Source organism: Pavona decussata, unplaced genomic scaffold, assembly GCF_977016875.1.
Source record: "Pavona decussata unplaced genomic scaffold, jaPavDecu1.1 SCAFFOLD_31, whole genome shotgun sequence".
NCBI classification, from domain to species: Eukaryota; Metazoa; Cnidaria; class Anthozoa; order Scleractinia; family Agariciidae; genus Pavona; species Pavona decussata.
Window position 1 is genome coordinate 730275 of NW_028145454.1, and position 144179 is coordinate 874453.

Sequence of the window (144179 nt, forward strand, 5' to 3'; positions counted from 1 at the left end):
TGACAGTATGTAGTAATGACAGTTGTCTTTGTGACGTTCGAGACTATTCATCGATTACTTCAATAGAGGAGAATGGGACAGAGAAGCTGGAGTATGTAGATTTCACTAAATATCGGACGTTAATCAGTGTTCGTGGAGGTCTCGGGAAAAAGACGTCGCTAAAAATAATTTACGTATCCCAAAGGCTAGAGGGGTCGTTTTCCTCTCTGTCCAATTAACTGCTCTTGATTACTTCGATGCCCTGTAATCGACAGGAAAACAAATTCACATGTAGAATAAAAGCTTTCGGGATATTATCGGTACTAGATTTGCAAACAAAGGTGGAATAAACGATCACACTGCTAAAACAAACCAAACGTCTTAAAACTGCGTGAATTACATAAGGAATATGAATGATTAACTTGCATTTTTTTCTCATTAACTGAGATTTACCGACAACCGACAATGATCGAAAATTTTAACTGACAACCTACAAAGTAACGAAATTTTAACCGACAACCGACATATGTGTGGGCCCCCCCCCCCCCCCCTAATCCAGACCGTCATATAAGGATGATAAACCATGTCTTAAAGGGGAAATATCGCGAACTTTGATGCCATTTCAAAACCCAAAAATGTTTGTCTGACAACATAAACAAAAAATAATAATTGTCTAGTTTTGTTATAAATTATCACCCCACTGTAATAAAACTGTCGATTAGTGTCTCTGGCCGGTCGGAAAGGATTGAAACTTGGAAAATGTTTGGCTTATGTTTTTCAAGATTTTGTATTTTTGTTTCCAAAATGCGCTAGAGCAGAGTACGAGTTGTTCCTGTCAGGAATTAAGATAATTTCTCTCCTCTCGTTGTTGTAGAATTATTTTGTAGCTAAGTGAAGGTCTTATTTCATCATTTTTAACAAAAGAGGTCAAACCCCATGATACTTCCCCTTTAAGGGGAATTTTTCTCAGTGGGGGCCAGATCAAGAACAACCCTTATTTCTTGTGAAATCCACTATCAAATATATTTCTTTACATATTTTCTTGTTGACAACATATGCGTGAAAGTGCCAAGTTTTTCCATAAAAGACAACCCCATCTCTTAAAGACTTAAACCAAGAGCGCCACTTCGATATGTATTACCTCAGTCAAATGGATTACTCGATGTAAGATTTTGAGAACTTAACGAAAGCCGAGACGAGCAGAGATGCCTCAGAGGACTCAAACATCAAATTTAACAGCCAGTCGGTGGAAACCCTGAATGGTACTCTGCCGAATTATTTGCCCTTTTTAAGCTCATGATAGCTCATATTAAAATAATAAAGAGGTGGAAATGAAATTGATATCCTGCTAAACAAAACCCAAACATGAAATTAAGCTATATCATGCCTATCGGTCCGCACAATCCCTACGCTGAATAAGGGGAAATACCCCCTTCCGAGGGGAAAGTTGTGCCACAAATAACGTTGCCCCCGAGTCAGTCATTATACACACAAAAAAAGAATGAAAACTTCTCAAACTCATTAAAAATTCATCACGAGAAAACAAAGAAAATCACTACTGTGACCTTGGTTTGGATATGTGTTCCTAATTACCATAACATTTTGCCAACTTTAGCCTTGAATTTCTCCAAGAATTATTGATCTTTTGAGAAGTCATATCAAACACTCGAAAGTGTATTTCATCAGATATCCAAACACCTCGAAGTCGTTTAAAAACCTACTCAGTGTTTGGATATCTGATGAAACACACCTTCTCGTGTTTGATATATTACATCTAAAACTGAGAAAGACAATACACCGCCTTCCTTTCAGGCTAATTTAAAATTATTGTACTAGATAATCGTACAACAAACAGTTTGATTGCTTTGTAACGTTAACTTTTAAAGGGGCAGTGTCACCTTTTTTGTGTGTGCGTCATTTTAAATAGCCAAAAAGTTGAATTGGTGGAAACGCCAAAACAATGGTTCAGTTTTGTTAACAATAACCCTACTAGTGCACAGAAAGCAGTATTAATTATGTTTGGTTGTGGATGTCTAGGATGGAAATGGATTGCGAGTTGAAAAAATTGGCCGGTGTTTTCAAGTTCTTCCTGCGTATTGTAGAGAAGTCGGTAAAAACTGATTATAGTTTGGTCGTCCTCGGAGAAATCCCTTCATATTTTCTTCATTGTGTTCCAACAGCAATTTCATGCTACGGAAAGGGTTTTTTGTCAAATATTTGAGCAGTTTTGACTAAACTACAGCAAAATCACCGTCACAATGCCCCTTTAACCTTTCACCCAAGACATTACACTTTGGTGAGAATCCAAAAACGGATTTGTGATCTCAGATCATTCGGGTCATGGTGCATCAAAGGAACCGACGAATCCTTGGGGTATCTGTAAAACGCGGACCGGATGACTGCGGATGGCGGATGCGGATGGCGGATGGGAAAATACGGATGGAAAAATGCGGATGACAAAATAAAAATAAAAAAACAATTAAGAAAGGACTAACGTTACAATGTTATAAAACGTGTGCACATCATTTCCAAAAATTCTAGGGAAACTTGATGGTTTTCCGAAAAACCTCGAAAAGTCTAGGAGATAGCTAGGCGAAAACTTTCGAAATTTTTAGGGAACCTTCCATCCGAACAGATATTTTTCCTGAAATATTCCTTTGGGTGCCCCTGTACATTCTTTTCTAGTTTCCAATAAACGTTCTTTGCGCTTGTTTGTTTTTCCAACGGACCGAATTCCTGTAACGTTTGCCATCCGCCGAGGTGGCGTCTTAAATAATGATAAGGTCTATGTGATAAGTGACGGCCAAGTCGCCGTTGCGTGCGGGAGACTCGTGAGATTAATGCAAAGCTGTGGGCCATGATTAAAGCGTTTTCAATGTACCGTATGAATCTGTTTTGGCTTTTTTTCCCGAGAACGTTCAGCCATTTACAAAAATTGCAACTGATCAACCACATGATCATTTCGGCGGGAAAAATATCACAGTTGAGAAACCATAATGAAAATCGAGGTCCCGTTCCTACGAGAGCCACAGGTGATCCAAACATGGCTGCAAATATAGGGTTTGATAGAGGAGCGCTAGTGATAGATTCAATAACATAGTTATACCTGAACATTCTCAATGAAAAAGTCGCACTTTACGGCGTTTGAGTGTGTGTCTTTTTCTGAGTTAACGCCATTTAATCGATTTTTTTTTTATTCCCGGTTTAATAGAAGAAATACGAGTGAAAAACCGGGAAGCAAAGAAAGCGATTCAACGAACGGAACGCAAGGAGTATTGACACGTCTTATGAAGACTACCGACTAAAAGCAAATTGATGGTTGGTTTAGTGGTCTCTTTAAGTCCCAGCGCCGTTCTTTGTTTACTGGCGGTTTTTTTCGGGTAACGTTAGTCCTTTGTTAATTGTTATTTTCCATTCAATTTTTTTCTTCTTGTTAATCTGTCTATTTATATATTTATACTTTCTATTTTATTTCATTTTTTCATTTTTTTCATTTTTTTATTTTATTTTGTCATCCGCATTTTTCCATCCGCATTTTCCCATCCGCCATCCGCCATCCGCATCCGCCATCCGCAGCCATCCGGTCCGCGTTTTACAGATACCCGAATCCTTGGCCTGAGTGAATTCGTCGGTTCCTTTGATGCACCATGATCCGAATGATCTGAGAGCGCAAATCCGTTTTTGGATCCTCCCAAAAAATGCACTCGTTGTAATTAATCACACCGCGCGGCTGATTCACATTCTGCAGACACAGATATTACAAATTTTCCCCACTATTGTTCTCTCTTCCATGTCTTCGTAGTCTTCGCGGCCGGTGGTTTCTTAATTAAAAAATAATTAAATAACAGCTTGAGTGTAATGAGAAAATCTCTCTGCTTTGGCGTACATTCAATAGTGAGCCCATTATATTAAACAACTATTGCACAAATGTGCATCTCATATCCAACAGCCAAGAAATACTGCTACAACGGGCTGATAAATAGCTTCTATTTCTCGGTTATGGTAGATTTAACAATTATTCCATGAGCGCGCGTTGGCTATAATCATCTCTTATTAAAAACTGGATCATTGTATAATGCAATTCAAGGGATTTGATTCGCTGAGCGGCCATGGTATATGAGCAATTATACCATAGCCAAGAAATGGCGGTCATTAAATTGTCTGCTGGTTCTTCTCTCACAGCGAAATCAGTTAGATCTAGCAATATTTCTTGATTGTTTTTAATAAAACAATTATTCCTCTCGCGCTTGTTGGATATGAGATGATTATAGCCAACTCGGCGCTACGCGCCTCGTTGGCTATCTATCATCTCATATCCAACGCGCGCTCGTGGAATAATTGTTAAATAAACAATACGCGTGAGTGGAATAATTGTTTTATTAAAAACAATCAAGAAATATTGTTATATCGTGCTGATTTCGCTTTGCAATCGCTATTTCCCGGACATGGTATAATGGCTCATATGCCATGGCCTCTGAGCCAATCAATTCCCTGGAATTGCATTATACAATGGTCCAATTTTTAATATCGATATCCCATGACGGCTAATCCAATAAAAATTGCATTACCCACGTCCCGATCCATTTTAATCATAAATTATATCCGATACGGCACGATATTAGAATTTGGTTTTACGCAGAATAAACAATTTTGAAAACCTTTCTTGTCGTCCAACATATAACATGAAAATCGTGGCATACAATAGGGCCATTGTAAACGGAGTGAGTGTCATTCCCGCCTGATGCTTTATCCTTGAATATAACAATCGGACATTCATTCAACTCTCCCAAGTTGTTTAGTATTCCTTGTGCTATATTCTTTACTCTGCTTGTCTGAATTTCCCACACGCGTAGCTCAGCTGTTCGGTGTTCTTATACCAACTCATCTCGACAGAATTATAAAGCCTAAAAAAGATTTTCGAAATAGTCAGGTTTCAAGTCCAGTGGAAAACAAACCGATTTACAAGATCACTGGCTCCTTCAACTCCCAAAGAGAATCACCATTTCAGAGAAAAGAGATGTCGTTCAATTCCTCTCATTCACCAGGCATTTCATGTTTCTCAGTCTTACCAAATGTCAGTACAGAAGGCTCAGTACTTTATCAAGTAACTATTGCAACCTGCGTTGTCACACTACTTCTAGCACCGATGACAGCGGTGGGAAATGCGTTCATTTTGGCGGCAATTTGGAGAAATCCTGTTCTAAGGAAGCCATCATTCGTTCTTCTCGCTGGTTTGGCATTCACCGATTTTTGCACCGGCATTATAACCCAGCCCTTCTATGCTTCTCGTAGAATCAGCGACGAAATTGTAAATCGAAAGAAGAACTTTATCGCTGGTATCGTCTCAGATGGCTTTGCGTACTATTTTTCGTCGCTAACAGTTATCGTCATGACATTAATGGCTGTGGAAAGATGGCTTTATATGAGCCGAAGATCCCTTTTAACAATACGTCGAGTCAGCGTAATTTACATTGGGTTTTCATTGCTTGCTCTTCCCATAACCGCTGGGAGCATGTACACTCGGTTATATCGTAACCAGGTGTTCGGAGTTATTGCAGTCATTTTCTTTTTGCTTGGAGCATTCTGTGTTGCATTGACAGCTTTTGCTTATTTCAAAGTTTTCCAAATCATCCGACGGCATCAGAATCAGGTACACACAAACCAAACCGCCATTGACTTGGAAAAGTACAGAAGATCTTTTTTCACAATCCTGTACATTCTTGCTATTTTTGTGTTAAGCTACAGTCCTTTTCTGTGCATAATTGTAGTATTTCCCGCCATTAAAAACTGCGGATCGTCTTACTACGCGACGATGAATTTTTGCGTAGTTATAGTGTTCTCATCGTCGTTTTTGAATCCCTTGCTGTACTACTGGAGGATAAAGGAAATTAGAGATGGCGTAAAAAGCATCATGACAAAACTTCTTGTAAACTTACACCAATGAGTGGTCGTAGCGATGGTATGAATATGCGAGAGAAGTAGAGGACTGAGGATTGAAAACTCTCAGGGGCACCCAAGGGTTCATTTCGGTGGATATCTGTTTGGAGGGGGTGGGAGCTCCCCCTCCCCTCCCCAAATCATATGTACACCCGCTACGCAGGCTAGTTCAGATGGCCTTATTCGCCTCAGAAATTCGGATTTATATTTGTCTGGAAAATCAAAAGTTTCCTTTTCAAAAACCGATTAGTCCAAAAGCTCTTACACTGGATAAGTAATTCCCTTTATTTTAGGTTGGCAAATATCTCGTTTAAAATGCACACGAAGGACAGCTAAAACCGGGGATTAAGACTCCCCGTCTTAAAGCTTTCTTCAACATAAATTTTCAGCATCGAACATATCAAGCTGTATTAGTTTACACAAATATTCCTTTAAAAGGCCCAAGAATAGTCTGGAAACTCAGGAAACGGCATTTTAAGTATTTTGCTGAAATGTTTTCGTCCGGAAATTATGGGGGAAAATATGATATTCTATTATTTTCTACGATCTGCTTGTAACACAAGGTGGTCAACATCCAATACTCCTGAGTAAATAGGTAGAAAGAAAACGAAACTGTCTAGCTTTGAGATTTCAGAGAAGTGTTAATGACCGAGAACTGGAATTTATTGGTTGCATGATGTAGATCCAGGGCACGCATCGGTTCAGTTCGGTGGATTTCTGGTCCGAAGGTTTTAATCGCCCCCAAAATTCTGATTTAAATTAAATTAAAAATTATAATGTCAGTTCAGAACTTCGTGATTCCTTTGTTTTCGCAGGGTCAAATATGGCGATAAAAATGTTAAACAAGGTCTGCTAGCATTTTCGTCAAGCCAGCAACAGCTCGTAAATTCATGCAATTTCTCGAACTTTAATTTTCAGCCAACGCATCCGAACAAACTGTATTTAGCTTACACAAATATGTTTTAAGAGGCTGCAAAACGTTTTGGGAACACATGTACAGGAAACAACAATTCAATCTATTTATTAATTTAATTTTATTTTATTTTAATCAAATTACATTACATTGAGGTCAGTTTAAAACAGAATGCGAGATTCCTTGGAAAAAAAATAAAAGATTCCTTGGAACAAACCGCCTAATAAATTTTAAGTATTCTGCTTGAATATTCTCGTTGGGCGTGGGCGCTCCTAATAGATTTAAATCTGTTATAGCCAGTTTTAAGCAACAAAACTAGATAATTGAGCCTGTATATCTTCATTCTTTCAAGAGTCTGCACTTAATATCAATAAAACTTAGTGAAACGCCTGGAATTTTGCGGATAAATTAAAACAGAGCGTACAGACTGAAACTTCATAGTGTTATTCACAAAAACATTTTTTGACATACAGTAAAGGCTCTTTCTGCAATAAGCTTAGCTTTATTGCAATTTAAGATAAAGCAAAGATCTTGGTAACTTCTCTTCTCCTATAATTAACCGGGCCATCCCAGAAAAAAAAGACCATAAAAAAACTAACCTGCGCCGTGATCAGCTTAAATTTTAGCAGCATTCAGTATTTTGCTGCTCGCGCGCTCAAGTGTACCGGTATTTTTCGTTTCTAGTTTCCTACACGAACGGTTAAAAAGATCTACAGAAATATAAATAGAGCCTGATCGCAGTTATCGAATGTATATGTTATCGAATGAGAGATAGAAGCAACTAATTTTGCTTAATTTTTGGAAATTTTGTCCTTGCTATCAGTCTACAAAATATTCGAATTTTTTTCCACAGGATAGAAAACAAAAATAAGGCAGATAAACACTCAAACAACATTTACTTCTTAAAATCCTCGGACACCCATTCCCGTACTATCACCGATGGTTTTTAAAATTTGCTTTCCCGACAGAAAGATCAACTTTCAAAATACTGCGTGTTGTCCCGTGATGACAAATTTACGTTTTAGTTTAAGGAATTCTGGCGATTGTTAGCCAAATAAAAGAAGTGCAAAAATTTAAGTTTCTTTCAAAACTGGCTCAGTACATTGGGTACTCAGGTAAATTGCTGACAGGGATGTGCGAATGACATGAAAATGTTATACCCAAAAAAAGTCATAGTAGGCTAGACCCTGACCAAAAAAAGTCCAACGGCCTAGAACGTAACCTCAAAAAAGTTCCATTGTAAAAAATAATCCCAATACGATTGTTCGACCCCTCACTGTATTACTACCGCCCGTAAGCAAATTTTATCTTCTAAGAGGAATCAAATAAGATAAAGGACCTTTCGAATTCAATTCCCCTGTTCCCGCCTGTGGGCAAAGAAAAGCCACCTGAGGCCTTCATAATTGTTTTATTACCACCCGTTGGCAAAGGATACCCCTCATTGGCATTGGGATGTTCGCACAAACCTTTTGCTGACAAACAAAACGCCGTGTCACTCCTTCCTTTTTGAACAGATTGCCAGTTTATACAGGAGGCTATTAGATTGAAGTTCAGCTTTTCTCCATAGAATAAAGAATTAGGAGCCCTACCCTTTGTCGTGGCTGTCAGTGAGATTCTGGGTCTCCAACCCAGTCTACAACACATTGAGCTTGGTGAATTCCATCCGGGCAAGACAGAGCCAGAACAAAGCTCCTTCCAGAGAAATATAATTAACACTCCTGTGGCTTTGCTAAGCTCACCTTCCGCCATATCAGCAGACAGCTCTGAGCCCTTGTCAGGTGGACCTCTTCCCCTTTTCATTGCCTATCCACTTCCCCTGACATACGAGATTTTGTTTGCCTGAAATTACATAAACTCCATAACACTGCTCTAATGCGTCGGAATAAACAACAGAATCGAAGACATGGGCTCGTCAAAAATCCGGTTTCCTACCATTCAACTGATTCACATTATTGTGCCAGAAAAGCAGCTCTTCCTTAACCTTTGGGGAGCAAAAAATAATAGAATCCCAAGAAGCCCCGGTTTCTATGGCAATATTAGAAGGGAAAAGTCCTGGGAAAGAGGTTGCAGTGCATGTATCTGGTGTAGATATGAACAGCAAAAGCAAAGGCTTTCGTCATATGTATTATGGGACCAGTACCCTTCACTAGGCGTCTGGCTGTAATCGCGTTGGGACTCACCAAGATGTATGAAATGGAGTTTCGGTCACGTACAAGCAACTTTCAGACATATTAAAAACATGACCCAACCAAGTCTGAATAAAGGACGGTTCCCAAACTCATTTGTCTCAATATACCTAGAACAAAGCCTAACTTGGTGAGATCTCTTTTTCATTGCCATAGCATCTATAGAGGCAACACTGCTTGGAAGGATTCCCACCTAGACCGTCCGATCCAAAAACATCGGCAAATTCTCTTACACCGAACTCCTCCAATAACCAATCACAGGTTTCAACGTTGTTGTTAAAATGTATGGTGCGGTAAACAAGCCGAAAGGTAGCACATTAGAAACAAAATATGTGGGTTTACCCTGATACAGCCATTGAAATCCCATGCAGGTAGGTTCGATGGCTCTCAAAAATTTTAAGATAGTGATAAGCGCTCTTGATATCAAACTTATACAAGTAATAACCTTCCCCTAACAATTTATGGGCAGCGGTAACATCTTCACATTTAATTTCAACTTGAAAAGATCAGGATTTACTTGTTGTAAATCCAACACCAGACAACCGGGCCCAGAGACATCATTCTTAATTGCAGTTACATAATTACATACCTTTGACTATTAGTCTACTTATCATATACTAAAGTTAGTCTATTTCCCATTATTATTATTATTATTATTATTATTATTATTATTATTATTATTATTATTATTATTATTACTATTATTGTCTAAGATACACTAGTGTAATTGCGAGTGATTTTCCCTCTCAACATCCGAGTCCAACCCATGAACGTAGGGAGGCAAAGAGGGTTTCTACTTGAGGGAGAGGACCTGCCTTAGTAGGTGGGCTGTAGAAAGAAGAGATATTTTCTGGAGTTCATGGATATTGATGTTGCCAGGGATTTTGTTGGTGTAGTTTTCCATGTCCTTCTTGATGGTGCCAAGGGCTGCCATAACCACCGGGACGGTTGTTGTTTTGATCCCCACATTCGCTCAACCTCGATTTCCAAGTCTTTGTATTTGTTAAGCTTTTCTGTGGTTTTGACTGATGTGTTGGAGTCGAGGGGTATCGATATCCATAGTCATGTCAATGAGAAGAGAGGTTTTATCCTTCTTCTTCTTTAGCGCAATGTCCGCCCTATTAGCTGTGTGGATGGGTATATCCCACAGAATGGTGACGCTGTCCTTCTCGGTGACAGCTTTGTGTTGATGTTCATATTATCGTTCCTTCACCTCAATACCAAACTCTTTGCAGATCTTCCAGTGCGTGTGTGCAGCTGCCTTGTTGTGACGGAGGATGTATTCAGTTTTTAGCAAGTTCAGGGCAGCCAGAGACCAGATGGTCAATGGTCTCGTCGAACCAGCCGCAAAGTCTGCATTTTGGGTCCACGTCAGGCTTCTTCTTCTTCTTCTTCTTCTTCTTCTTCCTCTTCTTCTTCTTCTTCTTCTTCTTCTTCTTCGTCGTCGTCGTCGTCGTCGTCGTCGTCGTCGTCGTCGTCTTCTTCTTCTTCTTCTTCTTCTTCTTCTTCTTCTTCTTCTTCTTCTTCTTCTTCTTCTTCTTCTTCTTCTTCTTATTATTATAAGCTACTATTGTCATTTATCTACCTATAACGATTTTAAATATGCTTATTGTAATTAGTGTTATCACTTTAAATTGGAAATTGTTTTTCCTTTTTGTGATGCGCGTGTAAGCATCTTACTATGTAACACGCGTATACGCGTAATAGAAGTATATTATTGATTATTTGGTAGTCTTTCATGATCACATGCATGCCTTTCTGGTCGTAGTATCATGGCCAAAATTCAAACTTTTATTTATTTATTTTAATAAAAGAAAGGCAGCAACGTATAGACTACTAGCAGTCTCTCTTTTGCCCGTGAATCCGCGGGGAAGAAAGCAAGATATTCGTGGTGGCGAGTAGCGCGCGAGCGGTAAAGCCGCGAGTACCGTGGGCGCTGGAAGGCGAGCAAAAATTAAAGAGATTACGCGAGATTTTCAAAGATTTGCATTCAACCCGCAGATTATATGCGAGGGCGTGAAATAAAAACACAAATCACTGGAGTATCACATTTAAAAAATTGGCGGAGTTGTCATTGACACAAACTGTCAAAGAGCTTCACAATTGCTGTATGAAAGCAGAGCAGTCTCTTTCCTTTAGCTTCTTTTCGTTCGCCTTCCGGCGTCCACGCTACTCGCAGCTTTGCCGCTCGCGCGCGCGACTACACTTTCTACTCTCCCCCACCCCCCCCCCCCCCAATATCTTGCGCTCTTAGCTTCCCCGCGGATTCTCGAGCGAAAGAGAGACCGCTCTCAGCCCAGATTATAGGAAAGGAAATCACAGACTTTATTAGGAGGGAGCCAAAGGTCCAGACATCCTTAGCCTGCGAGCAAGCTCTCGCCCTACGGGAGAGGCTAAGACATCCTGGGCTGCAAGCTCTTTCCCGCTCGTATCCACGGACCACTCCTTCTCTCGCGTTCACCCAATGAAGCACCCAATGATCGGTTGTTCTGCCCTGCCATTCAAACTTAGAAACGAGGTTGGCGCGGATTTGGAATCACCACATCACAAAAAGAAGCCATCTTGGGATTTCCTTCGCGCTTTAGAATTCCGCGGAAATTATGCCCTTGCTCACTGGTAAGAAACGGTAAGAAACAAAAGGTAAGAATTTCCTCACTTGCTTTGCTTTTTTATCCAGTATTATAAACCATTCGTGATCTTCTGGAGACTCTGGAGAAATCGTTTTGTCCTTGATGCACTCAGTAAACATGTCGATCGAAATCGTTCATCGGAAACATAGTCGATAGTGCTAGCTATTTGTGGATAATTGTCAATCGGCAAGTTTAATTTGTTGATAAAAGTCGATAATCACAAGATTTCAAACTGACTTTCGATTGTTGTTGACAGAAATTGGCCAATTTTCAATCGGCTGCGAAATATTCGTAGAATAGGCTGTTTACCTTGAGAACTGGTTAACGTTATTTCGTTCAGCCATGCTAAACCTTCCGATCGCGCCCGATTTCGTTCCCTGTATCCCCTGTAATATAACCCGAACTGATGTTACCTGCAGAGCTGCGTTTTTCGAAAAACAATCGACGTTCAAGAGTTTTTTTTAGATTTGATGTGAGTAGAGTTATTTTGCTGCTCCTCCTTTAAGCTCATTTTTGTTTTAGCTTTTAATACAGTGTACTGAATCCGGGTTTAATTAATCAAGTCTTGCTATGGTTGATCGACTCTCCCTTCGTTAGTCCGCGTTCGACCGCAGTCTTATCTCCCGCCATACATCTTTTTCATATTCAGATACTTGTTAATTGAAATCGATCAAATCGAATTTTAACATTGAAAATCTAAATCGATAATCACTAGAAATCTTACGATCAATTTTTTCCGATATTTGTCGATTGATAAGTTTGACTGTTTCGAATTCGATCGAAAACAATCAATGTTCATCGACTTTTGAAATTATCAACATGTTACACCCTGATGCACTAAGCTAGATCTAGAGCAGCGTGTTGAAGTTCTACAGAATTACTATCCCTAGTAGGGGAGGCGAATGATAGATTTGAAACTTTTCGAGGCAGGGAGACTGACAGTTTTTGTGTCATCCCCGTGAAAACGAAATCGACTCCAACACAGTCTGGCGCAAAAAATCGACAATGCCAGACCCATGTCAATATTTTTTGTAAGAACATTTGCTATCTGTCCCAGTGACATGGTTACCATAGCTGCCAAGGAAAAGTTGCCCTGAACACAGAAAAGTTGTCCTTTTATACTTTGAAGCAAATTTGAAATTTCACAATATTATTAGGTTTATTATATGCGTGGTGCGATTTCTCACACATTGTCATGGCAGACAGCCATGATGTTTTTATGTTATGGAAAACTCTAAACTGATTATAAGGGTTTTTTCTTCTTTTGAGAAAGCAAGTGATATTTTCTTCTCAGCCCTACAAGAGCAATTCATGTCTGAGCAAACTATTTTAACACAGCAAAATACAGCAAAATTCCTGTAACAGTGCCAAGTAGGCTATTTGAAACCCTAGGGAGAAATTCAACACAGGTTAATTATTGTAGAACTATTTTAGCTACCATGATGAGCTTAACTTGACTCAGGAATTCGCGACAGGACCTCTCTTAATGTCACACAATGATTAAATTTGCGGTCTAGAAATCCATCAATGAAGGCGATAAGCTAACCAGGAAAGGTGTTTCGTGTTCAGAGAAGTGTTAATGTGTTTAGGATCGATCGGATTGTATTTGAAATTGACTTAACTAATAATAAGCAGAATAAAATAGTTAAGGTTTTTTATCGAATGACCATTTTAAGTGGCAAGATGAATTTTGCGGGAAAGACAAATCCATTTCACTTTGCGTGCGCCCCAACAATGGCGCATATTGCACTGCAGGGGCAGGGAACATTCCTGAGTTGAGCTAAGCTCATGTCTATGTACAATGTATGTGAAAAATGAAATTGTCTGAAACTACTGAAAGTGATCTAAAATTGCATTTACACTCTCAGGTTTCAGTGTGGACTTGGATTTAGACATGGAAGAACCTATGGAAGTAGATGAGAATTCCAATTTACCTCTGCAAGATGTTCTGCCTTTATATAATGAAGACAATTCAGAAATTTCTGTTGATGAAGATGTCAGTGAAACTGAATTCCACAGGTAATTGAAGTATATTTGCTGAAAAAAAAAATCAATATTTTTCTGCTGGCTTAATTTTCACATAGAAGAAACTTGGTACATTTGTATATGTAATCACTTGAGGCCGCGTAGAATTAAGGATTAATTTTCACGCCTAGTTTCAAAAATAAAATTGTCTGAAACTACTGAAAGTGATCTAAAATTGCATTAATACTCTCAGGTCAAAGTATTCATAAAAACACACGTTTGCAAAAACTTTGAAAATATGCGTGAAAATTAATCCTTAATTCTACAAGGACTCATAATTGGGATTACTTGTTTATAACATGGAGGGCATAATTTTGTTAAAACTATCGAGGCAGTTCAAAAAACAGTCAGCCCTGGCGTAGAGTAAAAACACTCACACATAAGCAAAACAAACAAACAATTCACCTGTTTCTTATAGTGCGCAAAACAGACAAAACGAGAAAAGTTGATAGTTGTATAGATGTGTAATTGAGAAGTTAAAAAGTTTAATTCATGAGCAAACTAACAACAAATAAACCACATGTTCGGCATCCATAACTTTCATTCACCTGCATTGTGAAGCTTTCTACTGCTTGAAAATCACACAAACGAGTATGATCAATAAAAAGATAAAACTCAGTGAAGCAGGCAATTCAAGTCACTCAAAATGGGGGAAATGCATCTCCGAGAGTCAGTAGAAATTAAAAACAGACCCTCCTAGAGGAGAAGGCCCCCTGGGCCTTTCAACATTTTTAATACCTACTACACTCAACCCAGCTCCTACTATACAAACTGTTGAAAACACTGCGCTGGTTATACATTCGTTGCGATGGAGTGATTTGATAATTAAATCACAGCTTCTGCTCTAAATTTTTTTCTGCTGTAAACTATAATCAACGTACCAATGATTATTAATAAATGATCTACCCGTTGAAGCTCTGTGTTCCACAGCAGCAGGCACGTTTGCAGAACTTTTTAAAACCTAACCCTCTCTTCTTCAATTATGATTGTTTTTAAGCCATTTGCCTTTCTGTAATCCAGTGTACAAGTAGATGTATTAGTAGTAGGAATCGGTTGAGATTTCACAATCGATTATCGGAAATAATCGGATTGCCCCACCCGATTGATCATCGATTATAATCGGAAAAATCTACTAATAAGCATTCCATGTATTTTTCACCTACATAGAGGTCAAAGTGATAGCTTAAAGTTTTTAAACTGTTTTTAATGTTATTACAACTTATTAGTAATCATTTTGATTTCAACTTTGACAAAAGCTACATCACTACTAAAAGTGTGTTACAGTGCTGTAACTGGATGAATAAACTCAATACAGTGTTCTTTAATTTACAAACTCAGCTGTGTCTCTGAGTAATGAAATTGTGCTCGTGATCCAAATGAAACTGCAGGTTGGTTGTATTTCCTACGATGAACAAATTTAAACTTGTATAAGAGTTAAGAAAAAATAGCATTTAAACATGTTGTAAGCTTAGTAAACTCAGACTGTGCATGTTATTAAGTTCAAGATTACATTGCAACAGTTCAAGTGAGACTGACACAAAATCAACAAAACACACGTGCCACAATCCTTTGTTGGCGTATTGCTTTCTGCAGAGCCTACAGATTACCTTCATCATAAATTATCTAAGTTCTCCTTTGTTTTGGGCCCTTCCTTCACTTGATAAAAACCAAAATTTTCCCACACTTTTGACCTGGCGTTTCCAGGATAACAACGATCTTGAGCTTGTAATTTATGTTTTGGTTCAGTTGTTTTCTACAGACCTTTTTGCGAGAATGTTTTTAGTCACCCTATAGAGATAACTTGTAGTAAAAAAGTTAAAGCATCCATGATTGAGTCTCTCCTGAAGCCAGTTTGTGCAGTCCTCAATTCTGGTGGTGGCCTTGTCCGTATGAAAATTACAGACTTTTCAACTGTTCCATTTCCATTGAAACGGTTGGACGAATTCTGGTCCGGATTGGAGGACAAATTGATAACAATGATTAGTCCATCGACGTATGGCGATGTCTTTGACCGTGTTGTAAAGGGTGATGAGGTGTTTCTTTTCATGAGGGCTCCAAATCATTGGTGTACAATAGATTATAATTTATTTGTACCTTTTGATGCAAAAACATTACCAGCTACATATGACAAAGTTCTCGATTTATTGTCCAAGAACACTTCTGGCAAGAAAATTAAGAACTCTAAGAATGTTGGCCCTCAAGTTCCTCTTGAAAAACTTCCTGTGGATTTGCTGCCTGAACAATTCCACAATGGAGACGTGCTCACATTTCATGAGACTAAACAGCTACAATTTAAACATTTTCCCTCACGCAATGGCATATTGCACAATAATAACAGCACACAACTTGAAAGTTTACAGAAATACATATCAGCGTTTGGAAATGGAAATGGAGGGATGATCCTGCTTGGGGTAACGGATGAAGGAAAGGTGGTTGGACAGAATATGGAGGAGGATAGCAAAGGTGAAACAGAAGAAAGAGTGGAATCCATTGTTAATGACATGAGCAGGAGCTGGATTTTCACTCCCAAACAAAAGATTCATTGGGATATCAAATTCTTTCCTGTTGTAGGCACGCACTCCAGTTTTGTCATTATCGTCTATATCGCAGGGATGCAGAACTTGGGAGGCATTTTTGTAAAATGTCCAACAAGTTTTGAGTTGTCGACATCACCTGAACATGGTGAGGAGGAAGTGATTCGTCACCTTGATATTCAGGACTGGAAAAAACGGATGCTGTGTGGGACTGGAAATAGAAGTAAAGGTTGGTTGTTAAATGAACATAAAATTTTATCTTTGTTTTATGTGTTTATTTATGGACTCATGCACATTGATGATTATTACGTTATGGCTGTGTTCGTGCAAACGTTCTTCTAGATCCTAAAGATTCAAAACCATACACCTAAAAGTCAATGACTGTGCTGTCTTTTGCCAAAGTATCAGAGGATTTGTGTCACTATCGGTGAGCTTTTTTTCTCGCTGAATTTGGATTATTTTGGACTTTAGCGTGATAGAGAAAAGTGTGTCTACTTCATCTGAGCTCAGTTCGCTCACAAACAAGCAGAGATAAAACTAATTACTATTTTTTGACTGAGGATTAATCAATGTATTAAATTATACTAAAGAAAGATTCACAGCTATGTTAATGTTTTTGCAGCGAGAAGCTGAAAAGTGTAAAATTTCAGGTTCTCGCGTGGTGAAATCCAGGCTTCGGGTATGGTGACTGTTTTTCATGGTTTTTTGCCGTTATATGGAATATATTAAAAAACTAACCTTATATCCTTCACTTACTTACCTAGGCCTTCAAACTGACAAAGTATGAGCGAAATCAATTTTTTTGTCCATGGCCACGATTTCTTTGATTTATACTGACATTTACTCTTAGCATTACAAAAATACAGATGTAAAACTGATGGACATATGCCTTATAGAGCCCTTCAGATAAATTGTCTATCTGGCCATGATTTGGAAAAGATTAAATTACTATTAATATTGACACCCCTGCCTGGGTGCTTGCTCGAAGATTTAAACATACCAGGGCTCAGTTGTTCAAAGCCTGATTATAAGAAGCTAATCAATGTAAAGTACTAATCAATAAAGATTCTCTCTCTCTTCAACTTTGACTAAGACTTTTCTTTACCTCTAGCTTGAAATTAGCTTTTAAAACATTTAAACAAATAAGATGAAAACCTTGGGTAACTTTTAATCGCCGAATAGTGTTAATCGGCTATCGAACAACGGGGCCCAGAACTCTAAAGAGCAAACTTCAGTTTCAAACTAATTTTCTCCAGAGTAAAATCAGTTTCAGCCTGTGAAACTTGGTTGACTGTGTTGGCTCTAATTTAAATTCCTGATTTTTGTTTTTAAAAGGAAAGAAGGAAGTGCAGGAAAAGTTCCAGATGTTGAAGATGTTAAAGGGGCCTCTGTTGACTTTGCGAGGTTCTGTTCAAGAAATCAGGAATGCTTTCTTTTCAGGTATTTGACCTTACTGTCAAAATCAGTGTCTTGCATTTGCCCCCCCCCCCCCCCCCCTCCCTTCACCACACACACTATGTGCCCACTGTTATCCATTATAAAACAGCATAGCTGACAATAAATGTATGAAGAAACTATGAAGTAATACGATGTGGCACACAAACTGTGACAATTTGTAGTTTGAAATAATTGTAAGGGAATGTATACTGAAACGTTCCATTAAAATGGTGTACACGTAATATTGCAAGGAATATTAGCATTTAACTTCAAAATCAATGTAAACTTTACCAACATTGTTGTGCTTGGTTGTCCTTGTGGCTCAAAACTATGTTGGCGTGAAAAGTGACTTCTCGTTATAGTTTGCTTTTTTTGACTTTTTTTTTTGTATGAAATAAGAGTAGCTCCTTGAATATTTCTCGCAGCAATGGTTGGTTTTGAATTAAAAGTCATTTGCTCCTCAAGATGTTTTTGAGGTTAGGCAATGCCGGGTGGTAAGTTGTGACAAAAGAAAGACTTTTGTTTTGCACTTTATTGTTTTGTTGTAAAGCCAGCGTTCGTTCTGTGGAAATCAGAGGTTATTTTTTCAATGAGATTAATGATTGTGGGGGTAGCCTTTAGCCCAAAAGAGCGTTTTGAAGTGGATGATGTTATAATAGAATGATTTTGCAGAGGAGTTGTTTCTAAGAAGTCTCAGGGCTTCATTTCTTATGAGTCCTTTTCTGACCCCGGTGGGTGGCAGGAAGAAAAATGTGTACTGGAAAGTCTCTGTAGGTTAAAAGTGCGAGCGATTGTCAAGGATTCCCGCTTGATTGTAGAATCCCTGAGACTTCTGAGAACCAACTACTCAGTGAAATCATTCTATTACAATATCACCAACTTCAAAATGCGCCTTCAGGCAAGAGGCTATCAACACAATCTCATTAAAAAAATAACCTCTGAGATTAAATTCACTGAACAGAAGTCAGCTTTACAACAAAACGAGAAAGTGTGAAATAAAATTCTTCCCTTCTTCACAACTTACCACTTGGTGTTGTCTAATCAACCTCAAAAACATCTTGAAACCAACCATTGGCTCGAGCAGGGAGGGCTGGCAGCTACCTTTGATCTTGCTGCTTTTGGGAAAGACATGATCGCCCCAGCAAAGAAATCTGTCAATCATTCAAAAACCGTAACGAGCATGCGCGAAATGCGAAAGGTTCATGCCATTTTGTCTGTGGCGACTCGACAGTGGAAAACGCGGTCGTATTCAGTTATTGTTTATTTACTGTTAGCATGTTTTTTTGCGGTAGTACGAAGTTTGAACACTACGATTAATCAAGACGGCTGGAATGAGGTGCCAGCTTTGTTTTAGGTTAGTAGAGCCGTCAGCATTGAAATTGCGAGCGACATGTTCTCAGCTGAGCTGAGATTTTATCAGGGAGTGTATGTGGTGAAGAATATGATTTGTAATGTGGCGAACGATTATGGTTTTCGTCGTCTCAGGAAGATATTGAACGTCAACAAAATAGTACATTTTAATTTCGATTCTTGTTCAGTTCTGAAGAAACTAGAAACCACACAGTGTTCCACGACCGTCATCGCGAAAGCCCAGAATGTAAGCTTATTTCTCAAGATCGGCTTGGAACTTTAGTGTAAGCTTATTAAAAGTATTTGTCCCACATTTTATGCGAATTAACTGTTGAAAGCGTAGTTACAAATGAAACAGCATGTTTATTTCATGGAATTCTCCTTCTGTTTAAATGCCGCGTGACAACAGTTATTCCTGTAAGGTTAATTTTAATGCGCAAATGGTTTAAATGCATACACAAGAAAAAAGGGTTGAGTATTTAAGAAATTTTTAGATATGAAAATGTTGCAACTGGAAAGGATAGCTTATAAAGATCTCAGAAGAAAATTGCTTAACATTATTGTGAATAGAGCTACCAGGTTTGTATGAGCGGTTGCCAGGGTGTTTGTCTCTTGTCTGTACGGGGAGATTAAGCGCCTGTTCACATGGAGGTGGGGGACCCCGGGAAGGTGAGGTACCCCGCCTTGTGGGGTTACCAATCTCTCCATACAATCTCTCTTTATTTCTTGATCGTGTTCACATGTGAAGTGGGGTACCTCACCGAGGCGGGTTGCCCGGTCAGCCAAGGCGGGTAACCCGCTTAGCTGGGGTGAGTTTTCTCCATGTGAGTGCTGGAGGTGGGGTGGGGTGATGTTCATCCGGGCAATTGTCTCTGAATTCAGTACAAGCGTGGCGAGCTTTTTCATAGATATCACCTTCAAAACATCGACAACAATGCCATTGAAGAAAGTTCTGAAGGAGTTGAAGGTGCATTTGTCGATTCTGATAACCAAGCTGATCTACCGGTCTTGGATGAAGGTGAAGTCGTGCCCGTAGAACAACGAAACGAAAAGTGTCTTCCATCCACCATCTTTGTTGATATATGTACTTAGCAACCACGCGATAGCTTTTTAAACCTCACCCCAGCGCCCTGGGGTTGCATGTGAAGGCCTGTTTTTTCTGACCCCGGGTAGATGGGGTACCTCACCTTCCCGGGGTCCCCCACCTCCATGTGAACAGGCCCTAACTTACGTTAAAAGACATTCAAGTCCTTATTCTCTTGTGCAAAAAATGGGAAAGTTGAGTTCAGTAGCACCGGGTGAACAATGTACTAATACACTGAGATCCTGCAGAAACCACATGCATGTGCAGAAACCTTGGAAGGTACATGTAAATATTATTGTCTCACCTGTCACCTTTTAATACAGATGTCCATGACCACCTGTATCGGTATGGTGGTTTTCCCCCATTGGTGGAATATGTCAAAATGGGGCTACTGGGAATACACGTTAAAACCCAACTGCAAGGGAGGTACAGTACCATATAGATCCTGGGATGGCAAATCAACCATGGTTTCTCTATGTATGCAACCGCCATTTCAAAGAAGACAATCTAAACTATCACCCCTTGATTACTGAAGTGTTTCTAAAAACTCGAGGATTATCCCAGCTGACCACATTACTCTGCAGTATAATTATGTCATCAGTACATGACAATATACATCAGAACTGTAACATATTGCAATATTGTTTAATAATTGGTACATATTGTGTAACATAGTCAAGTGTAATTAGCATATTGTAAATTATGCAATTACTGTACATTTTCACACACTAGCACAGTGTAATGACTGGCTGGAGTATTGCTGTTTAGCATCCTGCCTCTTTTATGTTTCAGTTCTCACCCCAGAGGTATGATAGACAAAATCTAAAATAATGAAAGGTTACTTCACCTCTTCCTTTAAATTAATGAGATTTATTACCAAGCATACAAACTGAATTCAAAAGTCAATATTAATTTTGTGGCTCACTTGGCAAATTTGAAGAGCAAAGTGCTGCTTACATCACCTAGCTCTCAACTTTTCACCGTTTTGCAAGAGATTGTCGAGGTATGATAGTAACATTTTAACTAATTAAAGCAAAACAAAAAATTAAATCACCAGAACCTCCACAGTTTGTTGACTCTCAGTGGGTAGTTGCTGTAAAGGGAGGAAATTCTACAGTGTACATAAATGAAAAAATAGGGAAGACAACGATAAAGTGGAATGGGAGAAGTCTTACTACCTCTCGCGAGAGTCAATTTCTACAGGAGCAGGTCTTAAGCCCTGTGAACTATGTGTCAGATCTAGATACAGCCAACTCTCTCCTAAGCGACAAACCCTTGGTGTACAACAAAGTGGTCGCTTACGGGAAAGATCAACAAAATAAGCCTAATGCTAGACTGATACAATGATTACCTAAAAATATTACCCTAGCAGCTAAAATTAGGCAGATAAAAACTAATTTATTTGATTTTTTCACATCTATTCATTCTTCTGACGAAATTTTGTGTAACATTTTGGAACAGATCACTGAAACAATTCCCATTTACCTACAGATTTAATTATTCTTGGTTTTCACATGACGTCATAAAAACTGAAATTCATAACTAAACACAATTTTGGGTTTTTATCTTCATCACATATAAGAAAATCTAAATTTCCATCGGCTTGCTTGTTTTCAGCAGGATAGCATTCTTTGTTTTGAAAATAGAGCAGTTTGAATTTTAGATTTTTGCGCAGTGCGTGACAGAAGGATTGCTGCTCTAAACATGTCACGTACATGAAAACATCGATTCGCCTCGTGTTTTTTTTTTAGGTCTGATCAGCTAACATGTAATAGAAGCGTTAATGTCAATGTGTGAAAGTTCAGCAGAGAGAAGAAAGGCTTTGAAATAGCCAAGGTAAACTCCAGATGTTTTTGCTGGTTTCCGGCCGCCATGTTGGTGCCCATCAGACGGGGCACCAACATGGCGTCCCATACTAAACTCTGTAATTTTCCGTGGTACATTTTCTCGAATAACTCGATTAGGAGATATCGCACAGCCCTGTGGCTTTCACACGTTGTTTATGTATCACTCTTCTACAACATATAAATTTCTTGACTTTATCTATTGAATGGTTGAGGATTTTATTTTTTCACTTGCGTGACGATGTGTGAGGTGAAAACCACCTATAGTAACCTTCTCTGTCTGTAAACTGTCAGTTGTCCGGGGTAGCATCATTAATAATTTAACTCTTGTTACTTCTGAGAAATTATTTACTCAGATCATACGCGAATAAAATTGCCCAATCTGTTGGGTGGTCGCTTACCAGAAACAGAAAACAAAAAGAGTATGTCAAATTTCTGGCATAAAAAGTGGTCGCAGTCCCTTAGAAATTTGAGTGGTGGTCGCTTACAAGAGAGCTCTTGAAACAGTATTTAACTGAGAAACAAAATGGTTGTTTACGAAGTGGTCACTTTGAGAGAGTAACTTGACTGTACTGATCCTCTCCGGGGTCAGCTAGTCGTTGGTTGCAGTATTTTCGTTTTTCGCTGCAGAATTTGCATCCGTGATCCCTCTTGATGACCAAACTTCAGGTAAAAAAGCGACCGAAACCTTCCAGTGGTGTTTGGACGTCAAATAGTTAAATTGTTTGCGAATCCGCACAGCCGCGCTTTCACATAAAATCGCCGCCATGTTTGTTTATCAAAAAATCAGTACTTAGTCTCGCTCTGCCAAATTTCTTAACTGGGGTGATCATGTAAACTCGGATCCAGGCCTCGCTGCTGGCCCCCCCTGGGCTTGAGAAATGTTGAAAGAGCCTCCCGCTTATCTCATACCAAAGAGGAAAATCTTAAGAGATATACTCGTGTTAGCAAAACTACGTTAAACGAGAAGTCACTTTTCACACCACAAACTTACGAGTTGTGTCTGGCCTGTCAACACTTTATTTTAATTTTTATTCGCCGCCGAAATGAAATAACTTTTCCGAGGCTGGACCAATAAGAAACGGTTATCTATTTCAATTAGGTAAGAACCAATCAAAAACTACCTACCATATTGCAAAAGTACTTGACGTCACCAGATGACAGCATAACGCTCGAAATTCAGACGTCTCTCTCTCCCGCGCCCCCTGTGGGTTAGGTGGAGGAGACGAGACGGCTGACATTTCAGACTGTAATTCCCTTCCAAGTCCGAATATGTGATTTCAATAAACCTCTCTTATTTTTTCCTTGGCCACCTACATGTACTGTAGGGGGAGACATGCAGGAGAAAAAATGGATTCCAATTGAAATTCCCATTGTCCAGCTTTCAAGCCTAGTCTTGGTGAGAGTGCTGCAGTGTGGCATCAGGGCAACCTGAGCCTTGGCTCAGGTTGCCAGCATTATGGATTAGGTCAACATGGGAATAATTTTAATTTAGAGCACTGGTGTTGGAGGTTTCCTCGCCTAGCATTCTATTGAAAATCCTGAAAATCCTTCAAAAAGTTGAGGCACACTCCACTAAATATATCAAGAAATCAAAGCTGTAACTGTAACCAATAAAAACTAATAGGCCTTTTTTCACTACTTACCACTAAGTTGTCAGCAAATGCAGTGCCACTGACACTTAAAGCTGCTTAGTGGACAGTAAGTTACAGGATAATCTTTATGATCATACAATATTGATCACACAATTCTCTTTTTAACCTCTTACCCTGTAGTATTCAAAACAGCGAGTCACTTCCTTCTTTCAAAGCTTCAATAAAATATTGGTACCTACAATTTTTTAAATTTTATAGACACTAGGTTCTTACAAATTATTGTGTGCTTGTTTATATTTTATACTTTTTAAATTATTGCTTGTATTTTTAAATTCTATTCTGTATTTTCAGGAGCTTATGACCCTGGTATTTTTAAATTATTACGATGTCTTGTATTTTTAATTATTATATTTTTAGTCCAGGGCCCCTCTGGATATCAGCCTCGTTGCTGAATGGGCCACCCTGGCAAAATAAAGTTTACCTTACCTATTATTACAGCTTGAAGCTAAATTGTTAGTATTATGTTCAATCATTCCTAGACTGTTAGCAGTCTCTTCTTGACAGTTAAGAGGGCAAGCTACATGTAACTAGGTGATTGAAAAGAGCAAAACAGCTCAAGCAAGTGAATCAAATGAGGGAAAACCTTCCTTGCCCACTTGACTGACTAGAAAGGGACTGCTAACAGCCCTATTAGAGTCTGGTCAGGCGGTTTTACATGGCACAAAAATGGATCCAAACAAAAGCACAAAGCAAAAACCATGTACCCAGAAGCTCCCATCTACCTAGAAAAAATTTTTCTCCAAGAAAATTAGTTGTCAGGTCAAACTCTCAAACTCAGCCATAGCAGTAGTCAAACATCAGTCACTTGGGCTATGGGAAAGCTTTTACAGTACCAGGTTATGTTGGGGGGGGGGGGGTGGGGGGACTTTAAACCGTCTGAATCACAGTTTACTAGCAACTGAACTTCACTTAAATACTGATAACATCTTCATTAATAAAACCTTGTAGGGCCTTGTTATGAACTCAAATTGACTTTCAATAGCCTTGACATTAATTGCATCATTATGGTGACACCCCAAAAATTTCAACTTATTTAATTTCTGGTGTATAGATTCAGATCAATTTCTCGTGACTTTGGGCACTACAATACATGTAGTGCTTGGAGTAAAATTAATAAAATTTGGCAAATGGATTCAAGTGAAGTACTTGTTTTAGACTGTACAACAATACACAGCTATCCTACTCAAGAAATATGCCTTAAGTTGTCATGGTAACGTGTACATAAAAAAATTCGAATTCTTTTTGTACATTGGTGGTTGAAGAATGCTGTTAAAATTATTTGGTTTAACTCTGACTTTTTTCACTTTCTTTTTGTCATTACTAACATTTGTAGTCAAGGCTGGATGTCCAGTGACCCCTGAAGGTTTTGAAACAAACCTCCCAGACAGAGCTAAAGAGGTTATAAAGCAGATCCAGCAGAGGTGCTCAAATGGTCGCAATCGTGCTCTTCTTGTGGCTTCTCGTTCATGGCGTTGTTGCCTAGGGCATGGTAGCAAGGACGATGGGGTCATATGTGACTTGCTTCTGTTCAGTCGAGAGATGAATGGACTTCACCTTTTCACACTCTCAGACAGTGAATCGGAAGAAACCTTCATGTATGCTCAAACAACAGCAAGAGCCTTAAAGACAGCTCTTGCAACTGATGGAGGCTGCCATGAAAAGTTCTACGTCACCCCCCATGTGGTGCCCTGCCGTGCAGTGACAGTGCAGGTTGAGGTGGAATTTTCTGCTGATTCGCGATACCCGGTGGAGTATCAGCTGGAATCTCCTAGAGAAAAACTAAATGAAATTCTTAAATCTTTGGTGATTGTCTTAGCACAGAAACCCTCTATGCTGTCCAACAAGCAGGGGATCAGTTTCTTTAACATGTTGACAAAGGAGCAATTTCAGTTGCTTTACCAAGAAATTGACAGGCATAGAGAGTTGTGGATAAACGGTGCAGCTGGGACAGGAAAGACCCTTGTGGCCGTGGAGTTTATCAGAGAGCTCCGTCGTCGTAACCCCAGTCTCACTGATGCAAACATACTGTATGTTTGTGAGAACCTTGGAATTCGACGGGAAATAAGGTAATTTCACGTTATAACAGTATCTCGTCTGTCCAGTCTTGCTAATTGCTATCAAAGTGGAAGCTTCCTCCTACGGAGGAACGTTATTTATTAGGTTCAGCGCGATACTCCTACTGGAGGATGTGTCAAATTTACACTAAAAATTGTAACGTAAGTGTTTTGGGGCGTATGATGACAATGAACCTTTACAATGTGCTAGCGGTGCGCTGAGTTGAAAAAGATACAACTTGGGCAGTGTCGGGCGAGTAAATGGCGCGGAAAAGCTTTGGAGAGCACTAACCTTACTGCGTGGTACTCGTTACACAATGCTAAAGGTATAAGATCGTCGTAACTCGTCCGTCTTTAAGTCTTAAAGGAAGGAAAAAGTGAAGCAAAAAGGAGACGTCAGCTCGTAGGCTAAATAGACGGTAGCAGGAAAGCTTTAGGACGGTGCCTACTTTTGTTACTGCGCATACGTTCTGCGCATCTCGAGATACTCGAGTTTCCCATGGTGCCAACTAATACAGGGATATTTTTCAATTCTCTCTTCATGTTTCTAGAAAACTCGCCATATGCGAGTGTTATTGCCGGAAAACGTTCATGAACCATCCATTTCCTGAAGTCAAGCATGTAATCCTGGATGAGGTCCAGAGTTTTAGGCAGGAAGACGGAGACTGGTTAGAGAAGGCAAGGAAGCTGGTTCGCCAACATTACAGTGATTCAGGAGAAGACTCCGGCCATTTCACCTTACCAGACGACTCCGATTCAGACTCCATCGCAAGCCTTGATTCTGATTCAAAGCCAGGCGCCACGTTTGGCGCTGATTCCGGCCAACACACCAGCGCTGATCCCAATTCTGATTCTAGTTCAGATTCTAACTCCGTTGATGATCTGGGCCCTGCTTCTCATTCCAGCAGATGCTATGAAAACGACCCAGGATTTCTGTGGCTTTTTATTGACAGTAATCAAGTAAATCATCGATTCAGAACGGGCATACCAGCGCCAATTGCCCAGAATCCATCACTTACTCTGACAAAAGTCATTAGAAATTCCAAAAATATTTGCAACTATGCCAAAACGTTCCTTAGAGAAGATGTTGCTGCTCAAATCGAAATGGGTCACGACTTTGAAGGAGAACAAAGGCATGTTAAGAGGTACCCAAGGGGTCAACAAATATCCGCTTTGAAGAAAGAACTCCAGATGCTTTTTGAAGAGGGATACAGCGAAGGAGACATAGCCATTTTATATGGAAAGGCAGACGTTATCCCAAAAATGTATCCAAGCCAGCTGGGTCTTAGTTCTTGGATGGATAAAGCAGAGGAAAACGATTCCAGACATGTCGTTTTAAGTACTTTCCGCATGTACAGCGGACTAGAGAGGCCAGTCGTTATCCTGATAGATATAATGGCATCATTGTCTGCTTCACCCTACAGCCTAAGGGAAGCATCATTATACTGTGCTGTTACTCGGGCAATGATCAAAGTTATTGTCCTAGAAGAGGAAAAAGAAGCAAAAAGGGGATTAAAGAGAAAACACTTGGATTAACTGTCGGATAGTTGACTCAAGTGTTTTCTCTCAAATCCTCTTTCTTTCTTTTTTTTTTAATCCAAGTCAATCGTTCTCATCAGTGCATGGCTATTGTGATTTACATAGCGTCCTCACGCATGTCTCTCTAAGGGCTGGTTCACACGAGCAACGCAAACGCAAAGCGTCAACACAAGAAATGGGTGTAGTACATTTTTGGCGTATATCATGAAATTCTGATCAGTCAAAGTGCTACTATGATCAAATTTTTACCTCTTGAATTTTAAGCTTTATCACATAGAATTCTAGGAAAGATTAAAAACGCTGTTTACCGTTTCTAAATATCTGCATTGGTTCCGGAGATACTCACGTTTGAAAAATGTGTAAAATATGTAAATGAGAGGACTGATGACGTCGTATTCTCAACTCAATATAACATCAAGTATATAAATAGAGCTATCTCAGTCAATTTACAGCAGAGACCATTGAAACCTGGCAGGCTAATAGTTCTAAAGGCAGTACACCTACGGCTATAAAAAATTCGGTTCCCATGGCAACTCACTCTTTTCCAGTCCCCTCCAACCTGATTTCAATATTTAGTGATTTTCAGGTTGAAAAACAGTTAACAAGGCCACGAACTCGACCTAACATATTTATACGCTTGCTGGATCATGCAGATGAGGCACCATTGGCAAATATCAAAACAGAATGCCAAAGGTGGCCAGCAAAGCCTTAAGTATCAGGGAGGACTGGAACCCAGTATGTTGCCATGGTAACAAAACTGATAAGCTAATATTATGGAGCGCACCTAGAACGATTAGTGAAGGGTTTGTTTCCAACAACGATTCCCGAGAATTTAAGACATCAAGAATTGAAACTGGGAATTAACACCGCGTTATGATTTGTAACGGAGAAAATTTTCTTTTAGGCCTGGGAAGGAGTCTTTGGCGAGGAGCTTAGTAACTGGCTCAAGCGACTACAATCACCGCCAAAAATCTTGGGAAGATTGCGAAGTCTATCCTGCCTTCACGTTTCTCCCCTCCCCTGTATCAATGTTGAGTTGCTACTGTAAATCCTTACGCATCATTGTTCGTGGGGAAGTCAACATTGAAGAGGGGGTGGGGAAAACGACAAACAATTGCGTAAACAAACGTAACTAATTTAAATTGCTATACCGGGTTTGTTTTTAACAGTCAATCCAGGTCACGCGTGAACAGTATTTCCAAGAATGAAATGAACATTCGAATTTCTCTTTGTAATGTCCGACGTGTGAATGGAATGTTGGACATTTCTCTGGAAATCGTTCCGAAAAAGACGCATTAACTGAAGAAACGATTTAAAATACTTGGAAGAGGAAACAATTGTTATTCTTGAAATATTCAATTTTGCAATGTAAAGAAAAATTCATAGCTTTATACCGTCAATAAGCTAGGGAAATTTATACGGGAACTCTGAAATCTCGTTGGCGATTTTCAAAACTGACATGTAAATTTCAAAACTCCGTTCAAATTTCAAAAATATTGTTCACGCGTGACCTGGGTTGACTGTAACCTTCCTAACAAAAACTGGCGATGATTGTAGGTTTTAAAAGGATAGGAAGTTTTAAGGACGAGAAAATGTAACTTAGTTGTTAAATGATTTACAGACTTGTGTGAAATTAACAATTATTCTACCATATCGAGTCGTACATAAGCTCATAGCCAATGAGGCGCGAAGCATAGTGTTGGGTATGAGGTGGTGTAGGACTCAGTTGAGTGTATTGATTTTTTCAACTGTATAAAGAACTCTCATGTATCATAAGAAAGGTAATAACCTAAAGAAAATTTCTTTGAAAAGAAGGGGTTTTGTGGCCTGGCCACGTAAACTTTCTCGAATTAGGGAGGCAGCGTGGCCGAGTGGACTTGAAATCCGGTGGTCCTGCGTTCATGTCCCACTCTGACTGCTTAGCTGGAGTTATTTCTCGGTAGCCCCAAGTTCAACTCCTCGGACACGCTTGTTAATAGCCAGCTGGTCTGCCTCCTGCTTCAATTTAAATTTTTTTTTTGTGAAGTTTATCGCTCGGCCTCACTGGCACTTGTGCTCTAAACACTGCCGAGGATAAATAAAAGGTTATCTATTTTTATTTAACCATTGGGCTGAGGACCATATTTTCTTCATTAGGCCGGAAGATTCCATTTAGTTTTTACTTAGAAAAATTTTATCAGATGACTTAAACAAGGTCGCTTCAGACCAATAAAGTATAGTATGGTGCGGTTAAATCTGAGTCCAACTGAGTTACCCCAAGGGTAAGACTCAGTCCTTTTAGTTTCCTTGTAGTTTAGTTTAAAGTACTTAAAGTGAGGATAAATGGCTTGTTAAAGTTTATAGAGTTGAATTACATCACGGCCCAAAGCAATGAAAATCCGGCTGCCGAATAAAAACGTAGGAATTATATTGTAAAATACCAGCACTTTTACTCGTATATTTTTCACAGTTTTAATGTATTTAGAAGAACCTATTTGCGTTCTTTTCACGAAGTAATAAATCTTATTAGATTTATACGCATTCAATGCAGCTGAATCCGTCGTTGCAGAGGACGGTAAAGAAATGTAGCAAAATGTAAAACGCATGTGCAGAGTGATTGTTTTGCTCATTTAACCAAAACGTTGGGTTCACGCTATGCACTTCAAATGCATTTTAGTCTTAAGTGTGAACCCACCTATTGTTTTGCGGCATTGTCGTTGCCGTCACCGTCGTCGTTGCTTAAGGTCCCTGTTGCCTTACGCAGTAGTAAAAAACTAGAATTATTATAGAACTGACGAAAACTGTTTTTAACCTGCCTAAAGGGATCTTTCCCGTTTACTTGTCAGTAGTCTTTTCTTCTTTCAAAATTCCTTTAAAGAACATCAAATAAATATTTCAGTGTTAGGCGAAACAATATGACTGCCTATTATTTATTATTAATTATTATTATTATTATTATTATTATTATTATTATTATTATTATTTTTTTTTTATTTATTTATTTTTTTTTTTTATTTATTTATTTATTTATTTTTTTGTCTACCACTCGCGGGTATATCGCCGGGAGTCCCCTCTTTGAATACCAGCTGGACCGATTTGTTTCATGGTAGCTCCCTGTTCCAATCCCCGGCCATGCTTTGTAAATAGCCAACCAGTGAAGGAGGATTTTTAAGGAGTTTCTGGTCCCTTTGTTCAAGATATTTGTTTGATGTACACGGCCCCCAAAAGCTTCTAGTTCTAACCGTGTAGAAATGAATTTGTTTAACTTTTTCTTTTACCTTTTTTACAACAGCAATAGGCTCTAAACAGGCAATCTTGGGAACAAAAGGGCTACTATCAGGCCAAATGAAACCGACATCTACACTGCATCTCAGAAAATGATGTGTTTGAAGTAGTAAGGAAACGAAGGTGAGTTATACGATTCGGAAGTCTTCGATTGGTAAGGACTGCTAAAAGAGAGTTACATTTCATGGTTTTTCATCATGATTACATTTCACTCCTTGGCTTTCTTTCATGTTCATTTTATTTTCATGAAACGTCGCCATGCACAGGAACACAATGTTGACTCACTTGCACCCCATGCTATTTTGAGTGATTTCAAACATAATTGGATTGTTGCCTGTCGAGGCGACGGATTAAGTAACCGCAAATACTTGCGCATATCTTAAGCATTAGTTGTCCGAGATTAAAATAGCATGAGAACGTGAGAATTTTGGAATCGCACTGAAGTATCAGAAGAATATTAAAGGGACATCTTTGCTTTCCTTTGCTCTCTTTATCACTTTTTTTTTCTGGTTTGTTTGTTCCGTCTTGATAGTTGTAGCTTTCACGTTCTCCTGACAACGAATGAGTTGTTTAGCCTCATGACGTTATGAGCACGTGCCAACCTCTTTCCCAAGTCTGCAAAACTGTGCTTGGGGACGAGGGCAGCACGTGCATGACGCGTGAAATCAAAGGCACACTGTTCCATGGATTTACTGGATTATTTTCTTAACCAAACAGAGCCAACATCTCTCTTTGTCTTAATTATAGCTTGCCTATGTTGAACTGTATCTAAGCTTATTTAGTTTATCCCAGCCTGGGGGTAAATAATCTTGGCAGACATCTCTGTTTTCTCTGTTCTTCTTCTTTTTTGGCTTAGGCATGCATCATTTTAAGGTGCTCTCTTTTCGATAGTTGAACTATTTGCCCTTTGCCGTAGTTTCCGCCCTGCAATCAGTATGTTGTTGTTTTAACTATTAAATTTCTGGATGAAAACCTGGCGTGTGACCTTTCGTACATTATTTGTTTTGTGGGTTTTATCTTGCTTCGCCTCGCCTTCAATGTGAAGTGTAATCTGCTCGCACGGTATCTCGAGAATTTGCTTGACTTTAATATTGTCTATTGTTGTTCTTTGTTTGATTGTTTGTTTGTTTGCCTGCTTTTTAGAGTTGTCAGGTATTCAGTGTTCAGGAAAAATCCGATGTTTTCATATTTGAAATTTTCACGCTATTTGCTATAAACTTGTTAACAAAAGACGGTTTTTATGATTACCCGTTAGGTGTTAAGTGCGAGTTCAAATAGAGTTCTAATCACCATAATACGCCTCTTTTATTTCGGAAATAACCAGCATTACTGTGGGTTACCGTTTATCAGATAACTGATCTCTTCAGGATAAAGCTACCGTGCAATGTAAAGTAACTTTGTTTTATCTGTACAGCGTTTTTTATTGTTGGTCAAGAAGCAATTCCATGGAAATGAAAGTTAACTACCACAAAGTAATAAATTGGGCAAACAAACTCTTCATAGACCATGGAAATGAAAGTTAACTACCACAAAGTAATACTGGAACCAAGTCGATCGCAAAAAAAAAAAACAGTAAGGTTATAGATAAAATATAGCTCGATGTGTTTAGCGTAATAAACGTTCAATTGACAGCCCGATTTATTGCTGATTATATGCAGTAGAGACAGATAGTACTAGATGACCCTTTAAAGGTGGCCATTGTCGGCATCAAAATCGCAATATTTAATCATATGGTTCCTTAAGTTCAATGTGCTATTCCGTGCGAGTCATATAGCACATGCACGGTCAAAGCGTCTGCGGTTTGCTTATAATCCTGTCCGTCTCTATGTCTTAAAATAACTGTTTTAGCGACGTTTTACTGACGGACATAGAAACCGGAAAAGAAAACAAATTTAAGAGGTCATTTGTCGCGTGTGTGTCATGCACCATTATTCCGGCCATCGATTAATAACCCTTGTTGTTAATCGCACGTTCTAAGGGACGTGTAAAAAAACAAAGGGTTTTTAGTTTTGTTTTCACTTACCTAGTTAGTTTTTAGTTGAAAGCAAATGTCGCTATTCAAAAAAGTTGTTTTATTTTCACTGATGGAAATGAATTCATTGTTCCTAATTGACTTTCTTTTTGTCTTCAAGGATAAAAATTTCGGCTGATTTTGCAACATCATCGAAATGCTGATTAGTCGAGATAATTAAGAAGGGTTGGATCATGGAACAGTCACTCGGAGAGATGAGAAAACTTCGCTTCGTTCCATTTTCACGTAGATTAGCGGATTCTTGACAAAATTCCAAACACACACAAAAATCTAGAGGATGTATAACATTGGTTAATCTGTCTAGTATCATCATTAATGGCGTGAACAACGATTCTTTGATGCAATGGAGACAGTTCGTGAAGTATCTTTTCTTGTCTGGTAAACAGTGTCTGCAAGCCAGCGCATGTGACGGGCAGCTCCTCGTGTAGGGGATTTTAAACTTGAAAATGAAGGATGACTTGGTAAGACAAATAACACTTTTTTAAACAAGCGTATTTCTCTCAAAGAGTTCTTTCAGTGTACTCTTCGACAGCGCCGACATTCCAGCGGGTTCCGCAGGTTCCGCGGTTCCGCGGTCTGCAGTTCCACAGATTAGTGCTACCCCAGCAACTATGCTCAAGCGGTCCTCTCGTCCGCAGTGTGGCTAGACGGTGTAGATTGTAATCACTTTTTACCTCATGTTTATCGGGGGATGATTAACTTAACACTTTGTTCTCTTTTGGAAGGAGTAAACTTTTCTGCCTTTGACTCTCATGATATAAACACGCAGCACCCTAGTTTACGACATACGGATTTTTTGTTGTTGTTGTTGTTGTTGTTTGTTTGTCTGTTTGTTTGTTTGTTTTGTTTTAGCTTGGGAAAGTTTCCTTTCTTAGCATCTCTTGCTTCTAACAGTTAAAAACATTCGAGTTCCTACTCGATAATTTAGTTTACTCGTCTCTGTTTGTTTATTTGTTGTTGTTTACTAGTTTCCTTCCCTTTACTTTTTTTGTTTTTGTTTTGCTCATTTGTTTGTATGTTTGTTTTGCTTTCTATCAATTGGAAATCTTATAAATTTTGTTCAACTGACGAAAGATAGCGTTCATAATTACCTTGCCTGGAGCTATTCAATATATTCAGCTGCAAGCTTATAAGCCTTTTAATCGCTGTAATAAGCCTCTTTTATGCCAAAAATAGCCCACATCACATGGCCCACAGTTTATCGGAAAAGATTTGTCGTTGTTAGCGACAAGTAACTGTACCTTACATGATCATCATGTTAATTTCACATCGATCATTTGTGTAAACGATTGATTTAAACGGAAAACGGGAACTTAATTGCGGTAAAACGTCCAGAAATTAAGAAATCGCTGAAATCTGCTTCAACAAACTGGAGACACCAGTTAGAGGATCTGTCATAAATCTTGCATTTTACATCGATGTCGACATTTACCATTAGACCCAATGATCTATTTAAACAGCCGGCTATTGATTGTCGGTAAAGTAACAACAGCGACAAATGGCACTGAGTATGATGTCCAAGGGCGAGTGGAATAATTGTTTTATTAACAACAATCAAGGAATATTACTAGATGTCGCTGATTTCGCTTTGCAAGGACAACCAGAAGATAATTTAATGGTCTCTATTTCTCGGGCATGTCGGTATAATGGCTCATATGCCATGGCCGCAAACCCAATCAAATCCCTGGAATTCCATTATTTTACGATCCAGTCTTTTAAAAAGTCTGTTTGGCTGTGTCGGAAAACGGGGGCCAAGCGCTTACAACGAGAGTCAACTCTCACGTTTCGCCCTCTTGTGATATTCCGTGCATCCGGGTCATATGCAGCGACGGTTTGCCTGTAATCCCGTCCGGTTTTCAATCAGCACGAAAAGATGACCTTTTTAAACTTAACTGATTACAGCGCTGGCACTACTGCAAAGGGCAAATTTATTTTGGGCCCAAATGAAATTGCCCTTGCCGTAGCCGCCCTACAATCAGTTTGGTTTATTTACACGAGCATCTCCACTACAAAAGTTCCGGAAACGAAAAGTATTCAAAATATGCAGTTTATTTGTGCATCGTGTGGCCAGCCTCTGCGTTTAAAAGTTTCAAGAAAGTTTTAGTTATGTTGTGTTCTGGTCTCTAAACTCGGGATGCAGTAAAATAAGGTAGTAAGTAAGTAAGTAATTTATTTAATGTCAAATACACAGGGGGTGGTCTCCAAGTCCCCCGAGCCACAGGCTCATGATAAAAGTGTTTGACAATATAAAAAAAAAAGATAATAACTACCAATTAAATTAAGAAAATAACATCTATCTATAAAGATAAATAGATAAAAATAAGTCAGGTCAAAGGCAATTGCTGCATTGACAGCCGTTAAAATTTAGCTTAGTTAAAAGTCACCGAAAGGATGATGCATTAGGTGCGTTGAAGAGGTGATTTGTCGCGTGTTTGTCATCATAAAAAGAGCACTGAGTGTCACTTATTTTTAGTGTCGCTTTGAATAGCGAAAAAAACTTATTTATATCGATAGAAACGTTAGAATAATGGTACAATTTTGTTAAAAGATAACCCTGGTAGTGTGCAAAAACTTCTATTAATCATATCTGTCTGCGGATGGTTAGAATGGAAATGGATGGCAACCAGTTTTTTCAAGTTTCTCATGTGTATTTTGATGAAATCGCTGAAAACAGATTTTAGTTTATTATCCCTCGGAGAAATCATTTCATATTTTCCTCCCACTGCTCTAAGAGTCATTATCAAATATTTGGGCAGTTTTGGCCGACACTACCCCAAAATCTCCGTCACAGTGCCCTCCCCCCCCCCCCCCCCGCCTAATAGCCCGTGTTCAGTTAATCCCGAGATTTGCACGCGTCTAAAACAACAAGGTTTTATTTTTATTATTGGAGTAATAAGTGGCCTAATGAGAAACAAAAACTGAGAGATCCCTATTTTAATTTCAGTGGAGACTGACTTTCATTGTCATTAGACAGTTCTAACACCGATACTCGGACAAACACGTCTTTTTACTGCCCATTTCTAAACACGGATCTGCCAAGTCACACACAGTGTGTGGTTTTAATCCAATGTTCAGTAATTTCTTTAAAGATTCCAAATTCACAGGTAAATAATTTCACGCGACGAAAATACCGCCGCGCTATTAATCTGTCTGTCCCTGTAGAAAGAACGAGCCTTTGAGAGATTCTTTCATAATTTAATAACGCTTGGAGCATTGAGGCATATTGTGAATTACACTCCTTGCCCCCGATGAATTGAATCACCCTTACGTGTTGGTGATTGCAAAAGTATCTATTTGGTACTAGCGGGAAATAAAAATCTTTAAATATAGTTCTCTAGTTTGTCTTTCGGCTGATTTTTTTTGTCTTCACACAGAGTCAACGGCGACGCAACCAACGCTACGGGCCATTAGACCGCGGCTTAAGACAATCAGTGGGCCTCCAAATCTGTTTATAAGTGGTTTACTTTAAGTAGATAAATAGTTTTCTAGTCTGGGACGACAGCCTTCTTATTACCGTCAGCAGCAGATCGACAATGTTTAGATAAGATTGTTAACAAAATTGAAAATAACTTAGAACGTGGTTTTGTTAAACACCGTCTAAACTGTCTTTTAATAACTGACCCTACAGATGGAACGAGCCTTTAATTTCCACCTAACCCGAAACAATGATTGTGAAATCGGCCATTTATAAACTGAGTATTGACGAAACGAAACACCGAAACTTCTTACCTAATACAATATTCCGGATTTAAAAACTTTGTAGAATCAAATATTCCCCAGTGGCCGTTTAAGAAAAAGAATGGAAAAACAAAACAGAAAAGCGTATTTCGCACGCATAACGTTGTTGATTTTTGGTAGTGTATAAATAAAAAACAGACATCTATTTATCGTGACAATATAGCGAGTTGAATTCCACTGATGTTGGTATATATCACGATAAAATTGAACATTAAAACGCATGAGTCACGCTAAATGTCTCTCCAGGTAATTTTGTGTTTCTAAATTTTTGCCTGCAATAATAGAATTTAAAAACGTGAAGGAAACATCCACGGCGAGCCGCGAAATCACGAAGATACGCTATTTTTTCTGAACACTGTAAAAGGACTACAAACTTTTATGTAAGCCGGATAAAGTAGCTGACGTTTACTTTCGTAACTGATCGACAGAAACACGATCAGTTCTTTTCGCAACTGTTTTATTTTGAAAAAGGGAAGCATTCCGAGTACGAATTCCTGACGTTCAACTACTATTTGAAGTCATTATTTAGTCGTTATATTTCTGGGACTTTTTTTTTAGACCAGTATAGTTCAGTTGCATTTTGACAGAAACATCAACAATAGTTATTGATATTGCAATTTGAATGAGCCTCATGGCATGGAGTGTAGTATTTTGCTGATGTTGTTTGATAATATAAGCCTAGATTGGTAAATCAGTGCGAGCTTCAGCGTCACCCAATGAGAAAATTTAAGCAAAACACTTTAAATGTGTTCCCAGATCGTTTTCTTCCCTTTTAAATACATATTATATTGTGTAAGCTAATATAGTATCATCTGCTCCGGTCTTTTAATTTACTAGTTTTTTTTTTTTGTTGTTGTTGTTTTTTTGCATTTTTAGCGACATCTCATTGTTAATCGCAATTTTTCACGACAGTTTCCAGTGTGTGGAACTTGAGCTAAATCTTACTAAACAAGATCACAACGAATTTTTGAGGCGATTAAGGCCGCCAGAATAGAGAGCCACCCGGAAATGAAGAAATGAGCCTTTGGGTGCCTCTGGAGTTTATTTAGCCGGGCGATCAAAATTTCTTTTCATAAGTTATTAGGCAATGGAAGTTTCTCTATCCGTGCTAGCTAATTCTGGCATCAGTAGCCTTTTGGAAAAGGTCAAGTAAACACTGCCCTACAGCTCCATGTCTCACTAATGTATTTTCCCATAAAACGCACTTTTTTGATACATATGGGGCTGTTTGGAATCCTTTGTGGTGCCGAGCAATCAAGCCTGCTTTTTTAGCCAGCATTCCGACGTAAGCATCGTCAATCTTGATCTTGGGTATAGTGTCAAAAATCTCCACAAACAAAATCAACACATCTCTAGATAAAACATACCCCGGACCGGCACAGAAGTTAGGATAGTGTGTCTCATTGTATTCCTCTTTAGTGAGCAGCCATTTGCCATTTCTTCGAACTATGGGGTTTTTGTATACAAACCCTAGGTAAAGCTTTTCTTTGGGTGTCATAGAATTGTTCAAAACTTCGAGAACAGCCGGAGTGTTTATAAACACATCATCATCGGCTTTGAGCAGAAATGAGAAACTGCAATATTTCGCCGCCCATTCAAATCCCATCTCTACTTTTAACGTTTGGTTCCAGTAGTCCTCATAATAGTCGGCGCGAATCAAATCGCCATACAATGCCTCCTCTAGCTGTAGCTGTGTCGAGTGGTTACTGTCTCGTGACTTGCCGAGAAGAAAGACTGTCTTCCAGCGAGGGTTTATGGAGCTATCAGAAGCCCACGTTTGACGGATTGTTCTCCGTCTGTCGAAATAGACCGGCGCCGAAGCTACTAGAATAAGAAGAAAATAGCGCTGCTTACATGGTGTTTGAGTTGTCAAAGTAGTCTTGTGCTTTAAAGGAATGTCTTGCTTTGCTGTAGGTGTTATACCAGAATTGCTTGCAGATTGAAAAGTCTGCTCAGTTCCTCTCGACGTGAGATTTATTCCTTCAACTGGCTCGTTTAGCTGACTTTCTGTTGTTCCTGGTGTCAACTCTATTTCTGTGTAAACTTCCACCGATCTAAGCTGTCTCGATCGCGCAGAACTGGAAAAATAAACTTGCCATGACTGCGTCCAGTCTCGAACCAAAACGGTGATCATTGCGACGGTCAATCCTGCGTATAGGAAGCTAACAACTTTCTTGACCCAGCGCCTCTGCGTACGATTGATATACAGCCTTTTCATTGGCATTGCTCGTTTCTACAGCTCCCCTTGTGATTCTGTCCTAGTTGCTTTGATGTGTTTATATATTGCGTGAAACACGAAGAATGTTGACCCAGACGACTGAACCGACTGGATTGGACTGTTTTATCTCAGGTTTTATAGATGATTAGCGTGTTTTGGGGTGTCTGTCCCGACAGAATTAACATATTTCAGTTCAAGTGCGTCCTAAGCAAGGATCAGCTAATATTCCGCGTTTGAGCATTATTTCAAGCGTGCGGCACGCAAATGCGAAAGTGCCCGTCCCGTGGCTAAAACCTTATTGCGTATTTCCGTCTTGTTACAATGTCTCCTGACAAAGCGAGATCTTGAAACTTGAATAAGGTCACAATTTAGTCAAAACCCCAGAAAACTTGCAGCAGCATCAATCAATGTCACCTTCTTGATATCAATTATGTTTATGTACTGTACTGCTTCGGCTAAGTGTGCCTCGAAATGTTTGCCAAAACTATCAGGTAAGTTGCTTGGCAACCGGCAGCCGCACGTGCGCTCTGGATGCATTTTTCCCGACGTGGAAGCCACGTGGAGTAGCATTCTAAATCCAAAGTACGTTTTCCTGAAAGGATAAAACCAAAGCTATTTATTCCCTGGGAGGGCAATTTCACGGGTCGGTAGAGAACACCAAGGACCTCGGGGGGAGCATGTGTTTGCAACGACAAATAAGGCAAATATGATATTGGGTATCATATAAAGCGGTCCACCGGAACAAATAACCAGGATGTGTTTTCGCAGCTCCACAAGTCACTGGTCAGGCCTATACTTGGGTGTGCGGCTCCTGTTTGGAGCCGGTACTTGATTAAGGATGTTGAAAAGGTTCAAAAAAGAACTTCGCGACTTGCTTTAAGGCAGAAACGTGGCGAAATGAGTTATGAACGTCGTTGTAGCTTACTGAAATGGCAAACACTAGAGAAGCGAAAAAAATTTTTCTCTCTGGTTCAATGTTATAAGATAGTTTTTGATATTGGTCACCTCTCTTTCCCAGATTTCTTTGATTTTGCCAAAAGTACTCGTACAAGAGTTAACCACGACTATAAACTTTACTTGGGAAGAGCGGTTTGTAATTGCTACAAATATTCTTTCTTTATTCGCATTGTAAGGAAATGGAATGACTTGTTAGGATATATATATTGTACATGCCGAATCATTAATTATCAGTTTTTAAGAGTAAGAGTTAATTATCTGTTTTTAAGGGTTTTTTATCAGTCAGCCATCAAATTTTATCTAGTTCTAGAAATTTTAAAATATTTTTGTAAGTTTTAAGTTAGAGAAATTGTTTTTATACAGGGTTAACCTCACGATTTCCCTATTCAGGATGTTTTTGTATTTGTGAATAAAATGTTATGTATATGTTTCAAGGGCCGGCAAATTACGCAAAGAAATAATGACACAGACCGGGAATTTTTAAAAGAACTTTATGCTGATCAGCTAGTTATTTGTTTTTTCCTCTTTTAACTGATAAGTACCAAGATCACAAAGCTTCCAAAAAGGTTATTCCCTAAACTTATCATTGATAGAGTACTTTGTTAAAAAAGGCATGCAGTGAATAATTAAGTGATGATATAACCACTTAATTTAGATATGACTAATACGGTTACAAACACTTGACCGTGTTTATGATAGTAACTGAACAACGTATAATCGACCTCGTGTCACGCGGACCTTCCCGTATCCTGCTAAAGATTTTTTTATTTCGTGAGGCTGTGACAAGCATGAAACGGAACGAACCAGTTATAAGAGTATTTGTGATTCGTTTAGTTTTAATTTTTCGCCGATATTTTCTTTCGGACGGACCTCTTAACACAACACATCGTGTACTTTGCTTACGACTAATATTTGGCAATATCACTCAGTAAAATTCCCTTATTTGGAATTCACCTCTGGCCTTCATCAGTAACTTTTTTATTCACACAAAAATATTTGGGCCCTGAGAACGCATAAGCAGCAAGTTAGCAAGGTTATAAATAAATTTGGAGGACTTTCGTGTGCCGTTGTACAATACTGACATACTTTTACGCTAGAGACCGCCGACAGGGCCTGCGCCATGCAAGTCGACTGTGAGCTTTTTCACGACAAAAGCGAATTGAAAAATTGTTTTATCACTTCGGCACTTCCAAGTTAATGGGAAAGTCTATGTAACAACAAAAAGAAACATATTTTCCGTTACAGCCAAATATTTTTTCGCCTTTTAGTCAGGTGATGTTAATTCTGTACCTGTTGGATATAGCCTGCTAACAGGGGAACCAATCAGCGCTATAGGCTGTCTATACAAAATGCGATATCCATTAGTTTATGATTTCCTTTATTTTCATCACTTGTCTGCTATCATGATATTGTTTATTGTAAAAGAAATTGCACGTAGATCACCCGTGGGAACGAAAAAGGTTAGGATCCAGACTGCTTTCTAGTTAGGAGCTTTCCAAACTGTTTTGTTAACAATGCTTTTGTTGTTCTTTTTTTTTTTTGGTACTTACAGGCAACACACTTTACATAACACCATTTTCTAAATCACACTAATTACTCCAATTGCTATTTAATTAATTACTAATAACAACAATTTACTACTCACTGCTTTCATGAATATAACATAATAATGTAAACAAACCAGTTTTCCAGACTGTTAATCGTAAACCACATTCAACATTGAGAATCACTGTGCCTCTATCGACACCTAACGCGAATGATAGACGGTAAAAACATCTTTCAACTTTTGTTGATCAACAAATTTTGAGCATTGTTTTGACTTGTTGACTTAATGTGGCCGAACTTGTTGAACGGAATAAAACGAAGCTCTATTTTCTTTCACCAACGTTCAACAGCTTTCAAAATGTTGAACGGCATATTTCAACCTTCAACATCACATGATACACTGTTCGACATTTGTTGAACGGTAGCTGCAACATTTGTTGCTCAACAAATATCAGCCGTGTATCATTGGCTTAAGAAGAAAGACACCTGACCAATGCAAACATATCGCTGGCTCGTACTGAAACCTTAAGTTCTACCTAGACCCTAATGCCTCAGCCGAGTGCGTCAATTCTTGAATATAATATATCCTATACCAAAATATGTTGTCCTGTCATTAAGTATATGAAGATCGCCTCATGCGCATGGATCCGTTATTGCTCGAAAAGAAACATTTTTTATCCCGACGTTGGTTGGTAAAAAAAGAACCTACCCAGAAAGATAGCTAATGAGACACCTTTCTCCCTGTCATTTCCTGAACTGTTAAGGTCTTTACTCAGAAAGAAGCTGATCGCAGTTTACAGGGACAAGAAACATTTCGTCAGCTGATGTGAAATCATGATCTGTTCGAAAAGCCTCACCCGCCTCAGAAATGAAACTAGTTTTCTTCAGCGAAATGCCAACTTCAACGTTTGAAACAATAGAAGAGGACATTGGCTCATGAAGAGGAGTAGAAGAAAAGTATTGTAATTCCTTTTGTTTGCGGAGGGACATGGGTCGCTGAAGGCCAGCAAGCATTTTCAAAACAACCCAACAGCAGCACGGAAAGTCAGGAAATAAGATTCAGTTCCCTGTAACACTTTTGGGGTTTGACTGTTTCAGTTAATGATCTGAACAGATCTGACTGATCAGGACCCAGTTGTTCAAAGCACGATTAACATATTCCTGGGTAAACATGAACTTGGATTTGAGTTTAATTACAAATCAGTGGAGACTCTTCAGAAAAAAATTTTGTTCCTCAGTTTTGACTTCGACTTTTCTTTAGCGTTAGCTTAAAATTGGCTTTTAAAAGCGTTTTTAATAAGCGAGATGAATACCTAGGTTAAATTTTAATCGGCTTTCGAACTGAACAGGCCCAGCCTGTGTTAACTTACAAACAGTGTTTGCATGTGTTTAGAAATTAAGACGTACCATAAAACAGCCTGAGAACACAGAGAACATCATTTTTTTAATGTATTTTGCTTAATTGTTCTCGTTGGCTGCCACTGAGTTAAGTCCGGTCCGATAAAAGGGTCTTTATTGGGGTGTTGGATTAATTCTCAGCTTTCAGTTAAAATTTGAGCTATTTTTCAGCGATCAGCCGCTTTTCCTCCATTTCTCAGCTCTCAGTTAATTATGCCGGATCTTAGTTAAATTTTACTTTTAAGGTGTTTTTGTGGTTTTGTATCATATCAGCAATGTCTCTGCCACTATCATAACAGTGTCGAGCATCATCTGAAGATTTCCGAAGAACTTTCTACTGACTTTACGAACATTGCTTATCATCTCAGTAACGACCCATGCGACCTCTATAAACAACTTGTGAGGAGCTCCGAGCCAAGTTCGTTTGCAACTTGTTCCCCAGGCAGTAACTAAACCCGTTATTGGCAGGTTATTTGCAAGAGGACTAAAATTCACACTACATTTGGGCAAAGTTTGGAGATCTCAAGCTAACAATCTCAACGTTTCTCAGCTATAACCTTGCCAAGAGTCCTTTCTCTGGTAAGTGAGTGGTCCAATTTTTAGCCTTTCGCCTAAGGAGCTACTGTCGCCTGCCTTTCAGTGGTCAAGCTATTTTAGCCACTATTAGTAATAATCTGAAGAGTCAAAAGTTCAGACACTAATACGCATGGAAACTTAAAAACGATAGTCCCGTTTTGTTAAAAACCACACTATACCAGTACAATGAAATTTTATCGATGGTTTGCATGTGACGTCATAGCGGCCATGTTGGTGTACAGGAACAATATGATTTTTCCCTGTGGGACTTAACTTCCATTTTTATTCAAACTATATGAACAAATTTTCTTTTGTGTTGTGCACCAACATGGCGGCAATGCAAACCACCTATGAACGTAAGAGTAATAGCAAAGATACCCAGCGGAGTCGGCGGTATTGTCCGGGCGAATATAATCATATTATTATAGTTTTGGTGGCAGAGCCGCTATGAGCGGCCTTAGCCATTATCGTCTCCAAAGCCTCCTGTCCCTCTGAGCCGTTGGGGGCCTTTGCACGAGATCCTTGTGTGAAGGCTCCCACCGGCAAAGAGGGACAGGAGGATCTGGAGACGATAATGCGTAAGTCGCGAGAAAATATCAAATCGCCTTTTCCCCATTCCCCTCGCGGCTTCGTTGATCGCTCGTCCAACTTTCGCATTCGCCCAACATCCCGAAAGCTACGTAACCTATAGCAAAAATGAAAATGAATTGCAATTAGAAAAAAAATGTGCTTCCCTTCAGGTGTCTTGTTAAAAATCGATAAGAAATGATGAGTCAGCCCTATTACGGGAAATTACGTTCCATGAAGCAAGAGAGGATGAGTTACGTTCTTAACATGATTCCGGAAAATTCGCGCTATTTCTTTAAAAGTTATAACTTCCGTGACACTGATGGAAGGGAATGTTATTTTCTCGACTTTAGTTTCTATCTTTTTTCTCGAATTCTTGGCCAGGTGCAGTTCGAAACTTAAACCCTAGTTCTTTAATGTTCAGTCGGCGTATTTCAACCTTCCATTACATCGTTTAACAGTTTCAGGACCTTTCTCTAAACCACTTCAGACTTGAGTGCTGTACCTCTAGACTTTACTCAAACAAACAAAATCACATCTGTTGCCAGGTGTTTTAATGCAATTTGTAGCTGAAAAGAACGCAAAGCACGTGGTCTAAAACAGCGGAATATTTGTCCCGCTTGACCGGTAGAAATCCCGCTTTACAGTCGCAACCCGCACGTGTTGGCGGGAAGGTATCTCCAGCAGCGGACGATGACCATACAAAGATGAGCTGAGAACTGGCACGGCCTTTGTTTGTTCCTGTGTGAGAGATCAGAGCATTGCTTAGCTTGCATGAAAAGTAAGTGGTTTAATTTCACTGCACAAACAGCAGTCAAGACAGTTTGGTTTCTAAAGCTTGCCTTCTGTGGAAACAAGTGCAAATTCTGGTACTCAAGAAAAGTTCAATCCTTTTTTCCTGAAACTGTCTGCCGTATACACGAGTATGCTTTTTCCTTAAGCTTTTATCTTTCTATAAAACGCATTTAGCATGCCTAACACCATCATTATTCATCGTAAGCGTTTTCATCATTCTTTGTAATAGCAGTGGTATTTTCGTTTACACGAGGGCCGGGTCATGTACTGTACTTTCTGAGAAGTTCAGTTGGTCAGGTGTTACTCTGAAATTAGAAGGTAAATCAGGATAAACGTTTTCGTTTTTCTCACTTGTATGTGTAGATTCTGTCACGGAGTAGTTGATGAAGTAATGTGCAGCATTACAATAACTGTATGTAATGTTTAGTGAAAAAAATAACTGAAGTGTTGCAACAGAAAAGGTTGAAACTTAATTACGAAATATTAATTAATCTAACTGTCGCGGTGCAAATCCACAACGGTAACCGTTTTCACTATAAAGCTTCTACTCACAACTCAAAAAAGGCAATACAAATTAAATCGATAAAAAAAGCCGCATCATTTTCAAGAACAAATGTCTCCATCACTGTTCCTTTGTTTAGTTTATTGCGGGTTGAGTTCTCATTCAAGGCTAACTATCAAAGAGGCCATGAGTGCTTGATTCACAGTACAATAGACCCAAACACAGCTACTAACCTCAGCATTGACATTCAGCCCCCGGGTGTGTTCCCTGTCGTCCCGATGAAGTTTACTGCAGTAACCATTCTTGATATGGAATGTCCTGTCATAATTTGATACCTTATCGTGCTGCAAGGAAAGAGTCACCCAAAAATAAACGATCAGAAATACCTAACTGTTACTTTCGGGGGAGGGGGAAGGTAATGTGTTTTCCCCTGAGTAACCTATATAGGTATGTGCACCCTCAAGGGGCATACATATTTTGGTCTGAAATAGGGTCAAGGCCTTTGGACCACCAGGCGACACACCCCCACCACAAATTCCGGGGAGTACCCCTCGGGTTTTACTATGACCAAGCGACAAGGCGACTAGGCTTTTGCCCAGAAATGGAACGAATTTATTTAATTTGAGTGCCAAAGTGAGGACATAGATTACTTCACCAGCGCTCTACAAAGCAACTAGTACTGAGCTACGAGGTCAAAGATTTTTCTTTGACCTCAGCAAACCAAATTTCCTTCACAGGACTAGCAGTCCCTGGCAACTGAAGGACAGAAGTCCTCCTGTCTTGTTTGTTCTGAAGCTCCTCACTTTGGCACTCGAATCAAATAATTTCATTCCATTTCTATTTCATGGGTGCTACGCGGCGTTCACACTTTGCAGGCTTTTACCTGTTTGTTGGTGTTAAAATAGTTCTGGACGGCTGCTTCTGAGGAAAGATGCCTGGAGAAATTTGTTTTCCAGGCATTTGACAGCTTTTTGCTGTGGCTCGACGTAATGAGGTGAGTGTCTCTAAAGCGGTTTTCTCTCTGCAAAAAAAAAAAGAGATAACAGCGGCTTGTTTTTTACGTGTATCCAAATTTAGAGTGTCTATATATACTAATTAGTTAATTATTTGGTAACGTTGGCTTGCCAGTATAATATGTTGACAATGAATTCGAAGGGAGAATGAAAGTCTGGACAAAAGAGAAAACAATGGCCACTCATTTCCTGTTAACTTGAAGCGCCGGCGACATTAAATTTTGTTGCAGAAACAAAATGCGTCCGTGACGAGATTCAGTGAAGAGGGTTTTCCTTTTCGGAAACTGGTTTTGCGTGTTTTGCAAATGGATCATGACATTTTTGGGAAAGAATAAAATTGCCGTAATTATGCAAATGAACAAAATAAAACTCGGATAAAACGGTCTTGAAGTCGTTAGAATACAGCTAACATTACATACCCTCATGCTCTCTCTCCATTGTTCCTTAGTTTGTTCAGGTGTGTAGCTTTTAACTCCGTAGTTTGACATACGACGTGCCTTCACTTCTCGTCGTTCTCCTGCGGGTTCCGCCATCGCGTTGTGTTTATGAACCGTGGAAATGGAAGGGTATTTTGTTGTGTAAGTTTTAATCATTTGTGACGGCTATCAATGACGATCATATTCGTACGCGCGCGCTCAAACTTGATACGTACACACTTCAAGTTGCTGTCTCCTTCGCAAGCACGATTACAATAGACCATTTCCGAGGTTGCTTTGAACCTCATTATGAAAGCGAGGCTAAGTACAAAGTTTTTGTTATGAAAATTAGTTTTCATTCGTATACAAACAAAACTAATATTTTATATGAAAAGTTTTGCACTTAGCCTCGGGGCGGATTGATGGAAACTTGTGGTGACGACAGTTTCGTAACTCTACGCCTTCCGTACTCCACTAAAGAGCGATGACTCGGTAGGAGATAATTTTTGTTAAAAACCGGGCGTTTTCTGCATAATCAGGCCAAAGTAAGCCTCAACTATTACAACAACAACAACATCAACTTTATTTTTACAAACTGAGAAAAAAAAATAACTGACAACTAAAATAAAAAGTAAAGACTAAACTTTGTTAACTAATTGTTTAAATAAACTATAAAAATAACAATTTTAAAAAAGATGTTTCGTGTATAAGATTGACTTTTGTTATTAAATTAATCAGAAAAACTAACGGGGAGAGATTTCGACGTTTCGATGACATCCTGTCACGTATAACTATAGACTTAAAAATTCTTAGAAACCCCGCTCGGCTATTGCTGTAAGGAGGCCATGGTATCTCTAAAAAAGGGCCCAGTTGTTCAAAGCCCGATTAAGCTAATCCTGGATTAATGTGAACTTTGATTCGAGTTTAATTACAAATCGCTAAAGATTCTTCCAAAAGATTTTTGCCCCTCAGTTTTGGCTTAGACTTTTCTTTACCTTTAGCTTGAAATTAGCCTTTAAAACCAGTTTCAAAGAGCCGGAGATGAAAACTTCGGTTAACTTTTAATCGTAGATTAGCGTTAATCGGCTTTCGAACAACTCGGCCCAGCAGTTTATTGTTCAGTCAATTGTTGTTGGAATCATAAGATGGAAATAAAAGTATTTTGATTACTGGAGGTTCAAATGACCTAAAGACAAAGACAACTCGAGTGGAAAGCTTCTCCTCACTGCAGAAGTATGTTGGGTTGCCTGTGTAAGAGAAAGGACTAGTACTGATTGTAATCCAACATGGCGGCCGAAGTTGGCTCTCAGCCTTCGAAGAAAGCTTTGTCGAAAAATCTCATGGCTATGAAGGTAATTTATCAAAACGTGCCTCGTGGACCCTCGTGCAGTTTCTATTATTCAAATGTATGTTGTATATTGGCTATTTAGTTCATGAAGAGGAAAGCAGAAGCAGATTATCGTCGGCAGCTGGAAGAAGAGAGACAACGTGCGATCGAAGAATCTCACTGGGTATTGGAAGGAAAACAGGATGAAGACAGGTAAGGCATGAGAAGAGTTGCGAATTCAAAGATTTCGTTGAATACTCAAGTCTTAGTTAGTACAACTGGCGGTCCTTCAGTCCTTCAGACACGCAGTCGCAGGCTAATGGCTTAAAGAACGAGGTTTATACATGTGTAGCGTGCTTGTTCCTATTAAAATTTACAACTGGCGGTCCTGCAGTCACGCGGTCACGACTGGAGGACTGTAGGAGCAGTTTTTTAACTTAAATATCAAGTGGGCTGGGTATTCTGCAATGAGCCCTTTGCAGCTAACGGTCACATGGTACAAAATCCACCATGCTGGAGAACAAGCTATGCACTGGGACATCCAAAACAAAGAAAATTCACACAGTCAAACATTAATTTTCTTTGTTTTGGATGTCCCAGTGCGTAGCTTGCTCTCCAGCATGGCGGATATTGTATGATGTGACCATTAGCTGCAAAGGGCCCATCTAGCCACAATAATTTAATAATGCTTTTAACTACTTTCATGGTATTCGTCACACATGAACATTGATCATACATGAAATTAATGCACCAATAAAAATGTAACTTAACAATCCCTCTCCCCCCGCCCCCCCTTGCCTCCCAGGCATATGAACTTTTACAAATTGGTTTGTTCAAATCCCTGCCCCATGGGACCAAAATGCCATTCAAATACTCTACCCTAGTGCTGAATTTGATGGTCAAATAATCCCCCCCCCCCCCCACACAAAAAATGTTCCAGTGTTATTTGACCAGGTTGCATTTTATGAAGGGTTACACCGAAGCTCTTGGGTGCGGGTTTTCATACATTCATATAATTTCAGTTTTCAAGTTGTTCAACATCAGTGACACACAATCCTGGTGCCTGGCATAAAATTACCTCATATACAATGACGTGAAGAAAAATTACCTTTGCTTTGAAAACTGATACTGTTCAATTGAACTGTTGTTATCCACAAATATCCATGATTTCTTTCCGGTCTAGGATTTAGAGTCTACAGGCAGTGTTCTTACCAGGCCACAGCCTTACAGGATTCCCACAAAAAAATTGGGAAGTCTCAAAGGCCAAAACAATTAAAGAAAAGCATGAAGCTATACAATGTATTGGAATTTCCAGAGGAGTAGGGGGTATTGGATTGTTTTAGAATATGCATGCCCAGTCTTTCATCATTCTTTGCCACAATATCTGTCAAATGAAATGGAAAGGTTGCAAAAGCGTGCGTTGCAGATAATACAACCCGACCTATCCTATGCTGAGGCCCTAGTAGCTCTGGACATCACATCACTGTACGAGAGGAGGAAGGCCTTGAGCAATGCTCTATTTGACCAAATTGTAAGGGACCAAAGCCACGAGCTCCATGATCTGCTGCCGCCACGCAATGAGTCTACTTATTGCACCCGTAGCCAGAAATACTTTAAACTACCGATTTGTAAGACAAAAAAACACCTTTATTATGTATGGCGAACAGTTTTGATTATTAGTAGTAATCCTAATTATTAGTAGTTACGGTTTTTATAATATTTGTCATATATTTATAGATAATTTGTAGTTCCCTTGTAAAGTAAGTCGTATTTCAGCCGGCCCAGGGGCTGCAATGATTTTACTTCTTAATAAAGCTATCCCAGCTATCTGAATGAATTTTTGGGAACAGCAGAATTCAAAAATATATAATTATTGATATTTACATGTACATGAGTGTATGCTTTTTCTTAGAAGCCGCATTGAATTTGAACCCAGTTATGTGAAATGTGAGGATCTTTATCCAAGTGGAAGGATGTCATTCAAGAATTTTAACCCAACAGTTGAAGTAAGTATTCTAAGTTAAAAGAAGCCTTTAAGCATGGCTGTAGCCAATTCTTTTGTTTACAGAATCACCCCTTACCGTGCCTTTCAGTAGAACTTTTTGGGCTGTAAAAGTGTTTAAAACCAAAACAGATGACCTGGGTAAACCCTTGACTCAAACCAAATTCAGGTAAATGGTGGCAAGTGCAGTAAACCTTGTTTTGCTTCCAATTGTATCGGTTCAGAAAGTGGCACAATTAAAATAAATAAATAAATAAATAAATAATAACAATTATTATTATAGTAATACAACTTTACTTAAAAATTCAAAACTTATTTTACAAGCACTAAAATACAATCATTAATAACAACAATAATAATAATAATAATAATAATGATAATAATAATAATAGCTAGATGAAGCATGAACGATCGAAGAATTTTAAGATTTTTTTTTAATATTATTTTATTGATTTTCTTTGTTTATAACTTGATTTTATTGTAAATTTAAACGCAGGGCTAGTCACAGGTTCCTGCCTCCTTGTGTGATTTTTATTTTATATCTGGCATTCAGATGTTGACATACTGCCATATAATAATAATAATAATAATAATAATAATAGTAATCAAGTGAAAATTAAAGTTAATAGCCGACGTTTTGGCATCATCGTGACACCATTCTCAAGGCAAAGTGGACAAATTAATGCGAAGATTTGATTTGATTTCTATACTTTCTTTACTTTACATTGCCTTGGGAATGGTGTCACGATGACACCAAAACGGCGGCCATTAACTTTAATTTTTGCTTGCTTATGTTACAAGAAATCATTATTGATCAATAATAATAATAATAATAATGATAATAATAATCAAGCGAAAATTGAGTTAATAGCCAACGTTTCGGCGTCATCGTGACACCATTCTCAAGGCAAAGTGGACAAATTAATGCGAAGATTTGATTTGATTTCTATACTTTCTTTACTTTACATTACCTTGAGAATGGTGTCACGATGACACCATAACGGCGGCCATTAACTTTAATTTTTGCTTGCTTATGTTACAAGAAATCATTATTGATCAATACCGTATTTACTCGTGTATAAGTCGACCCCCCATTTTCAAGGTCAAAAATCGGATTTTCATCATTTCTGGCTAAAGAAGAAAATTTCAGAGCGAATGAAGTTTCCCAAAAAGTTAATCTCTTATTTCTGAGAATGTACTGTAAACATGGTGAATAAATAAAACTGCAGAGCAAAATGTAATCGTGTGCGGTTAAGTTTATTAGCACTTGTTTATATCATCATGATTTTCGGATTTACGCACACACGAGCACGTTGACTTACTTGAGAAGTAATTTACGATATTTTGAAGTAAATAGCATTGAAAATGAAATCTTCTTGCATTTAACTAACCTTTATCTCAATGTTGAGTTTGAAAGGAGATTAAGAAGACCGAAGGAAAGCCGAAGATCGCTCGATGAAAACACCGCCATTTTGGAAAACTTGGTAACCAAACTACAAATTTGAGGAGTACTGGTAACTAAGGTAGCTCCACGTGCTTTCCGTGCCAGCTCCTGTATTCGTTTGATGAAAACGAACATTCAGCACCGTAAACGGCAGCGAAGCTCTAAGAAAAATGTCTGCTCTATGTATAAAAAGACACAGCAGAAACTCTCCAGTAGGTTTGTGTTTCAACCACGTAATATTTATTTATATTTCATTTTTGTTGACGAAGAATGCACCGAAAACTGTCAATACTCGAACACAATTAGAACTGGTTTTGTAAACTCGGTTTTCCTAACGGACTTCGAGTAATTGTTATGCTAATTTCTTGGGTTTCTTGGTAGGGTTTTTTTGTATGACTCATGTATAAGTCGAGGGCGATTTTTTGGGCTGATTTTTTGGTCACAACAGGTCGACTTATACACGAGTAAATACGGTAATAATAATAATAATAATAATAATAATAATAATAATAATAATAATAACCACAGAGTGTAGTAGAGTAAAGCCGGAGGAAAATGTGAAATTTATTTTAATACAGTTGAACCTCTCCACAACGGCCACCTTGGGGACAGAAGAAAGTGGCCGTTGTGGAGAGGTGGCCGTTATGGGGAGGTAGGGGCGTAATATGACACTTTTTTTTTTCGGGAAGTACAACATGTTTATTGTGTCAAGTTCATGCTTACTGTAGCCTATAATGGCAATCCAATCTTAAATAATATACACAGATAAAATACACAATAAAACAAAAATAATGTTTCGAATCAAAATGTTAACAAGACGAAACGAGCAAGGTTCGCAACATTCGCTGTATTATTGTAGACAATTTATGCTTACTGCAGCATATAAATGGAACACAATCAAAATACGTATATCATTAAAATGGATACAGAGACGTAATGTTCCGAAGACAAATGTCGATTACTGCATCAACTCATAAAAAAAGGTTTTTACAAAAAGAGCTGTACTGGCCGTTGTCGAGAGGTTATTTTGGCAGTTGAGGACGCACTTTAGGGGCCGTTGCCGTTGTAGAGAGGTTTAGAGGTAATGAATGGACTGTCCGCCGGGACAAAAAAAAGTGGCCGTTGTAGAGAGGTGGCCGTTGTGGAGAGATGGCCGTTAGTGGAGGTTCGACTGTAATCAAGAGTAAACTCTAACACACTTGCTACTGGTAACTTTGAAGTTCAAATCCCAGTTAAACTGCAAAAACCAACAGACCCCATCACCCTGAACAGACAAAATGAATTGAAATACCCCAATTTGAGCTCACAAACCTGACTCATTCAACCTGTTGAACTGAAGTTCTTTGTTTCTTTACAAAAATGAACATCGCCAGTAATAATGGGTGTCCATCAATGCACACACTTGGGACAGGCTAAAGTTAATTCATGGGCTGTTTATGGCTGTGGCACGTCCACTGCAGATCCTGTATGTGCTTCTACTCCCTTGTATACTGGATAGCATTGTCTGAGAGGTCTGGTTTATGGTGAGAGATTTGATCACAAGCTACATGAAGAAGGTTTTAAAGCTTTTCCAGGATGGCTTCAGGCAGTCTTTATACATGCACCTCTTGATGGGAGCACATGGGTTAATAATATCCTACATGTATGTAGTCAACTCCCTTTATTGCAGACACCCTTGGGACCGCGAGTTAGTGACCTTAATAGTGAGAGTCCTTAATAGTAGGTATTTATTTCAGTCAAACGTCTGTAATTTATTTTTTGCCGGGGATTCAGCTACTGTCCATATTATCAGGGTGTCCACAATAGTGAAGTGTCCACAAGGGGAGAGTTGACTGTAGGTAGCACCAGCACAGATCATCCATCTGGACCACACGGTTAACAGTGTAAAACACAGTTGTTGGTTCAGTTTTGAACCTCAGTTTGTATTGTTTAAAAGTGCAGTAATTGACCCTTCTCCAAAATGGCGGCAACAGATTTGAATGAGTTAAAATTGAACGGAATGAAAAACTGATACCAGCGATAGGAAAGAGCACCTTTACTTTAGTAACCTTGCAAAGTTTCAGCATATTAGGTGTTATATCAGCTTAGGAAATGTAAGATGAAATTTTACAAATTTACAGACGTTTGTACGACTGGGGGTATACGTCATACCCCCAGTCATACAAACGTCTGTAAATGTTTCATTTTTCAACTTACATTTTCTCAGCTGATATCACACCTGATATGCTGAAACTTTGCAGGGTTACTGAAGTAAAAGTGCTCTTTCTAGTGCTGGTATACGTTTTTAATTTTAACTTATTTGAATTTTTGGCCGCCATTTTGGAGAAGGGTCTATTACTTTACTTCCTTTAAATTAACAAGACACAGCTCCAGTACAGGTCCAGCCTGCAAGTATTAGCTTTGAGGAATAAGTAGTTGCAGCTGTATGGTCGTAAATCAATTTTGAATGCTGTGCAACTTTGCCAACAGAAAATTTTTAAAGAGATGTTAACTGAGGAAGACCTGGCAAGATCAGAGGAGAGGGAAAGGGAAGAAACTGTCTCAGATGAGGAGATGGCAAAAAGGTTAGCAATTTAGATCGAGAAAAAAAAAGTCCAGTAAAACGTCCAAACTTGAGACTGTTGTCTTTTAAAACAGCGAAGGTATAGTTTCATTAAGTCTGAAAATTTTATAAACGCTTGTATAAAGACGTTTTGCCTGTCTTCATACATCTTTGCTATTTTAAAAGACCCTCCTCGAACTTGGCCTTTATACTAACTTTAAAGTGATCTTTCAAGCTGTGTCAACGGTTTTTAGTTACATAGCCTGTATCATGATTAATTTTAAATTACCTTGATAATGGCCTGTTGCATGAAGGTTGATACTCAGGTTGATACTCAGTTGATACTCGTTTTGATACATTCATTTAAGAATGTTACCCCCTAGCTGAACTTTGAAACAAAATTGAAGCTTGTGAAAACTTGAGTTTGTGGTAATTTTTTATTACATTTCTCATTGGTGATTGACTGGATTTCTGTCACGCCATGTACATGTATGGTGCAGGTCTTTGTCATGTAACTGAGTGCTAAAAGCTCGACCTTTTGTGCAGATCCGGTAGTTTATAGCTTTCGACCTCTCTCCTCCGCAGAGGCTCCATCAGTGGTGAAACAGAGGAAGAACGAGGAGAAGGGCAGGAAAACGGGGAAAATAAAACATCAGGTTCCCCGCGTGCTTTCCTTTTCCTTCTCCCCAGCCTCCGCGCGCTTTCCTTTCCCCCTCCCCAGGCCCCATACAGCTCGAAAGAACGAAAAGAGACCTCTAAGGAGGAGAGAGGCTTTCGACAAGGGCCGGAAGCCACTTTAGATGGTTTTTATATCACTGAAAATTGTCCCCTTTTTTCTTCATGTCACCTTTCTGCTTTCAGGTGATGTACAATGTAGTATTGTTGCGGGGAGAAATTATGTTATGTTGTCGGATCTCTTGTGACAATTAAAACTGAAATTTGTTTGGTTTTGCAGATATGAGAGCCTAGTGGGTACGGTAGCCAAGAAATTTTCAACAAAAAGGAAACGATCATCAGTGGGTGCTAGTTTTGAGGCAGAAAGTCCTTCCATACAACAACCAGCAAAGAAAGCGAAAAGAGAATTTTTGAAACCTAGGGACTGATGCTACTACCTCCAAAGATAAATGAAAGGAGGGTAATTCAAATCAGAGATTTTTTTTAGATATTTTAATATTTTGGAGGATATTTTCCAAGTTATTTATTCCTTAAGTTATGACAATGCAAATATGTGAAGTTAGGTGATCACGAGAATTATTTCTGGAAGGTATTTTTTTAATAACAAGGACCAATCAGATTTGAAGTGATTCTAATTGAGCCAAACTTCAGGTTTGAAATAGCGCTCCTACAAGCCTCAAATTAACAAACCAAGTACAGTCGACTCCCGATAACTCGAACCCTCGCTAACTCGAACCAATTTTCCTTTCCTTTCAGGTCATTTTCTATATAATTTTACCCTCGATAACTCGAACTCCCGACAACTCGAACCTTTTTCAATTTCCCTTGAAGGTTCGAGTTACCGGGAGTCGACTGTACAACGTAACAGTGACGTACATCGTTTTAATGTTTTAACTGTGTATTCTATTTTAATCAAAAATCTAAATTGATAGCGGTACAGCCATATAAAATCGCAGTCCAATACAACGAGAGGATGGTAACTCTGTGATTCAAATAATCATGTATATAATCTTAGACCTAATCAGTGACATGAGTTAACCTCCAAAATGGCTTATTTTATATAATTTGAACACGTCTCTTTTGCTGGCAAATGCAATGTGTCCGTTAGCATAGGGGAAGTGAAAAGCAATTTCAATAACATATTTAACCCTAAAGGAGAGCGAAAATAAAATTAACTCGATTGTTTGCTGCCTACAGAGTTGGGTACCAGGTGACAAACTATCTTTTCAGATGCACTAATTTGAAAACCACCGAAGCAAAATGAAGGTTCAAACTAAGTAACGACTCGAGGGGTGATAACAAGAGGCTTCCGTTATTAGGCTAGTTTCTCTCTCACGCTCTTCTAACAAAGCAGCTACGCGGCGCTGGAAAGCGACCAAAGAGCAAAATATGAATAGAAGAAAAGCTAACTTGAGTAAATATCAAACAACTGTAAACTGTGAGTAAACGACGGAAAACTTGTAACTGGGTCTCAAAAACAATGCAAATCCTATTTCAACAGTTGGAACTTGTTGAAGGATTACTGAACGATCTTGGACCGTTGAAACTTACTGCTACTGAAATCAGAGCGAACCACATCTTCTTACTACAGGGCAACTGTACATTACTTCTCGACTTTCTTCGAAATTGACAGGTTGTACGACTTGTTAGCTACCATTGCAATCGATAAACTGAAGACAAGCATCGTACTATGTAGAATTCGAGACGAAATCGCGCACAATTAATAATAATAACCAACCCTGGTCAACAATGTCAAAAACACCACTTCTAGGAATTTGCCTTTATTTACTCTTAACTCAAGGATATACCTTAACCTTAAATGCCAATATATTGCATTCTAAAATTATAAGCAATGCAGTTAAGAAAATATAAACGAAGTAGAAACATTCCGTAAATTTAGGGGCATTAAAAACGAAAAAATACTCACTTCAATTCCTCCAGTCGATCCGAAAAATCGAGCAGAGCAGAGAAGCGCGTTGCATTGTGGTGTCCACAAAATTAAGCATAATGCCTTCTTTCCTCTAATCTTTGCGCGACCACATTCCTTTGCATTTTGCAAGAAAGTTGAAAGAAAGGCCCTATATGTAATTATTTGTGCCGATTGTACAGGGGCACCCAATGACAGTTTTCTCTCAGACCCTTTGAAACGCTATTTTAGGCTATCTGGAGAGCCTTTAAAGCTCTGTAGGTTTATTTCAGGCCGCGCTATAATATTTTTATCTGTTCGGTCAGTCTAGGGCAACTTGAGTCTTTTCGAAATTACTAGGGCATCTGTCCATTTTCGAAAACCTTAGGCCTTATTTCCTTTCCGAAAATCTTAGCTGACCTTTTTTCGGCCCTCGAAACGATATTTTTATCAATCCGAAAACACAAGGCTTAAAGTTTACCATATCACGAAAGTTCGAAGTGAAAATTCCCGTTAGAAAATTGTAGGGGATTAAGGGCCTTCCGAACAGATAATTTACCGAAACGATCAGTTGGGTGCCCCTGATTATAGTCGCTACGGCAGCAGTTACTTACGTACTCCACTAAAGATGGCGTCTTAAGAGGCGAGTAAAAAGATCACCTGTTACAGCTTGATATAATCGTACAGTCTCTTAGCCAAAACTGCAGCGGTAACAGCCAAAATATTTTCACCATTGTCTCTAGCCTCCCTCGCAGACGCTCTTTTGGCTCGTCACGCAATCTTTCCTTCGTGACAAGCCAAAAAAGCGTCTGCGAAGGAGGCTACCTTGACTCTGACTTTCGCTTAAGGTGACTCGACCCAGTTATTCTTTGGCTGTACTACCCTACTTTGAAGCTCTCTGGTATCCCCACCTTTACTTTTATCGTTGTTTCTAGTCTGTCATGATACAGCATGCCTGACTTCCGAATGCACTCATTGGACATTGCACGCGTGCTCAGCCAAAAAGCTAAAAATCTTCAATGATTACTCAAGTTTGGGCTTATAGGAGATAATGTCACATTTTTTCAATGATCATGAAATTCAGAATCCGGGTAGTAAGTTAATCATTTATGGCCCCGATAAAATTTGAAGGAAAAAAAAAACACGAATTTTTAAGAAAATGCTCTTTTTGTGAGGACTCTGAAACGCTGACAAACGTCAACAAATGACTAAAACTATCATTTTTATATGTTTGCATTGCTCGAAATCGCGCGCATTTACAAGGCCCTTAAGCTTTTTGCTGACTTGCAAGGACCCATCTGTAATAAAGATCCCTAAAATAAAGGAATAAATCTCATAGTTTATTAGATATAATCGTGTAAAGTTTGCTTCTCATTTTTACATAAATTATGACCTAAATTTGGAGAGCGCTAAATTTCTCGAATTGGGTCTTTGCGATTTTGTTGAAACTCTGTTCAGCGCAAGGCACTAATGCGCACTATGTGTAGCCGAGAGATTTTTACGAAAAAAAGCCGGCAACAGCAGAATTTCGACTCAGACCTCAAAGGGGCGTGGCACTACAACCACGTGACATTTACTCCGATCGCCAACATTTTTTTGCTATATTGTAGATTGATCTATATGTTATTCATTCCATGTGTTACATTTACGATAAACGTAAAGGTGGGGATACCAGATAGCTTCAAAGTAGGGTAGTACCGCCAAAAAATAACTGGGTCGAGTCACCTTAAGTCGTTAACACGCAAGTCACTGTCACCCCAAACAGTCCTTTTCAGGACTAGACTCACCCGAATAATCATGATTACTAACTTCTGAAAAACCGGGGTGTCTCACATTTGAATAACTGCAAAGGTAGATATTTGAGGCCCCAATTAAACATTTATGGTTTTACAGTTATTTACCGACAGCATCATTAGCTATAACGTTACTCGAACAGATCTAGTTCTTGGGGCTGGTTTTCATTACCGACTGAGTTTGAGTTTGCGTCAGAGTCGTTATCAGTTTGTCCGATTTCGCGTATCATTCCATCCCTTACGATCAAGTGAAAACAAGATTGTCGGAGTCGCAAACAGAAACGGAAGAAACAACCAGTCACAATGTCTGAGAAGGAGCATTGTGATTGCTGGTAAGCGACGGAACCATCATGATATGTAAAGCCGCAAGAAAATAAAAACCTTTTAATTCTTGCGACTTCAGAGCCACCTTAAATTGTTGAAAAGTAAGGTGGTTCTGAGCCCCTACCTACATTTTTTTAAAACTCATTCTTGAGTTATAATCACTTAAAGCTAAAATTCGGGCTGTTTCGGAAAGGTTATATTGTTGCTATGGTAACCTAACAATTGGAGAGAGTGACCATAACTGGTTTGAATAAAAAAAAATCATTTGACTTATTTGATAGCTATAGCCGCGCCGAATATTTCAAGTTTGCTGAACTTTTGCAGTAGAATGTAAATATTCTATCTGTATCCACACAAAATTCTATAAGTATTCGCACAAAAAACAAGACTCTCGCAAAAGGGTGAGTACAAAGTTTCCTAAATTCCATCAAACATTCTATACATTGGTATATAAATCATGTCACAACAACCCAGTCTTACAACAGACTTTTTCGCATGTGTAAGTTAACAAACTTAATCACCCTTCAGATTCCAGTTTGGCGGCTGTTTTTTCAGCAGCTTCCTTCAGCACTAACAGTGCCGCTTCTTCGACATTTTTCAAAAGCTGGGTTAGAGCATAATATGTGGCACCATACGACATACCACCTGCTATGGCCAGACCTATAAACGGAATATAACGAATGGCTTCTTCAACGGCTGCCTCCGCAGCATAGGGCGCCAGAAACCCACTTAGTTGCGCAGCAGTCGTCAGGCCAACTTTGACAACCTTTTCTTTAGTGGCAAGATGAAGCTTCGCAAATTCTGCCGACCCTATTTCAGGAAGACCAAGCTGGGATCTGTAAAAGCTGAGTTCCTTCAGGATCAGAGCGGCATCAACGGCAAAGGATAATCCGGGTAACGGAACAAGCGCAGCGGCAGCAGATGCTGAAGCAACTATCCAAATACGCCCTCTGAGAACATCTACTTTTCTTTGAAAGATATCTTTTGACGACCGTGTTATCACGTTACCAAGAGCCAAGGTCAGGCTCTCTCGCTGATATCTCGTCAATGCATCTAGAATGGCCTGAGTTAGTCGGACAAAGTCCCATTTGTCAGGGTCATGATTGCTTATCAAAAATATATCCCTCTCATTACTCAGCAAGTCGGCCAGACTTTCTACATATTTGCTTCGGATTTTCTCTAGCATGGCACCCTCGTTAAACTCAAGATAAAAGCGCTTTCGTTTTGGGTTTCGTCCAGCACGAACGATTTCATCGATTTTTGTGCGAATAAAGAAAAATGTCTTTTTAATCTCTCCAATTTTCTTAGCCAATTCCAAGTCGTTCTTGGTGAATCGGTCGGCTGTGAAGATGAGAAAGGTATTGTACTTCTCCAACTCTACTTTCTCGCAGTATGTCTCCAGGTCAGGGTAGTTTGGGGTGCCTATGCCTGGTAAGTCCCAAAACTTAATGTTATGGTTGGTCGGATGATCATATGCAGTCGGCTCTGTAGTGCATTCGGTGTCACCAACTTCAGCTGCCCCATCAACGTCGTCAAGCACTCTGGAAACCAAAAGGCCTATTTTAGAGAGCATTGTATGTAGTTTGGGGTGCCTATACCTGGTAAATCCCAGACCTTAATGTTATGATTGGTCGGATGATCATATATGCAGTCGGGTCTGTATTACATTCGGTGACACTGACTTCAGCCACTCCTTCTACATCCTCCTCTTTTTGTGCTGCAACTGATTTTGGTAACTGGTAAATTAGTCATTATAGCCTAGGCATATAATATATAGCTGACACGAAATTGTACAAAATCGCTAATTTATTTACACGTGTCGATTTGGCCCAATTCGGTAAAGAAAAGGAGTCAGCGGATGAAACTTCTCTCTAGGCTTCGAGAAGTCTTAAGGGTAGTAAAGCGAGCGAATCACACGCGCAAATAATGCCTTCCACGAGGAGACGTAGAGTACGCAGGGAATCCCTAACAAATGATGGCAATCTAGGTTCTTTCTCCTCCGCAGAGGCCTGGATTTGCAGATTTACGGATTTGCGATGATGAGCTCTGACACTAATTATTTAGTGGTTCGTCAGTGTGTCACAAGAATCCAATTCACGAGGCAATATTAAACAATTTGGCTGTTTCATTAGATCTGTTGACCGCCGGAACTAAGAAATATATGTGGTGCACCGGGTAACTGAAAGTTAGTAAATACCCGTTTAGCTCAAAAGAGAACTAAATAGGGAGCATATTAGACGAAGCAGGACGCTGCACTCGTAAGACTTCTTCCCTCACTAGACTTAATGATGTCCTCAGGAAAACTTTGCTTCAGGAAGCCAAACGCAATGCTAGCTCTAATGACTTAGTTTTGAGCTCAGAGCGGGCGCCGAATTCAAAGCCAAATCGTTGTGCGGTTAAAAGACGTTTGAGACTTGATTGCTGAGAATAAAAGCCTACAGGAAACCATAACTATTTTAAACAACGACAATCACGTCTTGTCTGCTAAGCTCGCTGAATTATCAGACCGGCATGGGAATCACGCTATTGAAACGGCTGACTTCAATAACGTGAACTCAAAGAGGAAAAAGAAGAAGAAGAAAGGATCGAATCAAGATGAAACTAAAGCTACAGCAGATCGAGAGCCCGAAACCGACACTCCAACTGATACAACTCTCATTATTGGCGATTCCATAATTAAAGGTCTCCGAAGAGACCTATTGAGCCGCGCGGCGAAGCGACGTGTGACAGTCCGAAGCTTCCCTGGTGCTATAGTTGGTGACATGAAGCATTATTTACAGCCTTCCCTGCAACTTAAACCTAGCGAAATTGTACTCCATGTTGGTACCAATGACCTTAAGGATCACTCGTCACGTGTTGTTGCTGAACAGATTGTCGACTTAGGAAACCTAATTTCGTCTTCCTCTCCTGCATGGCGTCCTGCCACCAAAGTCACCATCTCGGCTTTGACACAGCGCTATGACGAGTGTCTTGGTAAAAAGGTAACCGACTGTAACAAAGTCGTCAAATCCTTTTGTAAACAAAATGGATGGCGTTTTATTAAACACCCAATGACCCAAACATTGATGAATCATGCGTAAACAATCAGAAGCTCCATCTTAACAAGACGGGCATCGCCATTTTAGCAACTAATTTAGTTAATCAAATCGTCCATTGATTTAATTCTCATTAATTACATGTGGGGGCGACTTCTGATTTTCTCTTAACGCCACCTAGTTCCCGGTGCAATCCAGACTCTATAATTCCTATGGGTCGTGGGTTTAAAATGGCTAGCTTAAATATAATCTCGTACCCCGATCTCAGTGGTCGGTTCGGGAATGTCGAAATGTGAGATCTGGTAAAGTTCGATACAACGCCATTTCTGGTTGGTTACCAGAATTAAGAATGCCTCATTCTAATCTGCTCTGTGATTGGCTCTTTCCTTCTGTTTGGTTTTCGCTCAGTTCGGGGAAGAAACAAAAACACGGAAAAGTTTTCGCTCCGATTAAGATTGTCATGCGACGTTTTAATACATACATGCCCTTTGTGTGGGGAGAGAACAGTGAGAAATTGTTTTTTCGGAAGACAACAGCGACTTTAGCCGAAAAGAGTTTGCAGTAACGTTCAAACGGCCGTGCCAAATTACACAAGTTTCCAACACGATGGATATAAGCTTGCTTACTTTTGGGGATAAAATGGAGGTAGGTCATATATTTTTTTTTTGGTATTTCTTGACAAAAAATGATTATTTATTTAGTAAACGCAAATTAATTTCCCAAAAATACTTTACCTTGAGTTCCTGAACACGCGCGCCGCATTTGCTAGCATATTTTCAGTTTTTGTCTTCTGCTAAAAGACTATTTTCCTTCTATAAATTGAACTGGACTTTGAGTAAGAGACTTCATAATATAATATTAGTCCTTTCAGACCAGTGTGCTTATTCCTTCAAGATCCATACAACATCTCTCATAGGACTTTGGAGAAATTGATAGAGTGTCCACACAATATTATTGTTCATCTGCTGGTGAGATCAATGTCCCTCCCACCCCTCAGCTAAGAGAAATGAAAAATGTCCGACTTATGACCGCCAAAATAATAGTAATGAAACCCGTACTACAACAGAGAACACCTTGTCTGAACCGATTAGGGCTCTTTATGTAAGTGTAGTTAGTTTAATTTTATCCCCTCTCTCCCACCTACTGAGTTAAAAAAAATTTGGATCCAAAATATAAAACTAGCCTTCCTCTAAAATAAAAATGGGGACATTGGTTTACATGTCTGCACTACCTAATGTTTTGCAGGTCTATGCTTGTGATAGGCTTTAGAAAAGAAGTAGTTTTAAAAGGAGGACATGCCTCTTTGGATTTGACATCACTTATAGTTTTTAGAATCTTTTTGCCATTGTTCTTTTCTTCAAGATAGGGGAATTTCTCCATTATTTTATCATTAGTATGGAGTCCTTGAAGTACTAAACACACTTCATTTACTACTTCCATTGTTAATCCTTGGCACATTCTCTGATACAAATAGTTATCACTGGCCTCAGTTTCTCCTTTATTTCTTGTTAACTCTGCCTTAATTTCTTCCACCTGATTTCTAGGGAGAAGCAAGTTCCTAAAGTTCCTATCAGTGATGTGAATATCTTCAAGGGCTAAAACAGCTGGACACAGCTCAACACATAATTAAGAGCAATGACAGTCATTTCGGACAACAGATATCACAACAGCTGCATTTCTCACACAAAAGCCAAAAGCAAAGTGGTTATAAGCAAAAATTTTCCCCTGCACAGATTTCTGGGGTATTTACACTAATCTGTCATGATGGGTTGCATTTCTTCAATATTTGCACCAATATGACTGTTGTTAAAGTAAAGTTTTGATGTAGCAGGCTTCCCATCTCTTCCACTTTCTTGGAAAAAACTTTCCATGGTTTGCGGAAGACCAAAATGAATAAATTATTATCCTTCCAACACAATGAGAATCAAACCCCATTCCCAAAGATTGTGGCAAATAATATTCATTGTCAGTCTGTAGAGAATGAGACTGAGCCAAAAGTGCATTTTGAGTAATTTGGGGAGTAAGGTAGAACTGGTGATCCCCAAGCTTTCCACCCAAAAAGGCACCCCCAAATCCACAAAGTACTAATGATGAGTAAATAATAGGCTGACAGGCTTAATTTTTGACATTGGTGGTGATAAGTTCATCTGCTATGGGCGAAAATATGTAATCAAACTGGTCAACATTACTTTGTGTTAAGATAGGAGGGCCTTTGTAGTACTCCATAAATCTTTCATATTCAAACTTTGTATGATTGTAGTTTGGTTGTTTTTCTGTTGCTGTTGTTGTCATGACAACAATCTTCGCTGTAGGGAATACTGAGGAAAGTGTTCCTCGTTTGCTGTACTCTGAAGTTGTGCCCCCAGAACAAAGATGCAATTAATTAAGAAAAAACTGTAGTCATTCACTGGGATGTTGTTTTTCTTTCCATTAGAACAAGACAATATAATTACCAGAAAATGGATAATGAGAAGGCTGAATAAAAAGGGATTCTCAAGTAACTAAGCCCTTTTTGACGCATGGGGTGGTGGAAGGACGAAGCATAAAAGAAGCTGCAATAATCACCAACAATATGGCTCTGTATTTATTAGCTTTTAACCTTTAAGTCTCAGTGTCAACATACAGTTTCTCCTTACTGGTCTCTACATGTCCATTTTTCATAGTAGAATTATAGGGAGGTTGTTGAAATATCAAGAAATTTCACCACTGGTGATCTCATGACCTCTCCTTGATTGTGTATTGATAAATATTAGGAGAAATTTTGATACTGATCACTACTGGGGCTTAAAGGTTCAAGGTTCACTGTTCTGATATTTTTTGTGTACTTGTGTGAAAAGTCCTTGAACATAATTTTGTGTTGCTGGTCTTAATATTAAGAAAAGTTAGGACCTGACATGGGTGCAAATATCAATACAAGAAAATTTTCTTTGCTCAAGGAATTGGCATCAACAAGGAATTTTCATCCAAGACAGACACTGTTTTCAAAGTTTCTTTTCCCCACCACTTCTCTGCAGTGGGTTTGTGTCTGACAGTTTGATTAAATGTTGTTTCCTGGCTATGGAAGGCCACGGTTAAGGAATACTTAGGAATTCATGGTTACTGAAGATCAGCTTACTGTGAAAGCTGTTGTTTTGCTGCAGAAATGGGTGACAGTTCATTAGAACACACAGACATGCACAGGAAAACAAATAGTGGAAATATTTTTTTTAATTTGTTTTCTATTTATCTGCCATTTGCTACTTTTATGAGCCCAAAAGACCTTCACACCTTCCTATTATTATTGTTATTATTTTTTTTTTGCTGAAATCAAGGATCCCATCAGAGGTGAGTGTCCAAGCACCAAGATAGCTGCTTTGGACATAAAGAACCTTGTATTATTCTTAGTGTATCATCCTCTATGCATGTACAAATAATGCAATGCTCAGTACAACAATGATTATTTAAGCAGCTCATTGTGCCTTGCAAATCAAATGCAGATAATGACCTTTGTTCTTCATATCAAGAGTCAAATATTATTGGACTTGTGTATTATGTGGTTCTAATTTTCGAGTCTGTGGACTCCTATGTGTAAAATTATAACCTTTATTAACTTGTCATCAAAGAAGCAGTCGAGGGGGCAAGTCCCCTAAACTTAACATAAATTTCAGGTGAAAACTTTTCAAGTGTTATGTGATAAAGGTGAATCAAGAACCACTGAAATGGAAAGCTCATCACTACCAAATAAAACTCTAATGGGAAACTCATAGGGACTTGCTCTGTTTGCTCACATGTTGCAAGTAACCAAAGATTCTTCAGATCCCAAATCCAGATGTGGTACCTCCATTTCCCAAAAGAAATTCAAACTTCCATTTTTGAGAAAAAAAAAAACCCTTTAAAACAGCAAGGGTGTACTCGGTATTTTAATGTTGGACATAATTGGGCGCCTACCATTTACACGGACAGGTCTTTCTGGTTTGCTGGTATATAACCAAGACAGTAGCATGGTGTTAGGGCTAGGATGGTTCATGGTTCATTTATTTCACACTATTTACACAACATTAACATAGAAAGAAAAGTATTACAACAAATGATTACAAGATAAAAATAAATACAGTACAAATTATAAAATGTGTGTGGTGGTCAAAGTAGCAAAGGCTTTCTAGCTGACCACCACCTACTTTTAAGTAAACAAAGAAATGACACTGAGCTTTATTGAGATATTAGAAAATGTAGGAAATGTTTGTAGAGCCTAGGATGTACAAGAGAGAATTACACTTGTGTAAATTAAGGTATGTTCGAGATATACTGAACCGAGCAAGAAATCTAAACAGGACAAGCTTAATAAAAGAAGAACAAAACAATAAATAAATAAAAACAAAAAAAAAAGCAAAAAAACAACATACAAACAAACAAACAACAACAACAAACAAAAAGAAAGGAAAAGGACAACACATCATCAGCAGCAACAGCAGCGACAACAAAGATCAAAATATAAGCAGACAATTATTATTATTATTATTATTATTATTATTATTATTTTTAACTCTATTATTATTATTAGATAGTTACATACTTTTATATTTGATCATTAAACAGAACATATATTATTTGATTGACAAGAGATCAAGTGGGCCTTATAAAGTTTCTTAAACCTGTTAAAAGTTTTTGTTTTTTTCAATGCCATGGGGACAGTTTCCCATATGACAGAAGCAGAGTACTTAAAAGTAAATTTGCCTATGTTAGTTCTAACTTGTGGTCGGTGGAAATTAAGCTTGGCAGAATTTCTGGTGTTATAGGAGTGGACAGTTGTTGTAGGTAGGAGGAGGCCCTGTTTAGCTGGTTCATATAAAATTATATTATTACAGTAACCTTGAGTTGTGTCCTTTGGCCTGTAAAAGAAACCTGCCGCATTTACACAATCCATTTGGTTTGGAAATTTAAACCATTAACTTATGGAAGAAGGAGAATTTGTGTGACCAAATCAGCTGACAGACTACAAAGAGAAGAAATAATTTTTACGTATCACTGGTAGCTACTGGTAGACCACAATTTCTGAAACTTTGCAAATGAAAATATGACATGAACCATTTGACTTTCCAATGCGAAATTTAACACCAAGATGCCAATCAGTAACTCTATTGTGCCTCATCTACAACAACGACCACAAAATTTTTCTGATAAAGCTTCGACAACAAAAACTCTCTGCACTGTCTGTTGCTACCTTTACCTTGGGGTGCACAAAAATTATGTGACATTTCCCTGCCTGTAAATTACAGTATCTTCAATACAGTTACCATCTAAGGCGAAAACTGGTACAGCTTACTCCGGTTGACTTAAGTCTTTTTAATTGATCGTCGATAAGCACGTTGATCTTGAGTGGAGAAAGCACAATTACGATGGATTTGTTCTTGGAACAGTTTTCATTACAAAGATGGTCTAGATGGTCACAAAGGGTAGGAACTAATCTTAGTAAAAAAGTGATTTACCGCGCTTGTTGATTGCAATCTCTCCTGTTGCCTTTTTTGTTTTGGTTTAAGTTTCAAGTTTTGTTGTCCTCTCGACCGAAGAACGTTCCGAAGAGCACCCTCGAAAGCGAAAACCTCACCAGGAATGATCACAGTTACGAGCAGCACGGTGGACAAAGGATGATGGGCAGGCCCGTATTCATGGCCTCAAATCGAACTTTACCAGATCTCCCCTCCGCCTGACCGTGGGAGATCTGGGTACGAGATTACCTTAAATATTATAAGTGTACTGAAACATTTAGATGATCTTCGGGTTCTTTTAAATTATAATTGTATTGATTTGCTGGCTATCAATGAGACAAGACTAGACGGTAATATCTCTGACCAGGAAGTAAAAGTTGAGGGCTATGACGTGATCGGTTGTGACAGGACTGTTAATGGTAGATTTGGTGGGGGTGTTTGCTTTTATATTCGTTCGGACATAAATTACGTTGTCCGCGAGGATTTGGATGATCACCTCCTGGAAATCGTATCCATAGAAATTCATAAGCCTAACTCAAAACCTTTTGTGGTCACTTCGTGGTACAGACCGCCAAACTCTTGTCCTGATCTTTTCCCGCATCTTGATACTGTGTTAGGAAGACTAGATTCTGAACATGTTGAACATTATCTTATTGGTGACATGAACTGTAATTTACTATCTAGTGATAATATTCACCCAAGGGCCCTCTTGAGAATTACTGAAATGTATGGTTTAAAACAATTAATTGATGAGCCCACTCCAATCACACCTTCATCAAGCACCTTAATTGATCTTACTTTTACTAGTCATCAAGACAGTATTATCTGTTCTGGGGTGTCTCACGTCGGGATAAGCGATCACAGCTTAGTCTATGCATGCCGTAAAATTTCAATTCCTGTTTGTTCAAAAGGAATTAATTTAATTAATTATAGGCAATTCAAACACTTTAACTCTACTAATTTCCGAAACGGCATTTTGACACAATCGTGGGATGATATTAAGGAATTTTACGACCCCTATCAGGGGTCAAGACTAACTTTTTAGCTCACAAGCCCAGTTGCTAGTCACAGGTCTGATTTCACTAGCCAAAACAAAATATTCACATGTTTTACTAGCCAAAATGGCTAGTGAAGACACAAAACCTACTTGCCAAAACTGAATATTTACCAAACTGCGGCTAGTTGGCTAGCGTTAGTCTCGAGCCCTGCCTATGATATGTGGAAAAAATGGAAAGATCTGTTTATAAGTGTTTGCCATAGACATGCCCCATTAAAGACTAGTAAACGCGCGCGCCCCTCTAAGTCTCCTTGGATTGCTACCGTACTGAAAAAGCGGATGAACTTCAGAGACCGGCTGAAGAGGAAAGCTATTAAAACCAGAGATCCGTCCACGTAGAACCAGTAGAACCGAGCGCGTAGCGCGAGGCCGATTTGAAATTACGAGCCTGATTACCCCTGAATTGTACGACACAAAGTCCTATTACCAATTAATTGTGCCAATAAAAGTCACTGGAACAGTTAGTTTCCTCCATTTTTCTTTTCCAGTTGAAGCTGGACAGCTTACCTGGTCACAATTTTTTCATTGATTTTGATTGGTTATCATGTGCCATGTAGTGAAATTTCATTGGCTAGTGGTATTTGCTACTTGATTTTCATTGGTTCTTTAACTGTCCGATTTGACCTCTCCGATTACAAGCTTCTAGTAATCGGGCAGGTCAACTCAGACAGTTTTGGAGTTACAAAGCAAAATTAAGCTATAAATATGGGCTATTAAGAACCCATCAGACAGACAGAAAGAAATGGATGGAGAAGATCACTTGTGAGGCGGAGGAGGCTGCAGGAAACCAACACATGAAGACACTATACGGGCTCACCAAGATATTATGCAATGAAAAACCTAAGCAAAGCACAGCAGTGTTTGACAAAAATGGAAACCTTCTCAATAAAAAAGGCGAAGTACAGGCACGATGGACGGAGCACTTTAAAGAAGTACTCAATAGAGACCAACCAGAAAACCCAGTCTTAAGTGATGAGGTATATGAATTAGAACTAAATGACGTCATTGAAGAGATCTCAATCAGTGAACCAACTTTAGGTGAAGTCAAACAAGCTATAAAAAGATTGAAGAATGGGAAAGCGCCAGGAACTGACTCTATCACGGCCGAACTATTGAAAGCAAACATAGAGTTTTCAGCAACAAAAATCCATCAGTTGTTGGGAAAAGTATGGACGTTTGAGAAGATCCCCCAACCCTGGAAGCAAGGGCTAATTATCAAGTTGCCGAAGAAAGGGAATCTCAAAGAATGCAAAAATTCGAGAGGAATAACCTTACTGTCCGTTGTGGGGAAGGTACTCGGTAGAATCATCATAGAGCGAGTGAGAAATGGAGTGGATAGAAGGCTGAGGAAGGAACAGGCAGGTTATAGAAAGGGGAGGGGTACAACAGACCAGATCTTCATCCTGCGGAACATTATTGAGCAGGTCAGCGAATGGCAGGCAACCCTGTACCTGAACTTCGTAGACTTTGAGAAGGCTTTTGATTCTATCCACCGAGAAAGCCTGTGGGTAATAATGGCTAAGTATGGAATCCCGGAGAAGATCGTGAAAATGGTAAGAGTATTTTATGACGACTTCAAGTGTGCTGTAGAAGATCAGGGGGAAACATGTGAGTGGTTTGACATAAAAACTGGGGTAAAACAAGGATGCAATATGTCGGGATTCTTGTTCTTGATTGTTATGGATTGGGTAATGCGAAGAGCGGTTGGCAGTGGTGAAAACGGTATTAGGTGGAAGTTTACTTCAAAACTGGACGACTTGGACTTTGCGGACGATATAGCTCTGCTTTCATCTACCAAGCAGCAGATTCAGGATAAAACGACAAGGCTGGACGAAGAGGCCAGACGGGTGGGACTCAAAATCAACGGAGAAAAGACAAAAACGATGAGGATCAATGCAAGGAACCAAGAAAACATCATAATAAATGGGCAGGATATTGAAGATGTCGAAGAGTTTGTGTACTTGGGGGCGAAAGTTTGTAAAGAGGGAGGCGGTATGAAGGACTTGAAGAACAGGTTATCGAAAGCCAGAGGTGCCTTTAACAAACTAAAGAAGATCTGGATCTCTAATAACATCTCGAGGAAAACAAAACTGAGGCTGTATAAAACACTGGTAGTGCCAGTGTTACTCTATGGATCTGAGACATGGAAGATGAACAAAGGAGATGATAAAGCAGTGAATGTGTTCCATAATAGATGCCTACGTAAGATCTTCCGAATCCGATGGCAAGACCATGTCAGTACCAAAGAGCTACTGGAAAGAGCAAGCATGAAGCCACTGAGTGTGGAAGTGATGTCTCGAAGATGGAAAATGATTGGCCATATTCTTAGGAAAGATCGCAATGATGATTGCAATGTTGCCATGAGCTGGGCACCAGAAGGTAAAAGGAGAAGGGGAAGACCAAAAACCACCTGGAGACGGACAGTAGAGAAAGAAAGGCAAGAAGCAGGTTGGAGATCGTGGGAGGAGGTGCGGACCGCAGCAACCAATAGAGAGGAGTGGAGAAGCTCTGTGAAGGCCCTATGTGCCACGAGACACGAAAAGGATATATGATATGATTAAGAACCCATCATATTCAAGCATTTTGTTATTGACACAATTATTATTATTATTGTTATTGCTATTAATATTGTTATTGTCATTGATATTGTTATTGTTGTTATTTTATTATTATTATTATTATTATTATTATTATTATTATTATTATTATTATTATTATTATTATTATTATTATTACTGTCGCATATGGGAAGACATGGCTGAAATTTGTCAGCACAAGAAGTTAGTGGCTAAAACATTAGTTGCAAGGAATCTGGAGGCATGTTTCAATGCATCCACTGTGTCAGATAAAGACACTGCATCAGAGGGTTCCGGGTTTGTTCTGGACCTGAGCGAAGATTACGTATCACAGACAGTAGAGAACAAAATCAAGTTGGACGTAGAGCGGCGGTTTATACTTGTTAGTGAATCCACGCAATTAACCCTTTCACTCCCAAGATCTGAGAGCTAATTCTCCTAACCAGTGATCATACAAACCTTCTTTGGCTTTTCCTGAGAATTTGGTTTTGTTTCAAGACACTATCCCCTACTTGACGATTTTCAAAATTCTCATCACCAACTGCTTCACATCATATGAAAATTGTAAGGAGAATTTATTTGTTTGTCACTTCTGGGAGTGAAAGGGTTAATGGTTCACGCTGAAGATAAGAGTCAAATTGCTTTGCTGCCGCCTTTCGCAGTCACTTTCCTTAGAGACGGAAATGAAAATGTCTCTTTGAACTTCCAGTTAATCAAGCAACTTTCGGTGGAAATTTTTCTTTAACGCAAAGGTAAATTCGGAAACGAAAACTAAATACATGCAAATTACAATGCATAAGCTTATTCCAGATAGAGTTTGTAGGGCGAAATAAAATATTGAAAATTTTCCAGTGCATTTACCGAAATGAAGTAAGGAAGGATTTTCGGAAAGTGTAGATTGCTGGATAAGACGTTTGTTTTAATATTCCAATATTGTAAACTGGTTGCCAATAAAATTGCATTAGCTCTGTTTTCTTTCAGAGGCTTGCCCCTACCCACATTACAGCTTAATGATGCCAGAATGGGGCCTGCTACGGAGGAAAATGGCTCGAAAAACACTTATAAAGCGATGATTTTACCAGATTCGTGCTCGTGCACTCGCTAAAACAAACAAAAACCGTCACTTACATCACGTGACAATTTAGACCGAGTTTCTTAAGACTGCAGATATTTTTATTTTATCTCCATTTATGGAGAAAATTAGGTGGTTCGGACTATTTATTGCCAAAAGTCATTGAAAAAAATAGCACACACCTGGTACTCAAGGGGTAAAATTTAGCTGAAATTCCCGGCACTTTTCTTTACAGGGGACACGGTTTACAAATCTTAAGCTTTCATCATATAGAATTGGCTGATGCATTATTTCAGAGTAATTGATCTCTGAATTCACTCTCGGTCTTGTCTTCAATTTTCACATGTAGGCTACATGTGCTCAGTTTTATTAAAGGACAGGAGAAAAACACCAAGTAATAATTAATCATTAACATATTGCTTTTTTGGAAGTAAAATAAGACTGAGGTTAAGAGGTCGTTCTATTGACTGTAATCGTCACATATTTATATGCTTTTCTTATTGAATCATATTCAGTTTTAAGCAACTAGACTAAAACAATTCATCTTTATTACATTTCCCATCAGAAATTTAAGCAATTTTTGATGCATTTTGTTGCTGCCAAATTATTCTTCATGGTTTTCGTATTTCCTTTCTAGACTTTAGAGTTTCTTTGTTGTCATCAAGCTTACGTTTCTGTGGTCAAACCAACGGATATGTTTGCCCACGTACAAGCGACAAAACAATGGTTTCAATTATCCTATCTATAGTCCTTTGTAGTTAGTTAGTTTTTCCTCGAACGTGTTCAGGAAAACGCTCAGTTCTAGTTAACGTGCCATCGTGTAAAGATCAAGACTATAACTCAAGGATAACGCTGTAAAATCCCTAACACGGAAACAGAAGTCTCTTTACTTTGTGCATGTTACTGTTTTTATATATTGCCTTTTTGTATCGGATTTATGAAGTTTTCACTTTTGTTTCTTAAGTTTGTAATAGCTTTAGTACTTAGTCTTATTATAGTTTTCGTTGTATTTACTTCTTAGTTTTCGAAACCGCTTTATATATCGCTTTGTTACCGTACCGCTTTGTTATCGCTTCGCTACACATCGCTTCACTTCCAAGCATTGTTAACGTCTCCACCGCTTCTCTTCAATAAACTTTGTTTGGTTATCTCACCGTCGTGAACCGTTGTTGTGGCAAACCGTTTTCATAAGCGCGTACAGAAGTTCTGTTTCTTAACGAGGGATTAACGACCGCCTGTGAGTAACGATCTGTGCTCAAACATTTTAATACATAACAGGATGTTCCTAATGACTTTTTCGCGGGATTCTCCATGTGGCCTCATTTGTTCCCATTGTATGCTTCGCAGATTTATAAAACTATCCTAGCTAATGGAATAGATTGAGTCACAAAGATAGCGTTATGTTGTTTCTCTTGTGTTACGCTACTTATGGTTTTACCGGAAATACCATTACGATAGCGTGGCCTGACTCTTGTTTTCTACTCTGATTATGTAATTTCAATAATAAGTGTAAGATTACAAATTGTTCTCGTTTCACCAATAAACAGAAAGAAAACAGGCGAAAAGCTTTCCTAAATGTAAACTTTTAGTAAAAATTGATAATCAAACCTTTAATCTTTTTCTGAAGTGGATTTCCAGTAACGTTTAAGCATCAATTCGACAAGGTGATGTGATGTGTGTTTTAGCTTATCAATGACCTCTTCTCCTCTCATCGTGGTTCTACAACTGTCAAACAAAGCATAATTCCTTCGCCAGGAACTCTCCAAATCTTGGTTTTCACATGGCGTCACCAAATTCTAGAATTCAAAACCGGGAGGCCTACAAAATTTTTACCTTCATTCAAGGAAAGATTACCTAAAAATATGTCTTTTCATAATTTCTTAGCTCGATATCGTACTTCCTTTTGAAAATAGAACAGTTTCAATTTCCGAGTTTTCATTGTGCGTGACATCAGGAGGACGGCTGTGACAGAGCTGTTCCGTATCTTAAAAATGCCTCTTCGGGTGATTTTCAGCATTCTAAACAATTTAAGTTTGAGGAGAAATATTTATCTAAACATTCGAAAATTCACAAGGGAAAACAAACCTCTTTTCTGGAGAAAGTGAACTCCAGATGTGTTTTCCTATTTCCGGCCGCCATGTTTGTGCCCCTCAGAGGGGCACCAACATGGGGTCTCCATACTAAGCTCTCTAAATTTGTGTGGAACATTTTGTCAGATAACTCGAGTACGGAATACCGCACAGACCTGACACTTGGACAGATTCCTTATTTATTTATCATCTATAACATGTCACTGAATTTCATGACTTCATTCATGGAATGTTTTTTTTTCAATGGCGTGACAGTGAAAACCGGCAATTGCCACCGTTTTAACTATCGAGTGCTTCTTAGAAGTTATTATATCGATTTACCACTTCAAAATGGTTAATTTTCGTTTTGAAACGGCACAGTTGAGTCTAAAACATGTAAACTATATGGCCGCCACAATAGTGACAAAAACATCCCTGCTAGGAGAGAGCAGAATTTTATCCAGGTTTAATGAATAAACCAAATGATGATTTGACGTCACACAGGTAGGGATGAGGGGGTCCCCACCCTCGTGATATACGCGCCGAAAATAGATATGATTGGGCCGTTATTGTTGAAAACAATCAGAACAATACATCCTTTTTAGGAGAGACCAGAGTTTAATGAACAAGATGCCCCTGACGGCATTTTCACGGGATGCTTAATGTGGTCTCATTTATTCCCATTGAATGCTTCGCAAATTTTTAAAACTATCCTCCCTTCGCAATTGAAATAATTGAATAGTTATATTCAGAAAGACTGCGTGATATTTTATCGCTGTGTTACTGCAAATCAAACCGGAAATTATTTTCTGATAACGTCATGACCCCGCTGGGCACTAGGCAACAAATACAGGGAAGGGGATCTAACTCACGTTTACTATGGAAAAATAATCATTGTAGAAACAGTTTCTGTCTCCAAATTAGTGGTGAAAACGTAAGGATCAAAGCGTCCATATAAAGCACAAGGTATTCCCCTGTATAGTAGTCAGCTTCTTACTTAGCTATACAAACTGGTTTGGCTTCCTTCGCATTGAATTATTCGATCTGTCAAAGCGTAATTTCTTGGCTGTGAACTCTCCAATTTCCACCGTTTAAACTGTTGAGTACTACTTAGAAGTTATTATTTCGATTTACCGCTTGAAAAAGGTTTTTTTTTTCCTTTCTGAAAACGGCAGATAAGAGTCTTAAATTCATACATGTGGCTGCCATTGAACGAAAACAACCTTTCAAATGTTGATTTGCTTTGACGTCACATAGGCAGGGATGAGTGTGTCCCCTCCTTCGTGATATACGCGCCGATAATGGGCTTTGATTGGGCCGTTTTTTAGATCTCTTCTGGGAGAGAGCAGAATTTAATCCATGTTTAATGAATAAATCAAATGATGATTTGATGTCACCCAGGAAGGGATGAGTGGGTCCCTCCTTCGTGATATACGCGCCGATAGTGGATTTTGATTGGGCCGTTTTTGTTGTAGACAATCAGGATAATAGATCCCTTCTAGGAGAGGGCAGAGTTTAATGCATAAATTAATGTGCAAAGTTGAAGCTACGACGAACAAAAAAAAATGCCGACCGAAAACTTGACATGGTCTGCCCTGCTCAATTTAATAACGAAACCCCCGGTGAACGTGGGTTTTGATTGCATCGAATTCAAAGAAATCAAGCTGATTAATGAGACCGAACAGGAACAAGATTTACAATTACAAACGCTTCGGACAAACCAGGCACAACGACTGATTAATGAGACTGAACAGGGACGAGATTTGCGATTACAAACGCTTCGGACATACCAGGAACAACGACTGATTAATGAGACTGAACAATGACCATCCACAAGTCGCAAGGAGAAACATTATTCACCGTGGTAATTGACCTAGGAAAAGCCGAAAGAGCTGCAGGATGTAGTTTTGTGGCACTCTCCAGAGTACGCTCTTTAGATAGTGTACTAGTTCTCTACGACAGCCATTTTCCTTTCAAAAGACTCCAGTTGATAGGTAAAAGCAAGCGATTACAACAAAGGCTAAGAGAAGAGGAACGATAACAACAACTGGCTGAAATCATGCACGTCAATATCAGCACCGCCATTAATTTGCACAAACGTCAAGCGCCTATATTTCACAAATGCAGCTTCATTTTAAAATCTCACATACCCACTTCCTAAATGCTAGATATTTTTTTCTTGTTAGGGTTAGTGATAATAAGAAGAGTCCACTTCCAAGAATTTAATTTTAACATAAAATTTATTTCATACATTTTAGTTTAGCTAGTGTTGCCAGCATAGATGTAGCACAAACATTAATCTTTACATCCTAACTTCTTCTGCCAGGTAAGTGACAACAAAATTGCATTTCAATGTAAAGACATAACGTTTGTCATTTGGTACTTTTGGTCAATATCAACATTAATTTGATATACAAAGTACAGTCAAACAACTTCATTAGTGAATAGTCAGCAGATGAAACTCAAGGGGAATTAAATTCTTTTACGAAATAGCCATTTCTTATCCATTCAATTCCCTCCAGTCTTGCCTCGCAACTATTCACTGACTACATATAACAAAGAGAAATCACTTCCCATACTGCCAACTGAAATTTTCTTTAAAACAACCACAATCACATGTTATCAGTACATATTTTGATTATGCAAATAAAGCAGTTGCAACTATAACAAATGTTGTACTTTCTGAGTGTCAATTAATGATTAGGATAACAGGGGGTGGGTGTGGTGGGGGTGTGGTTGGAGAGCAAAAGAATGAGCTATATGAACATGTACCACCTTCTGAGAACTCTCTGTTAAAGGGAGGGGTTCAAAGTTCTGTGCATGTCCATGAATGAAAAGACTTTTTCGCCTTTGCTCGCTATAACCAAGCCTGTTTAATTTAATTTGTTGTTAATGAACCATTGGGAAGGCAATAGGTAACTCGGGTGGTAATAAATTTCGTATGATTGTGTTATTTCGCATTCAAATAGCTGTAAACACATCAACTGTGGAATAAATCATATAGGTCAACGCCAAAATTCAATATCGACAATATGAGTACAATCCACCAGCATTTTCTGTGAAATTTGGTCATCAGTCATTTTCTATGGAGTAATATTATAGAATGTGATTACTGAAGTAGATGTGAGGCTATAAGGTTGATAAGATAGACAAAAAAACATTCAGATTCATGCAGATGCGCTGAAATGTGAACCCCTCCCTTTCAATACCATTTGCAAAGTGCTGTACACTTTGACTAAACTAACCCTTGCACCACCAACATCTGAAAGCTAATTCTAATTTATTAATTGTTGGCTTTTCCTTAGAGTTTGGTGTCATAACAAAACACTAACCCCTCATTGTTTTTATTTCCTTAATTCTTATTACCTGTCTGCTTGACAGTGGATTGAAATTATACGGAGATTTCAAAATAATGCTGCTCACTTCTGGCAGTGAAAGGGTTGGTGGGAAAGGGAGACGGTTGCGCAGGGTAACACTTAACCATGCTACACTCTTTTGAGTGACTACTTCTCAAATCCATGAAGATAAATTTGTCACCGTATTCTTGATTAAGCAATCAGTTGGCTATTCCCCAGAGTGACCAATTAACAGAGGTTTAGAAGGATGACTAAGGAGATGAAGGCAATTTATAGAACCTCCTGGTCAGGGATTTACCATTACAAATTCAAGTGGGGTTGGTGGGGGGGGGGGGGGGGGGAATTTCCAGAAAGGAATATTATTTTTTTCACCACCAGCAGGGCTGCCACATTTTTGTACCAATCTTGAAATCCTCTTTTCTTCTTCCTTTGCAATGCAGGATTCTTTATTCTACATTTTCCTTTTGCACAATTTTTCCCCCTACTTTTGGAGCCCCCCCCCCTTCCCGCTTCACATTTCTGATGGTGCTCCCTAAAACGTACTAACTGCTAATTACAGTGTCTGACTCCCAACGTCTGGGTGGATTAGTGAAACTAAGAATAAGCAGCCACAAGCTTTTGATTGAAACAGGAAGATACGACAACATACCCCATAATGAAAGGGTGTGTAATGTTTGCAACTGTAAAACCATTAAAGACAAAATTCATTTTTTATTAGATTGCCCAAGTTACTCAGTTCTTTAAAGTGTATATGACACGAAATTTTTTATTTGCTTATTAGGAAGAGCTTTCAAAATGATGAAGAATGGCATTTATTTTATTGCAATAGCATTCTTGGTTGCCGAGTTATTCAAGATTTAGGCTTATGCAAATTAGACAACTTGTGACGTCACAAGACTGACACAAAATGAAGGGAAATCACAAAAAATGGAATATCTCTTAAGCCTTTTTCTGTATGGAACTGAAACTTTGTAGAGTTGTTATACTCATCACAAAGTTTCATGATATGATCCACTACGACATTTCCATGGCAACACAATGGGCTCCAGGCCCTCACCATCCAAAGGATAAAATCAGAGTTTCCCTTCCCAAGAAGCGCTTTTTGCTCTTGATGTTTATTCACTGGGTGTGAGGGAATATGGACATTACGCAGCACAAGTATAAGAAATTCTAGATCTGTTTGGCTGTGGAGCAATAAATAAGGCATTTGTCATTTTGGGAAGGTAGAGGTCTGGTAACAAGTACGTTGTTATGGTGACATCATAGCCACTATCACAATGTGTAGTTCTGTCAGCACATCAACCCTGCAAAATTTCAACCCTGTAGATGTAGTATTTGCATAGATATTCCAAATTTTGTGATTTCCCTTCATTTTGTGTCAGTCTTGTGACGTCACAAGTTGTCTAATTTGCATAAGCCTAAATCTTGAATAACTCAGCAATCAAGAATGCTATCGCAATAAAATAAATGCCATTCTTCATCATTTTGAAAGCTCTTCCTAATAAGCTAATAAAAGATTTCGTGCCATATACACTTTAAGAGATATGTTCTTTACTAAAATAGAACCTAGCCTTCCATATACACGATTATTAGTAAAAGAAACTTTACTATCGCATATAATGAACTCAACTGACTATTTTATAAACACTCAATTAATTTCATTTGTTTCCTTGTGCTTCGAATTGAGAGATAAACTTCTCTCCGGAATGATTACTTCTACTGTATGAATTATAGCTTAAAATAAGCAAAGACTTCAGTTACTTTATTTATGTATTTATTTATTTATTATTATTATTACTATTATTATTATTATGATTATTATTATTATTATTACTATTATTGTTTTTTTATTTTTTTATTTTTCCTTTTTTAATTTTTTTTCTATTTCTATTTTATTTTATTCTATTTTAAGTTATCTTAGGAATTAGTTAATGAATCAATAATTAGCTATGAATAGCTTTTGCAATACTGTATTTGTTATAGTCATGCAAATAGAGCTTGTTGTTGTTGTTGTTGTTCTTGGATGAGATCACACAGAGTGGGTGTGGTCAAACCACTAGCACAAGGGTGGGGTTATTCAAAGGGCACACTATCCTCTCAATCACTATCATAAAGAACCAGAATTCATATTTTCTAGCTGCCTTAGCCCATTCCTTCACTCCAAATCAACTGTCCACCCAGCACTAGCTTCGCGAGGTTTTGCGAGTCACGTATTTCTAGTATAGTTTTTATTTACCTAGCTTTTTTTAGTTCCTCAAGGTTAGTTTTGTTTAACCGAAAATTTGGCAACTAAATCACTCTATGACCCCAGAGGTCAAGACAGATACAGCTCTGTCTTACGTTTACTATTGGAAAAACAATCAATGTAGAAACAGTTTCTGTCTCCAGATAAAAGGTGAATAACAAAATTAATGCTTTCCCCTGTATAACATTTATAAATATAAACAGCGGAACATTAAAAAACGTACAAGGATAAGGCACGCGTGATGCGTAACACTACTCTAAATCATGATCCATCATTGACCCGGCGTCACACAGATACATATCCGGACTGTACTGAATGTATGGTTTCTGTCTCCAAATGAAAAGTGAAAACGTAAGGATTAAAGCCCAGGGATTTTAAAAAGCTTCCGTATGACAAATGTCGTTTTCCCCTGTATTTCATTCTGACTGCAAGAAATGCAATTCTATCTGGCGGTTACTTATTGCCTCACTGTATCTCTTTATCTATCGATTTGGGGGAATAAGCGATGCTGGAGGTTATCACTGCCAAAATATGGTAGGCTTATGCACCACACAGTCAAAAATGGCCCGAGTATAAGCTAAAAAAAACAGCCTCTTGTTAATGTGCAGATTTGAAGCTACCATGAAGAAAAAAAAAGATAGCGAGCCCAATTTTAGTCACGGTATGACCTCAGGGCATCCCGCGTAATGAATCAGTTTTGACATGGCTATTCGAGAAGAACTTCCGGCTTGAAAGTGAAACCATTTTCGAAACATAGCGGTACACTTCGCAAGTGGAGTGAGGCTATGGCGAATGTTCTTTAAAGGAACTTCCCTCGTTTTATTGAAAAACTCAAGTCGAAGAAACGGTTTTTATTTTTTTTCCACTCTCTACAACTGATATCAAAAGAGCCCAGACAATCGCAAAACGGCACATTTCCCTTGAATGACCGCGCGCGCAAATTGTGTTTAAATCAATTTATCAGCAACAAGAAATCATGCATGCGGTCGATGGAATTTGATGAAAACACCATATTATATTATCATATGCCGCGTTAATTAACTCTCTAAGCGACCTCGGCCAGAATGTTATGCAAACCAAAATACACCGAACTCTACAGTCTGCAATTCTTACAACAGTAACAACGCTAACCAATGTTTTGGTATTGAAAGGGACTACGAGGAGATGTTTCGCTACATATAAATACACTGTAACTCAATAAGGCATATTCACTCTTAATAAAATAATCTACTCACTCTCGTATTGCGTTGATGAAACTAGATTTCCCAGTTCCCGAGTCACCAGTAATTGCGATGTTTACTTCGACTTCTCGCCATCTGTCCAGCCTTTCCTTAAGGTACGCTTCGATGTTCGAAACGCCACTTTCATCGATTTCTTTTTCAAGCTCCTTCATTTGGATTTCCTCCCAATCTTCGCCAAGGCGGCTGAACTCAGCCATGTTGAAAAGGGATGTTTGTGAGGGGAAATCTCAGTTCCTCCGCTCTGAGTACATACATCCACATGAAATGGAATGTAAGCGACTATTCCGTCATTTAAGCGTCATTTACATGTCTCGTACCTCTTATCAGTTGTGGTTTCCTCGCAGACCCAGTGGTAGTGAGGATGAGGAAAAAAGTCCAAACTCAAAAAAATTCAATGAAAAAAAGTGAACAGGAAAAGTACTTTTCCGCCTGTTTCGACTTTCTCCTCGTACTCGCTATATGTCCCTGGGTCTCTGAGGATGCAGCTGCTGCTTGGAGGCGACGACGATAAAAAAATTAACAAGAATCTAACGAAAACATTCTTTCGTTCTGCACCGTTTTCGGACAACTGCTAATATATCACGCTGGTTCCTTCGTATGGATGTCTTTAATACGTACTCCTCGTTTAAATTGTACCTGGACTTTCGCTTTGTGGTTCCAGTCCCAAGGACTGGAGGCAGCTGTTTTTAATTATCAAGTTATTTTTTTTTATATACGATTAAAAAAAAGTTATTCGGTTGGCGTGTTGTTCCCTAAAAGTGGTGTAGAAAGCACTTATAGTGATTTCATTTCCGGGATTTAACTTTCGACTATATATACGGATTGTCAATTTGTTTCACTCGAACCAAGCATGCAGGAATCTATAACCTTTATATCGCCGTTTTTCCTTCGGTCAAACTGACTTGCTGGAATGTGAAGGGAGAGAGACAATTGCTCAGCAAGTCGCCCAGACTTTCTACACAGTTGCGTCGGATTTTCTCTAGCATGGCCTCCTCATTAATTATAAACGATCGCTTTCGCTTCTCAGCACGAACACTTTCATCGATTGTATGGGCGAATGAAGAAAAATTTCTGTTTAATCTCTCTAATTTTCTTGGCCAATTCTAAGTCGTTCTCGGTGAATCAGCTGGCTGTGAAGATGAGAAAGGTATGGTACTTCTCCAAGTTTACTTTACCGCAGTATGTCTCCTGGTCAGGGTAATTTGGGGTGCCTATGCCTGGTAAATACCAGAACTTAATGTTATGATTGGTCTGATGATCTTAATACGCATACGCAGTTGGTTTTAAGACCTTCGTGTTCTCTTTTGTTCGTTTCTATATAAGGGACAGAAAAGAATACAAGACAATTTTTTTTTGTAGACTAGAAGGATTTTCACTGCATACGATACATTTACTCTGTGGAATAGCTGTATTGACATGACTAGGCATTTTACGTAAGCTTAAATGAAGTCGGTAGCGGGCCAACGCCAGAAAAAGGCCACGAGAGAAAACTCCTTCCTGTGCTTTGACACGTAGACACATTCCGTGAATAACTTCATGCACATACATGGAAATTTAAATTGTTTGCTCAAAATGTTCCACTCGGTTTTACATTTCGTGATGCATTGCATGGGTTAAACTCAGGATGTAAAGCCTAAGTCGAAATTGAATCGTGATACGGTTCACTGGGAATCTTTCCAAACCTAAACGTATATATCCATCATTGACTCGAATGCCAACGAATATACGGGAAGAATTCTTAAAATGCGTCAACGTGTTAAGGGTCAATTATGACAAAACAATTCTCGAGTGCTTTTGGAAACGGGTGAGTGTGGAAGAAAGAGAATTATTTTAATTAGTTCGAGTCAACAACGTTTTACTGTAGCCAACTGCAATTCATAATTTCCAACGAACCAGAGCTAGCAGAGAATAGCGCCGCGAGTACAATTGTGTATGCAGAAAAATTCCCAGAAATGTAGTAATAGAGAGGTGTAAGTCACAATGTCCTCAACGACATTTCACGTGGCAATCTCCCAGGGAACGAGGTTGATCACGTGCCTCTCCGGCCTTTGGCCAGTCAGTTTTATGTAGTTAAGACTTTCATTCAAGCATACATTTTTTCTTTTGTCATGTCGCATTAGCCTCCCACGCAGTCGTTTTTAGGGGACTCGTATTACCTCCTCCCCACAAACGACTGCGTGGGAGGCTAGTCGCGAATGCCCTAGGGCTGAACTTCACGATATCACAGAATAAACTTGATTTTAGATGATTTAATATCACGGTTCACAGTTCTCAGGTACAGTGCTCCTTCACTCTCTCTAGGCAACTTTTCTTTAACTAAACTTCCTCATACAATACAATGTTAAACTAGCGATCTGCCAACAACGGTTTCCTGCTTCTAAGTTACTCGATCAAGCTGTTAATCAATATGAAAATACTTGGAACGTGTCCATCTTTGATTTCTGACTGTGATTGACATATAATCTAAATATCCTATTATCGCATGTTTCAAAAGGTATAAGTCACACAATCTCTGACATTCAGTTTTGAGTCGAACCAAATTCAGTTTCTTTAACAGTTTAATACCAGTTCGCATTATTTTTGCATGCAAGGAAGGTTCACAAACAACATTTTTACAATAATTAACGGTCACAGAACGCGATGCTTCAGACTACAAATCCTTCTCTTCGATAAATAGGTTTCCAGGATTTCTTACCAAAGTTCGGACTACTTCGCTTCCAAACGCTTTCCGGAGAAGAGAAACATTGTTTTCATGTAACAAGAGTTCCTGAAGCATGGTTAAGAACTGAAGGGGAGTGCGTTTGCTGCTGTTTGAAAGCGCGGAAATAAGAACGAGATACAACGAAACAGAGGAAATGGAGGAAAGAGGAGAGGGGGCAGAGGTTTTCTCTCTCCCCTTCCCTCCCCCGTCCTCCATTTTTTTCACTCTCGTCCCAATATCTGCGCGATCACAAAGCGAGAAAGGCACAAAATCATTTTACAGGATTGCTTAACTCACTCGTGAAAATTTCAGAACAAACAGAAACAAACTGAAACCTTTACGTCCTTTACTGATGATATTATACAGCTGACCGAATTTTGTTTTGGAAGAGCCTTTTAGTTTTCTGTTGAATGCGCAAAGCCAAGTTTGACTCGCAATTTTTGCCCCTCAAAATTTGTTTAATTTATTCATAAACGTTCATAAATGTATGTTCACTTCTTGCAACAACTTAGAGATAAGAGGCCAACGATAAATTATTGAAAAGGTAAATACAAAGTAAATGCAAAAACTGTTTTTCACTTAATTCATTAGCCCTACCTACAATATTTCAAACTTAACCCACCAAACTCATTCTTGAATCATAATCACTTAAAGCTAAAATTCGGGCTGTCTCGGAAAGGTTATACTGTTGCTATGATAACCTAAGAAGTGGAGTAAGTGACCATAACTGGTTTGAATGGAAAAAAGTCATCTGACTTATTTGATAGCTACAGCCGTACCGAATATTTCAAGTTTGCTTAATTTTTACTCTAGAGTGTAAATATTCTATCTGTATCCACACAGAATTCTATCAGTATTCACACTAGAAACAAGACTCTCGCAAAATCGTACGTACAAAGTTTGCTAAATTCCATCTGCTTTTTTGCAATAACGATAACGAGTTTAAACTAAGATACTAAGAAAAGTATATCACTGAATCATGTCACAACAACCCAGTCTTACAACAATCTTTTTCGCCTGTGTAAGTTTCCAAACTTAATCAATCTCCAATTCCAGATGCACTTCAGCGGATGTGTTTTCAGCAGCTTCCTTCCGGACTAACAATGCTACTTCTTCGACATTTTTCAAAAGCTGGGTTAATGCATAATATGTCGCGCCAAACGACATACCACTGGCAATGGCCAGACCTACAAACGGAATAAAACGAGTGACTTCTTTAAAGGCTGCCTCCGCAGTATAGGGCGCCAGAATTCCGCTGAGTTGCGCAGCAGTCGTCAGGCTAACTGCGATAACCCTCTCTTTAGTGGCAAGATGAAGCTTCGCAAATTCTGCCGACCCTATTTCAGGAAGACCAAGTTGGGATCTGTAAAAGCGGAGTTCCTTCAGGATCAGAGCGGCATCAACGGCAAAGGATAATCCGGGTAACGGAACAAGCGCAGCGGCAGCAGATGCTGAAGCAATCATCCATATACGCCCTCTGAGAACATCTACTTTTCTTTGAAAGAAACCTTCTGGCGACCGCGTTATCACATCACCAAGAGACAAGGTCAGGCTCTCTCGCTGATATCTCGTCAATGCATCTAGGATGGCCTGGGTTAGTCGGGCAAAGTCCCATTTGTCAGGGTCATGATTGCTTATCAAAAATATATCCCTCTCATTGCTCAGCAAGTCGCCCAGACTTTCTACACAGTTGCGTCGGATTTTCTCTAGCATGGCCTTTTCATTAAATGTTCGCTTTCGCTTCTTAGCACGAACACTTTCATCAATTTTTGTACGAATTAAGAAGAATGTCTTTTTATTCTCTCTAATTTTCTTGGCCAATTCCAAGTCATTCTTGGTGAATCGGCTGGCTGTGAAGATGAGAAAGGTGTGATACTTCTCTAAGTTTACTTTCTCGCAGTATGTTTCCAGGTCAGGGTAGTTTGGGGTGCCTATACCTGGTAAATCCCACAACTTAATGTTATGATTGGCCGGATGATCATATGCAGTCGGGACTGTAGTGGATTCGGTGTCACCAACTTCAGCTGCCCCTTCATCATCGTCATATAGTCTAAAAAACAAAGACGCTTTTATTATAGTCTAACCACCTTTTTTTGTGCTACAACTGATTTTGGTAAGTGGTAAATTAGCCATTGGAGCTTAAGAGCGGATGCCTGTAAATATCAACCAGAGGTGTGCAATAGTGAAAAATTCAAAATTCTCAAAAAAATTCACAACATAGCCCACGGTAAACTATTGCAAGAAATACATGTTTTACTTCGATCCGATAATTATTTTTGATGTGAGGCTATGATCTTGAATTCACCGCTCCTGAACCGGGTTTTCGGTGTCTGACACCACATGTTGCGAAGACCTTGTTTTAAAAATCAAACCAGTCTTAATCCAAACAAAAAACATCCAGTCTGATAAAGTACATAATTATGGACATCACGAATGGTATGTTACTCATCTGAAGAGAAAATTAAATATTTAGGAGATTTTTCAATATTTACAATTTTTTAAGCGATTTCTCGTGATGCCAAATTGACAAATTTGCGAGGCTAAAATCATCAACTGGTACATGGCGTTAAGGATAAAGATTTACACCACGTGAAAGAACATCATTTCTTCTTATAAAATCCGCTTTCAAAACTATGGGCAACACAGAAGGAAATTTTTGAGGCCGCGAATTACAAGTAGTACTTTGGTGAAATTTGAGCTTTTCTGTCACGGCATTCCGATGCTAAAACTCAGATAAACACAACATGAAAACGTTTCAAACAACAATTGTTTGTTGGTGCTTGCTAGAGGTCTTGGCCCACGTTCATAATATTACTTTCCATGATTTTTAATCATTTCGTGCAGGCACAAAAGATTGTAGCAGTTTTATTAGACCCCGAGTTCAAAAGCGTATAAAGGTCACAAAGGTCAGTTTACGTAGTCAACGTTTTGAATTCGGACCAGAATGTTTTGCATTGAATCTTACTTTAGAACAAATGAAACAATAGCTACAAGACCTACGTAATTCATACCTTTTTAGCGAGCTTTCTGTACATTGTAGAAATCATCACATCAATCAGGAACGATATATGCATTTTGCCGCGATTTAAAAATACGTTTAACGGCAGAGATTGCGTTACAGTTTGCGCAGACCACTTGCCCCCAGGGGGAGGGGGACTCCTATATCAAATTGACGAGTTGATCGTCATAAATTTTGAAAAGTACCACTAAAAGGTACCAGAATTTGTTTTGTGGCCGTGGTCTGTATAATTTCCCCACTAAGTGGTACCAATTCTAAAATGAATACGCTAAGTGACAGTTGACTGATATTTATAATAACTTTCTCTTATATGTTTTCGCTCAATACCCTGAAACGTGCTAGAAGGTACCGCCATACCTTTGACAGGTACCAAACCACGAATTTTAACCCCCGAAAGCTACGATCACCCCCGTCAATTTTTATATAAAGGTTCACCCCCGGGTACCCTGCGAGCAGAGGCCCTTCAACTATTATCTAGGAAGATCAAAGGGCCTCTGCTCGAACGGTACCCCCTGGGCGCATGCCAAGGGTAATTTTTCACTGCCCCTTCGATACAAACTGTAACTGCGATTTACTTGTGAGCTGTACTTTCTGTCACTGAACTTTCTAAACGTGCAGTTAGCCCCAAGTTGGTATTCAGATAGCTTCAGTTTGTTTATTTTGCTCTGCAATCCAACTTTTAAAATGCTCGATTCTGGTTTCACGGCGTTCAAACAAATTGAGCCGAGATGGTATCGTGTGAGTATGCTTCGATTGATGGAGGACAATGTGGACAAAGTGTTGGAAATCCAACGAATACCCAATGTATTCCAATCAGAGATTGTGGCACAGACATTCGAAACTATCTAAGGGCCACGGGGTTTGCTGACTGAACACTGAAAACTGAGGCGGAGCTTCTCGTAGGCAGAGCAGGTATCGAATTACTGTAACGCAAAACTCCTGACCTTAAATAAGAATTACCTTTAATAACGTTTGCAATTTGATTCTGAATTACTGGTTATTACATCCACACACATTTTTGATTTTTAGTGATTTTTTTTAAAGTTATTTGGCCCTGTGCTTTGTCACTGTTACAGTTTCGCGACGTAAAGAATGGGGAGCTTAGTGGGGAGGCGGCAGGGTAAGAGCGAGGAGGGAAACGGGGTTGCATCACCACTGTCGTCCCTATTTTCCCGAATTCCTGCAGTACGACTCACACCTGCTACAGTCGACCACAGTACATTGTCAGCAGGAACAATGGAGGGACGTAGGGGGAGCAATTTTTGTCAGAAAGAGGGCCAGGGTTTCACAGCCTGGACGGCACAGCTACGCTCCTTTGGCTGTAAAGCCAGTTCTACAAAGTGACATAACTAACTGACTAAACTTCAGGGCAAAATCTTCGAAATCGATGACAGCCATCTAATCAGGTCTATTTGCTCAAGACATCGAGATGCTTATGGCATCAGACGGCGCTGCCAAAACCGATTCTGCGCCGGTCCCACCAAGTTGGGCAGCTAATCATTTCAAGCAAACGAAGAGAGATCGGAGCATCACATTTGTGCAATCTAGACTTATCCACAAGATGATCTCGATATTAGTGCCTGTCGGCTTTCGCAAGTACTCTAAAAATTCAGACCATAGCACCATATATTCAGGCAACATGATCTTGTTGGATCGTGTTCTTACATTGACCCATCAAGGCCAAAGAAACCATACTTTGTCTGCTCAAATTCCATAACTGATGGATGAACTATCTTTTATCGTAGACAATTTTTGTGAACAATAAATTGAAAATTGGGTCTTATCCAGATGAACTAGACAGTCACATTGCTTTTAACTCTCCTTGAGTAGCATTCATGGTAGCCTCGCGAAACGCCCCTCGGGGACGGGAGCGATGAGAGGCGGCGGTATTCGCAGGCTACGTTAGACTGAAATTTGAAAAACTTTATCAAAAATCAAAACAACTGCGCGAGTGTAGACGCAACCAGATAAAATTGTGATAACCCAAAACCGTAATCTCAGTTTGAAATGATTATATAATTAATTGTCTTTGGCGTCTAGCTGGACGAAACATCGCTTTCTATCCCGTGGACAAGGGCGTACGTAAGTTCAAGGTCAGCGGTCTACCGGTGAAATGTATGTAACACAATCTTTGTGACCAAATGTGTGAAACGGCCTAAAGTGTTACGATGTTTCCTATAGATGTCCCATATTTCTTAAACATCCAATGTGGCCGCTCAAAGGTATGAATTATAAAGCACTCTTAGCTATTTGCTCCATTCTTTTCAAAGTAAGATTGAATGAAAGAAGTCCTGGTTTCATTTTATTCCATATTTACTAGTGTTGCGACCGGTTGACAACGTAAACTGACCCGTGCACGGCTTTTGAACTCCGCTAAAATCTTTTGACACTGCCCCTAAAAGATAGAAAACCAAGGAAAATAGTCTTAAAAGCATAGGTCATGCACACGCAGTGCCCTGTAGCAAGAATTAATAAACCATTGTTGTTTGAAACGTTTTCATGTTGTGTTTATCTGAGTTTTAGCATCGGAATGCCGTGACAGAAAAGCTCAAATTTCACCAAAGTACTACTTGTAATTCGCGGCCTCAAAAATTTCCTTCTGTGTTGCCCATAGTTTTGAAAGTGGATTTTATAAGAAGAAATGATGTTCTTTTACGTGGCGTAAATCTTTATCCTAAACGCCATGTACCAGTTGATGATTTTAGCCTCGCAAATTTGTCAATTGGCATCACGAGAAATCGCTTAAAAAATTGTAAATATTGAAAAATCTCCTAAATATTTAATTTTCACTTCAGATGAGTAACATACCATTTGTGATGTCCATAATTATGTACTTTATCAGACTGGATGTTTTTCGTTTGGATTAAAACTGGTTTGATTTTTAAAACAAGGTCTTCGCAACATGTGGTGTCAGACACCGAAAACCCGGTTCAGGAGCAGTGAATTCTAGATCATAGCCTCACATCAAAAATAATTATCGGATCGAAGTAAAACATGTATTTCTTGCAATAGTTTACCGTGGGCTATGTTGTGAATTTTTTTGAGAATTTTGAATTTTTCACTATTGCACACCTCTGGTTGATACTTACAGACATCCGCTCTTAAGCATATAATATATAGCTAACACGAAATCGTGTCTAAACTGCTAACCGTTAAGCTAACCAGGGAGCTATTTAAGCTAACCCATGTGCTATTTAGGCTAACTGGAGTGCCCTTTAGGCTAACCGGAGTGTTTTTTAGGCTAAAAGTAGTAGTTAGTGCTACTCGGTTTGAAGACACACCAGGATAATAATGTCCACAGGATCTACCAGTTGTTTTGAACTAGTTTAATGCGCAATTTCCACTTTGCACCAGGAAAATAATGTCCACAGGATCTACCAGTTGTTTTGAACTAGTTTAATGCGCAATTTCCACTTTGCACAAGCTAGCTGGATCTACCAGTTGTTTTGAACTAGTTTAATGCGCAATTTCCACTTTGCACAAGCTAGCTAGCTTGTGCAAAGCGCAATTTCCACTTTGCACAAGCTAGCTAGCTTGTGCAAAGTGGAAATTGCGCATTAAACTAGTTCAAAACAACTAGTAGATCCTGTGGACATTATTTTCCTTGTGTGTCTTCAAACGGAGTAGCACGCTAACCCGCGGTGCGAAACAGTCAAAATTCTACACCACGTGAGGATACACAACAAAGGTCAACCCGCCATCGAGAAGAGCGTCAAAGCGACAGGGAACAAGGACAACTGACAGCATAAAAGAGCGACCGACCGTCTTTGAAAACCTGCACATCGCAAAAGGACAAATCCTCTCGGAAAAAAGGTAGAAACTCTCTGATTTATTGTGGATTTTGCTTTGCGTGTTTGTGAATACCGCCTTGCTTGGTTCCAAGATTGGATATCGTGACCGCACGTCAAATGCTTGGCATGAAAACGAGGCTAAGGGCGTGAACGCAGAAAGAACGACAACAATTTAATTGCAACACGATGCCTCCTAAGATCGACATCAAGACCCTCTCTGGGAAAAGAGATAACGCTGTACATGCACTCAAAGAATTATTCGACGAATTTGAAACACTTTATTCTGTGAAACCTGAACTGAACTTGTTGGCTGCAATATTTAATGAGATACAGTCCAAGTACAGGGCGATTAAGAAACAGATAGAAGCTATTGCTGACAGATTTGTCGAAGAGGGTGTCACGTCAGAAGACGAAAAAATAACAGAAAATCTGAAAGCTAGAGAAGAAATCAAAACACAATATCTTGAAACTTTGCAAAAATACGACAGTTATCAAAAGGAACTTAACGCCGCCCCTCAATTGCAAAACACCCCTGAAAGCACTGCAGTCCTTGGGGTAGTCGCAGAAGCAGTCAAACAAATGGCAGAAAGTATGGCTACAAAACCACACGTGAGTGGCTTAGAAAGACTGTCCGTTCCGTCATGGGATGGATCACGGAAAGCGTACGCAATCTGGAAAAAAGAATTCAGGCATTGGTTGACTAAATACAACCAAGATAAAGAGGAGCAACTTCAACGCTTCCGCAAAGCCATGCCCAAAGGATCTTGGTGGACAGACCAAGTGAAGACCTGCAAAAACATAGATAGAGCATGGGAGATACTTGACATCGAGTTCGCGGACAAAAGGAAGTTGATGGATGAGCTCCTTTCTGAGATCACCAATTACGGCACTGTAAAAGGTGACTCGAAGAATCTGGCTCGTTACGCCACCTCTATATCTGTGTTCGTGAGAGATATGGAGGACAATGGATGTACTGTTCGAGAAGCCTCTGAAGCGCCATTCTTCATGTCGAGACTCTTGTCCAAACTTGAACCCAAGGATAATGAAGATTTCGGCAGAGAGATGCAACGCCTAGGGAAAGAAGAAAATGTCACCAATTTAGTTACGTGGCTCCACCAAGAGGCAGCGCTCCGATCCAGGGTCAAAAAAGAAATCGAAGCTGAAAGTGTACATAGAGAACGAGGGGAGCGAGAGCAACCTTACCCTGGAAGATCGGAACAACATTTCAATAATGCCAGCATGACCGATGACGAATCATGTCCCCTTGGTTGTAAATCAAAGCATCTTCTCGCTTCCTGTCCTGTATATCAAGAAGCGGCTGTCAACAAAAGATGGGAGATCGTGAGGGAGAATAGAAGATGTCGGAAATGCCTAAGAGTGTCCCATCACACGAATGACTGTAAAAGGGCTGACGGGACATCATGCGATAAGTGTAAGAAGAACCATCACCATTCTCTGCACAACGAGAAGAAAAACGAACCTTTGCAGTCCAACTTTAGTCCCGAAGCACAGATCTTCACTGGCCAAAATACCTTACCTGAGGTTGAGAATCGCAACATCCAAGGCAAAGACAATGAGGAGACTAGAGTAAAAAACATTCTCAGGATTTGTCCAGTACAAAAGGTCAAGGTCAGAGATAGCGACGAAAACTTTGCCGACTTACTTGCTATGTTGGACACTGGCTCGAACACGAGTCTCCTGTCGAAAAGGGCTGCAAAACAGTTGGGAATATCCGATCCTCAGACTCACCTGACTATGAACCTAGCTGGAGGACGAAAGAACGCAGACGGTTCAGAGATCATAGAGATTGAAATCGCATTACCCGCCGACGAAGATATCCTGAAGCATCTTCAAGTATACACAGTTCGAAAACCCTGCAGGAACGCTAAGAGTGTATCTCATAAGTCTATTGAAAGCTACCCTCATCTCCAGTCCATATCAGATAAGTTACATCTCTCCGGGGGTACTGTGGACCTACCCATTGGTACTGACTTTGTCAACGCATTTGTTGACATCCACACAGCCAGCGGTGATCCTGGAGAACCTGTCGCAAAGAGGAACTGTTTTGGCTGGTACTTTTTGGGTCAAGTAGATCCAGATTCTGAAGACATGACTGAAATCAAGTCAATAGACGTCGGAACCGAAACTGCTGTAGAAGATATCAAGAAACTAGTCCACCAAGACTTCTTAGGAGTCAGACCGACAAAGCTTTGCACCTGCAGCGAAAACGCACTACGCGAGAACAAGTTTGTGAAAGCCCTCTCAGCCTCGGCTACACTGGTGGACGGAAGAGTCCAAGTAAAAATGCCGTGGAAAGAAACTGGGCCTCCAAAACAAAGCAATTATGACATTGCTTTGAAGAGGATGTATTCCGCGGAGAAGTCGTTTAAGAAGAAAGACTGCTTTGAAGTCGTGGATGAAGAAGTTCAGAAACTGGTTGAACAAGGCTTTGTAATCAAAGTACCACGTGAGAACGTTGATCCTGGTCAGCCAGAATGGTACATGCCTCTCCAAGCCGTGTTTACTCCAGAGAAAAGCACAAAAGTCAGACTTGCCTTTGATTCGTCCTCTAAGGAACACAATGGTCTCTCCCTGAATGATCATCTAGAGAAGGGGCCAAATTACATCAACAGTCCTCCCAACGTTCTAACAGCATGGAGATGGGATGAAGTTGCGTATGCTGGAGATATTCGGAAGATGTTTAACCAGGTGTTGGTACACCCGGATGATCAGGTTTTCCATAAATTCCTGTGGAGAAAGAATCAGCATGACCCTCCCACCGTGTACCAGTGGCTCAGGCTAAACTTCGGTGACAAGCCAGCTCCCGACATTGCTTCGAACGCAATCAACATCCTAGCCAAAGCTTCACAAGATGAGTTCCCTGAAGCAGCAAAGGAACTTCAGGAACGAACATACGTTGACGACATTGGCGGATCCAGGCCAACTACTGCAGAGGCCAAGCAAGTCACCATTGCCATTGAAGAAGTGCTCGGAAAAGGTCAGTTCCAGATTAAGGCGTGGCATTCAAACAGTCAGGAGGTTGACCAAACCAGTGGTGAACGCTATACAGATTTACTAGGTCATAGGTGGGACAAGCAAGAAGACACATTTGCTCTAAAGAAAGATTCAGTTATACTGAATGAAGTGTTTACAAAAAGATCCTGCCTAGCCCAGCTGTGGGACCCTATTGGTCTCGTAGCACCCGCAACACTTAAGTTCCGAATTGACCTGCAAGAGCTGTGGAGTGCAGGATACAGTTGGGACGACATCTTCCCAGAAGCAACACAACAGAAATGGAAGGAGAATGAAGAAGCGATAAATCGCCTTCTAACCTTCAAGTATGACCGTAAGCTAAAGCCAACGGAAGCAATTGGTCCGCCTGAAGTACATGGCTTTGCAGACGGAGGAGAACTGGGGTGTGGAGCTGCCATTTTCCTTCGCTGGAAGCTTCACAATGGAAGCCATCAATGCGTACCGGTGATCGTCAAGCCCTTTGTCGCCCCACTGAAACAAAAAACTATCCCTCGATTAGAACTCTTGGGGTGCCTAGCACTAACAAGGATTTACAATACGTGCTAAGAGGCACTGTCCTTCATCAATTTCAAATATTACGACAAGACCTTCTGGTTAGACTCTCGAAATGGCCTGACGTGGATCAAGACCCCACCTCGAGAATTTAGACACTTTGTGTCAGTTCGAGTGGCAGAAATCCAAGAAACTGTGGGATCCGAACAATTCCGCTATGTAAAGTCCAAGTACAACACAGCAGATGCCCTCACCAGAGGAATTGCGCCTGGAGAACTCGAAGCCTGGATGTCTGGACCGCCGTTTCTTAAGTTGCTAGAAACTGAATGGCCTCAATTTCAAGGAGATGACCAAAGTCCTCACCAGGAACGAGCAGACACTTCCAAAGAAATGAACACTGCAATGAAACACAAGCAAGTTGACAACAGAGAAAAAAATAACAGAGTTTCATGCTGCCTCTGTTCCTGAAGAAAAGAAGGACAACCCTATCTTCTGCTACCTATTGCAACCATACTCCACATTCACAAAGATCCGCAGAGTCCTTGCTTATGTGCATCGTTTCGTTGAAGTTACAAGACACTATACTGTATCTAAAGGTTCCCTGAGAGTCCAGGGACTCAAGCGCTCAGAATTACAGCTTTTGCAATTTTTTCGGAAGGATCCTGGCATTCTCAAGGCGGCCATGAGTTCTAATCAGCCCTTCATCGTCTGTTTTGACGATCAACTTCTCATCCAGGTGTTACAAATCTATGTGGAGCTGACTCAATTTTTGCCGAAAGGCATGAGAAACCCTATCGTTCTGCCCAGAGGCCATAGAATAGCGATTCTCCTCTTGCATCACCTGCACGGGAAACGAGGACACTGCGGCTACAAGAGCCTGATGCACGAAGCAAGACGAACGTTTTGGATTATCGGGCTCAGAAAAATGGCTAAAGCCATCGTAAGCAAGTGTGTTGTCTGCCGGAAACTGCGCAAAAAGCCCCTCGATCAGTTAATGGATCAGCTGCCAAGTCTGCGAGTGGCAGCCGGATTTCCCCCATTTTCGAACACCGCTATGGATATGTTCGGACCGTTGCAGATCAGATTGAACCGGAGAACTCTCCAAGAAGCTCAAGTTGTGATCTTCACATGCACAACCACCAGAGCAGTTCACTTGGAGCTCGTAACTGACAAGTCGTCGGAAGCCTTCTCAATGGCGTTTCGTCGATTCGCGATTCTGCGCGGCCATCCAAACGTCTGCTGCTCTGACTGTGGCTCAAACTTCATAGGAGCACAGGAATGCCTGAGAGAAGTGATGCAAAACTGGGACATCCCCAAGTTATAAAGCACACTTTCAGAGGAATTGGCCTGTAATTTCGGGTGGCAGTGGAACATCCCACATGCAAGCCACCAGAACGGGGTTGTCGAGTCTCTAATCAAGTCCGTCAGACAAGCCCTCAACAGCGTGTGCAAGAACCAGGCATTCACTGAAGAGCAGTGGAGGACATTCCTAGCTGAAACTGCCTACATGGTTAACAGCCGACCCCTCTATCCAAGGTCTGATGACGTCTGGGAAGAACCCCCCATTACGCCGAACGACATCCTGATCGGACAACAAAACCCTCCTCCCCAGCCAGAGCAAGAATCCAGAGTTAATCCAAGACATTTACTGAGGAGTGTGCAAAACAAAGTTGACGAATTTTGGGCTTGCTGGATGAAGTACTTTGCGCCAACGCTGCTGCCGCGGAACAAGTGGTTTAAGATGAGAGAGAAGGTCGAGATCGGCGATTTAGTCCTCGAGCATAATCCAAACCGAAAGAGGTCTCAGTGGGAGATGGCGCTGATCGTCGACACCTACCCTGGCGAGGATGGATTGGTCAGGGAGGCACGCATTAAGACCCAGAATGGCGAGCATGACCGCCCCATCCACAAATTATGCGTTATTGCGACGAAGCAAGAATTTAGTGGAAATGAACAATAATATAAAGACTATATTACTCGAGTACGTTGAACTTTTTATAGATACAGTTGAGTTGAACTTCGTGCTAATTTGATCGCTGCTCAATTAGGGCCCTAATTTCCACACTGGGGCCGAGCGTTCTGCACTCCGTTGACAGCTGTTTATAATTTTAGCCCTTTTTATTATTGTTTTTTCTTAGCGTGAGATAAGACCTGTCACGTGAGATTCCCGACATTTTTATCATATTTAGTCAATCATATTAAAGCTCGCTTGGGGACTAGCGTGATCAAACAATCGAACGAAGAGAGAGAAGAATCCTGTTATTGAAAACAGCGTGTTCGTAACTTTTACAAAAGGAAAAATAACCTGTCTTAAGCGGGATTACGCCTGACAGAATTGTAAGTATATCAACAATATTATAGAGAAAGTTTGCTGTTGAAGTTCCGTTTTCGAGTAGAACTGATTTTTGAAGAATGATAGTTGTTCGGCTCACATGTATCATTTACTTTCAGTTGACTAGCTAGCTTGTGCAAAGTCGAAATTGCGCATTAAACTAGTTCAAAACAACTGGTAGATCCTGTGGACATTATTTTCCTGGTGTGTCTTCAAACCGAGTAGCACGCTAACCGGCGATTTTTGTTTAACCGAAAATTTGGCAACTAAATCAGTCTATGACCTCGCAGGCCAAGATAGATAAAGATGTCTCACGTTTACTATAGAGAAACAATCAATGTAGAAACGGTTTCTGTCTTCAAATGAAAGGTGAATAACAAATGCTTTCCCCTGAATTTCATTAAAAAAAAATGAAAAACGTACAAGGATATAAACGTACGCGTGATGCGTAACGTTACTCTAGATCCCGGGGGGGGGGGGGAGGGGTACTCAACAGATGCTTGGGTAGGGAGGTGCGGCCCGGGCGTTCAAACCCTGACCCTGCTTAAGACACAATTCTCCGATTTCGCTATCCCGTTTAAGACACAATTCAAAATTTTCAGGCCCTTTCTAAGACAAAATCACACCCTGTTTAAGACTAGAATGAAATAAGAATACACTAGTTTCTTACTGTATTTTAATGCATTGGCAATCACAGTCTGTTTAAACCATTAGGTCATGTAGGGATACCCTGTTTAAGGTTACTTCCATGTTTCGCGAGTGCCTTCAGGGAAATCTAGCGTACGCGCGCTGCTTTCGATAAAACCACGGACAACTATATATCACTGTAAAGCTGATAAATTGAAGTTTGCGAAAATATCAATGTTTTTTTATTTTGTTGGATACATAAGCGCGCAGAGGCCTGCAAACTCAATACTAGCGACGTGTACTTAACTGAATTACCCACTCTCACGTAAAGGCGCAAAATCAAACAGACTGCACAATATCAATCAGGAGATAATAGGCTAACAAAGTGTGTCAGGCTTTTTCTTTATTCCTATTGGTTTGTGAGAAAACCCATCTTAAAGATGGACGATGGAAAATTTTTGTAGTCCCGTCAGATGTTAACACGTCACGGGAAAAATATTTTGAATTTCGTAAAAGCCTGACATACTTTGATGCATTAATATCTGATGACCATTTTGGCCAAATTTCGTTGAAATCTGGCAAATCTACATACCCTATTAATTCATTTGAAGATGGGGAATTCGCGCAAAAAAAAAAGCCGTATTTTCGGCCTCAAAACATTTTCCGAGTTTTCGCACCTCGTTAAAATTTTTGTCAACGCGCTCACGCCGCCGGCCAATCAAACACAAAGAAGCATTCCCTGGGGAGTTCTGTAAGCATTTAGTGTTACTGTAATATTATATAAAAGCGATTTCGTTATGGGAAAAGTTAAGTCAGGCGCGAGAAAGCCACCGGCTAAACCAAAACAAAGAAGAAAACGGCAGATAGACGCAGAACATGAAACTGGCAGCCCCAGCGGAGTTGACACGAGACACGCACTTCTCACCGCTATCAGTACACGAGGCTGCGTGCTGAGGTTCGCTGCTTATTTTCAGCCGGTCAACAACGGCGAAAGTGGCTGGATTGTCGCCGGCATCTTCGATTTCGGACTCCGAACTGATGTTCGACTCTCCACTATCCGATTTCTCGTCCTTGAATTTCTCTACTGCCGAGGCAGTTATAGAAAATCTGACTGGTTGTACCAAGAACCCTTGTGGCTCTCTGCCAGCTGAAGTTTTTTGGTTTCGTCAAATGATTTTTCGACCTTCTTTGGGCCGGGTTTTTCCTTAACTGTCACCCAAGGTGACTTTTCTAGTTTCGCTTTCTTCATAACAACCTTTTACGCAATGCTTGAATCCAAAAAGGAACGCTGTGTCACAGGAAAATTTTACATACAACGCCGTGACCTTGCGATGAACACGATGTAAACAAAAATATGCAAATTTGCCGGTAATTCAAGATCGCGGGTAAATTTTGCCGCGTAATATCTCAACACAGCCCGCATAAATTGGATTATGACACCTTCGCTCGCTCACTGCTTTTCCTACAAACCTTTGTTTTTTAGATAGCTTGCGTTCTTTTTAAGATTTCTAACGGCTGTTTTCACGAAACTTTGCATCCCTTTCTTGCTTTAACAATTATCTAAAAAAAATTATTTGAGAAAAATTCGACCTTTCTTCCCCATAAGTAACCTTAAGACAGAAAGTGATGAAATAGATACCCCGCTCAAGACAAAACACCCTGAAAACCATACCCTATCGGGCCGCACGTCCCCGTTAAGGTCACATAAGGGAGTACCCCCCCCCCCCGGTCTAGATCATACCGAAAATTACGATCCGTCATTGACCCGGCGTCACATACATATTATATAAATAAGGCTTGTAATGCGGCATTTTATCATTTACATAACTTGAGACGTATTAAGAAATACCTGTCGAGAGATTCTTTCATTACTTAAGTTCATGCTTTTGTAACCAGCCGTCTTGACTATTGTAATGGTTTATTGTTTGGCTTACCAAATGTGCAGGTCGCTAAATTACAGCGTGTACAAAATGCAGCAGTAAGACTTATTCCTGGCATTGGAACGTTTTCTCATATTACACCGGCGCTTTATGAGCTGCACTGGCTGCCAGTTTCCTTGCGTATTGACTATAAGATTTTACTTTTGACTTTCAAATGTACTTATGGCCTAGCGCCAAGTTATCTTAGCGATCTTATTAGTATAAAATCGAATTCATTATATAATGTTAGGTCTACTGGTAAGCTCTTATTGGACCATTCCAAGGCAAAGATGCTTACAACATTGGGAGCAAGATCATTCTCAGCAGCAGCTCCAAAACTCTGGAATGAGCTACCTTTGGAGCTTCGTCAAGCAATATCACTTGACAGTTTTAAATCTCGACTTAAAACCTATCTTTTTAAGAAGTATTTTTATAGTTTGTAACTTAGTTTATTTTATTCTTACGGTAATGTATTTTCGTTTTATATTAAACATATGATTGTAAAGCGCTATTGATCAGCACATGTAAATACGCGCTATATAAATTGGTATTATTATTATTATTATTATTATTATTATTATTATTATTATTATTATTATTATTATTATATTAGGACCGTACAAATGGTTTCTGTCTCTAAACGACAGGTGAAAACGTAGGGATAAAAGCCCGGGGATAATAAAAAGCATTCGTATGACAAATGTCGTTTTCCCCTGTATTTCATTCTGACTGCAAGAAATGCAATTCTATCTGGTAGTTACTTATTGCCTCACTAGATCTCTGTATCTATCTATTTAATAGCCTGCAAGCAAGCTCTCTTGGGGGTGGGGGCGGGAGGGGGAAAGAGGATCCACCTCCAAGAGAGTTTGCTCGCAGGCTATCTATTTGGGGGAATTGGCGATGCTGGAGGTTATCACTGTTAAAATATTGTAGGCTTTACACACCACACAGTCAAATATGGCCCGAGTATAAGCTGAAACAGCTTCTTGTTACGCGGAATGCCCGCAGGGCAGGCCGTGTCTAGGTTTGGTCGGGTATCTTTTCTTACGCGGGATGCCCTGAGGGGGCATACCGTGTCTAACAACGGGTCGATTTCCTTTTTTTACGCGGGATAGGCCTGAAGGGGCATGCCGTGTCTAAAAGCGGGTCGTTTTTTTTTTTTTACGTGGGATGCCCTGAAGGGGCATACCGTGTCTAAAAACGGGTCGATTTCTTTTTTTTTTTCCTTCGTCGTAGCCACAAATCGGTACATTAACTTATTCATTAAACTCTCCCCTCTCCTACTCGGGATGTATTGTTCTGATTGTCTTCAACAAAAGCAGGCCAATCAAAATCCATTCTTGTCGCGTATATCGCAAAAGAGGGGACCCACTCACCCCTACTTGTGTGACGTCAAAGCATCATTTGATTTATTCATTAATCTTGGATTAAATTGGTGGCGCCATATTGTTAACATGTTGTGGACTCAAGTGTGCCGTTTTAAAACGGAAAATAAACAATTTTGAAACGGTAAATCGAAAGAAGAACTTCTAAGAAGCACTCTACCTTTAAAACGGTGTAAATTGGAGAATTCCTGGCGAAGGAATCGTGCTTTGTTTGACAGTCTTAGACCACGATGCGAGGCTGAAAAGAGGTCATTGAGAAGCTTACGTTACAAGGGAAACAACGTAACGCGATCGTCGTGACTCAAACTATTCCATTAGCAAGGATAGTTTTATAGTCTGCGAAGCATACAGTTGGAATAAATGCATCACGCGTAATGCCAGTATAGCATGCATCTTGGTTTTTTTTTTTCTTCCTCGTAGCCACAAATCTGTACATTAATTTATTCATTAAACTCTCCCCTCTCCTACTCGGGATGTATTGTTCTGATTGTCCTCAACAACAGCAGGCCAATCAAAATCCATTCTTGTCGCTTACATCGCGAGGGAGGGGACCCACTCTCCCCTACCTGTGTGACGTCAACGCATCATTCGATATATTTATTAAAATCGGATTAAATTGTCGCGCCATATTGTTCACATGTTGTGGACTCAAGTTTAAGGGTGCCGTTTTCAAACGATAATTTCACCATTTTGAAGCGGTGAATCGAAAGAATAACTTCTAAGAAGCACTCGACATCTAAAACGGTGGAAATTGGAGAGTTCCTGGCGAAGGAATCGTGCTTTCTGTGGCAGTCTTAGACCACGACGCGAGACTGAAAAGAGGTCATTGAGAAGCTTACGTTATCATAATGGAAATTCACAAATTTCCGGTGATAGTATGAGTCGCGTAACACAAGGGAAACAACGTAACGCGATCTTCGTGACTCAAACTATTCCATTAGCAAGGATTGTTTTATAAATCTGCGAAACATACAGTTGGAATAAATGAATCAGCCACAGCATCACGCGTAATGCCAGTACAGCAGGCATCTTGTTTTTTCCTCATTGTAGCCACAAATGTGCACATTAATTTATGCATTAAAATATGTCCTCCCCTAGTGGGGATGTATTGTTCTGATTGTCTTCAACAGAAGCGGCCCAATCAAAATTTATTATTTAGGCACATATCACAAGAGAGGGGACCCACTCATCCCTTCCTGTGTGACGTCAAATCATTATTTGATTTATTCATTAAAACTAAATTAAATTCTGCCCTCTCCCAGAAGGGATCTATTGTTTTTATTGTGTTGAACAAAAGCGGCCCAATCAAAATCCATTATCCGCGCGTATATCACGAGGGAGGGGACCCACTCATCTCTACTTGTGTGACGTCAAAGCAAATCATCATTTGGAAAAGTTGTTTTCGTTCAATGGCGGCCACATGTCTGAATTTAAGACTCCGCATCTGCCGTTTTCCGAAAGAAAACAAACGTTTTTCGAGCGGTAAATTGAAATAACAACTTAAAGGTAGTACTCGAAAGTTGAAACGGTGGAAATTGGGATAGTTCACAGCGAAGAAACTACGCTTTTACAAACAGATCGAATAATTCAAAGCCAAGGAAGCCAGACAAGTTCAGCGGGGTCATGACGTTATTGCAGAGTTATTCCCGGTATGATTCCCAGTAACACAACGATAAAAATCACGCAGTCTCTCTGAATAAAACCATTCAATTATTTCAATTGCGAAGGGAGGATACAGTTGACTATAAAAATAAGCGAAGAAACTGTATCTCTAAATTTAATCTTATTAAAAGGGAGGATAGTTTTTAAATATCTGCGAACCATATCATGGGGAATAAATGGGGCTACATTAAGCATTCCGTGTAATGCTGATTAAGGGCATCTTGTTCGTTAAAGAAAACCCGGCCTGATCAATCGATGACAATCGACCATCGGAAATCCAATCGATCAATCGATGACAATTAGTTAATTGATATCGATTGATATCGGTCAATCGATGACCAAACGAGGTGGGGTAAGAACGAGAAGCGAGTCACGCAATTTTCGGATCGCACTAAATCGACGATCACAAAGAAATATGAGAGATTACTCGCAGTCTACATAAACCCACATGTTTATTTGATATATGAACCAATAAATTATTGTTGCTGTTGTTGTTGTTGTTCGTTGTCTTATAAGCGGGACGTAATGTGCAAGCTTCCATAATCGGACGTTCGATCTATCTTCTTGTTAAAAGGAAATACGGAAACCGATGACAATCTATGACAATCAATGACAATCCATGGCAATCGATGACAATCGATGTCAATTAAAAAACACACGTTTTTTGGTCATCGATTGGTCATCGATTTCCGATATCAATCGATTAATTGTTATCGATTGACATCGATTGTCATCGATTGTTATCGATTGCCGATTTCATCGATTGATCAGGCCGGGAAGAAAAGGAGTCCGGGAATGAAATTTTTTTCTAGGCTTCGAGCAGTCTTGTCGATAGCCATATAAAGTCAGCGAATCACGCGCGCAAAAATTGTCTTCCACGAGAAACCGTGATGTGCAGTGGGAAGCCAAAATTAATTTTACTTTGCAGATTTACGGATTTGCGATAACCAGCTGTGACACTAAAACATTTAGTGGTTCGTCAGTGTGTCACAAGAATCCAATTCATGTGGCAATAATAATTAGGCTCTTCCATTTATAGACCTGTGCCGGAAGTAAGAAATAGAAGTCGTAAATACCATTAATACGAAATGAAGTGAAGTAAGGGAGGATTTTCGGCTGGATAGGACTTTTGTTTTATTATTCCATTATTGTAAATTGGTTGCCAATGAAAGTAAAATTTAGCTACAATTCCTGGCACTTTCCCTTACAGGGGACAGGATTTACAAATCTTAAGCCGAGCACTCATCATATGGAATTGTCTGATGCATTAGTCTTTCAGAGCGATTGATCTCTGAATTCACTTTCGATCTTAAAAATACACCGAGCAATAATTAATTATCAGCACTTTGCTTTTTGGTCAAGTAAAAACAAGAGCTGAGTCTTTTGACTGTAATCGTCATATTTGTGTACGCTTTTCCTTTTGAATCAGCCAAAAGAAGTTCATTTTTATTACATTTCCCCTCAGACATTTTAACAATTTTAATGCATAATGAATCAGTCTTGAATAATGACTATCCGAGAAGAACTTCCGGTCGTGTTTCAGCTTGAAAGTGAAACCATTTTCGATGCATGGTGATACACTTCTCACGTGGAGAGGGGCGATGGTGAAGGTTCTTGAAAGAAACTTCCTTCGTTTTATTGAAAAACTCAAGTCGATGAAACGGTTTTCATTTTTCCCACACTCCACAATTGATATCAATAGAGCTCAGCGAATCGCAAAACGGCACATTTCCCTTGAATGACCGAACACAGCGGCTGCCACGCAAATTGTGTTTAAAAACCTCTATAGCCGTATAAATCAATCAGCAACAAGAAATCATCCGTGCGGTCGATGGAATTTGATGAAACACCATATTATGTTATTATATGCAGCTTTAACTCTTCAAGCGACCTCAGCCAGGATGCCGAGCAAACCAAAATACACCGAACTCTAAAGTCTACAAATCTTACAACAGTAACAACAGTAACCAATGTTTTGGTGAAATAGGTATTACGAGGAGATGTCTTGCTTCATATAAATACACTGTAACTCAATAAGACATATTCATTCCTAATAAAAAAATCTACTCACTCTCGTACTGAGTTGATGAAACTAGATTTCCCAGTTCCCGAATCACCAGTAATTGCGATGTTTACTTCGACGTCTCGCCATCTGTCAAGCCTTTCCTTAAAGAACGCTTCGATGCTCGAAACGCCACTGTCATCGATTTCTTTTTCAAGCTCCTTCATTTGGATTGCCTCCCAATCTTCGCCAGGGTGGTTGAACTCAGCCATGACGGAAAGGGATGTTTGTGAGGGGAAGTCTCAGTTCCTCCGCTCTGAGTACATACATACACATGAAATGGAATGTAAGCGATTATTACTCATTTAAGCGTCATTGTAATGTCTCGTACCTGTTATCAGTTGGGTTGAGAAAAGATAATATCGGCCTAAGGGAGGTGACGTCATCAGGTTATTCTTCGGAGCAGCCACGAACCGAGATCCGATTATACCGGAAATTGACCTGCATTCACTCTCTTTCAGTAGTAATGGCGGACGACGTCGGGGAAATAAAGACTTCGAACGTTTGTTAGGATTCGTTATGGTAGAATACAGAGTTCTTTCCACTTTCGTTTCTCGGCGTCTGAACACTGACCTCAAGGATTTTACGTTCGATTTGTGGAAGAAACGTGGAACTATGAAAACAGTCAAGATTTGCTCAGGTAACATCGACCTACGGGAGGTTAACATCGACCTAAAGGAGGTTAACATCGGCCTACGGGGAGTTTGGATACAGTGCGAGCCAGCGAGCCATGCGAGGCATGCGAGTCATACAAGCGAGCCATGCGAGGCATGCGAGCCATGGCTGCGAGCCATGCGAGCCATGTGAAAAAAAAATCGTAAAAATCGAAAACTATCGGGTGTCAGTAAAACGCGGGGTCGGGGTCTCTTTTCTTTTCTTTTTTTTTTTTTTTTTTCCTTTTTTTTTATTTTCAACATCACAGGTCATTTGTGGGTCAAATAAGGATTAAAGCCAATATAAAAAAGTTAACAAATATTTTGCTGTGTCTCAGTGCGCCCACGCTTGACAAATTTTGTCGAGATTTTTGGAAGGGCCAAACAAATTTTGTCAGTCCAGTGCGTCTGTAAAGCGAACCAGCCGTGAACTGCTACTAAAAATAGTTCGCGGAAAAAAATACAGGAAAATGTGTGGAAAGTTCAAAACACGACTGGACGCTTTCTGGCACAGTTACATGGCTCCAATTTTTTTTCTTAAAATCCTTTTTTTAATGCCAAAAGTTTCCAATTCATGAATTTTTCAGCAGCAATGTTTTATGAAAATTATTTGACATCGAATTTCCATACAAACACTGTTATTTCAAGCCTGTTTGCCTACTCGTCAAAATGGCGTCGAAAACCGTGATAAGGCCTATTTACATGTCAGTTTTGATGTCGGCAATGAGATTTTAGAGTTCTCGTAGAAATTTCCCTAGTTTATTGACGGAATAAAACTATAAATTTTTGTTTACATTACAGCACAAGTATTTCAAGAATAACAATTGTCTCTCAAGTATTTTGAATCTTAATTTTTTTGTCAGTTAATGCGTCTTTTTCGGAAAGATTTCCAGAGAAATATTCTACATTCCATTCAAATGCCGAGCTTTACAAAGGAATTCGAACGCATGTTTATTTCATTCTCGGAAATAATAGTCACGCGTGACATGGATTGACTGTAACTCATGGAAGGCGGCGGGGGCGTTCATAGTAAGTTCATGCACATTCTAGTTCAAGAATTTGTTAGTTCAAGGAAATATATTGTCTCGTACCTTGTATTTTTTGCCTCATTTCGTTTCTTTAATAGAGGAATAAAAGGTAGTCAATTCACGGAACCAATGTCCGCCAGAATACGGAACTGCATCGAGTGTTGTCACCGATGACCTATCCTAAGCTAGTAAGCTTTAGAGACTTAACTTTTTTTATATTGGCTTATTTGACCCACAAATGACCTGTGATGTTAAAAAAAAAGAAACAAAAAAAAATTGACCCCGACCCCGACCCCGACCCCGCGTTTTACTGACACCCAAAACTATCTACACGCAAAGCGTTTCTACGGGGTTTCGACAGCACCGCTTATGGCAAACAGCCATAAGCCAATGTGAAAAGACAATTAATGTTTGAACACCAGCATTTAAAGCGTTAAATATATTTTCGTACAGAAAAATGACAACAAGAACATATTATATTTCTACTTGCTTAAGACACACTTTTCAAGAAATCTAAGACGCAACCGACTTGCAAGCTCATTGACGTCAAGAAATCCATGATTTCAATACTTCTGCGGCAATTCGAAATAAAAACAATAATTTTATGAAATTATAGGCCGAAAACAAGGGGGTAGGGGGGTAGGGGGGAGCAGATATGGGGGAGCATTTTTGCTCGAATTATTTTTCATTTTTTTTTTAATTGTTATATAAACATGTTGCGCGTTGTAACTTGTATCTATATCAGACGGATGTATTTAGTGCTTTTAGTGCTGTAAATTGGATGTAAATGCCCAAAAAGCTTCGGGAAAGGATTTCACCTGAAATTGAGTGTAATGTTAAGAGGTTTAAAGGAGGGATAAAAGAAAGAAAATATGTTTTGAAACACCGCCAGACAGTTGAGCCCCACGCCACAGCACCTTCACTTTCGGTAGTCATGATCATATTCGGTAAGTCACGTGAACAAAAAACTCTATAAACTCACACAGCTTAGATCTTTCTCCAATGAAACAAAAGCCGATGGGTAGAGTGCATTTAGATGCAAAATCTGTAGCATGGATTTTTTGAAATTCATGTTGTTGACTGGATTGTCCACAAGGATGGAAGATTTTTTGAAGATCCGGCCACGAACACGCTGAACGGTTCGCACGATCGAAACAGGACAGAAAGACTATCGGAGAGGGGAGAGAAAGTCAAAATTTGTCGCTCTCCCTCGACCCAGACTGTTCGCATCCAAAATAACATGGCCGCCGCGTGAGCCATCGCGGTTTAACATATTCGCGATTGAAAGCACGTTTCCAATAACAAAACAAACTATTTCCAATTAAAATATTTTTAAAAATTTATATTTTCCGATGGCTCGCATGCCTCGCACGGCTCGCACGGCTCGCATGCCTCGCTGGCTCGCAGATTATCCGGACCCCCTACGGGAGGTTAACATCGACCTAAGGGAGGTACGTTTTATAGCACCACGTTTGTATCGTATGTGTTATACTGGCACAATCGTACACATGGAAACCTTATTTGCAAGCATTTAAAAACTTACAATCTTGCAGGAGCTTTTCTAATCATTGACCTGAGTGTCATTTCATTAATTTTATTACCAACTCATAACATCCGCCTACAGGAGGTTAACATCTACCTAAGGGAGGTACAGTGGCTTACAGTGTATATTTTATAACTTGCCAATTCATAGACATAGAAGCTTACTCTCTAGCAGGGAAACTTGGGATCATAAGGAGCTTTTCTATCATTGACTTGAATTTCATAAATATTTTCATTTTTACCAACTCATAACATCCGCCCATAGGAGGTAAACATCTACCTAAGGGAGGTTATGATATTATAATAAGGAAGGATGGACTTGAAGAAAGCTTACGAATCTTAAGGGGCTTTTGCATTTTGTGTACATGCCGTTTTAGAATAAATTTATTTATAAAGAATTATTATTATTATTATTATTATTATTTAAAAAGCCTTTTAATCTCACTAGAATGAGATAAATGAGAGTTTTCTCATTTTTTATTTACACTCATAACATGGAATACAGTGAAAGGCAATAAATTGTTCTCTTGTTGTTGTTGTCATTTTTTTCTTGGTTGACCCCATCAACCTGTAATTTCCACATTAGATTTTGCTAGAAGTGACTGTTTATGACTGTAGAAATGATAGATCATTTTTCAAAAATATAACCCTTAATATGTCAGAATTTATTTTAATTTGATTTGTGATCTGACTTACAAGAGGTTTGACTGTTTGACTGCTTCATTTTTTATTTGCCATTAACCAAAAAATACAACATAAATACATTAAAGATGATACACAATATCCCTACTAAACTATTTACAAGATGAAATGTGTTAAAGGCTAGGAAGCCTATATAGAAGCCTGGGGCTTATTAACTATAGACGTCCTGGAACTATAGGATAAACCATAGAAGTTAATGGTACTGAATGAAAATTCCAATTAATTTTTTTTTCAAAGAAGAAAAAAAAAAGAAAGAAAGAAAAAAAAAAAGAAAAAGGTGTGTAGCTCAACAAAGAGTCAATTTAACTTAGAAAGAAGGAATTTTCTAAGTCTTTTGCCAAATTGATACTTTCACTGTTTTGAATTTCACGACTAAGTGAGTTGAAAAGCGTAGGACCTTGAAACCGAATTGAGAATTTTCGAAGATTAGTTCGACAATAAGGTATATAGAAAAGGTTGGAATTTCTTGTATTATGAGAATGTATCTGGCTTGCAAGAGTAAACATATCGCGAAAATAATTTGGATGTAAGCTTCTTTTAAAAAGATAAATAAATTTACCTATTTGGTATAAATAAATGTCAGAGAATTTTAAAATCTCCTGTTCTTTAAAAAGAACACCAGTATGAGCATCAAAAGAAACTTTAGATATTATTCTGATTATCTTCTTTTGCAGAACAATAATCCGATTTAAATTAGACTGATATGTCGATCCCCACACAGAAACACAATTAATTAAGTAAGGGTAAACTAGACTATAGTACAAGGAGCGTAAGGAGGTTTTGGGAAGGCAAAAACTAGACTTATAAATAATACCTATTGATTTTGATATTTTTCTAGAAACACTAAGAATGTGAGGCTTCCATGACAAATGCTCATCGAGGATAACACCTAAAAATACTGTCTCTTTCACATGTTCAATTGCATTGTTGTCAATTTGAATAGATATATCAAGTGTTTTCCTCCTTTGGGGTGGTCTAAAAACCATAAAATTTGATTTTTAAAGTTAATGGACAGCTTGTTTGCTCGACACCATTGAGTTAATTTAAGCATTTCAGAATTCAAGATTCCAGGAAGCAAGTTAAAATCTTTGTGGGAGAAAAATATGTTTGTATCATCTGCAAAAAGAATAAAATCCACGACCTTTGACACGTTACACAGATCATTTATATAGAGTAGAAATAGTAGGGGACCTAGTATAGAACCCTGGGGCACCCTGCTCTTAATTTCGCAAGACTCCGTACTGACACCATTAAATTCCACGTATTGTTGTCTATTGCTTAGATAGCTTTCAAACCCTCTCAGTGAAGTGCCACGAGCACCATAATGCTCTAATTCTGAAATCAAAATGTTATGATCAACGGTGTCAAAGGCCTTGGACAAGTCTATAAAAATACCAACTGTGCATTCCTTATTGTCAATGGCGGAAGAGATTTTGTCATATAAACAAGTAAGAGCATAAGCGTTAGCGGTGGAGTGATGCTTGCGAAAACCATACTGATTGTCAGAGAGAATGTTATGATTATTAAGAAACCTTAAAAGACGATTGTACATTACTCTCTCATTGCTTACTACAGTACATTAACAATATTGGTTTTATTTTATTTCTTTTCAGAATGCAATACTCAAACTGCACAGACCGCTGAAGAAACAGCTACTTCAAAGACACCTATGACTCATTAATTCCACAAAAGATATTGTGTACTCAATTCATACGCATAGAAGCTTACTCTTCAGCAGGGAAACTTGGGATCATAAGGAGCTTTTTTATCATTGACTTGAATTTCATTTTATTTTTACCAAGTGATAACAATTCCACCTATGTATACAGGAGGTGCATGTAAACATCTACCTGAGGGAGGTCATGATGTTTATAGCACCATGCAAGTATGTATTATAATAGGGAAGAATTGACTTGAAGAAAACTTATGAATTTTAAGGGGCTTTTGCACTTCATGCACAAGGCCCTCAAATTTGGAATGACAACCCTCTTGATTTAGGTAATTCGCTTACTATCTCGAATTGTAGACAAAAACTTAGAGATTACTTCCAATCAAATTGTGAATTCATGTCCTTTTGAACTCTCGTATACACGGCTTCGCTTAATTTAATATTTTATTTGTTATTTATTTAATTTTTTTTCATTTAAGTTATTATTATTATTATTATTATTATTATTATTATTATTATCACCACTATTATTAACATTAATATTTATCTATTTATTTATTTATTTATTTGTAAACTGTAAAGTAATTGCACCATTTTGACCAATCTCCTGTATGAATTGTGCCATATAAGCCCCCGGCTTCGGCATCTCAATATCGATTTACAGGTATTACTTATTACCATGCACTCTCTTGTACTATCATTATGAATAAAGAGCATTATATATTATATTGTCTCAGTTGTTCAATAATTATTGTATTCAAACAAAAGAAAAAAAAAAGAGAAAAGTCCAAATTCTCCAATGCCAAAGGTACAGTGTAAATTCAGTTCAATTTCTCTACCCCAGCCAAATTCAATTCCCTTCTTCCCAGGCATGGTACATGGTCAAATGCCATGTGGGAGGGGGGGGGGGGGGGGACAAGGCATTTATTTTTTGTTCAAATTTGACTTGTTCTCCAACTCATGACAACGTTCCACCCGTATTTAGAAGCATAGAGCTTACTTGATAACAAATGACACGTCATGAGCTTAAAACATGAAAATGAAAACATTTAGGGGTGGTCATTTGGATCTTTTGAAAAGCACACTCAAAGGTTCATGGCATGGCTCAATTTCATTTTGACCTTTACTTGAGGTACTGATTTGTTGACTTACAAAATAATAGCTCTTTATGTCATATCTTTTTGACTCAATAGCCATAAAGGTTAGCAACCATAACTGTAATTGAATATGGATATTTGAAAGATACATTTCAATATCAGGTGAAAGATTAAGTAGAAGAAAGACCCTCAGTTATATTTTTGGGATTTCTTTTCACAACAGCTTAAGGACGGTGCCTACTAATAGCAAAGTATTTTTGCACGGTTTATCACTATGCGGGAAAAGCAGATCTTGGTAGCGGGTATTGAAAGCCAAATTTAAGGAAATTGGGGGTAACCACGCATTTTTTAGAGATAACCAAGCAACAATTATTCTAAAAAACAGCAAAATACAAAGCAATGTAGGGCGCTTTTTTCCAAATTGAAGCTTTATTATCTCTGAAAAATGCATGATTTCCCCCCAATTTTCTTTTTGGAAACCAAAATCACTTGCTAAGTTCTGCTTTCTCCGCATAGTTTTAAAGTGCGCAAAAATATCCCTTTAATAGTAGGCACCACCCATAGGAAACCCGAGTATCTCCAGATGCACAGAACGTATGCGCAGTAACAATAGTAGGCACCGTCCTTAAGTTCTAGAAAGGACTAAAAATCTTTCTTCCAATTAAACATTACTTAAAAATGTTGGTCATTTTGTATCTTTGTACTCTAAGTGGTACATATATACCAATCTACACAATTTCCTGCCAGAGAGGAACAAAATTATGACCATTTGCATCCAATCCATCATTATATGGGAGATCCTCCGTCAATTAACCCTACAAACTTGAATATCAAATTTTACATAATTTTGCCACATGACGAGAGGTCAAGCTTGACAATAACAGTTCAACAACATATGTTGTACACAATGTCTTTTGAGGAATTGATGGGTCATAGGTGTCTTTGAAGTAGCAGTTTAATCTTCAGCGGTCTGCACAGTCTAAGTATTGAATTCTGAAAAGAAATAAAATAAAACCAATATTGTTAATGAGCTGTAGTAAGCAGTCAAACAGTCAAACCTCTTGTAAGTGATCACAAATTAAATTAAATAAATTCTGACATATTGAGGGTTATATTTTTAAAAATGATCTATCATTTCAACAGTCATAAACAGTCACTCCTAGCAAAATTTAATGTGGAAATTACAGGTTGATGGGGTCAACCAAGAAAAAACGACAACAACAACAACAAGAAATCAATAATATTGCCTTTAATCATCGTAACAGCTATTATGCTATTTTAATGCACCTGCATTTTTTCTATTTAAACCCATAACACCTCTCACAGCAAATCTTTATGGCCGTAAAATTGTTTCATTAGATGAATATAAATGGCCCAGCATAGGTCAGTGTGTTGCCAAAAATTAATATTGATAATAATATATTATATTCCATGTTATGAGTGTAAATAAAAAAATGAGAAAACTCTCATTAATCTCATTCTAGTGAGATTAAAAGGCTTTTTAAATAATAATAATAATAATAATAATAATAATAATAATTCTTTATAAATAAATTTATTCTAAAACGGCATGTACACAAAATGCAAAAGCCCCTTAAGATTCGTAAGCTTTCTTCAAGTCCATCCTTCCTTATTATAATACCATAACCTCCCTTAGGTAGATGTTTACCTCCTATGGGCGGATGTTATGAGTTGGTAAAAATGAAAATATTTATGAAATTCAAGTCAATGATAGAAAAGCTCCTTATGATCCCAAGTTTCCCTGCTAGAGAGTAAGCTTCTATGTCCATGAATTGGCAAGTTATAAAATATACACTGTAAGCCACTGTACCTCCCTTAGGTAGATGTTAACCTCCTGTAGGCGGATGTTATGAGTTGGTAATAAAATTAATGAAATGACACTCAGGTCAATGATTAGAAAAGCTCCTGCAAGATTGTAAGTTTTAATGCTTGCAAATAAGGTTTCCATGTGTACGATTGTGCCAGTATAACACATACGATACAAACGTGGTGCTATAAAACGTACCTCCCTTAGGTCGATGTTAACCTCCCGTAGGCCGATGTTAACCTCCTTTAGGTCGATGTTAACCTCCCGTAGGTCGATGTTACCTGAGCAAATCTTGACTGTTTTCATAGTTCCACGTTTCTTCCACAAATCGAACGTAAAATCCTTGAGGTCAGTGTTCAGACAACGAGAAACGAAAGTGGAAAGAACTCTGTATTCTACCATAACGAATCCTAACAAACGTTCGAAGTCTTTATTTCCCCGACGTCGTCCGCCATTACTACTGAAAGAGAGTGAATGCAGGTCAATTTCCGGTATAATCGGGGCTGCTCCGAAGAATAACCTAATGACGTCACCTCCCTTAGGCCGATGTTATCTTTTCTCAACCTATCAGTTGTGGTATCCTAAGAGCACAGGGCCCCCACACAAACTATGTGACCGTTTGTATTTTAAATTTATAGAGGCAATGTATGGGAATATCTAAAATCCTCGTATTATCGTACTACATTGCGATAGATATTCTCATTTAACATCAAAATAAACGTATTTTTACCTTAAATGTTGTGTGTTGTCGTTCCTGAGGTTGAAGACGGCGATTTTAGCCATTTGAAGGGTTCGGCGTTGAACGTTCACTCGAGCGTAATAGAACGCTCGACTCTCCAATTTTCACCGTTTGAGAAACAGGAAGTGCCAGTATAACAGGCTTTGCTCCTCCCCCTTCTTTCGCCTCTGGAATGCAAAATTTCAAAAGAAAAATGGCGGACAAAGGCGGTTGAAAAGATCAGGAAGATAGCCAACCTAACACGTCCCCTTTTACATTATATTCGAGTTATTTCCTAAGAAAAAGAATAGACCTGGCTCCGTTTCATAAATCCCGCCAAGTCCTTCCAACCTAGTCTTAAATGTCAGCCCCCCACCCCCTCACCCACAGGGGGCGCCCACCGTGGGCCAGGGAGAGGAGACGGCTGACATTCCAGACTAATTTCAACTCTTTCTTCGTCAAGTTCAAGCCCTTCTTCTGCACCTCGTTCTCCACCCAATAGCACGTTTATGGCCGAGAGATTTTCTCGTTCGCTGTCACCGTGTTATGTGCATCCTTGTAACCCGTTTGCATCGGATTTCGCTCCACCATCCTCTCTTCCTCGAATTCGGGAAATTCATACTCCTACAGAGGAAGATGATGGCAGCTACTTCATCTCCTCTATAGCACGCGTTCGTCGTTTGTTACAAGTTTTAGCCGCCGCAGATGGGAAATACCCGATCTGTTCGGGAATGCTTCTGCTGGTAATAACCGAGATGCAGAGAAAGGGCACACCGGACGAATATCTTTTCGACGCGAACTGCACCATAAAATGATGTGGCTGAGCTCATCGGTCACAAATTCCATTTATATAATAAACTTGAGGTAAGAAAACATTTCAATGTTCATGCAATCATTGTAGATTGACTGTAAAAGTCAGTCTTAGAGAAATTGAATTATACTATCTTGTCTAAAGTCGATTATTTCTTGCAAGAGACACCAAGATTATATGAAATGTGTACGAAATAAAGTACAAAATTTTACTCCTTACACCTTTTGTAAACAGGAGGTCTGGCTATATTGCAACCTGGCATCAACACCACATTGTAGATCAGGGATATAAAATTTAAGCAAAGGGAAAGAAATTCTACATCTCCTTTATGAGGGAATTCTTATCAATTCATATTGTTTTGCACACATGCTCTAAAGTTATTACGATGATCTAGGGTTTTCTTAGTGCCGGCCTTACTTGGACACAGTACAAGGGATTCATGGAACCAGCATCTCTTGGTTCTGTGGAACACCCTACCTTCGCACTGGTGACTGATATAGGTGTTAGGAGAGAAAATCAATAGCTTACTGTTGTTGCTATAGTTGTGATGCTCTCGTTACTGAATAACGAATTGTACTATTGGATCTTTCAGCACGCGTAAAAACAAACCATATTTAGCCATGCTTAGTATTAAGCCATTCATATTTACTCGAATTGCCATTCATTTGTTCGCTTTTAGAGAATAACTTAATTGTTACTTATTTTGCTCGGCGAGGAGGCCTCGATTTAAGGAAGGACGGATGTTACGAGAGATTTCGCGTTTCACTTTAATACGTTTAGCAAGCGCGTTTCAATAGCTTTGCATTTGGAATAGAATACATAATCAGGTGGTTAAAATAGCTTTGAGATTTTGAATAGAATATTTAATCAACTTATATCTGGACACAAGAAGTGAACATTCTCGGTTGTATTGACAACCGTAGTGATTTGTGTGTCATCGCTCGATATTTTACTTGTTTTCGCTTTTGCTGCTTCATTTTTAGCTGTTTATCTTATGTACTTTTCGCTTATAATCATTCGTTTTCATTTCAAACCAGCATAGGGTTTTCAAACAAAGAATTCTTATTTTAATTTATTCTAGTTCAACAGGTGGTTTGTACACGTGTAAGAGTACGTGGTACGAGGCTCATGTACTTTGCTCGATCACGCGAGTCCTTAACCTTTGTCCTGAAATCTTACGACTCAGCAATTCTTTTGATGTATGCTTAGTTTCCGCAATCAAAGTTCAGTTTCCTTTGTTACGGATGTAGTCCGGGAAAGCACTCTCCTTATAAGGAACTCTCAACAATTAAGCGCACGTGAAAGTAATATATTCTTAAGTAACAAGTTCTGTTTTGAGCTCGTGATTCCACGTCGAGATTGCACCATCCAAGCCACGTAAACAAAAGAAAGTACTTTAACCTTTTGTAATCAATAAGTATATAAGCACTAGGCGTACAATTGTAAATTGGTTACATCGTGGTTACATTCAAGATAACGTCCTGTTTACATCAAGGTGAGAAACGCAGTGTTGAATAAACCTATGCTGGATTGAAGAAGATTGTCTATTCTCTGCTGTTCGTCGAGTTCCAGTTGGCTAGATCCCTGTACCTAAGAGTTGTGACGAGCTCTGTCTTGCTAGCGAGCGAGTGCTCTCAAGCTAATTCCCCCCCGTTATTGTCAAGTCGCCGTTGAAGTTCCATTTGTCCCTCCCGTGCGCTCGAGCAAGGAAAACTCCGTCGCCACAAGGAAAAACCCGTCGTCACATAGGTTTATTACTAAGTTACATGTACTACAATGGTAATGTTACAGCAAATATATATATTGCAAGACCATAAATATTGATCTATATCTAGTTATTTTACAGTACTCTTTAATCATGCTCCACAAGTAAAACGAGCGTCATGATCAGTTGTGTTCCAAAATTGGTTTTAGATGCGGTAGTCAATGAACTTTTATATTGTTTCTGGCTCGTTCACGTGGGCTTTTGCTCTTTGTTTTTGTCCTGCTGAAGCGAAATAAACTTCTTATTCGTTGTTTTGTTATTATCTCAAAATGTTCTCGCTTACTGAAAGTGTTGGGAAAATAATAAACGCCCACCCTGGAATAAGAGCCCACCCTCATTATCCCAAAATTAAATAAGCGCCTAGGGCGGTTAATCGAATAAATACGGTAGGAAGATTCTGTTGCGGCAGTGTTTGAAGATTCCTTTGCTGAAGCTCATACTAATTTCTGCAACCTTTTTACGCGGGATGCCCTGAGGGCAGCCAGTGTCTAGAATGCGGTGGCGTTTCTCTTTCATCGTAGTCGCAAATGTGCATCTTTCAATTTTTAACTCGTTGGACATGTATCAAATTCAGCTTTCTCCTAGAGGGGATATTTTTGTCTTCCATACTATCCCATTGTCCTCATTATCTTTAAGAAAAACGGTCCAATCAGAGTGCAGTATCTTAGTGTATGTCAAGAGGGAGCGGACGGGAATTGTTTACTATTGTGACGTCACGTATTCGTGATATCTCGGGGAAACTCAAAAGGCTTCTTGAGAGGCCATATTGTTTTAATGTTTTAGATTCAAATGTGCTGTTTACAGAAAGAAAATTAATCCTTTTGAAGGCGTAAATCGAAAGGATTAGTTCTAAGAAGTTCTCGACAATTTAGATGGAAAATGGACAGCTCGAGGTGAGGAAATTTGGTATTGACTGGCCAGATTGTGTTTCACAATGCGGAGAGGAAAGGTCAAGTTTAAGCTTAAAACATTACCTGCGCTGCAGGCTTTGTCGAACTGATGCCCAAACGTTACTGGAAATTCACTTCATGTAAAACAAGACGCTGTGAGAGCGTATACTTGAGCGTCGTTGTATTTAATAGGAGTATCTGAGCATGCACGTTAATTCAGTCTTTGATGACAGGTGAACGATAAAAGACTCGCTGAGAGTCTAAGGCATCACTTTTTATTTGCAATAAACGTGATGTATTTCAACCGAAAATGTCACGCAAAGGGTGAATAAATAAAATAAAACATTACTCCCTTACTAACTCATGTCGGATTTTGTAACCATGAAGTGCATCTAATGATGAAGTTTGGCGACAGAGGAATTGGGATTTCTGTTACAGACGTTTCAGCTTTTTCACCGGTAACACCATCTGGGCGCACGATCGCGTCGAAACACACACCTGTGCAATCTAACACGATTATTTTTTCTAAAAATAAATTCGCTTGAGGAAATCTCAACAAAGGTTAAAGTCACTTGGGGAACAGTTTTTATAGCGCTTGAAAGCTGATTATAATATCAGTCAGGAGCCCAGTGAAATTTTCAAAGGTTTGTTTAATTTTTTAATTGCTGCAGTTAAGCCTATGGCGTTTATCCTAGGCAGTCCCTTTGAAGTTTAAAGCTTTAAAACACACCAGAGCGACACTATCTATGTCAGTATTTAAAATTAAATACACGGAATCCGGAATCCGTTTTTAAATGGTATGAAAAGTTTGGTGTCAAAACGTTCTTTTTTGTATAGTTTTGATCCGTTGCGATTAGCACTATCTTTTATGAAACACGTAATTCAGTTAATAAGAAAGTTGTTTCGCTATGGAATAGTGTAAATAAAAGTAAGATGTTTCTTTTATTTATTTATTTTTTATTTTTTCTGTATAACTTGTCGTATGCTGACTGGCTTGTGAGTAGGGGATTTTCGTTCTTTTGGAAGAGCTAGGGGCGAGAGATGTGTACAAGTGGTAGTATTTTGACAGGTACAAAGCATCATAAGGAAATTTGTTGTAGACATCAATTGCAACTCCCTGCGAGCAGAGCCTCTTTTTGTCTTTTATTTTTTTACTGGAGGAGGAGAAATGGAGGCTCTGCCTGAATCGCGTCAACTCTTTGAAGCCGCCGCAGCCCGAACCTCTGGACTAGTAAATCTTGTTTCTCTCGTCAAACTGGTTTTTGCAGTGCGAGCATCCGTTTAGTGATAAAACCGATGGTTATAATTAAGCCCGTTGTATCATGAAAGATAAAAACGGCGGCGAGATCTGCTAGAAGCCAAGCACCAGTTATTCTCGACTCCATTCTTCCTAATATAATGGGTATGTTGCACGGATTTCATGATTTGTCAATACAGCAGTAAACCGCCTTAAAGTCCTTATACGTTCGTATCTCTTCCTACAGGACACAGCAAATCGTTAATTTATCAACTAGCGATTCCGTTAATGAGAGAGTTATCCAAGCGACCAGATGTACTTTCTTTTCACGTTCCTTCGCACCTGATGTTATCGGTGGTTTTTTCTCTCATTGCCCTGATAATTGGCCAGTTTAATTCTTGTAAAAGGCTCGGCCTAAAATGCTGTAAATTGGAGGACTTGAAAAATAGCGGCAAGCGCACGCCTATTAGGCATATTAGACCTGGTTTCAAAACTGTATCCTAGCAACGTGCAGCGCATGCTCAATTAACTCCAAAATCGAGCAAGCAAAAGAAAGGCTCTGCTAGCAGGGTGCAATTGCAAGTACATAGATACTGATAAGAGTCGTTGTGGTGTCTGTTTTAAAGAAACTGGCTTAAAATAATGAACATTTCAAAGGGCACCTGACTGATGTTATTGTTTTTCAAGAGCTATAAAAACTGTTCCCATGTGACCTTAACCTTCGTTGAAATTTTCACGTCGACGAATTTTCATGTTTTTGGGTTCCAGATTCCGGCTTTTAGGTAAATATCTCCTGCTTTTTCTTTGAGTTCGCGCACCGACCCGTTCCGAAAGCGCTCACATCCTTTTAGTGCAGGTCTACCGCGAACGGCGTGTGTATTTGTATGTGGAATGAGCGTACTAGACGACATTTCTTGTCACTTTAACCCAGTCACGCCTTCTAAACAAAAGTGTCAAAAACCATCATTTATTGCCGCTTCAAACCGCGTAAGGTAAACAAACAGTGTCTTGATCGTTATCACTCCAGAAATCACACTTCGATCGGATTTTGTCTCACAGATTCATTCGTTTTTTCAACTTACTTCAACGCTTGTGTTATGGGTATCCCTCGGTGCGATATTACTAGCCTCAATTCACCAAAACAAACAAAAGCGTCCTGTTCATTCCACATTTGACTGCTACGTGCTCGCTCTCTGTTTTTAGAGAGCAAACGTGAGATTCGCGGGTTTTGTTTTCTTGCAAAAATTGGTACATAGACGAGAATAGTGCGAAATAATTATCACCTTTGATGCTTCTGAGAAACTGAAAACAGCGAGCGGCAAATGAAGTGTCACGTGGTCATCTTTGCCACCAAAGCAAATGCATTAAATTATTCCCCTTGTGGTTTCAAGTCGTAAATCATTGCTTGCTACTGTTTTATCGAGGCATTGTCGCATTTAACATGTCGCCCAGCTAGACAACACTGTAGATTTTTAATTTCGTCCACCGATACTAGCATAAACTTGGTTGAATCACACAACACCCTGAAGCCCCTGACGCATCACATTTTGCAACGACTGAAATCATTTTTTACTTTCCATAAAATTATCGCCGCCACTCGGAAACATCAGTTTCTTACATATCAAAAATATTACCTGCGAAGTTTATGAATATTACTACGTACCCAAATGCATACCATTTCTCACGTTCGCGTCTCATCCCTCGACAAATACAGGAGAGATTAAGAAACAGGACTCCCCCAATACGTAGCACACGCGCCGTAGGCCCCTATTGGCCATTTGAGACTCACGAAGAAACCCTATTTTCTATCTTGGACCCACTCATCCCTTCCTTTGTGACGTCAAACCATCATTTGATTTATTCATTAAACCTACATTAATGTAACGAGAGGTTTTTGGCTATTTTGCTGAGGAGAGTTTGGCTTATCTCGGCGGCTTTTCTGGTACTCGAGGGCGAGCAAATATTACTTGTGAATTACTTGTGATTGGTGCGTGGACCGAAAACTAGCAACGGGCTGTGCTAGCGCGGGAAACGACGGAAAACGGGGAAGAAACTCGGCAGAGCAAACTAGCTTGGCAGCCGGCACTCGTTACAAACTGGAAGAGGTACAAGATCTAGTTCCTTCGTTCCATGGCCAAAACAGACAGCAAAAGGAGAGAGATCTTCTTGGTCACAGCAACTTTCTTTATTGTAGAGTAAACCTGGCAGATACTTCACAGCTAATACAGGCTTGTTGGTAATCCATGGTGGAAATCGTAGGCAATCATAGGTAATCGTCATAGGTAATCCATCATAGGTAATCGTTTTACAATACTTTCGGGACTCCTTATATATCGTCTTAAACAAACACAGGTGGCACAGTGTTCAATGGAAACAATAAAACTCGTGCGAGCTAGATAACTTACAAAAGATCTCATTGGTTAAATTCTAGTCCTATCTGATAGTAAAAGTGCGCATCTGTTGCGTTCTCAGAAATAGCTTTGTTCTCGTTTTTAGCTATTGAAAGCGTAAATGTAGGAAGGAAGCATACATTGTTTGAGTTCAGCAGCTGTCCTATTAGTAGTCGGACGATCTATTAAAGTACGTGTGATTTACTGTAAATAATGTTCTATTAGTAACCGGACGATCTATTGAAATTTCATATGCTCTATTGTCGCAAATTGTGCCAGCTGTGCACTATTCTGCATTTCAAATGAGTGTAGTTGTACAGTTCCAAGTGAAACGACTAAATCTTTCCTAGTTTGAGGAAGGGGGCAATTTCCTATCGTGACATTAAAGTGTATATGACACAAAATCTTTTATTAGCTTATTAGGAAGAGCTTTCAAAATGATGAAGAATGGCATTTATTTTATTGCGATAGCATTCTTGGTTGCCGAGTTAGTAGTTAGATATTTGGGTGTGTGAGCTCACTTTTCAAAAAATGATAAAAAATCCCATACGAAACCTTATAAATCCAATATTTTTCCTAAACCCCATAAACCACACATTATCACACCCCAATTACTGCATAAATTATCTGAAACCACAATTACTGATTTATCCACCATCTTGATTTTTGAATTCAACCCTAAACTCAAAAACCTAAAAACCTAAATCCTCGGTTTTCAAAAAACCTAAATTTAGGTTTTTCAAAACCGGTTTAAACCGGTTATTCAATTTTATGTAACCTTATTTATATTCGAAAAATGAGTAACACCTTTGATCACAATGATAAAACATATTTTATTCATCCAACCTTTCAAAATTTCGGAGCCTCATATGATGGTTACATAATCAACCGAAAAAGATTGGAACCAAGAAAAGGATATTTGTCTGAGAACGGCTATTATATAATTTCTCCGGGACGTAACAATACATGCCCCGCACATCGATTCGTCCATGAGGCCGTAAATCAGACACATATTCCGTCTAAAATACAGGTAAATCACATTGATTCCAATCGCCAGAACAATTCAATTGAAAATTTGCAATTGGTAACAGCCTCTGAAAATATGAAACACATGCACAAAGCAAGAAAAGCCTTTTTTAACAGCTCTTACTCTGAAGATGAATTGCAAACAGTCAATAGATTAATGGAATTTCCACCAATGGAAGACAATGATTGCGAATTTACCAGGACAGAAAATAAGTTAATCAATAAGATGTATTACAGAATGCGTCACGATATGGACGACACTGATTTTCCACTTTACAGGGATTAATGATGTTGAATACAAGGCTAATTTAATCAACATTTTGATTTGACTATGAATGATGTGGTTTTGGAAGACAGTTTTGGTACAAAGTCAATTCTTAAACTATATGAAGAGATAATTATAGTATACATTATTGGTAAAAAAAAAGTGAGAAAATAAAAATTAGAGAAAATATATGAGACCTCCAATTTCATGAAAATTAAATGGAATTGAAGGCCAAGATGCCACAAAATATGAAACAAGAGAATAGGGAACAATCCAGTACCCAATCAACGCAAAATCTGGATGTGGTTGAGACAGTTGGTTCTCAAACTACTATGACAAACCCAACAACAAAGACTATTATTCATAATGAAAAAACATATTATATCCATCCAATTCATACCAAATATGGATGTTCGAAAGATGGATACATTATTTATAAAAAGAAATTGATCCCAAGAAAAGGAAGATTACATTATAATGGATACTTGAATATAACTATCATTTCAAATGATTGGAAAGTTAATTCATATTGGTCCCATCGGTTTATATGGGAAGCTGTTAATCAACAAATAATTCCAGATGGATATCAAATACATCACATTAATTCTGATAGACAAGATAACTCAATTAAAAATTTGGAGCTTGTGACTCCACAACAAAACATGAAATACAAAGGAAATGAATGCAAAGGTAAAAAAATTAAATCACCACAAAATGTTCCAATGAAATGTGATGTTTTTCATTATCATCATATTTATACCAATTTTGGAGCCAATAAAGATGGGCAAATATACAATAAAAAAACAAAGAGAGTTTCAATTGGATTAAAAAAATCATCTGGTTACATGGGAATAACATTACAACAAATTGGTTTAAAAAAGAAAAACTATTATATTCATCGACTTGTTCACGAGTGTTTTAAAGGTCCAATTCCTGATGGAATGCAAATTAATCATATTGACTCCAATAAACAAAATAATTGCATTGACAATCTTGAGGTAGTAACTCATTCAGAAAATATGAAACATTCTTATAAAGCCAAGAAATATAAAACAAAGATTGAAATTACAACTGAAAAACCAATTAAATCAATCAAAATGGACATTGAATTGGAGGAATCAGATGATGAGTTTACTGAAGATGAGAAACAAAAAAGTGATAAAAAATTCAATTCAATGATGAAAAAAATCGAAAATGGTAACTTTCCATTCCAAAAACATTTACGAGAACATTTTCCAGGCATGGAATTTTGGTAGTTTATTGTAAATAATTCCCTGTGTATACTCAATGAGTATATACAGGGCATGTCCCACAATAAAGTAAATAAGAGAATGTACCCGTCAGATGTACAACGGATATCTGACATGAATGTTGTTGGCAGTCAACATTCATTAGCTAATTTGCCACAAAATTTGAACGCACCTTTTGAAAATAATATGACATATAAGTATAATATGAACAAATCTAATCTATCCAAATTAACGAAAGAACAGTTAATTGAATTATTATTGGAAAAACAACATCCTGTTCCAAAGCCTCGAACTAAGAAAATGGTTCCAATTCCAAAGCCTAGACAATCTGTCAAACAAATGGTAAAAGATTATGAGAATACAATCATCAAACCACCTGTTCAATTTAGAGATGGACCTCAACCTTTGCCGAGAAACAACATAATTCCACCTCCGATTCAATTTGCTGATAAACCCAAAGCTGCACCCAGAGTGAAAAAAGTATCATTTGATAATCAATTAATACCCAGACGTCCAATTTCAATGCCTCGAAAAAAGAAAGTGACTCCGATTCCAACACAAAGAACTCAAATCACAGAAGTTGCAAGAGCATTCAAGGGATATACAAAATCTTATGAAGTTGGAATTAAAAATGAAACAGATCCTTTGATTCAAATGAGTTCAACCAGATTAGCTATTGCTCATTTTATGAAACAATTATTAACTCAAATGAAAGGAATTAAATTTATTGAAACTTTGACAATTTATTTTGAACAACAAAAAGGAAACCAAACTGTCTCCAGAATTGGATATTTTAATAGTAAACCAAAAACAATAACTAATGCCAATGATTTTCAAGAATCTTTGGATGTTAATGTTGAACAAATTATGAATGATATTCACAAATGGATTAGTGAAGGTTCAGCTTGGATAATTAAATCAATCAATGGACATTACATCAATATTATCAAATATGAGCCTCTTACTGGAAGTTCTTATATTCAACTTCCAACTGAACTTCAACATCACAAACGTGGATTGATAAATCTCAAGAATAAAGACAATGAATGCTTTCGATGGTGTCACGTTAGACATTTAAATCCACAAATTAAAGATCCACAAAGAATCAAAAAAACAGATAAAGCATTCATGCCACAATTGGATTACCAAGGAATTGAATTCCCTGTTTCAGTCAAACAATACAACAAAATTGAAACCCAAAACAGTATTAACATCAACGTATTCGGTTATGAAAACAAACAAACTTACCCAATTTATGTTTCAAAAGAAAAGTTTGATGATGTATTGAATTTGCTGTTAATCTCAGAAAATGAAAATAAACATTACTGTCTTATCAAAGATTTTAATCGATTTATGCACCACAAAACCAAATCACATCAAAGAAAACATTTTTGTATGCATTGTTTGCAATGTTTTTCATCAGAACGAGTTTTAAACAAGCGTCAGGAAGTATGTATTGAAATCAATGGTGAACAATCAATCAAAATGCCCGAAGTTGGTTCCAAAATAGAATTCACAAATTATAATAAACAAATGCAAGCGCCATTCGTGATTTATGCAGATTTTGAAGCAATTACTGAACCAATTCATGGTTGTAATCAATCTAACCAACAATCTTTTACTGAAGCTTATCAAAAACACACTGATTGTGGTTATGGATACAAAGTTGTTTGCTGCTATGATGACAAATATTCCAAACCAATAAAATATTATCGTGGAGAAAAAGCTGTTTACAAATTCATGGAGGCAATGCTTGATGAAGTCAAATACTGCAGACAAACTATTAAATACAAATTCAATAAACCATTAGTTATGTCTCCAGAAGATGAAGACAAATTCCAAAAAGCAACATCTTGTCATATTTGTGGTAAAAAATACAAGAAAACAGATAAACGTGTCAGAGATCATTGTCATATTACTGGTGAATTCCGTGGCTCAGCCCATAATCAATGTAACAGGGATTTTACAATAACTGACAAAATCCCTGTAATATTTCATAATTTGAAAGGATATGATAGTCATTTTATAATGCAAGAAATTGGTAAAATTATTGAGACCAATACTTATGTGGATAGAAAAGGTGAAACCAGACAACACAAAATTAATGTAATCCCAAATAATATGGAGAAATACATGGCCTTCATGTTGGGTTATAATTTAGTATTTATCGACAGTCTTCAGTTTATGAATCAATCATTGGCTAATCTTGTAAAGAATCTACCAGAAGATGCATACAAATATACCAATGAAGTCTTCAAAGGTGAAAAACTGCAATTAATGAAACAAAGAGGAGTTTATCCGTACGATTATATGAGTAATTTTGATAAATTCAATGATACTCAATTACCAACCAAAGATGAATTTTACAGTCAAATGAATAATACACATATTACTGATGAAGAATACAGTCATGCACAAAATGTTTGGAATACTTTTAATTTGAAAAATATGGGCGAATACCATGATTTATATCTCAAATCTGATGTGTTATTGCTGGCTGATGTATTTGAAAATTTCAGGAAAACATGTTTGGAATATTATAGATTGGATCCATGTCATTATTTTACATCTCCGGGATTATCTTGGGATGCAATGTTGAAAATGACTGAAGTCAATTTGGAACTCATTACGGATATTGATATGTATCAATTTGTTGAAAAGGGCCTTCGTGGAGGAATCAGTTACATAGCCAATAGATACGGTAAAGCCAACCACAAATACATGCAAAATTGGAATCCCAATGAAACAAGTAAATATCTCATGTATTTGGATGCAAACAATCTCTATGGTTGGGCTATGAGTCAATATCTTCCAACTGGAAATTTCAAATGGTTGAATAAACAACAAATAAAAAACATTAATTGGAAAACAGTCCCTGCAAATAATAAAACTGGATATTTATTGGAAGTTGATTTGGAATACCCTGCTGAATTACATGATTTACACAATGATTATCCATGTGGCGCTGAACAAATCAAAGTGACACAAGATATGCTGTCAGATTATTGTCAAAGAATTGCAGAAAAATTTGGAATCAAAAGTGGACAAGTCAGCAAGCTGATTCCAACATTGGGAAACAAAACAAAATATGTATTACATTATAGAGACTTACAATTATACCGTGAATTGGGACTCAAATTAACTAAAATTCACCGTGTTCTGTCATTTGACCAATCACCCTGGTTGAAGACATATATTGATTTCAATACTCGTCAAAGAACTAATGCAAAGAATGCTTTTGAGAAAGATTTCTTCAAACTGATGAATAACTCAGTGTTTGGTAAAACCATGGAGAATATCAGAAAACGGGAAGATATCAAATTGGTTACCAATGAGAAACAATTATCGAAACTGACTTCCAAACCAACATTCATCAATAGCAAAATATTTAATGAAAACTTGGTTGCAGTCCACAAAATCAAGGAATCATTGACTCTCAATCGACCAGCATACGTTGGTATGTGTATCCTTGATTTGAGTAAGACTCTCATGTATGACTTTCATTACAACTTTATCAAAAGAAAATATGGTAACAAAGCCAAATTACTATTCACTGATACTGATAGTTTGACATACGAAATTGAAGCCGAAGATGTGTATCAAGATTTCTGGAAACACAAAGATATGTTTGATAACATTGATTACTCATCTGATAACCAATATTTTGATGCAACAAATAAAAAATTTATTGGAAAATTCAAAGATGAAGCCGCTGGTGTACCCATTACTGAATTTGTGGGATTGAGATCCAAGATGTATTCATACATCAAAGATAACAACAATGGTGGCAAAACAGCCAAAGGAATCAAAAAGAATGTAGTAAAACAAGAAATCAATCATGCTGATTACAAAGATGTGTTGTTTAATGAAAAATAATTGTACCACCAAATGAAAACAATCAGGAGTAACCATCATGAACTTGGTAGTTACACCATCAACAAAACATCATTGTCATGTTTTGATGATAAACGATATCTACATCCGAATGGTCTTGATTCATATGCTTATGGACATTTTCGTTTGTAAACAAAATTTGTGACAAAACTTGTGCCTCAAACTTTGTGTTTAAAACTTGGTTTTCAATTTTCATTTTTCATCAATTTTCGACTATTTTTTCATCAATTTTTGAATGTTTTGTTGGGTGTATGCCCCATAAAACAAATAACAAGAATGGTACGATGGGTGCCAGACACATGCCAATCCCCATCAAAGATGATTCCATGCAGGTGGATTCATCTGTCTGTCAATCCCTGCATTGCTATGATTATTGCTTCTTTTGCAACTATCACAAAGAATCATCCAATAAAACATCAAATATGCCATATTGTTGTGAAAATCAAAACATTCGAGATATCTCTGGTCAATTGACTTGCATTCATTGTGGACAAGTTGTTGGTGAAGATTTCAAAACAGAATACATCAATTTTCATGCCAATTTGTTCAAAATATACAAGAAAACAGTGTATAATAGAAAATACCATTTGTCGCATACATTAGATCAAATTATTTTGAAAAACAAAGTTGAAATCAGTTGTTCAACCAATTTCAAAATTCATAAAATATTCGTTGAAATAAACAAAATACTGCCACAAATCAATGGTAAACGAAAGAGAATAATCAGTTTGAAATATCTTTTGCATAGAATATTGCAAAAGATGAAAATTGATTCTTCCCAAATTGAGTTGACAAAATCCAAAAAAACAATGAAATTATACAATGTTTATTGGGATAAAATTATGAATATTATTGGCCCCAAAATCATGCACATTATTAATCATACATAAGAGAATATCTGATATTTTTTATCATATTTGTCACCCCATTTATCGACAATCGGCGAATTATCCAAAATGAAATCATCATTTTGAGTAAGCTTGTTTGTCAAATCATCTCTATCAAACTGTCCATTTCTCATTATTTCTTTTATTTCATTTAATAAATGTCCGTAAGTTTGAAAAGCATATTGGCATTGATACAACCTTATTTCAATATTTTTATGTTTCATATCAGCTTGAATTACGACAGAAACTGATGATATTGCCAATAATGAAGCTCCACTGGTTGCAATTGATGATGCAATACCACTAGTTGCAAACACAATGGATGAAATATTACCAGCAAACTCCCATTTTTTTAATCTTTTGTATGCACTTTTGTACATCCACATCTTTTTGTGATATGACATGTAATAAGCTTTCAATTCATCAATTTCTTCTTTTGATAATCGATTTGAAATATGATTGAAATCAATTATTAATCTCTTCTTTTGTTTTGAATTGTTTTGCATATATTATATGGTTATCTTATTTTTGATGCAATAATAGAGACCAGTTATTTGACCCAAAAACATGCATTTTTTCATCCAAGGATATGTTTTTTTCTCATTAATGGTGTACATGTATCCTTTGTCATGATGATATTTGTTGTAAAATTGACCATAAGCATCATGTAATATTCCATGTGATCTGATATATGGTTGCCAACCAAATAATTTATGGAGAATAGCTGTCAAACATCCATCTCCAGGTCCAATTAATCCGATTCCATCATGAATTAACTCTTTGTAAACTTCATCAGGTAAACCTGTGTTGTAATGTTTTTCATGCAAATATGTGAATATTACGATACTTTTTATCTTGCATTCCTGTCTGGGTAATATTGGAAGACTCAATTTACGGTGAAAATCTATCATCGATGTTCGAATGTGTTCTTGCAATTCTGACAATTCTTTCATTATACAATTTGATTACAATATTTTTATTTAGTTATTTTATAAAATAAAGTAACGGAGTCCACGACCTAGTGGTCATTATTGTCAGGTAATTGTATCCTAATATATTCAACAAAATACTTCATTGTCCAATCAGATGGATGATTGTTGAAGTAGCAATAATAGTTTTCAAATGACACATCAAAGAAGAATTCCAATTGATCAAATGATGATGACACCAAATCGGATTTGGAATGATGATATCTGTCATTTCTCCTGATATATGTGTTTGTCACAATAATCTCTTGCAATGTATTGATTCCTTTAGTGTCATCTTTACTCAATAATTTTATCCATGTGTAATTTGTTTTTGGTATTGTACCACTTTTTCTTCCTATTCTCATTGCAACTTGATTGTTGAGAAACGTTACAGCTTTCTGAGCTTGTTGAGCTTTAAACTGAGCCAGAGCTTGTTGTATTTGTGTTTCAACATATGGTTTGATGATGTCCTCATTGTTGTTAATTAATTGTTGGAGTGAAATTGCATGATTTGAATTAACTCCATCTTTTATCACCAAATGTCTGTTTTCTGTATCCAAATGACCATCATCATTCAGATGTATTGGTTCTCTACATTTGAATCCATCTGGTAAATTTTCATAAGTGACTGTAAATTCAATTTTATTTCCATTTTCATCAAGAATATGGTTTCCATTTTCGTCTTCAACGTATGGCATTATATTAATAGTGTTGATAAATAAATTTCAAAAGTTCCTGTGACTTCTGTGTTTATAATTGGAGAAGTAAACCCTGAAATTCTTTTAAAAATCCCCATTTGAATTATCATGGGTTTGATTGTTGTATTTGTAGTTACAAAATTTCTCCCAATTTTCATATTAAATTGTATTAAATGGGAAAATAAAGTTTTACTGTTAGCAATGGCGATTAAAGAAACTTGGTATTGATTTTTTGTATTAATTACAATATTTTTTATTTTAACCGGGCCTAATGTTCCAAAATTGTAACCATGTACATTTTCAAAAACTCCATTTTTTATGTCGCCGTTAACAACACTTGAAGTTTCAATATTTGACAACCAACTTTTATTGTCAGCATGATATCTTTAAAAAAAAATCAGAGTATAATACTTTCAATTCAAAAGTTCCATTAACAGCAGTTCCTGCTCCAATATTATCCAATATTGACATAGAATCAATACTGACAAATTTCCTTGATTTGGGCATATTAAACGTATTACTTCCATTGATTATGTTTCCTATTCTGTCATATGTGTCAGTGTTTGATGTTTGTCCTTGCAGTTTCCCACTAATCAATATTTGTGCATTTGAAACTTGAAAATTGCTTACCAAAACAACTGAATACAAATTGAAATAAATATTTCCTGAGACAGGAATACTGAAATTGTGAAAAACACCACTGGCAATAGTTCCAGTGTATTTCGTTTTGAATAAGTTGGTAAAATAACCCAAATTCATTGCTTCAGAATCATATATCGGATTTATTAAACCAGAAATAATCTTATTATTCATATCCAAATTGACTTGCATCTGCATATCTCCATTTTTATATTCAAACATGACATTGTCCAAGCCATCATACACTCCTGGATAAACGCTATCTGACCAATCTTTTACCCCATAAACAACCAGATGACATTGTACTGGAGTCGCTGTAGCTGTGCCATGCATCGTCAAATAAATGTAATTTGGAGTTTGTTTGCTGTTGTTATTTAATTGAACCAATAGCTTGCTATAAGCAGTGAAATCACGCTGTACAGCTTTGTGGATGTATGCTTCAGAAGCATCACATGATAATTGAATATTAGTCATTTCTGGTGGGTAGAATTCAAACACAATTGTGCATGTTCCAATAGCAAGAGTATAAATATTGAAACCTATCCTTGATCTGTAATCATTACTTCCACTGTCTTTAATCAATGTGATATCATAAGCTTTTTTATTCTGATGTGGGGATTGATTGAAAGCAGCTATTCCATTCACTGTGATATTATATTCTGAACTGCTTTCATCGGTATCTGTAAGATATTTGAATTCATTTGTTTTATGGCTGCTGACAAGATGACTTTGCTCCAATTTGTCATCAAAATATTTTTTGGTAGTAGCATCATTATCATCAGTTGGTTGAGCCATATCTTTGATTTGTTTATTATTCATATCAAGGTTTCCAGTCATTGCAACACTTGCATCTTTTTTCAAATATACACTCAAATCACTTCCAACAGATGGTATTTTAGCTATTTCTGTATCAACATATGCTTTAGTGGAAGCATCATTGGGATTGGAAGGATTTCCAAGAACGATTATTTTATGACCTCTCATATCTAATTCACCACCAAGAGCATTGGGTGTTAACCTGTGGAGAAAGTTATGATCAACGTAGTGTTTATTAACAGCATCGTTATCATCAGTTGGTTGAGCCATATCTTTGATTTTATGATTGTCCATATCGAGGTCACTATTGGAGACTTTTTGCAAATATTTAGTATCACAGAAACCTAAATTAACGACATCATATGTATTTTGTATATTGGCTCCAAGATTAGTAATTTGTTGATTACCCATATCCAGATTTCCAGTCATTTCAACAGTGCCATCTTTTTTCAAATATGTAGATAAATCAGGTGATGGTATTTTTTTAATCTCATCATCGACATATTTTTTATTCGCCGCTTGATCGTTATTATCAGGTTTTAAAACACTAATATCAAAAAATGTTTTCCGTCCAGTAATATGTTGTTCTGTTGATGTAACCATTATTTCGCTTTTAGCTCGTCCACCATGGCCATCAAAGTTTTTCAAATCTGGTATATTAAGATGAATGTTTTCATAAGACTGATGCTCAGTCAATAATCGAACATCATTGGAGCTACCAGCCCCGTCTGGTGTGTCTTGTAGATAGATACTATTGGTATGAACACTTCCACTGTTGCTGTAAATTACTGCTTTATTAGCTCGCACATCACCAGGAGCATTATCCAACAATTGTATTTGGCTCTTTGTGACAACATCATTGGGATCAGCTCCTTGTTTAACATTAACACGTTTTTTGTTTTGTATATCATAATTGCCATTTTGGGTCAATTTAAACCCTATTCCTTGAGGCCCAGCGGCTCCTTGAAGAGGAACCGTTCTGAATCCTCCTGTTGTGAAAGAAGACGATGAACTATGTTCGTTGAATACTCCCATTTATATCATTTGGTTATATTGTTCCATAAAAATTCCTGTTAATTCTTTTCATGGGCTTATCAACATATAGAAATGAAAATGTCTCTTTGGTTGCTTTGATGTATTTATCCTTTTCGACACCCAACTCACGGGATATCAGACCTCTTTCATTGCTGCTAGGAAAGTCATAGACACAGAAATGAGAGCAATTGAGTCGAATATCTTTTGGTGTTTTGTAGAACGATTGGCTCAGATAAATAACAGAGCAGTTTTTGTGTCTGCCACGAATGAAATAATCAATCAATGGTTTCTGGTTTTTTTCACAAATAAAGTCATCAAATATGACTATTTTCTGGGCATCATCATCCTTCAATTCCTCTACTGGAATTATATCATCATTGCTACAAACAAGGACATTATACCCGACACTATTTGATATATCAGTCAATGTTTGTAGCATATCCTTGTATTTTTGTTGCTCCAAATTTTTGGCATATAAATGTATTCTATCATAATACAAAAGTGGTTTCATCAGCATATGGTACAATAAATTTGTCTTTCCAGATCCTGAATTACCACATATTAACATCCGAAACGTGTCACTTGGCATGTAACCATACAATCTTTTGAAATTAGTGTTTTTATCATGTCTGTCATAATTTGGGATTTCCATGTATATCAATACATTATATAAGTTGAGAAAAGTTAATATAAGTTAATAATATAATGGATTTACAGAGATTAAAACAATTATCTGAAGCCAAGATTAAGGCTGGAACAATAACCAAACAAGTTAGAGATACATTGAAGGAGTACAAGCATGATAAACAAGATTTACAACAAGGTTTATCAGAAACTTTCAAACCAATTATTAAAGCTCAAGAGGAAACAAAACAAACAATTGATGAAAAACAAGACAAACTGATTGAACAATTGGAGAAAAACCAAAAAGCGTTGACTTCAGGTTTGGAAGACATTGCTATGTTAACTTATCAACCAGAAACAAAACCACAATCACCAGAAGCAAAGCTACCAATAGATTATCAACCAGCAATGTCAAATTTGGATGCTGGTTTTGATGATGATGAGTTCCAAAAATTGATGCAATACGATCTTGCACCTCCGAGTTCTGTTCTCCAAGCTTCTATGCAAGGAGATATTGACATCAAGGATTACGATGCTAATATTGGCAAAATGTTGAAAAAACTTGGAATAAAGAAGGGTCCTTTATCCAAGGGCCAAGGAAAGACCAAGAATAAAGACAAAATTGATAAAATAGATGAAGATATAAAATTATTGCAAAAATACAGAGGGCGCATTAAAATAATCCCAGAAGGAATGAAAACCATCAAAAAAGGTTCTGGTTATACTCAACCAAATAGAAATGCATACAAAATATCATCTTCTGGGAAATATGGTGGACTGATGATTGATATTCCAAAATTAATGGGACAACTCAGACTTGTGGCAACAAAAGATAAACGCAAAGTAATTGACAAAAAGGTTGATTTCGATACAATCGATTTATTGACCAAGAGATTTAATTCAAAGAAGAAATACAGTGATATTGCCAAAATGGTATTTGATGAATTGAACCAACTCAGTGAGATTCCAATCCATAAATCCAGCAAAAAATTCAAGAAATTGGGCTCTGGTGTTGTTTATTTCAATGATGCTAATGATTTGATTGACAGAATGGAATTGCTTGGTGGATCCATTTTGGCTGGCAATAATGGAGTCAAAGAGGAATTTTCACAAATAGCCCATAAATTGAATCAACTTGGCTTGATAAACAACAAACAACTCATTGATTTATTGCAACAATATATAATCAAATAAGATATGCAAGAAAGGGCGATACATATTTCATCTGTTAACCGACAAAAAATAGGTCGAAGTCGGCCTGAAGACTTTATTATCAAATTTGATCCACCATTGAAGCTTGACACAACAATGAGACATGAGCTAGCTGTTGATCGAGTTTCAATGACGTACTCGTGGCATAATGTCAATGCAGGATACAACAATAATACAATAAAATACAGCCCAGATAATGGTACAAAATGGAAAACAATCACATTTGTTGATAGAATGTATTCATATGATGATCTTGATGATTATATCACTCAATCAATAATTCAAAATGGAGATAAACCATCTTCCAGCAAGGGCATCAATCTATATTTTGTGCTTTCATCATATAGAGTTGTCATTGAGCTGGGACACCAATGGAAGCTTGATATTAGAAACTCTAATTTTGGAGCGCTTATTAGATTTGAACCAAAGTTAATTAACCAAACTGAACATGGGACAAAATTGCCAAATATTACCAATGATATTGACGTTTTGAACATTAATTGTGATATAATAACTGATAGCCTCAGTGATGGACGATTCACAAATACACTGATAATAATACCCACTGACAATTTAACAAGGAGTTATCCATTTACTTTTGAGCCAAAAAGAGCATTATTCAGCCCAGTTTCCAAGTCAATTATTTCAGAAATGGGGATAACAGTGACTGACGCTTTGGGTCGGCCAATTGACTTGAATGGCATTGACTGGTTCATGAGCTTGATTCTCAGGTCTAGTTTAATATAATATATCAATATATGGTACGACAAAGTGAATTTAAGCCACGTTTTGACCCAGAATTGGGTCGTTATGCGATAAAACATATCCATGGTGAAGGAATTATGGATGTTTTCAGATCAGTTGGATCAAAACTTTTCGGAAAAACAGCAAAAGAATTAGCTAAGAAAGGAGCCAAAACTGCAGCTGAAAAAGCAGTCACCAAAACTGGTGAGTTTGCTGGTAATAAAGCAGGTGATAAAATAATTCAATTATTGAGCAAAAAACAACCTTCCAAAACAAAATCAGTGACAATGAGCCAACCAAAAATGGAGCAGCCACTGACTGATTTTCAAATAGCTGAGAGAGTCAATCAGATGATATCCGGTGGAAAACTCAAAAGAAGGAGAAAATGAAAATAATGTAACATATCTGTATAAATGAAATCATTCAGAAATCCAAAATACATTGAGAGATACGAAGATGTCTTCTTCCAATTGGAGACACCATTGAATACTGGTAATCCAGGAAATAATAGGTCACAAAAGAAAGATGGTTATCGTTTTGTTGTTGACAACGCAGGAGAAGTTACTCCATTTGATTGGTATAATGCAAGAATATCAGTTGGTTTTAAAGTCCAAACAATGCAAAATGGAAATATAGCAGCTGAAGACCATAATGGTATTGTAAATGGCTCTCACAGTCTTATACATGATTTTGATGTAAGATTGAATGGTAAAATGGTATATGATTGTAATGATGCAAATCATTGTGTAAACATTAAGAATCTGTTGGAATATAGTCCAGGATATGCTCAATCAACTGCAACAAATGAGTTTTTCTATCTGGATACAAACCGACACGCTGAAGAACGATCGGCTGAAGATAACTACAATAAAGGATTTGCTGCAAGAAAAGCACTTTTGGGTCTATCAGTGGTTGTCAATACAGAAATACCATTGAATCGATACTCATTCTTTGAAGCATTAATGGATAAGTTATTGCCATCAACAAGATTGGAATTAAATTTGCAGATTGAATCTGATACTATTCTAATATGGCAAGCTGGGGCTGATTGTCGTGTAATGATTACTAGAATGGAGCTTATTGTGCCACGAATCACTTTCAATTCAGAGGGGCAATCACTGTATATGAGTCAGTTTTTGAAGCCACATAAATGGGTTTATTTGCGAGAAGATATTGAGAGAAGTAATTCTTCAACACAAAGAAGTGGCCATTTTCAGATAACAAGTGGGATTTCAAAGCCAAGACATGTGTTTGTTTTCATTATCAATGATGCAAATCTTGCTGCACAAACAGTAAATCCATTTTTGTACAATACATTTAGTGTATCAACAGATCCCAGAACATTGCTAAATTGTCATTTATCTGTGGCTAATGGCAATGAATATCCTGATGTACATTACACTCCAGAGGCTGATTTGACTCGAGTTTACAGAGATGTCCTCAAATATGTGCATGCAAATAATGAATACAGTCAGGGGACTTTGTTGAATATCAATAACTTCAAAACACTATTCCCATTCTTGTATTTCGATTTAACAAAACAAAAAATGGATATCAAAGATGGTACTACAAAGCTGACATTCCACTATGAATTATCTGGCACAACTGCAACTGCATATTCAGTTTATGCATTGACATTATATGAACAAGACGCTGAACTCATCCAAAAAGATGGCAAACTATTGTTTCGATAAATGGAATAAATGTTTAATGTAACGTTAGTTATATAAAAGATATGACAACTTATCATTCACATGGAGTAAAACTATCAATTGGGTAAAAAGATAAACTAGCAAAAGCATTAAAAAACAATTCAGCAATAACAATAAGATTATCAAATTCTGAATTAACTGGACCGGATCAGCTGATGTTAACCATAACACAAATAAATAGGCTGAAAAAGGCAATGCAAAACAAAACTGGAGCAGATATTAAAATAAGCAAAACACAGATACGAAAAGCTGTACAACAAGGAGGCAGTCTTTGGTCATCATTATTCAAAATTGGCACAAAATTACTACCAATGGCAGCAAAAGCAGTTGGACCATTAGCTACTGGAGCACTTTCTGGGCTTGCAAATGTGGGAGTCAATAAAATATTTGGTAGAGGACAAGTTGGTGGTTTCCTCATTCCTCAAAATAAAATTGATCAATTAATAAAATACAAAGATTGGCTCACTGAAGCACAAAAGAAGCAAATTGTCAATGCAATACATACTGGTGGACAGATTGTAATTAAACCAACTAAGACACAATCAGGAGGTTTTTTGGGGACATTATTGGCTTCAATTGGCATTCCAATGGTTTTGAATGCATTAATGGGTAAAGGGTTACAGGTGGATAAAAGTAGATCCAGAAGATCGGTCCCAGTTTTTGTTCCAAACACAACCAAAAAAGATGGTGGTTTGGTCCTACCAGTTAATTATAGGCCGCCTCCATTTTTCGGTACATGGGATCAATATGGTAAAGGTAAAAAAAAAAACCAAAAAAGGAAAAGGTCTGTTGTTAGGCAAAAACAGTCCATTCAAGGGGATTCCATTAATCGGAGACATTCTGTGAAATTCATAAATAAACCACTCAGTAACTTTGAACTCATTGATTGGGTCAAAAAACTCAAAATAAAACACTTCAGAGGCATTTACAGCAGAGATAATTTACCACAAAAGATGAAAAAAGATGAAGTTGGTATCATTAACCTGGATTCACAGATTGGACCAGGTACACATTGGGTTGCGTATCGAAACGGAGACAAATATGTAGAATATTTTGATAGTTTTGGGTTAATTATGCCAAAAGAAATTATGCAATTCATGTCAACAAGTGGCAAACGATTAATGTATTCAGGTGATGAAATCCAGGAAAGAGATTCAGTATTATGTGGCTATTGGTGTTTGTATTATTTATTTGAGAGACAAAAGGGTACAAGTATATTGAAAACAATCCACAATGCACATTTTGACATGAACAATCAAAGTGTCAATCATAATTTTATAATCCAATATTTTAAAAATTATCTAATTAATTTGTATAATGGTTGATATAAGATATTGTGAAGAATGTGATGAATACACAGAATTTTCAGGAAAATTATGTTTATGGTGTACATTGGTAACAGATTCTGAGTCAGAGGATTATGAGACGGATTATGAGTCTGACTCTGATGATAATTAATCTAATATAGTGATATAAAATGGTCAAATCATATTGTGTTAAACAAAAGAAACAAACTGAATGTGTTCAGCCTTCAGGTTACAAGCAAGCCAAAAATGGTCGGCTCATGTTCTTCTGTACATGTGCTGAATGTGGTATAACTAAAACCAAATTTGTTAAAAAACAGGGAAACTAAATAGCCCGTTCGAAGGGCCGGGCATAATGGATACTTTAGCATCAACTGGTGCTGATATGTTAATTCAACATGCATTACCATGGATGGGAAAGAAAGCAGTTGAAATGGGTCGATATTATGGGTCTGAAGCACTTAGAAACCCTAAATTGCAAAAGAAAGCTATTGATTATGCTATCTCAAAAGCAACTCCTTTTATTCAAAAGACTGGATCAGAGATGTTTGATAAATTATCAACCAAAGTAAGACCAAAAAGAAGGTACAAAACTGACCGAAAAGAACTTGATGGTGGTAATTTGAATACAATTTTGGAACAACTCGGTACACCAGGTAAGGTTGCATCGAAGTCGATGGATGTTGTTGGAACATTAATTCCATCAACAAAGGAAGCCTTTGATAGATACAAATCTGGAGACATTGCCAAAAGTGCATTTAGCACAGATACTGGCATATTGTCAAGTCAATTTTGGTCTGGCAAGGCTAGTAATAAGACATTAGAAAAATACAAAAATTATCCATGTGAAAGCATGGTAAAAATTGGAAGCAAATATCATAACACACCGAAATGCTCAAGCTATGATTCAATTGGTTGGCATCCACCAAATTGGGGTGAATATGAAAAAGGCATCAAAGGACGACCCAAAAGTCGTTCCGCTGTCCTAAGCGGTGGTTCAGTTGATATACACAAAATGATTGGTAAATTACCTCGACCAAAAGCTGGTTGGGTATTGCCTGGGCATAAATACACTGGTCCATACAATGATTTGGAAAAACAAGTAAAATATAACCCCAAAACAGGGCAAATATTGGAAATATATGATAAACCAACAGGCAAAACAGATGCAATAGCCATGCAACATGATGTTGATTATTCAGTCTGCAAAGATGACAAAAAATGTAAATTAAAAGCTGACAAAAAGATGGTAAAGTCATTGGATGCTGTTCCATTTTCCGAACGACAATGGGGACATTGGTTGGCAAGAAATGCAATCAATACAAAATCAAAATTGGGACTTGGGGTTCCAAAAAACGTCAAAAGCCGTCGGGTAAAGAGGAAAACTGGCAAGAAGAATTAGCTAATGAGCTGCATAAACCCATAAGACGTAACTTTACTCGGCGGCGTGTTATTGTAAATAATATTGATGAAATATGGGCTGCTGACCTTGTTGAAATGCAACAATTCAGTAAATGGAATAAAGGTAATAGGTATCTTCTCATGACTATAGATGTTTTCAGTAAATACGGTTGGATTGTCCCATTAAAAGATAAAAAAGGTGAGACCATAACTAAAGCATTTCAAAGCATATTCAAAGAGGGTCGAAAACCAAAGTATCTATGGACTGATAAAGGCTCAGAGTTCTACAACAAACATTTCAAAGACTTGCTCAATAAACATAACATTACACTGTATTCGACTGAAAATGAAGAAAAGTCATCAGTGGTGGAAAGGTGGAACCGGACGATTAAAAATAAAATGTGGAAACGATTCACTGCCCAAGGCAATACAATGTATCTGGATATTTTGCCTAAAATATTGAATCAGTATAATAACACTAAACACAGTTCAATAAAAATGACACCGACAGAAGCATTTAAGAAAAAAAATGAAGGAACTGTTTACTTCAATCTATTTGGCAATTTGAAGCAATTATCATCTTTGCCAAAATTTAAAGTTGGTGACAAGGTTAGAATATCAAAGTATAAAAGAAAGCTGTTTGATCGAGGTTATACAGAAAACTGGACAGAAGAGGTCTTCATTATCGATAAAATTCAATACACTACACCAATCACTTATAAACTGAAAGATCTAAACGATGAACATATTAAAGGGAGCTTTTATGAACCGGAATTATTGAAAGCTAAACAGGAGATATTCAGGATCGATAAAGTCATCAGGAGAGATTACAAGAAGAAACAAGCTTTGGTAAAGTGGAAAGGATACAATGATGCCTTCAACTCTTGGATCCCAATCAAGGATTTAGTCGATGTGCAAAAATAAATAAGCTCATTTCACGGCCTCACGAATATTCGATAGCGAGTCGATGGAATAAAAAAATCTATTGTTGTGTGCAAGATAAATGATATTCTTACCTCAAAAAGCGTCTACAAACATCAGAACGATGAAAGTGGAGAAATAAATGTCCAATATATCCCAAAACATGAATGATAAACATCAAAACACAAGCTCTTCACAAAATGGCGACAAAATGGCCGACACGTGTATTAACAAACTAGTGTCCAGTCCCCTTTGGGTTGTGTCATCGTGTACTTGCATGAAAGCGCATGCGTGTTAATCCAAATCAAGCAATATTACGCAATATACAAAAAAATAGCACCACAAGTGTAAAAATTTCAGAGCTGAGTATAATATATAGGTAATCGGGCCATTGTTATATTAGTTCACAAACTCTGGTGAAGCTTTAGGGTGGTGTCAGCTGGCCCCTGACTGAAACCTGTTTGACGGCTTGTGCAGATGGTGAATTACTGAGTAGTGTGGGATGTCTTCCAGTAGACGGTACCTCCAGGGTGAGCCCGCTCAGGCCCTACTGGTTTACAGCGGGGTGCTCAGAGTTCGTCCCAGGACTCAACCTCGGTCCCAGAGGTAAACTGGGAAGGGACAGCCGCCTTGTCAGCGGCGGGAAAAAGACCTGGCTGGGGCCAGGCAAGTAAACAGCCAACCGAGCACCCCACGTCTAGGGTTTTGTCCATTTTCGTGACAAGTCACACAACGTCACGCGTGACAGTAACGACACCCAGTCACACAACAACCATAATGATTATTTTTTTCTCCAAATTGGTGTTTAAAAATATTGTATTCATCATTCAAATCAGCGATTGATGAGTTGGTTGGATTTAATCGATGATTGTTTGTGAGTTGGGGATCAGTTTGGTGTCATTTATGAAAGTGAGGATTTAGGTTTTGAAAACCGAGAATAAAAATTTAGGTTTTTTGAAAACCGAGGATTTAGGTTTTTAGGTTTTTGAGTTTAGGGTTGAATTCAAAAATCAAGATGGTGGATAAATCAGTAATTGTGGTTTCAGATAATTTATGCAGTAATTGGGGTGAGATAATGTGTGGTTTATGGGGTTTAGGAAAAATATTGGATTTATAAGGTTTCGTATGGGATTTTTTATCATTTTTTGAAAAGTGAGCTGATACACCCAAATATCTAACTACTCGAGTTGTTCAAGATTTAGGCTTATGCAAATTAGAAAACTTGTGACGTCACAATACTGACACAAAATGAAGGGAAATCACAAAAAATGGAATATCTCTTAAGCCTTTTTCTCTATAGAACTGAAACTTTGTAGAGTTGTTATACTCATCACAAAGTTTCGTGATATGAACCACTATGACATTTCCATGGCAACACAATGGGCTCCAGGCCCTCACCATCCAAAGGATAAAATCAGAGTTTCCCTTCCCAAAAAGCGCTTTTTGCTCTTGATGTTTATTCAGTGGGTGTGAGGGAATATGGACATTACGCAGCACAAGTATAAGAAATTCTGTTTGACTGTGGAGCAATAAATAAGGCATTTGTCATTTTGGGAAGGTAGAGGTCTGGTAACGAGTACGTTGCTATGGTGACATCATAGTCATTATCACATGTTGTAGTTCTGTCAGCACATCAACCCTGCAAAATTTCAACCCTGTAGATGTAGTATTTGCGTAGATATACCAAATTTTGTGATTTCCCTTCATTTTGTGTCAGTCTTGTGACGTCACAAGTTGTCTAATTTGCATAAACCTAAATCTTGAATAACTCGGCAACCAAGAATGCTATTGCAATAAAATAAATGCCATTCTTCATCATTTTGAAAGCTCTTCCTAATAAGCTAATAAAAGATTTTGTGTCATATACACTTTATATTTTGCCCTCTCCCAGAAGGGATCTATTGTTCTGATTGTCTTCAACAAAAACCGCCTAATCAAAACCCATTTTTGGAGCGCAAATCACGAGGGAGGGGACCCACTCATCTCTACCTGTGTGACGTCAAAGCAAATTTAAAGATTGTTTTCGTTCAATGGCGGCTACATGCCAGCGGTAAATCGAAAAAATTAATTCTAAGTAGTACTCGACAGTTTAAACGGTCGAAATTGGGAGAGTTCACAGTGAAGAAACAACGGTTTTACAAACAGATCGAATACTTCAACGCGAAGGAAACCAGACCAGTTCAAGCGGGGGTTATGATGCTATAGCACATTATTAGGGAGCTTACGAATCGACGACTTTTGCACGACGCCGCCGTTAGATTGCGCGACATGCTCACTGCGCATGCCTTTCTGAGCACTTGCCAGCTTTGCGCCAAGGTCGACGACGTTGGTGAGAGCGATTTGCCGGCGTCTTGGAAACAGTAGGACGTAAATTTTATATTTCAAAGTTTTCTCTCGATACTTCGGGTATTTTTGCCAGATAATTTAAGTATCACATTAGGAGCATGTCCTTGACGTTTAATTTTAATTTTTTTTGTCTGTTTTCGTTCATGAAACGACCTTCTACAAAGCTCCATATCGACAAGGATAGACAAAGCGCTTGAGATACATGCATAATGCAGGTACCGAAGCAACAACTAAACCATTGTTAGTTGTTATCTTTTCACGACAGGTAGCTATAGCTGTTCAGCAAGTTTATAAATGTCCTCGGCTCCCTGTAGAAACGAACTCGGCCTTGCATTCGTCCTTTGATTTGTCGTCTAGATCGAACCTGCCGTAGTTGCAGTATACAGAAACCCTGGATTTGTTAACTTGTGACAGTCGTACAAAAGTACAAATTCTTGTCCGTTTATAAAGTTGCTTCCATAAGCGTATGCGATACGAGCTCTCGTTTCTCTGAAGTTAGGCATTTTGGTTTTAAACAACTCGCCTTGTCAAAAGATAAAAACAAACTTCAGAAACGGCGGGAAAATTTGCCGGTCGCGCATAAAGGTAGTCGTCTTTACTGCGTATCGTAAATTCAAATTTCTACAGGACGACGACGCGGGACTATAAGGTGACCCAACGGCGCCGTCGCGCGAAAGTCGTCGATTCGTAAGCTCCCTATTATATGGCTACAATAGTACGCGCGCTCTGATTGGCTGCTGAGCGGGCAAGATTTTCTTGTAATGGCCGGGCATTATGAAAATTTTTCTCGGCTCGACGGCTCTTTGGAGTTGTGAGTAAAAGCTACGAGCGCGTGGGCGAAAACAACAAAAAATATGAACAAAGTACAACTATATTTTTAATATCTGTAAGAAAAACTAGCATACAGATACTTCTTTAGTATGAGCGACGAAGAGAGCCACAGCGAGCGCGAGTTTTATTATCCAAAGGACGAAGAACAGGCCAAAAGTGCGCAAAAGAACATGAGCAAAGTTATCACTCACGAAGACGAAAATTTCGGTAACAGTCAAGAGGAATTACAAAAGTTTGTTCAAGCACAGAAAAGTGAAAACACTGTGATAAAAAGGTCAAGTTGTACCGTTTTGTTGGCGAGATTGACCACCTCCTGTGAAAGTTCTTTAAAGACGTAAGGAAAACCAAAGGTGAGGAATACGAGCCAAGTACTTTGACGGGACTGCAGAGAAGTATCCAGAGATTTCTGTCTGTTTCCGTTATGTTATTTAGAGCGACGACGAAGATTAATATTCATCTCGAGTGTCATTGAAATCACTACAAGTTAATTCTCCCCACGTGTTCAAAATTCAATCAAAAAACTGGGCCCATCTTTGCCTTAGCTTTAAAATTTTTCAGGGTCAAACACTTGTAGACACAGGTCAGTGTGTTTTTTTGAAATTTAAGTGGTTAAATTTGCCCTAGATCTTGACGTAATAAAGACAAAAATTGTCTCTTTATCAAAGAAACTGTGTCTTGTGGTTTCGATCGCATCGCCAGGTTCGCCTCGGTTCAGTGAACACGACCTCGAATGAGCTCTTGCGCGCTCAAGCGGATGTTGGAAATTACTTCCGGTGTTTTTATTGTCTTCTTTTTAAGAATAGCGCTAAAAAGGCCATATAATAAATAACTTATTAACCTCCTCCGTTCGGTCATTACAGGGAAATCTCAGACCTCAGCCCTGATGTATTGACCACGCGAGGCTTCGGTCTGAGATCTCCCTGTAATGACCTCACTCTCGGTTAAACTGAGTGGTATGTAATTTCCAATACTATTCCCGGTAACACAACGATAAAATATCACGCAGTCTCTCTGAATAAAACCATTCAATTCTTTCAATTGCGAAGGGGGGATAGTTTTAGAAATTAAAGGGTTCGATTGTCAAGATTTCGTGTCCATTTAGGAAAACTTTTTGTCTGTCTTTAATTTTTGTCTTCAACAACAGTATTGTCTCCTGTAGTCTAAGTCAGATATGTAATCTGGCCCGGGTCATGACGTTTTCCGAAAACAATTTTTGGTATGCTCTCGAATAATCTACAATGATGTAATGTAACAAATAAATAGGAAATATAAATAACCCTGCATAGCGCATAAGTCAGATATGTATCTGCCCAGGTCATGACGTTTTCAGCAAGAAATTTGCAGTATGATCTCGAGCACCGTAACACAATATTTCGATTGCGAAGGAAGAATAGCTTTAAAATTTTGCGGTTTTATTAGGCAGTTAAAAAATAAGCGAAGCATACAATGGGAAAAAATGGGGCCACATTAAGCATTCCGTGTAAATGCCATTTGGGGCATCTTATTATTCTGATATTCTGTGCAACAATCCTACGGTCAGCCCAAATGCAACTACCACATTTATATAATATATCCTCTGCATTCACGAGTTGCTCACGAAAGCCTTAAAACGATTAGGGGTGCTGCTAATATCAAGGCATTTCCCGTGCATTAAGCTTTCATATTTTCTGAACTTATCAGCATGCTTCCGCCAGTTTGACAGTGAAACTATTACAATTCAGCGGCTGCGAAGATGTCACTGTGTTCAGTAGACAATCATGAAAGGAATGTTCCTCGGCTACGGTCGTTTGCTTAAAATGCTTTAAAAAAATGGATGTTCTCACGTTTTTATCAAATATCAATTTTATTTAATAACATAGGTCAGATCTCCGGGTCGCAAAGACTGCCCGCGACGAAGTAGCTATACTTTATTGAGCTGATTTTACGAGTCCAGAAA

General features: G+C 38.4%; 6 protein-coding genes, 1 long non-coding RNA gene and 1 pseudogene across 9 annotated transcripts; 3 read left to right on the forward strand and 5 right to left on the reverse strand.

The window, feature by feature from the left end:
* Nucleotides 1-9739: 9739 nt before the first annotated feature.
* On the reverse strand, nt 9740-10592 carry LOC146484737 (uncharacterized; annotated as a pseudogene).
* Nucleotides 10593-11552: 960 nt separating this feature from the next.
* LOC146484738 (schlafen family member 13-like) lies at nt 11553-29704 on the forward strand. The gene is made up of 6 exons (XM_085104468.1): nt 11553-11655; nt 13514-13664; nt 15430-16433; nt 17540-17644; nt 24908-25640; nt 26180-29704. Exons 2-6 carry the CDS (start codon nt 13540-13542, stop codon nt 27162-27164), a joined length of 2952 nt encoding a protein of 983 aa, XP_084960594.1. The 5' UTR covers nt 11553-11655; nt 13514-13539; the 3' UTR covers nt 27165-29704.
* Nucleotides 29705-34210: 4506 nt separating this feature from the next.
* Nucleotides 34211-39007, reverse strand: LOC146484739 (beta-1,3-galactosyltransferase 5-like). The gene has a single exon (XM_085104473.1). It carries the CDS (start codon nt 38423-38425, stop codon nt 37310-37312), a length of 1116 nt encoding a protein of 371 aa, XP_084960599.1. The 5' UTR covers nt 38426-39007; the 3' UTR covers nt 34211-37309.
* Nucleotides 39008-43999: 4992 nt separating this feature from the next.
* LOC146484740 (uncharacterized) lies at nt 44000-46397 on the reverse strand. Its single transcript, XM_085104475.1, has 4 exons — nt 46192-46397; nt 45643-45780; nt 44993-45103; nt 44000-44203 (listed from the first exon to the last, which is right to left on the reverse strand). The coding sequence occupies exons 1-4, from the start codon at nt 46363-46365 to the stop codon at nt 44057-44059; spliced, it is 570 nt and encodes a 189-aa protein (XP_084960601.1). The 5' UTR covers nt 46366-46397; the 3' UTR covers nt 44000-44056.
* Nucleotides 46398-47438: 1041 nt separating this feature from the next.
* On the forward strand, nt 47439-55374 carry LOC146484741 (M-phase phosphoprotein 6-like). The gene is made up of 5 exons (XM_085104476.1): nt 47439-47540; nt 47619-47728; nt 49428-49521; nt 53431-53525; nt 54459-55374. The coding sequence occupies exons 1-5, from the start codon at nt 47475-47477 to the stop codon at nt 54604-54606; spliced, it is 513 nt and encodes a 170-aa protein (XP_084960602.1). The 5' UTR covers nt 47439-47474; the 3' UTR covers nt 54607-55374.
* Nucleotides 55375-55943: 569 nt separating this feature from the next.
* On the reverse strand, nt 55944-80804 carry LOC146484742 (interferon-inducible GTPase 1-like). 2 transcript variants are annotated; one of them, XR_014863564.1, is made up of 3 exons: nt 80312-80804; nt 57810-59742; nt 55944-56926 (listed from the first exon to the last, which is right to left on the reverse strand). XR_014863564.1 is itself a non-coding variant. In XM_085104470.1 (2 exons), exons 1-2 carry the CDS (start codon nt 80512-80514, stop codon nt 58719-58721), a joined length of 1227 nt encoding a protein of 408 aa, XP_084960596.1. In that variant the 5' UTR covers nt 80515-80804; the 3' UTR covers nt 55944-58718. The 2 variants fall into 2 exon arrangements, 1 of the variants encoding a protein (XP_084960596.1); XM_085104470.1 differs by having other exon boundaries at nt 55944-59742.
* On the forward strand, nt 61480-63485 carry LOC146484743 (uncharacterized). The gene is made up of 2 exons (XR_014863568.1): nt 61480-61881; nt 62781-63485. It is a non-coding gene; the product is annotated as an uncharacterized LOC146484743 (long non-coding RNA).
* Nucleotides 80805-83640: 2836 nt separating the features above from the next.
* LOC146484744 (interferon-inducible GTPase 5-like) lies at nt 83641-103625 on the reverse strand. Of its 2 annotated transcripts, XM_085104472.1 has the most exons (3): nt 103350-103612; nt 84956-85068; nt 83641-84868 (listed from the first exon to the last, which is right to left on the reverse strand). In XM_085104472.1, exons 1-3 carry the CDS (start codon nt 103550-103552, stop codon nt 84054-84056), a joined length of 1131 nt encoding a protein of 376 aa, XP_084960598.1. In that variant the 5' UTR covers nt 103553-103612; the 3' UTR covers nt 83641-84053. The 2 variants fall into 2 exon arrangements, with proteins under 2 accessions (XP_084960598.1, XP_084960597.1); XM_085104471.1 differs by having other exon boundaries at nt 83641-85068; nt 103350-103625.
* Nucleotides 103626-144179: the final 40554 nt, after the last annotated feature.

Bases quoted from the DNA above. Each gene is read 5' to 3' on its own strand.
- LOC146484740 (XM_085104475.1), bottom strand. From the start codon at position 46,365: ATGATTAAAACTTACACAACAAAATACCCTTCCATTTCCACGGTTCAT. The intron at 45,781-46,191 runs GTATGTAATGTT...TTTTTTTTGCAG, and splicing joins AATGGAGAGAGAGCATGAGG to AGAGAAAACCGCTTTAGAGA. The intron at 44,204-44,992 runs GTTAGTAGCTGT...TCTCTCACACAG, and splicing joins GGCTGAATGTCAATGCTGAG to GAACAAACAAAGGCCGTGCC.
- LOC146484738 (XM_085104468.1), top strand. From the start codon at position 13,540: ATGGAAGAACCTATGGAAGTAGATGAGAATTCCAATTTACCTCTGCAA. The intron at 17,645-24,907 runs GTATTTGACCTT...TAACATTTGTAG, and splicing joins CAGGAATGCTTTCTTTTCAG to TCAAGGCTGGATGTCCAGTG. The intron at 25,641-26,179 runs GTAATTTCACGT...TCATGTTTCTAG, and splicing joins GGAATTCGACGGGAAATAAG to AAAACTCGCCATATGCGAGT.
- LOC146484739 (XM_085104473.1), bottom strand. From the start codon at position 38,425: ATGCCAATGAAAAGGCTGTATATCAATCGTACGCAGAGGCGCTGGGTC.
- LOC146484741 (XM_085104476.1), top strand. From the start codon at position 47,475: ATGGCGGCCGAAGTTGGCTCTCAGCCTTCGAAGAAAGCTTTGTCGAAA. The intron at 47,541-47,618 runs GTAATTTATCAA...TTGGCTATTTAG, and splicing joins AAAATCTCATGGCTATGAAG to TTCATGAAGAGGAAAGCAGA. The intron at 49,522-53,430 runs GTAAGTATTCTA...CTTTGCCAACAG, and splicing joins ATTTTAACCCAACAGTTGAA to AAAATTTTTAAAGAGATGTT.
- LOC146484742 (XM_085104470.1), bottom strand. From the start codon at position 80,514: ATGGCTGAGTTCAGCCGCCTTGGCGAAGATTGGGAGGAAATCCAAATG. The intron at 59,743-80,311 runs GTGAGTAGATTA...TTTGGTTTCCAG, and splicing joins TTCATCAACGCAATACGAGA to AGTGCTTGACGACGTTGATG.
- LOC146484744 (XM_085104471.1), bottom strand. From the start codon at position 103,552: ATGGCTGAGTTCAACCACCCTGGCGAAGATTGGGAGGCAATCCAAATG. The intron at 85,069-103,349 runs GTGAGTAGATTT...TTTGTTTTTTAG, and splicing joins TTCATCAACTCAGTACGAGA to ACTATATGACGATGATGAAG.